Source organism: Carassius gibelio, chromosome A9 (assembly GCF_023724105.1).
Source record: "Carassius gibelio isolate Cgi1373 ecotype wild population from Czech Republic chromosome A9, carGib1.2-hapl.c, whole genome shotgun sequence".
In the NCBI taxonomy this organism is placed as follows: domain Eukaryota; kingdom Metazoa; phylum Chordata; class Actinopteri; order Cypriniformes; family Cyprinidae; genus Carassius; species Carassius gibelio.
The window spans coordinates 5284949-5429127 of NC_068379.1; the positions used below are offsets into that span (position 1 = coordinate 5284949).

Consider the following 144179-nt stretch of genomic DNA (forward strand, 5'->3'; position numbering starts at 1 on the left):
TGTCAAAGAATTACTCAACATCGAGCCGATAGCCTTCGAGTATGAGATGTGACAGAGTATGTGATTTGTTGAATGTAGTAACGCATACGCCCTTCAATGAACAAGTTTCATATGAGTCTGAACTAGATCTAGAGATCTTATCGTTCGTGAGCGAAATGACCGAACTGGCACACTTGCCATTCGTGAACGAACTGAATGAACGGATACATGTCGTTCGTGAATTAAATGAACTGGCACATAGCTTATCTTGTTCGCGAACAAAATTAATTAGAGTAAACTGGGTTAATCTGCTATTTTAGCATGTCAATCTCGAAAATGCAAAGCGCAGTTATAGGTACAGTACTGTGCACATACGGTCGTTTTGATATTTAGCAACTCCACGTTTAATCCATAGACCGTAAAAGAAAGGTTTATCCCCGATTTATGGATGTGAATATATAATATAGAAACTGTCTGACCAAACAATTAAAATGCTAATTAGGCAAGAAACCCTGTGCTTTGTTCATCTGAACAACTCAATTAGACTTCATATATTGAACGCGATTATACACACATTTTAATAAAGCCAGATCAGTTTTTGTAACAAGTGAATGCGTTCGCTGACGTAAGACATAACACATAATACACTCTTTTGCCACCTGCTGGCATATTCTGTGTAAAACGAAGAAATTATCTCTGAACTAATCATTTTGTTGAATGAACCGAAAATGAACGAATCTCTAGAAAGAATCATAATTTCCACAACTAATTAGTGCTGCAACGACGCGTCGACATCATCGCTTACGTCGACTAAAAAAAAAAAAAAAAAAAAGTCGACGCGCGTGCAATGCGTGGACGCGTCACACTGTTTACATCTTGCATAATGGCATACAGTGAATGAAGAAGTTGCATTCTATCACAAACCGAGACCACTGTTATTAAAAATATGAGAATACTTTAAACAGAGGACAAATAAAACGTCTCTTTGTTCCCTTTGCAAAACCGATATGGTGTACCACGGCAGCACAACTGCAATGAGCGAGCACCTCAGAGGAACATCTAGGCGCTCTCCGGTGTCTCCATGCAATTTAACTGGTTACCCTGTGATCTGGTGACCAACTTCCTGGTTCAGGTCTGATATTCTTGCGCTGCGGCATCCTGAAAAGTTGAGATGTTTTCAACTCGATGCGGTGCGGACGCGCCTGAGAGAGAAAAAAAAAAAAAAAAAAAAAGACGTGATAGGTGAACGGCCCCTTAAAAGACAGCGCGCCACGAGACAACAGTCACAAACCACAGAGCTACCCAGAATCAGCTCCAGATCTCTGGAAACCATGCTAAACCTTGCAGAACCATAACTACATTCTATGGTCATGATGCTAAAGAACATTTCACGACGTCTCAGACAACGGTAAATTTATGGCTACCGTGGTTTAATTGTAAATGCTGTCATAAACTCATATTTACAATAGTAAAATAATTTTTGCCTCTTATTTTATACTGTAAAAAACTTCCTCCACATTGGTTGAAAATGAACAAAGGTTGAAAATGTTACTAACCTGTCTACTCTTCCCACAGTCAAGGAGGGGGAACTCAGGGCCCAGTGGTTAGAGAGTGGACTCCTAACCCTAGGGTTGTGGGTTCGAGTCACGGCCCGGCCATGCCATGACTGAGGTTAAATGCAGAGCTGCTTCCACAGGAGCCTTTTCCATATCTCCCCATTGTCGCAGCAGTGCCTGCTCCCGCAGGAGCCTTTTCCGTATCTCCTCACTGCCGCAGCAGTGTCTGCTCCCGCAGGAGCCCCTTTCGTATCTCCTCACTGCCGCAGCAGTGTCTGCTCCCGCAGGAGCCCCTTTCGTATCTCCTCACTGCCGCAGCAGTGTCTGCTCCCGCAGGAGCCCCTTTCGTATCTCCTCACTGCCGCAGCAGTGTCTGCTTCCGCAGGAGCCCCTTTTGTATCTCCTCACTGCCGCAGTAGTGTCTGCTCCCGCAGGAGCCCCTTTCGTATCTCCTCACTGCCGCAGTAGTGTCTGCTCCCGCAGGAGCCCCTTTCGTATCTCCTCACTGCCGCAGTAGTGTCTGCTCCCGCAGGAGCCCCTTTCGTATCTCCTCACTGCCGCAGCAGTGTCTGCTCCCGCAGGAGCCTTTTCTGTACCTCCCCCAGATATATAAAAAAAAAAAAAAAGGTCATGTTAAGCCATTTCACTGAAATAAGCTGTTCAGTTTTCACAATAACCGACGTGAATTTCAACAAGGGTTTATGATCAGCTTTGATGCCCCACATTCCCTGTCGCATTAGCCTCTGCACAATACGCCGTTTTCAAACATAATAAAACATTTTAATTTAAAAGTCTCTCAGCGGACGCAGTAAATATTTATCCGTTTCCACTGCCCGTCCAGCGAGCACCAGTCTCTCAGCGGACGCAGTAAATATTTATTTGTTTCCACTGCCCGTCCAGCAAGCACCAGTCTCTCAGCGGACGCAGTAAATATTTATTTGTTTCCACTGCCCGTCCAGCGAGCACCAGTCTCTCAGCGGACGCAGTAAATATTTATTTGTTTCCACTGCCCGTCCAGCGAGCACCAGTCTCTCAGCGGACGCAGTAAATATTTATTTGTTTCCACTGCCCGTCCAGCGAGCACCAGTCTCTCAGCGGACGCAGTAAATATTTATCCGTTTCCACTGCCCGTCCAGCGAGCACCAGTCTCTCAGCGGACGCAGTAAATATTTATTTGTTTCCACTGCCCGTCCAGCGAGCACCAGTCTCTCAGCGGACGCAGTAAATATTTATTTGTTTCCACTGCCCGTCCAGCGAGCACCAGTCTCTCAGCGGACGCAGTAAATATTTATCCGTTTCCACTGCCCGTCCAGCGAGAACGAGTCTCTCAGCGGACGCAGTAAATATTTATCCGTTTCCACTGCCCGTCCAGCGAGCACCAGTCTCTCAGCGGACGCAGTAAATATTTATCCGTTTCCACTGCCCGTCCAGCGAGAACGAGTCTCTCAGCGGACGCAGTAAATATTTATCCGTTTCCACTGCCCGTCCAGCGAGCACCAGTCTCTCAGCGGACGCAGTAAATATTTATTCGTTTCCACTGCCCGTCCAGCGAGCACGAGTCTCTCAGCGGACGCAGTAAATATTTATCCGTTTCCACTGTCCGTCCAGCGAGCACCAGTTTCTCAGCGGACGCAGTAAACATTTATTCGTTTCCACTGCCCGTCCAGCGAGCACCAGTCTCTCAGCGGACGCAGTAAATATTTATTCGTTTCCACTGTCCGTCCAGCGAGCACCAGTCTCTCAGCGGACGCAGTAAATATTTATCCGTTTCCACTGCCCGTCCAGCGAGCACCAGTCTCTCAGCGGACGCAGTAAATATTTATCCGTTTCCACTGCCCGTCCAGCGAGCACCAGTCTCTCAGCGGACGCAGTAAATATTTATCCGTTTCCACTGTCCGTCCAGCGAGAACGAGTCTCTCAGCGGACGCAGTAAATATTTATCCGTTTCCACTGCCCGTCCAGCGAGCACCAGTCTCTCAGCGGACGCAGTAAATATTTATCCGTTTCCACTGCCCGTCCAGCGAGCACCAGTCTCTCAGCGGACGCAGTAAATATTTATCCGTTTCCACTGCCCGTCCAGCTAGCACCAGTCTCTCAGCGGACGCAGTAAATATTTATCCGTTTCCACTGCCCGTCCAGCGAGCACCAGTCTCTCAGCGGACGCAGTAAGTCCATCCAGCGAGCACTAGTCTCTCAGCGGACGCAGTAAATATTTATCCGTTTCCACTGCCCATCCAGCGAGCACCAGTCTCTCAGAGGACGCAGTAAATATTTATCCGTTTCCACTTTCCGTCCAGCGAGCACTAGTATATTTATCCGTTTCCACTGTCCGTCCAGCGAGCACTAGTCTCTCAGCGGACGCAGTAAATATTTATTCGTTTCCACTGTCCCTCCAGCGAGCATGAGTCTCTCAGCGGACGCAGTAAATATTTATTCATTCCACTGTTTCGTCCAGCGAGCCTCAGTCTCCCAGCGGACCCAGTAAATATCTATTTTTCATTATTATTTTTCTTTCCTCTGTCTGTCCAGCGAGCCTCAGCCTCCCAGCGGACACAGAAAATACCTATTTGTCTCCTCTATCAGTCCGTGAGCACTGCAGTAATTATCTAATTCCTTCTACCTGTCCATTGGGCCTCAGTCTCCAAGGGGACACCGTAAATACATATTTTTCCTCTGCCTGTCCAGCGAGCACTAGTCTCTCAGCGGACGCAGTATGCATCCATCTCTTCCTGTTCTTCGTCCAGCAAGCCCAGTCTTCCAGCGGACGCAGGGACATAATTCGTCTCCCATATCTGTCCAACGAGCCTCAGTCTTCCAGCGGTGCAGTAATATCTATTGGTTTCCTCTGTCTGTCCAACGAGCACTAGTGTCCCAGCGGACGCAGTAAATACCTATTCATTCCTCTACCCGTCCAGCGAGCCTCAGTCTCCCAGTGGACGCAGTATGCATCCATCTCTTTCTGTTCTTCATCCAGCGAGCCAGTCTTCCAGCGGATGCAGGAATATAATTTGTTTCCTCTATCTTTCCAGCGAGCCTCAGCCTCCCAGCAGACACAGTACGCATCTAGTCAATATATCATTACACCTCGCAGGCAGACGGTGGAGCCCGTCTTCCCGACATCGTAACCGCTTCTTCCTCAACTATTAACCAACAGGACCTGCCTGCTCCTCTACTTCTGCCAGAGGCAATGCAAGATCTCCTGGTCAAACGACCATACTTCTAAAAACGTCAGCCCGCCAAATCTCTGCGTTTTGGGGGGTTCGTAGTCTGGCGGCTGTCCTTTTGCTCTCTTGTTTTTGGGGGGAGTACTCTGGGTTCGGGCCACATCCCGAGCTCGGAGCCCTGCACCCGGACAGCACGCCAAATACGCATAAACTTACGGTATTAATATACGTAGATGTGAACTCGTGAAATGCTGTTTTATAACAAAGTTCGGGAGGAACAGTCGCAGTTCATTAATCTGATTAACACAAGTGGAGACCAATCTGTAATCAACTCATGACAAGGTATAAATAACAGCAGAACCTATCTCTGTTCATTGACAGTTTTCAGCATCCCTCCTCCACCCCATTTCTCCTCACTTATAGATCCATCTACTCTTACCACAACCGGGGGGAGTACTCTGGGTTCGGGCCACATCCTGAGCTCGGAGCCCTCCACCCGGACAGCACGCCAAATACGCATAAACTTACGGTATTAATATACGTAGATGTGAACTCGTGAAGTGCCTCAGGACCCATATAAGGAAATTCCGCTCCATCTAACGTCACACAGAGCCATACTCGAAAAAAAACTTTCCGAAACAAACCGGAAGGAGTATTTTGGGAACAAAAATACTCCTTCAAACATACAACTTAATTTTTGAAACTTTGTCCATGTTTAGCATGGGAATCCAACTCTTTAACAGTGTAAAAAACTCAGTATGCATGAAATAGCATTTCACCCCCCCTTTAAGATGCATATGATGCAGACTACTTGAATGAAGTCTTTCTATTGCTAGGATATGAGCACTGGAAAGGGCAAGTGCTTACTGCAGATGAATTGCATGTCCTGTACGAGGGGATCAAGCTGAACAACCTGAACCAATATGACTATGTGCTCACAGGTACTCTTACGTCAGATGTTATTTAATTAATCATGTACATTATTCAATTACTGTCGGACTTTTTTGCCCAGATTGTTTTAAATAGAATAATGTATATCCAAAAATGACATGACTGTTTATAACTATGATTGCATTAGGTATGATTATTAATAAAAAACCATTGTTCTCTTAAACCCTGCCCTTTCAAAGCTTTGTCCACCAGCACTGCTAAGAATTATGGTCAGTTGATATGGTCCAGATATTTTCCATCATTATTTATTTCAGGGTACTCTAGGGATGATTCCTTTTTGGATATGATGGTGGACATTGTACAGGAGCTGAAGAGGGCAAACCCGAACCTGGTGTATGGTATGCATATTTTAAAGCATTATCACTTTTCAAGGTCTCATGTGTTACCATTAGTTAACATGAAAAACAGAACAACTGTATTTTTTTTATTAACAAACAAAACAAAGATTAATAAAAATTTCCCAGATATAATTTTATGTTAGATAATGCATTGAGTTTGTAGCTCATTTATGAAACTCTAGATGGGACAGATCATTTTTATTGCATTCTGATAGCTATCACATCATTCAACACATGGCACAACTTGATTGGTTGTCTCTACAGCCAATGGAATGGTTTGTTCATCATTTAAATATTCTAGTTCAGTGTGTGCTGTCAGCTGGTTACTCTGAAACCCTCCACATCCCCCAGCTCCACCTGTCTAGATCTATCTTATGTATGCCTATTCACACAGTAGCACCAGCATGTCTCAGATGCTCACAGTGGTGTATATGGACCATTCTACAGAATTCTAAAGAAAGTCAGAGTTAAAAACATCTTGAAAAGAAAAAATGATCTATTCAAATTGAATAATATCCAAGGTACATATTTCTAGTAATTGCGCAGTTAATTCTTATATTGTATTTTAAGAATGTTTTGGAATATTTCAGAGGTAAATCAATGACAATTACATTGTAAACTAGTTCTAGTGTAATTTATTAGATTTGTTGTATTTTTACAATGTTTCTTTGTTAAAGATAAGGATTCGTTAGTTTGAATATACATTGAACCAAAACTATCATAACATCTTAGGTGACAATTCAGTATACTTTTTGACAAAACATCTCATGTTTAGGTTGTGACTACACATTTTCGGTAATGACAGTAATGCTATGTTATTGACCAATTTTTTTACTTGCATACTAGAACACTACTTAAACATTCTAAAATACAAAAAATCTGAAGTAATTTTTTCCCAAGAATGAGGATTGTGCGTTCCCTTTTGTCACTACCAAAATGCTAACATGTTTCGGTTTTGACTGTTTCGCTAATGACAATGTTAGGGGATGTCACCAAAAAAACAAAAAAAAAACAAAGATGTCTCTACCGAAATTCCACCAAATGTTTTGGTAGTGACAATTTGTGATACTTTTGAACCTATCTCAAAGATGCACATGTCAGCACATGGTTAGCTAGCACAGTTCTGAAAAGTTGTACACACATAAAAATAAAATGGAATTTCTGCCAAAAAAGTGTGCTTAGTAGCAGAAAAATTGTTGAGTTCTTTGGCAGTGACGTTTCTTAGTTACACAAAGATTCTTCAGACTTTTGAACACATTTACCTCATCTACTTAACCTGTAGCTATGAGAGAGAGTGACATAAATATTTCCTGATCATAAATGTAGAGGTGTAGTTAATTTCAGTCTCCGCCAATGAACTAAAACATACACCGTTTCGATAGTGACATGAAAATGCTGGACAATTTTTTTTCTTACATAAAGTGTAATAATTTACAAAGAAAATATAAAATAAATATTTTTTTGAACTTCACTTTCTAAAAGAATCTAAATTATATTTTTAAGAGCAACAATGAAAAAAATCAATAATAATTTCACAATATTAGTTTTATAAGTTGAAACTTAGGGGTTAGGGTTCGGGACAGCCACCTCCCAACTGAAAATACCCAATATATGATGATTTTACATATATTAAGTTTACAAATATTTTAAATATTATTGTAGGTTTCAATAAAGAATAGAAGGATTTGAATTCTTAATTGCTATTTCAAATGTGATTTTTGGTTGTGAGACAGCAGTTTGGATTCTGTAGAATGACCCATAAACTGACAGTAGCGCATCCACGCAGCAGGAGCAGCAGCAGAGCAGATCTAGTCTACCAAGACCAAATACATTAATATTGTCAAATCCTTTAACATGCTGAAACTCTTCTGAGAGTTTGTAATGTCAAGTTACTTAATTTACTTACAAGTTACTAAAGTTGCATTACTTAATGATTATTATTTTATAACGTTCTCTGAGGTGCAGTTATAATGTTATTGTGATTTTTACATTTAAAAAAAGCATCATTATTTTGAAGTAATACGCTATTTTCTATCCTGTTTTTGAGCTTCTCTTAAAAATGGTCTGTTTTATAGGTGGGGTACATTCAAGACTTGCAAGTAAACGGCCACTGCTAGGATTGGCTAACAGTTTTGCTTTTAAAATAACAGATAGACGCTGCCTGTCCTTAGTTTTACCATCAGTTCAAACCAAAAAAGGGGAACAGAGTCGCATGACAGACACCTTAATGATGCTTATTTGTATGTGTTTGCAGTACACAAGCTGCAAAAGCTGACTCCGATGTGATGAGACCCAGTTTCTCTCTCTCACACACACACAAAGTGATACTCTACACAGCACAAAACTCCACATTTAAACAGTCAATAGCAAATACTTAAACTATTAAAAAACATACTTATAGAAGCTGATTCAAAATAAGCAAAGTCACAAATTCGAACATCTGGGTTGTGCTGTTCTGTTGTAAAAAAAAAAAATATATTAACCAATGATTCCTCTTTGCATCTACTTGAAGAAGGCCAAATAAAGTGCTTTTGCTTTTGCACAGAAACACACAGCATCTCCCTGACATGACTGCATCTATGAATATCTGAAGATACAAAACATCCAAAGAAAGAACAAGGTATCTGCTTGTAAACAAAAACATTTTGTTCTAGCTTCATGCATTCTTTTTTAAACACTTTAGTGTGGGTAAATTTCATTAAAAAAATAAAGAAATAACATTTTGAACAAAAAGTTGAAAAACGGAATTGGATTCAGAATGATATTCAAAACGTAGATAGAGTTGATCAACGCAACCAAAGCTTGACTGTAATTATTACCTCTTCATCGGTCAACATTTTATTCCACAACATTACAGTTTTGATGCTGTTTCATGTCAGATGACCGTGTTTACATGTGTTTCTTTTTTCTTCTTCACTTGTTTTTTTGGAAATTCTGTACAGAAGATGTGTACTAGCGCCCTCTACCTTGTAATAATGAATACACAGATTCTAGGAGTATAGCTCAAATATATTTAGACTTTTTGTAAGTGTAAGTCAAGTTTACTTAAATGTTATTTTAAGTATATTTCTGAGGAGTAAATAAAGCCCATTTCCGAGAAGTACATAAAAATTAAACCAAAGGAAAGCGAAATCTTTTCCTCTATCATCTATTGAGCTGGAATTCCAAAGTAACCTAGTGTCAATAAGTATGAACCACACAAATGTCCAGCAGCCCATCAAGATGCACACATAACCACTTTCAGGTATAACAGTCTCCTCATTATTTACAGTGTTTGCAAGGCAGCAATATTCTGAAAAAATGTCCTGAACTCAGCTGATAGAAGTATAAAGCACAGCCCACACAGAATTCACATTCAAACAAAGCAGCTTTCTGTTCTTCATCAACACACCGTAAACTAACTATGGTCATAGGTTCCATTGAACTCTATTAGAAACAACATAACTTGTTATCATAGTTGCTATTTAGGAAATGCATGCCCTGCAATCTTATAATAGCCGAAAGAGATTACATTTTAAATGTAACTGACAGCATTGACATCAAACTGACTTGTAATCAGTCAATTTAATAATTCTAGCCGCTCTTTAACTATTTCAGTTGATTTTTATAGGTTGACTGAAAGCAAGATGTGTGATGAGTCTTGTGACAGCTAAAGCAGCTCTGATCTGATTTAATTTACACAGAACTAAAACCTCTTCATTCACGTGTGCCTCACCCTCAGGAATGAATACATTTCAATGTATCTGTAATCTGCTTAGAATTGTAGACACTGTTGTAAATATGACATTGAGTTTGGTATGTTGTTTACAAGCCATTCAGGGTATTTTTGTACACATAGTACAGCTTCTTTCCTTTTTTGGCCCCTGTGGTTTGTGTAAGCCTGCTATTTTAGGCCTGGAGTCTCTGCTCACAGCAGTTTCCCAGAACACTTGTGCATATTTGCATTTAAGAATGTATCTCTTTTACAGCTGATTTGCTTTTCATTTTCATTCTCCAGCATAGTAGATTAATATCTTAAAGTCAAATGTTATTAATATTTTGTAGATTTTCTCAGCATGCATGAAGAGTTCAATTTCTGTCATCATTTTCTTACCTCAAGTAAAACAAACCCTTTTGATTTTCATTTTTCCATGGGACATATTAGGAGCTCATATTACTCATATGATATTTCCTTACGTCATAGTCATGCCCTGCACTGCTGATTTTTATTCAAAACAGGCCTTTCTTTTTTCTCAAGGCAAATATGGTTTTGGATGAATTAACCCGTATCATTGACATACAATTTCTTAACCATTTGAATGGGTTTGTTTTCTTCTCTCTCCCTACTAGTAAAACCCAATGCATTCTGGGAATTATAACAACACTTAAGTGCAGGAAGCACCGCCCACACAAAGTCAATCAGATTTTTCTTCTTCTCAAAACTGCTGTTGTGGAGTTTTCTGAAAAGTTTTGTATTCGCTTAAAAATGTATCTTTATAACTATAAATTGCAAATTTAATAATACTGCTCACATCATAGTTTACCAAATAATCTATTTCTGCATAGCTTGTGGTTCCAGACCTAAGTTTAATGCTTATACAGCAGGCCGTAACCGTTGAGGGTCAGTTCCCCGGGACTTTCTGAACGAGCACCTGTGTGTGTGGAGGCTCCATCATATCATCTCGCTGGATAGTGACTGCTGCACATTGTGTATACGGGGTTCATGGAACAATATTCAGACACCCACATGGATATAAACTGTGGACATGTTGGTTTGATTGAACAGCCAGTTAATGCAATGCAATCTCTCGCAGTGGAGAAGATCATTTATTAAAATCGCTACAGACCTAAGGGCTTGGACCATGATATGGCTCTGATGAAACTGGTGCAGCCCCTCAGCTTCAGTGGTGCCTTCTGCAATATGTGTTTGTTTAAAATAGTTATTCTGAAGAACCACTGCTATTGTAATGACTGACAGTGAGGTTTCACTAAAGTCATCCATACACTACACAATTTTCAAAGTTGTTTACTGTGTCTCATTTAAAAAAAACAATAGTGAAAGAAGTAGTACAGGAAATAATGTGGTTTCAGATATGCAGAAGTCACACTTTGTGATCATCACTCACATGAACAAGAACCAATTTGCCTTTTGTCTAAAATCACAAGAAAGGTGGAGTGAAAATTGTATACCCAACATAAGCTGAACCTGGGGTTTACACCTGGATGGAGCCAGGATTGTGATCATGTCACATTCGTCTGTGAACGAAGAAGTTTGTGGTTTGTCAAAAGGTACACCTCCTTTTTATGAACTTTGTACACTCCTTCAAATTAAAGTTTGCACTGTTGTGATTCATTTCTTATAAATCGAATGGAAAAATACCAGAACCAAGGCAGTTGTAAAAAGGGAGTGGTTACACTCTGAAATCATCTCATCAGTTATTCTGATGAAACAGCGCCCTCTTGTGGTTTAAGAATTACAAGAAGAAGAAAAAACTACAATAATCGTCTCTGCTACTTTTCATACAGAGAGAATAAAAGCTGCATTCCTCTACTCCCAGCTCTACAGTTTACTTACAGGAAAGACAACATCAAGGAACTGAATCCAGGTAAAAACAAACCTTGCACTGGTCACTATGTCAAATACAGGCACGGCTTAAGATACCATTATAGTACGTGCACTCAAATCTGAAAAGGTTTTATTTGTAAGTAGTCTTAGACAGTACTTGCTTTAAGTTTTAAGAAACAGCTGCCAAACAATCCTCTGACGTGTCCTGAAGTATTAAATACACAAATATTCCAATGTGCTTGTCTAATAATTTTTCAATGATTATGGTGAAAAAAAGGACGAAGTCCAACCATCAATGCAAAAAGTATTTTCACTGTTGCAAAACTTTTTAAAGGCTTTAATATGTTATACTACTGTAGTGTTTACAGTCCTTAAATAAGCAAAAAAAAAAAAAAAAAACATCACAATTTATAACATTTAACATAAAATGGTGTGGCAAAATACTAAAAACTTGACCTTTATTTGACTTTTATATGGACATTTTATGCCATAATTCCCCAAAGCATCTATAACTCTGATTAAGGGAAGCTTTGCACGTTAACCTACATAGTAAAAACAAAGATGTTCCTCTGAAACTAAGGAACATCTTCAGCATAAGCAACACTACTGGAAGAGACTTTTATGTAACTCATATTACTAAATTTAATCAACGTATCAGGCTTTCTGTGCTTATCAGCAGTATAGTTTTACAAAAGAATATGTAAGGCATTTTGTATGTGAGTTTTAAAGGAAAACGCCACTGTTTTTCCATATTCCGATATGTTCTTCCCTCAACTTAGAAGAGTTGATATGTACCTCTCCCATCTCAGTCCGAGCACTCAATTGCTGTAGCGCGGTGCCAACGCTTGCGTTTAACTTAGGATCATTCATTCCTTAGGATCCAAACAGGGACGAATTTAGGAGCACACACTTAATGTGTTAATGAGTGACTGAAGAGCACTTCGCAGCACACATTAGTCATCATTTTTATCTGCTTAAAAAAAAATCGCCACATTTTATATCAACTCGTCTAAGTTGAGGGAAAAACAGTGGAATATGAAAAAACTGTGGCATTTTCCTTTAAAACCAATTAACATATTTAAAAATGTTTATAATCCAACATCTTTTTAGCTTTTTCTAAAAAACTTTGTCAACCCCCGAAAACAGGGCAGATAGTACCATTTCTGTACATAAATATTCCCTATAAAACATAAACAATCAAACAAACAAAAGAAGAAAAGAAAAAAACAACACTTTTTTACAACATTCATATATAAAAATAATCATCTCTTCTCTCGAACTCCGTCTTGGAGCCTCTCTACAAGCGTGGCATACTGAAGAAATCATGAACATGCATTGTGAATAAAACCAGCACGACAACACTCTTAAAATCTTGGCATTCAAACGAGTTAATATAGGAAAAAGTCCATTACAAACATTCACTACAGAAGCTCAAAAACTTTCCTCTGCGTTCTACGGTTGCAATCTTCATGAAGGGTCTGTATATAAAAGTGCACGCACCTGCATGTCTATGCAATAAAACCAGGTGCAGAACTGCAACTCCTCGCTCTGCATGATTCAGTAACGTTGTGCTCTCTGTTAAATGTTTGTGTGAGTAACATACCGTACTCTTAATTATTTGTTTTTGTAGTGCACAAGTATCAGCTTTGCTGAAAGTCTACGAGGGGACTGGATCTCTTGTCACCAGTGTCATGTAAACGCAAGCATGCAGTGTGTGACCTGAGTTCCATGTGTCTTATTCACTAACATCTAAACCCAGCCCAGTCATGTCAGCAGATGACAAATCTGCCTCATCTTCATTGCTGCTTTCCTCTGATTCATCCTCGCTGTGATCTCCCATCATGACTTGCTGCATGGCAAGAGCTGCCCCATCTGATGAAAGCGTCTGGAAGCCATCGACGTTCATCCCCACTGTAACCATACTACCTGCACACAATCAGCACATTCACTGTCAAAACTCAGTAAAACTCAGGAAAATCTGTTATATCAAACCAAGAAAACAGACTTGTTTTAATATTGGAGCATGAGTGCTGTGAGAACACATTATTTTGAGGCGGTACCGTCTGGCATTGTGAGCTGCTGCTGGGTTTCAGATGAGGCGATAGAGTCAGACCAGAAGCGGTGAAGCGGGCGGCTCGGAGCGCTCTTCTTCTTGGCTTTAGACATCTCTGTGGAGTTGGCATCTAGCATTGGCTGCAAGATCCGTCTTCGAGCATTAATAAACCTGCAGGACAGACCCAAAAGACAATATTTTGCATCCCTCGTTATGCATGGAAGAATAAAAAACATTGTTCTATAAATAATTATATAATCTATATATAGATCAGTGTGTGGTGAATTATAATGAATGGCTTTGCGAGTTATTTTAATTTTGCATGCTGTATTTCAATGATTTTAAATGTGTGATGCACACAACAGCGGATAAACTCAACTTGACTTTCATGGTCTGTTTTATTTAACAAACAGTTTTTATATGTATAACTACATAATAGAAATGAATATTCTATACATTCTAAATTCAGATGTAGTTACTTGGGTTTATTGTTCACACTATAATTATTTGGCTTTGTTAGTTACTATTGTGTTTAGAACTTAAATGACTGACGTCAGAAGTTTCCCAGGTACACTATCAATAAAATACATAAGTGCACCGCATTTGAGAACTGAATTTAAATATTTTATTTATAAAGGAGATAAAACAAGATTAGGAACATAAAGTAGGGCTGTCAAAATGGGCTGCTATTTTGGTAATTAAGTACAAATGAAAGACAGATGTGTTTATACAAATAAAATATGTGGGAATAATGAAAGGATTAAGTATGAAAAAAAAAGCTTATGATTTTATGATATTACTAAACAGTTCTATTACAGTATACAGCATATTTTACTGATTATGTGGTTAATTTCACAATCAGTTAACTTCAGAATAATTCCGGAGAAGCTGCAACAGAGTCTCTGTTCTTGCTGGACTGACTTACCAATTGTTGACCTGGAGTAAAGTCAGGTTTGTTTGAATTGCAAGTTGCTTTTTCTCTTCCTCAGTGGGATAGGGGTGCTACATAAAGTCGGTGAACATTTAAGTGTTAATTCATTTATATCAGGTAAAACAATACTGCAAAGACTTTCTTTTTTAACATTTTTTGCCAACTAACCGCAATGTGCTGGAAGAGCCAGGAGCGCATGACATTGGTAGCCTGTTTGGGGAGAACCCCACGCTTGTTTTTAGGTGAGCTGTCATCTCCCCCAAAGAAACTCAGGTCCTGATTGAGCTGAAGCTGGAGCTGCAGGAAGTAGAAGGCGACACTGATCAGAGAGTCTGCTCGTGATCTGTGAGTAAACGTGTGTGTGTGCTCTGCTGGAGTGTCATCCAAACCTGTGAGTTCTGGATGTGTATGGTTCCAGGTGAGATGGCTTGTGTCACCACTTGCCCCTGTGGTGTGACTACAGTCACTGGCTGATATACTGTATTACCTGCACAAAACACGATTTTATATTTTCTTTTCCCCCAGAGAAGCCATCATTTCAACCACATAGCCAATGTTGCCAATTAGATTCACAATTTTCACATATAATAAAGCAATGCATGATTAATGCCATTAGAAGAAAAAGAGTTTTACAGGAAAATAGTGTCTACAGAATAACATTGAAATATTGTTTATTTTCATCTCGTGCTCATGGTTTCTATTAGACTACATCCAGTCAGGTGGTTGCATACAAACTATCTGCAAAATTTCACGTATGCCATATGATTATATCTCTTTGCAGCTTCCAATGTAACTAATGATAGATGAACATGTACCTGTGACCACATGAGACGGGTTGACCGTGGTCATTGTAACACTGCCTTGTTGAAGACCTTGTGAGGGCACCACAATGCCCTGGGGATTGAGGACACCTGAGAAGGCATTGGACAACTGCAAAAGAATAAATAAATGAACACTACACCAGTGTACTCGCTGTGAGTGTTAGTGTCTAAAATCCAAGGAAAACAGCCTTTACTTGGTCATGGCCTGGAGAGTACGGGCTGCCTGGCTCTCCACTCAGAAGTGTCTCACTGTTCATCTTGGTCTTGAGGCAGGTAATGTAACGGCTGCAGAAGTCCTTGCACAGATCACTAACTTTCTCAAGCTCTAATAGATGAATCCTTAGCACCTGGATGGCCTTGACCATCTAAAAGAGCGGAAACAGTTGTGACACTCGTCAGTGTTTGAAGTTAAGATCAAAGCTATGAGGTATATACAATAATATTTGCTATTTCAACACCATCTGTCACATATCTTACCAAGCTATCAAGGTCTGGGTCTTCACTAAAGAAGGCTTTGCCATCTTTCTCCTGAACGCGTACAAAGTTTTCAATGTCAACATCAAAACTGGCAGAGGTTACGCAGTCAGAGCCCTGAGTGGACTGCTCACACTTCTCAAACAGCAGGGCCAAGAGAGGGAAGAGGGGATGTCTGTGGAGGAGAAGAACCATGTGTAAGAGAAGACACTGTTCAAGTCACTCCTTCAGCTAATATGATGATTTGATCCTCAAGAAATAATTCTTATCAATGTTGAATATAGTTGTTGTACTGCCACATGAATATAAAATTCAAAAGACCAGCATTTATTTGAAACAGAAATCTTCTGTAACATTACAAATGTCTTCACTGGCACTTTTGATGCATTGAATGCATCCTTGCTGAATTTGTAATAAATATATTTTTAAGTGTAATGTCTACTTATAAAATGTAAAGTGTAAATACAGACACTCATGTCACCTATATATGCAGGCTTTGTAGACATCCATTTGTGTTTGTGGTTCAGTGGATGCAGGGCTGCTGGAGCTTCCCCTGTTTTCACTGGCAAAGCCCTTCTCAAGATCACTCTCTGACTGCTCCATGATCTGCATCTGATCCAAGAGAAAACAGCAACGAGGGATTACATCTCATATGCTACTTCTAACGATATCTTTGACAGTGGTATTTAAGCATATGTAGCTCAATTAGTTTATATCACTTCCAGTTGTACACTTCAACAGTTAAACTTGTACTCACAAAGTCTCATTAACAGCAATTAAATATATAACAAAAAAGTATCTGTTTAGTTTAAGTGTTGATCATCAATGTCAGGACCTCAAACAAATGTATTAATAGTTCTTTAAATTTCTATTCATTTTATGACATCTGTGCAACTTTTGTAGCTTAAACCCCTGATTTTACGGATTTGTTTTCTAGCGAAAAAAATATTATATATATATATATATAGTGGGGAAAATAAGTATTTAGTCAGCCACCAATTGTGCAAGTTATCCCGTTTAAAATGATGAGAGAGGCCTGTAATTTTTATCATAGATACACTTCACAAAATGTAAAAAAAAAAAAAAAAATCTGAAAATCACATTGTAGGATTTTTAATGGATTTATTTGCAAATTAAAGTGGAAAATAAGTATTTGGTCAATAACGAGAGTTATTGCATAATTGTTGGCTGACTAAATACTTATTTTCCCCAATGTATGTGTGTGTGTATATTATATATATAAGTGAAAAAAGTGAAAGTGACGTGACATTCAGCCAAGTATGGTGACCCATACTCCGAATTCGTGCTCTGCATTTAACCCATCCAAAGTGCACACACACAGAGCAGTGAACACACACACACACACACACACACACAGTGAACACACACCCGGAGCAGTGGGCTGCCATTTATGCTGCAGCACCCAGGGAGCAGTTGGGGGTTCGATGCTTTGCTCAAGGACACCCAAGTCGTGGTATTGCCGGCCCGGGATTTTTAGAGATGGGAAAATGTGATGCATTTAAAACTAGTTCTGTTTCAAGCCAAGTTAATTGTGATAGTTAGGCGTTTCAAACTTTCTTGGGGTAAAAACGTAAGGGGACACCAAAGTCGGCAGTTCTCATTGAAAGTGGCAAAAATATTTATTTATTTTTATTTTTTAATATATCCCTCCTACCTGCTGATCTCCCTCTTGATATTTGTCTACAGACACAGAATGGGCAGACATCATAAAGTGACTGCTGCCAACACTGGGTCACCATAAGGGCAGGCAGCTGGGAACGAACTAAAAGTAAAGATGCATTAAAAAAAAAAAGGTTTTTGACAGAAACAGCTATATAGTTAGTGTAAACTCCTATGTAAACCACTTTTGATCTTAACCAACATGATTATACGGGCTTATAGCTTTCTTTCGTATTTAGCACATGCACCTAATCAAAGGGGGAATGCATGGTGTAAACTAGCAAAGGGAGGTCTGGATGTATTGATATGTAAACCCAGCGTGATTTACTACAGATCGACATCTGATTCTGCATGTTTGCTTCAGCACACACCCACTATATCACCATCACAGCTGTTGTGTGGAGTGCGCTTCTGTTTCTCTCATGTCTTCAACATTGGTGTTGAGCAATTTACATAAATTATACTTATTATCCAACAAAACTACGCTAACTTCACATAATGGCAAGTCCGTTTAAGCCAATCTCAACCAGAAGCCATTTGACAATTTGGTTTATTAACAAAAAATAAGTCTAGCTAAAGCGTTGCTGGTGTAAATAACGACTAGACTGCGACGCGTTAGTTAGTTGGCGTGTTTTTATCAGATCGTTTAAGTCATTGACTCCGATTAAACATGAAAACCAAGGAAACACTTGTCGGTCCAGTCTAAATGTTCACGTTATGTGGACTGAGAAATAATGTAGCAGCGGGTGTTGAGTAGCAAACGCCATGTTCCCGGAGCCGTTAGCTGGAGAATTAGCCCGCTAGCACACAGGAGCGAGTCGCCATAGCAGCGAGCGCCAAACAAATACTAACGTTACACACATGAGCGCGGTCCTCGACGTAAATGTCATTTAAAGGACGGTAACGTGCACTTTTAATTACTGTTAGTTTAAAAGCCGATTCTAAAGCTGTTAATTTAGGCCTGAGCCTGTCATCTAGCGCTCCTCTGGGCTGACTGAACCTGGCCTTCACTCAGCGCTCGGCCCTCGCTAGTATCAAACCTCCTGTCCTTCAAAAACCCGACACATTTCCCCTCCTCCTAGATGTTTTTAGGAGAAGATTGGCTCGACTGTCCCACGCAAGTCCTGTGAGCCCCTAACAGAGTACTATCTCTTTCCCTCAGCCCCGGGCATTTTTTGTGCGTCGCTCGGATAGTTTGATTGATAGGCAGCGAAAAAAGACGAGTTTGAGTGACAGCTTACCTGGGTGCCAATCTTCGTCACACTGACAAGCGGCTGCAGCAATCGGGATCCGCATTTGTCGCGCAACGTCACCACGCAAGGGGACGCACGGCCTTCAGCTCATGAATAACTAAGCAGGGGGAGGAGAAGTGACTCGCCTCTCAGCGAATATTTTAAACAGCGTTTCAACCATTTGCCAATTTAATGTTAGAAACATTATTATTAACCCTCCTTTATTAAGTCAAGGAAAGCATAGACTCATTACAATAAAGTTTAAATTGAGATTAACACCATTCAAATAATGTAAAAGACAACAGCAACAAATAACTCTAGATGCACTCTGTTGAAGTTAAATCATTTTAATTCCATAATTAGAGAATTCTAGCATAAAGCTTGTGATTTGCCAGTATATCATCTGAAGAACAGAGAACATTGGGAAGAAACAGAGTTGTGCACCAATGCAGCAGCAGCACAGACTCAGTGTCTGCCTGAGGAAGGCTGGGGCAGACGGTATTTACACAGCTCTACATCCACATCAGCGAAGGTGTACATGTTGTACTGGTGGTGCTGCAGGTTCTTGTACGTGCTGTTGTCAAAGGGCTCGGGCTCCGGCTCCGGGGCTTGTTCTGAAGAAATCAATAATATACGAGATTAAGACATGAGGAACTGGGGGGAAATACCAATCAAAAAATGCATCTGACAGCAACAGAAAGACAAGAAGTTGTTTCAGGAATAAAGCCCAAACAATGAGTACAATGCCCAAGGAACAAGTAAATGAAATTTTTTTTAGATTGGAAGGTAATCTTGAATGAAAAGTAAAAAATAAACCAAAATGCTGAATAAGTTTCTTTATAAAGAATCAACTCTTTGAAGGACAACTCTTCAAAAGGATTTCTGTTCTGAATCTTCACACTTTCATGGTGTTAAAGTAATCACTTTCAATCCGCAGGTGTTCCTTTACACAAAAAGGTGTGAGGTGCCTCTAGTAGCTTTGAACCTAGACTACAGACGTCTGACTAATTACTCTGTTATTTTGCATTTAACCCACTACAGCTCGAGTGAATCAAACTTTAAAGTAAACCAGATGCTTCTAAAGACCGGATCTTTCCACATTACGCTATTCTTTTGCTCAGTTCTTACCAACAACATTATATTACCGAATAGTTGTAATAAAACACAAAAGAGCTAGAGAGTATAACAACACAAACTGATAAATCAAACATCACACATTCACAAATCACCACAACACACTTTAGACTTCGCATGGGAAAAATATCATCAATATTACCTTTAGTGTAACATGATCACACAAACCATATTTCACAAATGAAGAAAGTGGGTACATCAAGCACAAAATATAAATCAGCACCGAGAGTGCAGATGCTCTTAAGGGGCAGAAAGAGGGAAAGGAATGTGAAAAGAAAAAAAAAAACAGCAAAAGCTAGTACTGTATGTTTAAAAAATGTTACGAGCCACAACTATTCTACATCCAGCAATTGTATCACTGGAATGGGAATATTTCTTATATATAAGTAGGCATACATACTTCATTCTAGATCTACAAAACTATTTTGAAAGGAGTTATACAACAAAGCAGACAAAGGAGAAGTAATGAATTATTCATAGAAGTCATTTTAAACCTCAACCCAAGGACGCATCAGCCCAGGTAGAATTAATGAAGTCATGCAAATTTAATGAAAATACAATAGGCAATAAAATAACGAAATAAGAAAAGCAAATTTTATGTAAAAGCATAATGAAGATTAAAAGTTGCAAAGACTTGAAAAGCAATCCCACTGCTGCCATGAAAAGGTATTAGCTTTAAATAAATGCTAAGAGAAATGTGTTTCTGAGACGGATCCAGAGAAAGAAACGGAGTAAGGATGTGTGGTGTACCCTCAGGTGTCTCCACACCGTTGCTCTCAGCCCGAGCCTCCACAGCATCAGCGGCCACAGGTGCAGGGTCGACCAGCTCTTCTGAAGGGGCTGCTGGTGTTCCTGCCTCAGTTTGGGATGATGCATCCTCAGGCGAAGCTGCTACATCTCCAGGCGCCTCAGGAGCTTCTCCATGAGAAGCAGTTTTGGTTACTTCTTCAGGGCTAGGTTCTGTAGGGACGTCTGGGACAACTTCTGCAGCAACTTTGACAGCAGCTTCAGCGTTGATTTCTGGTTCCTTTTCAACAACAATCTCTTCCTTTGGAGCTATTTTAACTTCTGTTGCAGTGTGGATGGTGTTGTCAGGAGTGTCAGCTGGAATTGATTCACTGGACACTTCTGAAATTGCTTCAGTTGTGGAGGAAGATAATATAGGGGCAGGATCAACAAGGGTCTCATCTGATCCTTCTGGTTTAGCACTTGGTGTGGGAGCCTCTTTTAGTTTTGCTTTAGTTACATTTCCAGGATTTTCTTGAGCTTCACCAGGTGAAGCATATTCAGGCTTTGCTTCCTTATCTGCAACATCTACTTCCATCGTCAGACCAGGAGATTTCTTCTGTGCTGCTTTCTCTCCAGACTTTACTGGTGTTTCAGACTCTGGCTTCTCATCATCAGAATCAGAGTCTGAATCAGAATCACTGGAGGATGAGGATGAAGAAGAGCTATCGTCTTCATCTTTCTGTCCTTCTGCCTCAACATCTGAGGCCTTCCTTGCTTGACTTCCTGTAGGGACTTCATTAGTAGCTGGGACTTCAGTGATCTCTTCAGCTGCTGCTGCGTCAGCGTCTAGACACCCAGCTGTCGTCTCATTAGCAGCGGCTGTGGACACAGCCTCAGTGGTTTCAGACTCAGCTAAAGCTGTGTCTGTGGGAAGAAATCCTGTGGCAGACAGCTTAGAAGGGAAGGCAACTGTGGGCTTGTAGGCTAGAAGAGAAGCCCTCTCATCGGCCTCTATGGCTGAGGAAACGGCAAATGGGATAAATTACATGAGAATGATTTTAGTTTATTTCATTTGATAAACCCTCCTATTCACTGTAACCATAAGAAACCCTTGCAACACCTTGTCAAAGTCCCTTTTAAGGCTTGCCTGAATGTGGAAAGACCAAAATCTGTTTGCTATGCTTCAGTAAATAAGTTCATATCACCAATAAAGTCTTGCAAAAACATAGACTGTAGAAATAATGTAGAAAACAAAAACTTTTTTTCAGGCTAGTCCAGGTAACGAACAAACACATTGTCGAGCAATTGTTCAATTTAAAGACCTTGTGACAACAAAATTGTTGATTTGTTCCTTTAAATCCTTGTCTGAAATTCTAGAGGCCACCTACACAACCGTGAAAACTTTTTGTGGTATGTTTTTTTTTCCTATAAATATTTTATAATATAAATACTTTTATTCTGCAAGAATCATCAAAAGTGATGATAAAGACTTGTACTTTTACAACATTTATTTTTGTCTTTTTTCATCATTCCACTTATCAAAGAATCCTGAAAATATAAAGCAAAATAACAATAGACTGAAGTAATGGCTGCTGAGAAATCAACTTTACCAGCACAGAAAAAAAAAAAAAAAAAGATTTCAAAATATATATAATAAAGAAAATGTTCTTAAATTGGTCATAATATTTCACAACATTACCTTTTACTGTATGTTGATCTTTTTAATGAGCTTAAAAAGAGTGAGAATAAGAAACTTCATTCAAAAATCTTTAAAAAAAACATCTTACTAGACCCACATTACATTTGTAGTAGTGCATATTCTAGTGTGCCATTTAAAGATATTTTTTTTTTTTTTACCAAATATACAAATAATTCCATGAAACATACCAATATCATCTTGCATTCATGGGAGTATACATTTTGAACAACCAATACAATGCTCTCTTAAATGACAATGTGTCCTTTTGCCTAAATGATAAATACCTGCCATCAATTATAAAAAAAAAAAGACATGCCCTTCAATAAAAAAAAAAAAAATCATTAAAACCATTACTTTACACACTAAAAGTACTACAAATTTGTCTGTAAAAATGTCACATTCAATAGTAAAAGCATTGATGAATCCAAAGGAAATTTGTGTACTTTTGAAAGCAATTAATAAAACTGCATGGGCTCACACTGTATGTCCTCAAGTTCAGCCAAGAGTAAATGATGCTTTTGAAAGCACATGTCTTTGGAAATCATGAGGGTGAAAGGACGGGATCTAGTGATCTAATTAATCAAGAGGCTAAAGGCCTGTCCAAATACCCACACTAATGATCCTGGCCACCTGAGAGCATGTGACAGGAAGTAAGACTGTCCCAAGTCTGAAAAATGCCAAAAGCTCAGTATCTTTAATGCACACCAAACCCACACAATCCTTAATACCAGTTCAGAGCAGTATTTGAAGCTAAGTCTATCCCATAATTCGTCATGGTCAGGAACTCAAATGGCCAAAAATGGAAGCAAAAAATAAAGTGTTACACATTGTATTGGTACCTGTTTTGGTATTTTCTGTCCATACAACAGAAGTGAATGGGAATCAAAAGTGCTTGGTTAGCATTATATTTTCCTTTGGGTGAAATGACATGAGGGTGAGTAAATGATGACATAAGTTTCATTTTTGGGTGACCTATCCCTTTAATTAGAGGAGCATCACACTCAAAAATGGTCATCTGTTACATATGAGGATATAAAAGGTTACTCATTAGTTTGTTTTGCAAAATAAAGATCAAAATATGCAAATGTTGTAAGTCTGTCTCATCAGCTAATCACATGTTTGACACACCCTTGCAGTCGTCACGCCCACTTCAACATTTATACAGACTAAATACAGGAAATACATAATGTGTACTTATATAAGTACATAGACAACAAGAGTGGGTATTGAGATAGGCCCTAAGAATGGAAGCTAAAATCACATACAGCACCTCAAAGCACAAATATTATTTATACTCATAATCAAGCTGTATACAGTAATTGTGCTATAGCATAACATATGAACATCACACAAACAGGACATTAAGGATGTATGGGAAGAAAAAGCATGCATTTACACTTACTTGAAGCCTTTGACTTTGCTGTTTTGGGTGGGACGTCCCCTTTAGTACAGAGAGCTGCAACAAATGGGGTCCGAGGTGTGCTCCAGCCCTCACGCAGGAGACACTGTGTGAACACAGAAAATATATTTTTAATCCTGAAACATAATAATTTACTGACATGAAGCTTATCACTGCACTACTTATAACGAACAGAGAATCAAGTCCTGATTTAACGCGTCTACACCAAAATCTTACGCAAAAGGCACTTCATGTACATTTACAAAGCATCTCTAGACCATCTTCGTAGAAATACAGCCAAATCAGTTTATTGTTACCTTGACAGATCCAAGTCGTCCTAACCATAGACAGTAAAAGAAATGGACACAGCGACCCCATTGGAACTCAATTGAGACAAATGAAGCCCAGTTTTAGCGTTTTTCAGCACTTCCGTTTCTGACGCGCAGACTCAAACGAAGCTTGACGACGTCAGCAACCTGTCTGACAGATGTAAATCTTCTAAATGGCTGTGCGTGCAAACTGCCATCGTTAATCTTGCAGAGACGGCGAGCTTGAGCGGGGAGTTCTTTGTCGTGAGTGAGCAGGAGTAAGTATTCTGATTAATTATTTTGTATAGTATTTTAAAATGTAACGCCAGTACGCCATATTAAGTTAATTGCCTGCGAGCTTCTCCTCCTGTCTGTACGGTAATGCGACAGAGAGCCCAGTGGTTATGACGCAATCGTTAGCCTATTTTTTACAAAAACTGTTTCTACAGGGCCATAATGTAACATAGAAGGTAATGGAGCCCTTTATACATTTTCGTGTATCTTTAGAAATAAATAATGGACAAACAGAGTCTTTAAACGCCTCAGATGTAAAGTTATTCGCTGTCAAAGTGACGCCAAAATGAATGGGAGTCAATGGGAATGCTAACGCAAGTGAAGTTCTGCTAAAAGATGGCAGCCCCCACCCGACTTCAACTTCCGGTCGAGTTCCTTGCCCCTTGGTCCTAACCGGAGCAGGGACGTCGCCATCTTTGTTCTCCTCTTATTATTGTCCGTGTGGAAAATGAACTTCACAAACTGGTTGTCTTTAATAGTTCCCTCAAACGAAGCGTTCACAATCATAATGAAAAGCAGCAAGCATTTATTTCACAGCTAAGCTATGATGCCTTTCCCATGTGTGTTATACGAGAAACAGGAAGTTTGTTCCATCGGATTTTTTTTTTTTAAATACTCATTTATTATTTAGAAGCTCATAGAATTAAAAAATCTCACAAAATGTTCACTTTTACAGATTAAAGACAAGTCATTAAGTAGACGTCTTTCACAAAATTGTACACGAGGGGACAACAATAATGTACTTAGAGGACACTTCATCAAATTTAGGCTCTGTAAAAAAAGGGATAATCTTAGTCAAAACATTAAAACATTAAAGTTCAAATCATTAGCTTAATTAAATCGCTGGCTTAATTAAAACATAAGATCAATCACAAAGAAGAGTAAAACTCAAACGAGAGTTTGACAATAAACTCGACTCGCTTTTTGTGGAGTATACACGAATTGAATCTAGGAAAAGTTTCTGAATGGGATCCAGTCCAGCTGACAATCACAGGAAACACAACAATTAATAAGTGCATATAATATCTCTAAATAACAGACATGCATATTTACGACAGAATCCACAAATATGTTTCAGAAAATTGACATCAAATTGAATGTTACTTGCCACAAATAATTACAAACTAAACCTACACTAAGTTATTTTTCAGAGTGCTATATTTTTGTTGTTGTTGTTGTTGTTAAATTGATAGCCCTATACAGAAATTATTGAAAAGTTGCAATAACAATAAATACACCTGAAAGGTAGCAGTCATGGAAATTATTTCGTGAAGAACATGTACTGCATAACATGAAGAGTAAAAAATAATAATAATACAAACATGCACATAAATAATGCAGACATGCGCAAAAGATGGATGACGGATAGGGAGACAAGGCTGTGTTCATGGATTGAAGACCAGGGCACAGACCTAAAATACTCCATCTAAAAAGAAAAATGTTGTGCTATCTCTGCCACAGCTTAGAAAATGAATCTAGTCTTGGAAGAGTAACTTGAGCCTACTTTTCTCCTGTGAGGCTGTGGAGAAGCAATTAGGGGTGTCACAGTTTCTAAAGATAGAGTTCTATTGTCACAGTTTTGGCACAGTTTAGTGAAAAAGAATTTCCAACACCATGAAGGTTTATTTATCCAATATCAGCTCTTATTCATCATATCAATGCTTATAGGATTTTAAGTAACGTAAATCACACAAAAAAATTAATGATCTAAAAGAAGATGCCTTATTGCGGCAGGATAAACTAGTAATACAGAGAATTAAAGTTTAATACACATTATATTTCAAGGGCTTTGTTAGGTAAAACTAATGTATACAACATTATGCAAAATACTAAACTGTTGTTGTTTTTATGAACCGTTTCACCCCTAAATTAGTGTATGCTATGAACTAACACATATGCAATGAGGAAAGCTATGGCACATTGTAATATAACTATAACTGTTTAAATAAAAGGGTAATGCATTGTAATAATATATTTACCATTAGCATTACAAATGTGTATATAAACCTGTAAACGCTTTATCCCAGTATATGAAAGCGGGCTTTCGTTTTTATTGAAGAACAGTGCTCTTTATCTAAAATGGAAATACTCAAGTCCATGTGTGTAGATTCCCCTCAGTTCAGCTCTTCGTGGTGGATTCTGGGACAGAGGGGCGTCTGAGCCCTGCTGAGACTCCTGCTGTTCCTCATTCACCCTGGGACATCACATTTGATTCAAAGAGCCAGTTGTGGGTCTAACTGAAGACTGAAGACGTGAATGTGCTCTCGGAGCAGCACTGGAAGGTACGTACATGCTGATGTGGCTTTATTTCCACGTTTTGAAGTCAACTCTGCTCCTATAACTCATCTTGCTTGTTTATAGCTGTGTGACTCAGAGACTCCTGAACTAAAGAGGGTCACTGAAGCATTTCAAGCTCAGTGGAATGTCTTTAAAGGTACAAAATCAAACAGATACTATAATGAAACCAACAAATCAAATACACCAATTAATGGAGTCCTATCATGACGAAGCAAATTTACCCTTGATGGTTTGAGATCTTGAAAGCTGCAAAAAACACAATTTTCTCATAGACAACAATTCAGTTTTTATAAACACTTCAAACTGTCCTGTCAAAGTAATATAAAGGAAGTTTAGAAAGAAAGAGAGAGAAAACACCAGAAGTTGTTAGGCCTGAAATATTAAATAAAATTCAATTAATGTATCAAATATGATAATGTAGGCTTTATAGGGTTAATGTATCACTATAACCTGGTTTAATTTTTTTTCTCCCTTTATTCCGAACACTTTATGCTTCATGCTTTCCTCTTGTCCTCTGTTCACAGCTTCTGTGGGACTGGAGTCAGTTCAAGCACCTGTATGAGGTGAACTTCGACAACATGGCATTATATTTGCAGAAGAAACAGGAAAGACTAGAAAAGGAGAGTAAGAAAAGAGCAGCAGCAAACGGCTGTAAACCAAAGAGGGAGAGCAGCACTGTGCTTCACAGCACCAGCCGAGAGATCGTTCTTGTTTTAATTTCTGCTTTTTTTGTCATATTTGTATAATTATACAATTCTTCTTGTTAATTGTCGATGATTATACGACTTTTTATTCAGCCAGTAAAGCCTTTCAGTTTAAACTTGGTCTCTATTTTCTGAACGGCAAGGTCTGCTTTGGCCACTAGAGGCCGCTATACTGTCAAGGCCATAACTTACTATTGCATTAATAAGAGTGCTTTAAAAATGAGACAAGTGGCTTCAGTTGTTCTTAAAGTTAGACTTTTATTTTTCTGAGTAAATGTGAATAAAAATCTGTACATAGTTTATACTGTTTATATGTTACAAAACCAAATGAAAACAACACAAATGGTTCATGGCTGAGCTGTACATGGTTCAATTCCCTGAAAGATGCTTTGGATTTTCTGAGCAGATGGCCGAGATTTCACTCATTTACTGCCTCTGGTGGGATTCCAGCTGAAACAAATAAGCAGAAACTAGGTTTCACTGTACATCTAACACAAATAATAACTAAAATGCTTGCAGTACAATTGCAGTACAATGTTTTGCCATTGACCTTCTTCATTTCCTTTTTCCTCCCACTGTTAAATTTTCACTCTTCTTTTTCTGCACCTATGAAATGAAACTGGGATAATAAGATAAAATAGGTAATGCCAGTTAAAAAAAAAAAAAAAAAAACAAAGCTTGCAGATCACCTCATTCATGGCGTCATCTCTCTGTTTAAGCGCCTCGTATCTGTCCCGGGACTCTCGTAAGGGCTGTACCATTACCTCCTCAATCTGAGGAAACAACTGCAACACAGAGAACAAGAAATAACACAACTCTGTATCCACAGCAGGTTTCAGATTGTACTTTCATCTCCAAGCCTAACCCATTTACCTTCATCAGGGTCTCAAACATGGGGATCAGGACAAACTTGATGAAGCCGATCTGAGCAGTGGGCTTGGTCACTTTCTCTCTGTCCATGAAAGGGGCGACAGGTAAACCTTCTGCTTTCTCTCGATCGCTCTTTTGAGAGAGAACACAATTCTGATGAAGAAGGAAGCGTACTATGAAGATGCAAAATGTTGGGATTGGTGTAAAACATTCTTAATAACTTTTAAATTAACTTTTCTATGTTAATATATTTTAAAATGTAATTTATTGCTGTAATAAATTTAGGGACAGGTTTCACCTGGTTTGGTCAGATTTAAGGGTTAATAAGTTGGTATATATTTCAACCCAAAAATGCTGTCCTCAGGCTGTCCAAGATTTACTTGAGTTTCTTCATCTGGGCAGATTTGGAGAAATGTAGCATCACATCTTTCGCTCACGAGTGGATCCTCTGCAGTGAATGGGTGCCGTCAGAATGAGAGTCCAAACAGCTAATTAAAACATCACAATAATCCACAAGTAATCCGCACCACTCCAGTCCATCAGTTGATGTCTTGTGAAGTGAAAAGCTGTGAGTTTGTAACAAACAAATCCATCATTAAGGCGTTACAATGATAAACTGTTGCTTTGGAACCAAAATATGGATCCATAGTCGCTTCCTCCAGTGAAAAAGTCTGTTGTCGTCTCACATCAAAATCCACAGACTTATTTATTTAGAGAGGTTTTGAACTGTTCTCACTTGTAAACTGTGTTTGATCTGTGCATATTTCTGATTCAGACAAGATTACTTTTTTTTTTATTGGAGAAAGCAATATTATGAATCGATAACTTGTATTTTAGCCCAAAACAGTTAAAAAAGTCTTGATGGATTTGCTTCTTACAAACACACAGTTTTCAGTTCTCAAGACATTAACTGACGGACCGGAGTGGTGTGGATTATTATGATGTTTTGATCAGCTGTTTGGACTCTCGTTCTGACGGCACCCATTCACTTCAGAGGACACATTGGTGAGCAAATCTGTTCTGATGAAGAAACAAACTCATCTACATACTGGATGACCTGAGGATGTGTGAATTTGTGGATGAACTACTTCTTTCATTTCTTTTAATGCTATGTTATCTACCTGCATGAAGTACTCCTCCAGCAAACAGTCCACCCAGGGCTCAGCGACCTCCATCGGCCGAACCTCATTAGAGATGTCACAGCACTTGATCAGCACCATCTTTAGCTGTCACAGATACAAACATACACGTTTAATAAGCTCATCACAGCATTTTTTTTGTAGGTGAATACAACACTTACAGAAGTAACATGCTCTTCATTAGTGAAGTCAAAGCTATCTACTTTCTGTTTGAAGGAGTCCAGGATCTCTCCATGTCGGGCCATGTCTGTGGCCAGAATCAGGGTGATGGTTCCCTGTCAGAGACGAAATAACAGAGCAAACTATTATTGTTATGTGTCATGTGTGCACAAAGCTCGGTTTAAAGGCCTGAGGCACACCTGATGAATCTGTTTGAAGGCTTCGGGATCAACGTTGGCAAATATGTTGCAGTCAGGCTGAGAGAAGATCTGGAAGGCCACGGCGCAGTGATGGTTCTCCAGAGGAGAGATGTCATTATACCTCACCGCCAGCTCTGTGCGTGCGTTAATCTGATATCTGCAAAACAGAGAGGAGGCTGTGTGTACAAGTCCATGACACTCCACAGGTGCCACATGCAAATACTAGTATAACTTGCATCTGCTGTCCACGAGGCAGCACATATGCAGAATATGTCGAACACAATGACTTGTGTAAGGATAAATCACACAAAAAACCTTCAATGTTCAAAACACAGAGGCAGTGTGATTTTTTTAAAATGTTTTTATAAAATACAGTAAAAAATAATGTGAAATATTATAACAATTCAAAATAACACTTCATAAAAAAAAAAATATATATATATATTATATATATAATATAATTCCCGTGGGTTTGAATGACTTTTTTTTAATGTTTTTCAAAGTCGCTTATGTTCAAAAAATACGGATTAAAATATGGAAAAATTAACAATATTGTTAAATATTATTACAATTAGATTAAAAAATGTTTCTGTTAGAATGTATTTTCAAATGTTATTTATTCCTGTGATGTAAACTGAATTTTCATGAGTCTTCAGTGTCACATGATCATTCAGAAATCATTTTAATGTGCTGATATGCTGCTCTAAAACAACATTTACTATTATAAGAAATAAAATGTTAAACACAGTTGCGATGTGTGGAAACAACATTTTATTGTGGAATATTTTTATGGAAACTATTTTTTCAGAGTTCTACCATGAATAGACAGCTAAAAAGAACAGCATTTATATGAAACAGAAATCTTTTGTATTGCATTCTTTTGCAATTTAATGCATCCTTCCTGTATTAAAGTCTAAATTCCTTTAAGTGTTTATGAAATAGAAACAATGCAAAATAAATATTTATGGCTAATATAAAGAAATATACATGGCTGGTAAGAACTATTTATGAGTGGTAATTTAAATGTCAGTTTATATAAGCACTTCTGAATGATGGCTCTTACGTGTTGTTGTACCCAGGATGATCCAGGTCATGACACACAGCTGCTGTCATCAAAATAAGAATATCTAGTTGTGTGAACTTCTCCTGAAAAACACAGAAGCACAGCAGAGTAAGACTCTTTGTGTTTTGTGTCGTATCCCAGCTACACTGCTCAATTAGAGTAAATCATTTGCCCTCTAATAGCTCGGCCTGTAACAGCTCAGATAATTAATCCAGTGACCTCTTAATACACGTCCACAGAAACAGCAGCACAGAGCGGCTCAAAGCATCTTCACAGACGCAGAGCTGCGTTTACACCCCACACATCACATCTCTGTCTCTTTCATTCACCTCCCACTTCTCTTAAATCTACCTCTGATGCTCCAGATGTCCTGAGCGAAAGAAACAGGTGGCTGTAGAGCAAGAAAAAAGGTGTGTTTCAAACAGGAAGAAACAGAAAGTGTCTATACCTGCAGTTTGCAGAGGTAGATCATACTGTACATCATCTGAGTGACGCAGAAGCAGTGACGGAAATTATGAAAAGGATTGCTCCGGTAATTGTCATGGATGCAAAGCTGAAAGTGAAGAGAGAGGCATTTTCATGGCATTTTATTTTAGACTATAATATATTGCATGGAGGCTGATGAAATCACAAAAAAGAAACAGAAACTTATATTGAGAAGGGATCCTGAGATATATATTCTTCAGGTAATATTGTAATGTATTAGTATAGTCTTACCAGCCATCTTTTCAGCGTGATGGGGTTAATATTAAAGTCCTTTACCAGTCCGAGGTCATGGTACATATACTCCAAACAGCTCAGCATCTTAAAGCACAAAACACTGATGATACCAAAAATGTGGTTTTGCCTTTCAGTCATTTTCACCAAGTGTCTCACATCACACATCTTGTGCATTGGTACATCAACTCTGCGTCTTTGATTAGGTTCCCACTGCCACACATCAAACATCGGCTGACTCAAAGCTTCCACTGTGTGCTGTGAGAGGTGGTACTACACAAGTCCCACAAGCACAGGCCTCAGACGCAGAAGAGACAGAACAGAGGCGAGTTAAGACTCTTACCTCGTTGGACTCCCACAGCCAGACGTCGAAGGTGGGTTTTCTGAGGGCATCTATGGTTTGCTGGGAGAGCATGTACTGCAGGTGACAGAGCTCTCAGTTAACCCCCGATGGCCAACATTACATTCACATCTAGGTTCAACATCCCAGTTAACCCCAAAGAAGAACGCTTTCTTTAAATGTAAATTCATCATTATTTACACTCATGTCATTACTAATCTGAATGCTGTGTTCTGTGAAATCTACACACAGCTTTTCCAGCTCACAGTGAACACAACAATAAAGCTTCAGAAATAATACCATGTAGTCCATAATCTACTATATTCCAAGTCACACACTGAGAGGTCAATAATCACAATAATAATCTCAGTGACATAAAATGTTTATTTTTCAATTAATGTAAATGCAGATTTGTTGAGATTTCAGTGGACTACTTTTACATTTCTTTTATAGACTTTTGATGCTGTTGTTGTTGTAGTCCTTTTTCAAGCCTGACAGACAGAAAAGACCTATGTGAAGATTTGAATACCAAAAAAAAAAAAATTAACTGAAATCATTATATATTTTTTATTATTCTAAAAAAAAAAGTTTTTTAAACAAGTACACAATAAATGTATCAAAATTACATTAATATATACTTTTAAAGATGGCTAAATTATATATACTGTTAAAGATTGCTATTTGAAATAAATGCTGTTCTATAGCAATTTTCTTTTCATCAAAAAATCCAGAAAAAAAATGTTCAGACCAAAAATATAAAGCAGCACAACTTTTCATAATATTGATAATGATAATATAAAATGTTTCTTGAGCACCAAATCAGCGTATTAGAATGATTTCTGAATGTTCATGTGACATTGAAGACTGGAGTCAAGTTTTTTTATCTGTTTTTATCTTAAAACCTTCCTTAATGTATCCTTAAACATAAACCATCTGTCTCTCTAAAGGACATACCTTGAACTCTGATTACAAACCTTGCTGTAATTTAATGGTACTGTACTGTATATGCTGTCCTATATCATATTATTAAAGCAGTATAAGTACACAAAATAATAAAGAAGCCCATTACAAACACATCTGCCATTTTACCTTTGGATATGAGGACACATCTCTGTGAGGAGTTAACTTCTTGTTGTCTTCAAGGAAACTACTGCAAAGGTAAAAAGCATTGAGAGCTCAGTTTAGTACAGAACATGCTGTGCATTTCATTTTTTAAGTGTCATGTCATCATCTCTCAAAAAGAGTTATCTTTGATTCATCTAGAGTTTGATCATTCGCTAATAAGAGAGTATGTGAGAGCCATGTCAGCTCATTAAGCCTCAAAAAGGAATAGATTCGACCTCATCTGTTAGTATTTTAACAAGATCTGACAGACAACACCTGGGCTGCTTTTTAATTCTCCTCTCATTTAAGCTAGCAGTGAAAACAATAAGCTGCCATAGATACTCCTTTGTGTACATGAAGTACACTTCAGCATGCTTTTAAAATGAGATTCTTAATTGTATTTTGACACTTTCCCGCCATTGATGGGTTTTCCGTCATTTATGATAAAATGCTTCCCTGCTACTTCACTGTTATATGGTAGGGGGCAGTGTTACGCATCTTCTGAAATAGTACAGAATCTAGTGAGGAAGAAGCAGAAACAAGCGAACTGAAGAAGCAGTGTTTTTGTACATAAAAGCATTGCTTACGCTCATATCAAATTTTCAACACCTATAAATCAAAACTTATACTGCTGAATGAAATGTGGTTTAGGACTGTGCAAGCTTTGGGGGGGTGTTGATGGACTTGATTTACTCCATCTATATTTTGATCAGCATTCTGAATCTGATCCAGTCATACTGTAGTTACTTATTAATTATATAGTAATGGAATTTAATATGATTTATGTTTCTTTATCCAGAATTAATATTAAATGCAATAAGCTGTACTAGAGTGTTTCTTACCCACTTAAGTAGGACTAAAGTACGTCTTGTACTGTATGTAATTTCATAATTACTTCTATTGTATTTTTTTATATTGTTAAATGTAGCCAACTGTCACATGTACTACCGAGCATTTATCATAAACTAAAATATACTTTACTGCCATTTCTATGGAAATGTGCATTTCATGTATTTACAAATATTTGTAATTACACAATTGATCGATAAGACACTACAGTTCAAATCTGTATGTGAAAGTACTTTACATGTGCTGTAGTATGTTAGTCAACACATCGAAATGTATTTCTTCACATTTTTGTAATAAATTGACATTATCATAAAGTGCACCATTTACAAGTTAAAGTCATGAAGTTGTACTTTTTTAAGTACACTGAAGTGGACTTTTTTCATTTTAATTAATTATATTATATTATTATCAAATGCAAGTATATTTATGTTAAACGTCACCTAGAAACTTTCATTTCATTTTCATTTTCACCCCATCCTTCCAACCGTCTGACTTCATGCAACATTTCACAATAAGATCATTTCCTAAAGGATAAAATCCAGTCTTCACCTCTTTTCTAATTTAATATCGTTTTGCTTTGAAACATATCAGATCACAGATGTAAAATCAGTCGCAAGGCACTACTGATATTTCCTGATATTTTAACTGAGCATTTATTCAGTTCAATAATACCGTTCCAACATCTCCAATAAATAAATAAAGAAGCAGTGAGGTCACTGACCTGTTCCTGGAGGCCATCTCCTCCCGCAGCTTCTTGATGTCACTGCGACATTTCTCAATCTCCACCACCTTCATCCCCTCCACTGAAACACAGAGAGGAAAATGCCGGAAACACACATCATGCATGCAAGAATGACACATAAAAGATGGTTTACATATCTCAAATAAGCAAAACACAGAGAAAATATGGAAATGAGCTGGTGAACATGGGTTGCAGACGCAAGTTTTTTTTTTTTTTCCTATACAGACTGCTGATCCATAAAAAGGCATTGTCTAAAATCATCCTTCTGGTCTGAAATGCAACAGTGAACAGCTTTGTCATCTATTTGAAAGCTGTTTTTATTTACATCTCGAACCTTGGTTGTGAGGATGAAGATATGTCACACCTGTCCATTTTTGTCTAATTTAGCTGCTTCGACCAAATAATATTACATTTGACATATTACATTTATCTGACGCTTTTATCCAAAGCGACTTACGATTGCTATATATGTCAGAGGTCACACGCCTCTGGAGAAACTAGGGTTAAGTGTCTTGCTCAGGGACACATTGGCGTCTCACAGTGGATTCAAACCCAGGTCTCTCACATCAAAGGCATGTGTCTTATCCACTGCGCCAACACCACCCAACACGAATTTATCTCGAAATTCAAATAATAGATGAATTTCGAGCCAAAGTACTGTCCAGTTTGATTAGACACACGGCCTCTGGACTCACATTGTATTATTTAATTAGTGTAATCATATACATCATTGAATCTCTGGACTTCCTGCTACTATTCTGTTTATAAGCCATGCACAGTAATAAATCACCACAAATTGCATGAGGCCAATGAACGGTTCACACTGATGAAGGGGTCAGGGTCCAGTGCCATGGTGACTGATTACATCATGGCTGTTTTTAGACTTCTGTGGACACAAAGACGTGCTGCAATGGAATGAATCCTGGTCTCTGGTGATGTTACATGGAGCATCATTACCGAAATAAAGAAGCGCAAAGATGATGCACTGAGAGGCTACTAAACTGAACCTTATTTAATCTGTCTACACACACAGTCACTTACTCAAAAAAAAAAAAAACACTCAAACAGTACATTGAATGCAATATAAGCAGCTTTTGACAAAAGCATCTGCCAGATGCACAAAGCATAAAAAAATAAATTAATTAAACCTATTCAGGGAACCAATTTCAAAAGGAGCAATGTAAACTGTTGCATTAACTTTCTTTATTAATTGTTTTTTAGGGTGCTACAGTCATATCCAGCACAGTCCAATTTAATCTGATAACAGGAAAAGGAATTAAGGGAAAAATAGCTCCACCTGCTTTACACAAATAAGCAAGATATATTCAAATGTTTAAACAAATGAACTCACGACAGTCATGCTTATAAGAGCAAAAACAATGAATATGAAACTGTGACCTAATACTGTATTTTACATGTTCTGTCTGATCTCTGATGGGACACAGCACCATGCACACGACACTTCAGCGGGGTACAGAGCCTTCTAAAATATACAGTGTCAAAAACTAAAGAATAACTTTCCTTTCTAAATACAGCTGAAAAGATCAGAAGTGCCTTTAATGTCAATGACACGCAAGTGATCTAAATCTATACCAAATAATGTAAATAATACCTTGCACTGTCCTCATAGAATTTTATCAAAGTGACGTAATATATTTAAGATAGTGAATCAGTGAACAGGGAAGTTAAATAATAAGTAACATATGAACTGGAGAGATCCCATAATATCCATAAAGTGGCGCTAATATGATTATTAGCCTTCATCAAAACACTTAACCCCAGATCAATCGCTCAGGAGAAAGAGAGTTTGCCAAATGATGAAACAAAGGAAGTGTAGAGTAATAACAATTTTCAGATGATAGAGGTACAAAACACACCAGCAGGATGCCAAATAAGTGGATCTCAAGAAACCCTGTAAAGAACAGGCCCAGGTCACATTTCAAAGAAATGAATGGGAATGAATACATTAAAAATACATACAAAAATATAATAATGCAATTAATAACTAAATAAATACTATTGTGCATAAAGATCTGAGGCCTATATTTATATTACTTAGTGATTTTTTCCTTTGATTTTGAAAGTGAAAATAGACCTGGACATGTTTTGTGTGATGCACTAAAGATCCTATGCATGCTATTGTGTTCTTCAAAATTTCAAAAGCCATGTCTCTAAAAAAACACTGTGCACAACATGCTCATCTGTTAATGACACGTGCATGTGACCTGTGTCAGCTACAGGCATCATCTGCTGTAGCGCTAAATCTTATAGGATATATTGCACACTAAATAGCCGTCATTATCAGCTGTGGTATGGAAGGCTTCTTACATGAGCCTCTTATATAAATCAAACAAAAAACATATCTACTTCCTCATATCATGATCCCTAATGCAAAAGATTCAACATGCTGCACTGGGTTCACCATGATGTCCCCTATAATGCACTGCTGATGCTGAAAGTGCTACAGAATAAATGATCAGTAATTCACAGAGAGCGGCATCCAGAATGTCTTGTTTGTGAAGATTTGAAATGAAGTGAAATTCGAACATGAGCTCTGTCCATTAGCAAAACAAAACCAAAACAGTTTAAAACTCACACTCCACTCTCTTCTCCAGCATGGCTAGGCGATTTGTCACTTCACTCTTCAGTTCGTTGATTTTAAATGCCCTTGGAGAGCAGATGGAGAGAAATATACGAAGATCATTCATCCTTGAAATACCAGAAGGATTCAGAATTCAATCAAAAGAAGGTCATTATGAATTAGCTGAGAGATTGAACATGCGTCACAGAAGCAGAGACGGTGATAATACCTGGAGAACTGCTCGGCCACCTGGGTCAAAACATTCTGGAAAACCTCCTCTTTATCTGAGAGATGACAAAACAAGCCACATCTACATAATCATGTCCAAACACAGACGTGTTAAGTATTTCACAGTATTTCACATATCTGTGTTCTCTCCTGTCAGCCTAAATAACATAAGCAATTAATACAGATGTACAATGAATAAAGTGCTCTACAATAAACAGTGTAAACAGATAAATGGAGGGCGGAACAGACTGAATATGAAGATGAAGAAACAAACAAACAAAAAACAAATCAGTTTTCTTGACAATCTTGACAGTCACGTTTATATAGAGTGAGACCTGTTAAACATTCACACTTTCAAATGTAGCTGGAATCACTGTCTTGGCCAGAGTTCAGCCTAACAGAAGAACCTGAGACACAATGAACATCATGTCCTGTTGGTGGATTAGTGTAGCACTGATGGTAAACTGACATTAATAATGTTAAAAAATGAAGGATCATGAGACGCTCAACATTGGATTAATGATGCTGAAATTCAGCTTTGTGGCACAAGAATACATTACATTTTAAAATATATTTAAATAGAAAACATTTATTTTAAATTCTAATAAAATTACAGTTTTTACTATATTTTTGATTAAATAAACACAGCCTCTGTGAGCAAAAGAGACTTCTTTCAAAACCATTTTTAAAAAAGCAGACTGACCCTAAACGTTTGGACGGTAGTGTTCATATTGGTGAGATTTCACTACATTATAGAAGCTCTGCCAGTGTTTTCACATGTCTGCTGTCTTTCACAACTCAGCTCAGGATAGTAACCAGTAATCTCTCATCAAGTGACTTCACAGAGGTCAGAGGTCACGTCGACATAACCTGGCTTTAGCTGCCTTCATGCCATCCAGTGGACTTCCTACTTACACATTTTATGTGCTTGTGTGTGATTTTAGTTGGAAATAAATGGGCACATTGTGCAATTTCACTTTTTTTACTTATTGACAAAGGAAGATTTTTTGTGTACTTCTTTCTTTTCTTTTTTTTTCTTTTACAAACTACAACAATGAATTAATGAAGGCATTTTTTCTTCACCAACAGCTAAATTTGCAATTAAAGTCTCTGATACAGCACATTTTCCTAAATGTAGTCAATGCATACAGAAAATGTGCATACTATGCATAGTATGCAGAAACAGTATCATGGTAGTATGTTGATCCAAAAACACCCACAGTATTTGTGCGTAATTGATAGGATATTGAAAAGCAAAGCAAAAAAATATATTATGTTAACAATAGATCTACTAAGAAACAGTCTTGTAATGCAGATGAATCAAAAAATCTGTTTAAGAAGAGTGCAGTCCACCCCACTGCAAGAGTGTTCGCACAATGAGAAATGGAGCTGCTCTTGTGAACACACAAAGCTTTCCGCACACTCCATTTATAGAGATTTGAGAACATATGAGTGATCACCTCAGAGCTGTTTCAGTCTTCATAATAAAACAAACCCCATTTCCCATTTCAACCGGAATGTAAACACTATCAGTAAAGTAAATGACATCCCATACACAACATCTGACACTTACCTGCAAGTTGTCCACCAGTTATTGGCACCACTTTATACGGTGAGCTTCAAAAACACCAGAACAGACAAAAGAAGTTACAAGCAGTCTAAAACACGTGCCCTCTCCCTACAGGACAGGACAGTAACTCCTCATGAGAGCTGCAGCTTTCTGTAGTATTACTATTCAAGATGTCTGCTCCTCTGGCAGTCGACTGTGATTGAGACAGTGAACAGGGACATGGTTCTCAAGGAGTAACTTCCCCTTTATCTATATCTGGCTCCCATCATTGTTTGTATAAAATGAAGGGCCAATCTCCATATAACCAACAGATAAGGCTCAGAAAGTAGGCTTGTTTACTGGGCTTTTGTTTAAACAACGTCTCTATGCTTCACTTAGTGTGGCTCTAATTGGTGTTAAATTGGACCATTGGTTTTTTTATTCTTATAAACTCTCCAACATTTAGTATTTAACAAAAAAGTTACTACTAAGGGAGATTCAATACTCTAAAGAGTTTATAAAAGACCATTTATAAAAAGTAGTGACATTTTGTTACCTATAGAAACACCATATGGTGGACCATTAGGTTTTAAGAGATTCTGACATAATTAAATGTTTTGACATTAGTTTGTCAAAGATATGCATGTGTATAAGGCACTTTTCCAGCTAGAGAGCAATGGTTTCATGTTTATAAATGGTACGGATGGCTAAGTTACCTCTCGGAGTTGTTTGGCATTGTGGGGTCGATGGAGACCATTGCTCCTGTTGAGTCCAGAAGGGAGATGGTTGTGTTCCTGTCAGCAGCAGATACATTCTCTAAATATGGGAGCACTTCAGAAGTGGACATACTTCCACTACACACACAAACACACACACACATATATCTTACGGTACCTGGAGAGCCCTGTGGCAGTGCAGAATAACTCTTTTATATCACATGGGCTGCAGAAACGGCTGAAAACCACCTACAAAAGAATTGGAAAGATTTATTCAGTTTGGCCAACTTTTGACTTAATATCCTGAAAAATAAATCTTCTTTATGGTATGTTAAAGAAAGAACGATCTAATCATGATTGATCAGCCTGTGGTGTGGATTTTTAATATTGTGTGCACTGGTAATGGCGTGTGATGGTAATGTCATTTTGGGGTCTTGGACTTGCCAATAAAACAAGCTGCATCTCAGTTTGTGTTGCTTCACATGGAGCTTAAAATAAATGTTTTAATGACTAAAAATGATCGAATACTGAACAGGTTGACAACTAATAAAGCTTCATTGAGATCATGATGATGTTTCTGATTTTCAGATGGTTTCTATGATGTCTTTGTCAGAAAAAGGCTCCCTTTTCCTTTTCATTCCAACAAAACCAAGAATAAAGAATTTTGCAAAACCACAATGTTTTTCTAAAATGTGTGGCATGATGGTTATAACACCATTATTAGGGACAGCAGTTGGTTGTTATTCATTTTTTTTTTATATTGTAAGCATTAATGCATACATTATATTAAATAAATTATATAATTTTTACAGATTTTAACACTTTTTAAAGGGGAAGTTTAAAATTCTGAGTGGGTGACAAGATCAAAATTACAGAAATATGTCAAAATTAGTAAAAGGTCATTAGTGATAATAATAATAATGCATTTTGATGATTTTTAATCCATTTTTTAAATACTATATATATATACACTTTTGTCTTCACCTTGAGCAGAATCAATGACCATGTGAAATCATTCTGAAGAATTTCATTTGAAAAGGTGAGTTTTAAAGTAAATTTCTTTCTTTTATGAGATAAATAATATATTTAAGCATTAATAAATTGCACTGTGCAATCTCAAATTGTAATCGTAAATGATCAATGCTTAATCAAATATGTAGATTAGATAGAAGTATAGATAGAAGTTCAAAATGCTGGGTAGGTCGCAAGCTCAAAAAAGGGGAAAAAATAATTGAAGACATAAAAAAATAAAAAATAAATAATCCCTCCTTTAAAACTATAATGATTGCTTTAAAACTTGTTATAAATCATCCTACAGTGCAGAATCAATGCAAGTATGATTATCTTCCTAATTTCTATGTAGGATGCTGAGCATCACAGTTAATAGTTTATTGATTATTTGAGACTCTGCACACAGCCGAGGTCAAGTGCTGTCGTCCGTCATTTGTATGTAATGCCAGTCCTGACCCTGAGCACTCTGACCCACTTACAACACATGAATATCTATCATCAGCAGGCACAAAAACAGGTGACAACACAAAACAACTATGAGGAGGGTGCAGACAGACCGAGCGAAGGAAGAGGAAAAGAGAGAGAAGGATAATCAGACTTAGAGCAGCAAAGACAGATGAGAGTGAGCAAAAGGGTGAGAGAAAGAGAGAGAGAACAGGGGAACTGCTCCATAATACAATCACAGGTTCTGAGCTCAAAGTTATAAGAAATATTTATTAGTGTCCAAAAGAGGCATTTCTAATTGAGCAATTTGTCAAAGATGAAACATAAAACCCACAAAAAACAGCCATAGAGAATAGAGATGATAAAATTATATACCACCAACCAACAACGGAGCGAAAATCTGTTATAATAGTTTAATTTTAGCAGTGCAGCATCTAAGTAGAGATCTCTGAGAAGTTTCTAGTATTTTCTGGACTGTAGAGCTGTAATTGAATACACACTAGAAAGCCTGAAGACATGCAGTTGCATTAGAACAAAAATGTTCCTGTCTGTGTGTGTGCAGAAAGTGTGGGTGTACGTATACACACAGATGTGCTCATTAAAATGTCCATTTGTTTTTCATTGTGTTCTAAGCTTTTATATGCTGATTAGTTTGTTATTGTCTCATTTCCTACACAGTAAAATCAGCAGTGTTAATCGAGCAGTGTTATTCTATCTTTACTCTTAAAGAGTAAACTCAACAACAATTGGTGAAAGATACCCCCTAGTGTTGGTGAAAATGATCAGAGTTAAATTCTGCGTCGTTAACTTTACTCTGTTAAGCTCCGCCCCTCAATCTACCCCCTGCGAAGATCTGAACAGGACTGGAGTAGTTTTCTAATCGCCATTTTCTTTTTGCTCCAACAGACAGGTAAGCTCTTTTAAGTAACATACTAAAACGCAGTTTTGATGTTTTATGTGAATAAATATGCTTACATTACTGCATAGGATATATTTTGATGCAATTTGTGTAGTTTTGTTATTTTGATTTCGGGAATACCGATTAGGTACCTTTGTGGCAAGTTGATACGTTGGAGAGTTGTTTTCGTCACACTGTAGCGCTAATGGAAAAGCTTAAATTATGCCAATAATCTAACTTAATTTTTTTCTTCCTGTCAGTTGCATTTGGCACTGTTATATGCCATTAATATGTTTTAGTTATTTTAACGTTGAATTATCCAACAGTCACAACGAGGCATCAACATTTTTATGTGTTGGATGGTTGAAATTGAGATGTTCCAGCTTAGGTTGTGGATGTTTGTATCATATGTGACAATTTTTAACGTGTAATTCATGTAAAATTGTTGATGATGTGACGTAGGTCATTTTTGAACATATATTATGACGTTTGATAAAGTCAATAAATATGATAACATAATATATAAACTGTTTTAATTTTATATAAACTATTTTTGCAAAAGTTCAGTTCGCAAATTAAATGTGTCCAACGAAATTTTAAACTTTTTGTGAGGACATTTATTTGATCACCACCATCGCATTTTTAAGTCACGTTAGATGGCGCTATGGGCGTAGAGATGGTGCTGATGCAACGCTGTTCAACGAAGGAAAAAAACACCCGCTAAATTGTTTCTGGAACCTTCCTTAATTTTTTCGGTATTAAAGTTTGTTATTGCTGTTAGACACAATTAGCTGACCTGAGCGGTAACATGTTAGGTGTTTAAAGTGATCCTCAACCTATTTTAAGGATTGACGGTGTTCAAACGCTGTATGTTTCATTAGAAAATAATGAAAATGCGCTTTAATTTTTAAACTGCGTGTAAGTTAGTTGGTATAGTTGGCGTGTCATTGATGTATTGTCGATGTTTTAATTCTCTATTTTAGGCAACTTGGATCAGTAAATGTATGCCAATACTTAGTGAAAACTAAAACACTAACCAATGTAAGTATTTACTAAAGTATTTGTGAAATATTTTTGCTACCTTGTATGACTTATTCTAAATCTAATCATATAAACTGATACTGAGGTATCCATTTTACACCGTAATCTTTACAGTACTCTCACTTCTTACAGATCATGCTGGTTAAGGTGAAACTTGGGGATGCCCAAAAATTTGTCAAGATAACAGAGCTGAGCCTGGAGGAATTTCTATCTGCTGGTAAATAAATATATACTTTCATTGTATTATTTTATGATTTTTTTTTTTTTTTGTATAATTTAAATGTTACTTGATGGATGGCTATAATTTTATATAAGAATAGTCAAATGTTGCATGTGCCCTGATGTTCAAAGTTCATCTTCGCTATGTAAAACCTTTTAAGTCATATATCCTTTCTCATAAAATTGCATATATATATTTTTTTCTTTTTTCTTTTAACAGCATTTTTAAAGTTTGGTGTCCCAGCTGTACCAGAGAATGTGAAGGTTTTTGATGAGTCAGGGACTGAGGTGGATAGTGATGTTTTTGAGGAAATAGTCAGAGATCCCTCAGTTGGAGTTCTTACCATAAAACATGGTGCAGGTTTGTATTTATTTCATTACATGTTTGGAATGTATTTAATACTTCTAATTTACAATAATTCCCAATAAAAATGTATCTGCAACCAGACTTGGATTCTGCTTCTCCACAAGCCTCTCATGAGCAGTCAAATCGGTCCCGCACTCCATCCGTGGACTCCAGTGACTCACAGGACACAGTCATTATTGAAGAAACTTCCTCAAGTAAACGAATGAGGCTAGACGAAGAAGCTAAAAAGGTGGGTATCAAATTTTTTTTTTACTTTTATATTTTTGGGGATATTTATTATTGATTTAAGTTGATCAATGAGACTTACAATTTTGAAAACTAATTTATATATATGTTTTTATTATAATCTTTAAGTTGGTGGAAACCATTCTTGTCCAGAAATCTGGTGGGGAGTGTATAATAACGGAGTACAACCGAACTAAGTCTTTGGGGGATGAAACAAGGAGGAAAATGGTTAATATCTTGGCAGCTCACATGACAGAAAAGAATGGGTAATGTTCATAATCATCACCTGGTGTATTAATGGTCTCTAGTTTTAAAATGTCTTGATGTTGTTTAAAGTCAGGCAAAGGACACAAATTTTATTTATTTTATTTTTTACTGCAGTACGTCACCAACAAGGCAGGTGAAAGAAAAATATGCCAGAGGAATTGTGGCTTTGTTCCCGTACCTCAGTGACCCCTTTTCCAAAAATGGCTACGTTAGTGTCCGCTTTGAATTCTAATTCTGTATTGAAATTTTTTCATACTTCGGGACAGGTGGTGTATTTTGCTGTTGAATTTATATACTTTTTATCTTGATTTTTCTCTTTCTAAGGAACATTACTATGATGGCGAAAGCGGTACTGGGTACTTGGCATGGAGAATCAAAACTATACAGAGAGGCTTAGCTAAAGAACGACGTGCATCATTTGAAGGTACAGGTTGAAATTTTTTTTTTTTTTTATAAATATATTTTTTTGTCATCTTTCATGGGAGTTCTGTTGCTACGAAGTTTCCTTTGTAAGATTAAACTTTGTTTATCATTCTTTAAGCAGTGTTGAAGCTTTTAAAATGTTTTGTTGTTCATCAAAAGGAACGTCTACTGAAGGGGGGTCTGGTGGACCAACTGTAAGACGGCAGTCAGAGTTTAATTCAGAGACCATCTTGAGTGAGGATGAATGCAAGAAAGCAATTGCATTCATGAGCCATTCTTCTGATGAGGACGCCATCAAGAAGAAAATGAAATTGACATTCGACTATCGCCGCAACATGGTTCTTGACCCCATGCAGTCAAGTGATATATTGACGGTCTTTCCACGATTCAAAGACATTAAAGGCTTGGTAAAGTGTTTATAATCATACGTTTTTATCAATTTAACATTACAACAAAATTTACTAATGTCTAAATATGTTTATTCAATGCATACGTGGGTTTATATAATTATTTGTCTATTACTTAGAACAAAATATTTTGGGTCATCCTTTTCTGCCTCTTCTTAGATTGAGCAAGACTTTGTTCTGATGTTTGGAGAAGGAGTGTCAGGAAAGCTACTGGAGAACTGGACCACTGCATTCAAGAAAAAAGTGATTCAGCAGTGCAAAAAGCTTCCCAGCACCAGTGATTTGGAAGAACTTCTACTAGCAGCTGAATCTCCTACTGGTGACTCAGAAGGGGGTGCTAATTTTGGTAAGATGTTTAAGATACATTTTTCACTTGAAATATTAATTTGAAATAGTATTGAACAAATTTTCCAAGGAACTTGAAAGTGAACGATTTAGTCCCCATACTTTTTTTTTTTATGTTCTCAAACTTCCAGTTTGTATTAGTGGTCAAATTTTTCTTACATAATGTGTGTTTAAACAGTTTGGGACAGTGAACTCGCTTCAATTATACTTCTGTTGCATTTGATCCCACCTTCTGCCCAAGGCCGGAAAAGACCAGGAAAGGTATCTGCCTCTCAAGCAGAGAAACACCTTGTTGTCTTTAAGAAGGTTTGTTTTTGTTTTCTTCTTTACTTTGTTCTTCTGTTTAATTTTTAACACATTGGTGATAGTTCTCTTGGTTTTCTCAGAGTGGAACAAACATTGAGGAGCATCTTCGAGAAATTGCAGCTATTGCTCAGCCCTACCTCCTGGCCGTGGGACCTCAGAAGAGTTCAATTCACCAGTACTTCATCGTTCTTGATCAGCATGCCATTCCATGCAAGTCAGCCTCTTCTCTTGGTGCTTTTGACGAGCTGTTTAAGGCACATTTTGTTTTTGGCACCTCTTACAACAGTATGCTACACAACATGTACACTTTCATTCAGACCACTGTGTACAACATAGATGTTGGCAAAGTGAAAGAGAGTCCTCGTGTTGCTGAGGTTAGAGCAAGGTTGCTTAGTTAGGCCTAAAGTTTTTCTGCCCTCATGAAGTGTTTTGTTTGTCAGGCTGAGTTATCTGGTTCAAAAATACTTCTCAGGCATCTAAGATTAGTTCACGGTTTTGTTCCTGGAAAGAATCTTCGCCTTAAATGTGTAGAGACAGGATGTAGTTCTGTGTTTGGTACTTTTTCAGGTTTTAGGAAACATTTGCATTTAAAACATACTGAGCAAAGTGACCAGAATTCTGATACCATTGACAACAGTGAGACTGCTGAGGCAGAAGGACAAATTAGTTCTCAAACATTTGATCAGATTGGCAGTGTTGGAGAGGTAGCCACAACATCTGTATTGTTAATGTCAAATAAGAGCACTTTGGATATGTGTGCTTCGGCTGTTGCGCAACTAAAAGTTGCTGGGTTAAGTCAGTCTGCTGTAAGTGGTTTTGTTACATCTATGGAGGAAATTGTTTTTGAGATTCACAGTCAGGCCAAGGATGCAGCTTTGCTCTGTCTGCCTCCACATGACATTGCTACTAAAAGGAAAATAGAAAATTCAATTGAACATTTGGAAAATCCATTCACTTTCTTGAATTCGGAAGCCAAACGAAAGAGACTCTTTACAGAGAAATGGGGAACTGTTGAACCAACTGAAATAGTGCTTGGCACAAGATTTGACAGCAGAAGAAACAAAACCACAGGAACATTTGATCAAGTTGTTGTAACAGATAAATATGCTTATATTCCCATTTTAGAAACCCTAAAGGCCATTTTACAAAATCGGCATCTTACTGATTTGTTTAAACCCAGGCATGTTCCTAAGGAAGGCGTTTATTTTGACTTGAGTGATGCAGCACATTTCAAAAGTAATCCTTTATTTTACACGGACAAAGATGCCTTACAAATTCAGTTATTTTATGATGATTTTGAGACCGCTAACCCTTTGGGTTCCAAAAAAGGTATACACAAATTGGGTGCTATCTATTTTACATTAAGGAATTTCCCCCCCATTTTTAACTCATCATTAGATAATATTCATTTATGTGTCCTCTTTCATGCACAGGATATAAGACGGTATGGTTTTAATTCTATAATCGAGCCTTTAGTAAATGATCTAAAAGTGCTTGAGATTGAGGGAGTTAAGAATCCAGTATGTGGAAGTTGTATTAGGGGTACAATTGTTCAAGTCACAGGGGATAACCTTGGTTTACACAGCTTATTAGGGTTTCTGGAGTCATTTGGGGCTCAATATTGCTGTCGTTTCTGTGTTCTTGAAAAAGATCGCTTTCAGTTTGTGTTTTCCGAAGATAACCCTGAGGTTGTACTAAGAACAACTGAGATGCATGCTCTGCACTGTAAAAGATTACAGGACGACTCAACACTCCCTCATGTTTATGGCGTCAAACGGGTCTGTTTGTTAAATTCACTGAAGTATTTCAACACAGCCAACAATTTTGCTGTGGATATAATGCACGACATTCTCGAAGGTGTCGCTCAGCTAGAGGTAAAACTTGTTTTGCAGTACATTCAGCATAATTTTCTGAGTGCTGATGATCTTGCTGGTAGAATACATGCTTTTGATTATGGTTACAATCAGCAGAAGAACCGTCCTCCGTCAGTCAAATTGTTTGGTGGAAGCAATGATTTGGGTTTAAATGCCATACAATCTTGGTGCTTGTTGCGCAACATGCCACTGTTATTTGGTGATTTAGTGCAGAGAGATGATTGCTTTTACTTCTGCAGATTGTTAACATTGTATTCTCACCAGTCCTAACAGAAGGCATGACCATTTATCTTAAACATTTAATAATTGAACATCACCAGTTATTCAAAAAATTATTTCCCGAAAAAAATCTTTTACCAAAGCATCACATAATGATACATTACCCACAGTGTATAAGAAAAATTGGACCAATTCTGCACATGTGGTGCATGCGTTATGAAGCTAAACACAAATTTTTTAAAACTCAATTAAAAAGCTTCAAAAACATCACCAAAACATTGGCCAACAAGCACCAGAGTTGTATGGCAATGCACTGGGAGTCTTTTAGCCAGTACAGATTGACTCTTGGTCCAGGGAAGATGGTGGAACTCGATGAACTTAAAGGTGGCATGGAGATGGCTTCCAAGCTAGGAGTGGATATATCAGAACGTGTCTATTCTGTAAAATGGATCAAACATCATGGCACAGAGTATCGCCCTGATTTTATTATCTGTACTGAAGTAGCATGTGAGATTCCAGTGTTTTATAAGATCAAGACTATTGCTGTGAAAGATGAAAATGTACTTTTATGTGGAACATTGATGGAAACACTCTGTTTTGATGACCATTACCATGCATTTACAGTCAGAATGCATCCAGACAGAATTCTAAAGTCAGTGAATGTTAACGAGCTGTGTTATTTCAAACCATTTGATCTCCAAATGAAGTATGGTACAACAGATTCTGTGCTGCATATAGTGCCCTATTGCCATTTTATGCAGATGTGATGTTTTTTTGTGAATGTATTTTAAACCTGACCATGTTTTAATAAATGTTTTAAATGGTACGTTGAAGTTGTTTTCTGTTCTGTTCTCTGGAGTTATTTGATCAGCATTTTAACCTATAGTGACACCAAATGGGTTTTAAAAGTGTACTCACTGAGTGGGATTAGTTTTTCACTAAGAAAATTTAAATAAACTCTACAAAAGTGAAATAATAACACTAATTGGTGTTAATTTCCCCTAAGTGTTAAATTGTGGTAACACTATTCAGAGTTAAATTAGTTTAGTGTTAAATTGTGGAGACACTATTCAGAGTTAATTTACTTCAGTGTTAAATTGTAACAACACTATTCAGAGTTAAATTACTTCAGTGTTAAATTGTAACAACACTATTCAGTGTTGAGCAGTGTTAATTTTTAACTCCAAAAAGAGTTAATTTTACTCTGAAAATTGAACACTGTGACGAGAGTCATTTTATCACTAATTCTGAGTGGGACCAAATACACTCGGGTCCAGTGTTAAATTTAACTCTTAAAGAGTTAATTTAACACTGCAAAATTTACTGTGTAGGCTGAACAACGGCAGGCAGATGGACGTTTGCAACAAACTGAATAAAACCATAATCATTGTTTGACTCTAAAAATGTATGCAAACACTAATTTGGTGCAAATCATTATTTAGTCTCAATTTATATTACTTTATGCATGTATTGTTAGACTGCATGTAATCACACATGTACAGAAATAACATGTATCATCATTTGCACCACATTGTAAAAGTGCTATTATAATAGTACACTATAGTATTTAAGCGTACTTTTATTTTCTTGTAGAAGCAGAACTGAATCTCTTTATAATAAACATCATGCATTTTAATGCACACTGTAAAAAAAGGTTTTACATTTTCTCAGAAAAAAGCATAAAATGCTAAAAAGCTGCTACTATATATGGAGAAAGACTCCTTTTATATGTTTAAAAAAAATCAGTCAAATGTATAGCTTTTACAAGTAAACGCAATGGATTACTGTATAATTTACAATGCAAAACTGTAAAAAGAAATTTCCAGAATTTTAATTAATGTTTGTTGGACTGCGTCTTGTGTTTATGACACTGTGCACTAGTGTCTGTATTAGCCATGTTTTATGAACAGGTCACTTTCGATTAACTATTATCAGTTATCAGAACATTCTGAGACAAAAAGCCAATTTAGGTAGTTCAAGTAGACCGGTTCTTCATGACAGAGTTGAGATTTTCCTGAAAACATGACCCAGCGTGAGTTTATAATGTGGTGGAGCATCACATACAGGCTACTCTGTGTGTAAAAAACTAATAAAATGTTTTATGAAAGCAACCTGGAGTCATTAAAACAGAGGGTGTGAGTGACAGTACAAGTGAAAATATACAGTTAACACATGCAGATCAGTCAAAATGAGTGAAAAAAAACCATATATATATATAAATTATAAATTATGTCATAGTTAAAGTGTAAAAGCAAAAATAGAAAACCTACAATAACATTAATAATCTCCAAATTAGTCATATAGTCAAATCAACCAGTCATTTCTATTTAAAATTATTTCATTTCTATTTTCCATTTACAAATACTTTTTTAAGAGTTTTTAAATCTATTTCTCTGAATATTTTAGATAAAGCTTAATCTACATGTCAATTGAGACATTCTAAATTCGAATGTGATTTTCTGTAGTTCTCAAATATCCATTTCTAAATAATCAGACAGTTGTTTGTTTACGGTATAAAATGGCAACATGGTTCAATATTCAACTCATATTCAATTCATATTCAATATATATATATATATATACTGATTACAAAGAGACTTACTTCAATATTTAAATGTTATTTTTATTTATTTGCACATAATTTTAATAGGATGGAGTATATTATATATTTATACATTCGTAATATTATTATATAACCGCTTTTAAAGCAATGCTACCAAAAGAGTCATATAATAAACATGATCCTATACAGATACTAAAGCAGCTGCAACTTTCTGAGCAGTTTGTTATTCGTTAATGTGTTTTCTTTCCGTCATGCATGTGAGTTAAGGTTAGAGAGAGAGAGAGTTTACCTTCTGAGTTCGTCCATCCACGTCCAGGAATATCACCCGAGACGCCGAAGACGCGCTGCCCATCTCTCTCCGTCCGCCGTGACAGCCCTGATGTACAGTAAACCTCTGATCTGATAACAGAGACCGTGTCGCTCATCGCCACTGATCTCCCAACTCGACTCCCACGAGTGCGCGCTCTCCTCGTGATCTCCATAGTAACCGAGCCCCACGAGGACGCGCGAGGATGCGGTGTGTGAAACCCTGGAGGGTCAAGCAGCAGCAGACAGCTCATATTATTTTTTTTTTATTCCACACATGGAAATAAAATTACTTCGTTTTAACATTAAGTGAACATAAATGTGAATTTTAAATAATTCCACTATTTTTGCTTTGGCAGATTTTTCTACAAAATATAGACCCAACATTACCAGGTTATTTTTAAGCTGCAGCACTATTTTTTTTTCACTAATGAGATTTATTAATGAAAGAGTGCAAAACTCCATCTTATAAACCACCTATTTACCCACATACACTCTATAAATAAACATATATATATATATATATATATATATATATATATATATATATATATATATATATATATATATATATATATATATATATATATATATATAAATAATAATAATAATAATAACAATCAAAAAAACATCTATAAAAACAATGGCTTATATTTTGCTGTCGGGAAGGATTTCGCGGGAAATTGCATGCTTATCCTCGGCTTGTTGTTGTTTTTTTAAATCATAATTAGCGAAAGCCAAAACTTTACCATATATTATTCAAATCGGCGGACCTCCGGCGAAACACCACAGTAAAACGAAATAAATGATTGAGCCGAAGCACAACCCGAACTATGTTCTTTCATCCTGTCTGTTGCTTTCGTCGAAATGTTTCAATCAAAAATGTTTTCTAATATTTATAAACTGTATATATATATATTCCTTTTTAATTAAAATGTTTAATGTTTGTGCTCAGTATCACTTTCCCCACAATTAATCCTTCCCTTTAATCTACAAAAGCCAGTTCCAGTTGTTTCACTGAAGAAATTCATTTTTAAACGAACTACTTTCAAAGACATCATCCTCCAGGAAGTGACGTCACTTTTGGAGGGAAAACAACAGCACAAAGATGATTATTAATTGGTTTGATAAATCCTTTAAATCCTATTTCTTAAGTTTCCAAAGTAATTCAGCATTACTTACAAGACCATCTCTAACTCGTGTGGCTTCAAAACTGTTGAAACTTGTATGCAATGCAATGTGTTTTGTTTAATTTTATACCCCTGTAATTTGTTTGTTTAATTATATATATTATATATATATATATTATTAGATTTTATTATTATTATTATTATTTTATATTGTAAATGTTTTTTATAATTATATTCATAATAATAAATTCATAATAACAATAAAAACAAATCATTGCAGGGACTATTGGTAAAGGTCCTATCGTAACATGAGAGCAGCAGATGCACGTGACAGTTCATGAAGGTGAGTCTGGGTTGTGGGCGGTGTTGTGTCAGAATGAACAGACGGGGTTCAGCACAGAGTCATTCAGGGGAAGCGTGTGATTCCCTCTGGCAAGTCAAATGAATCATCTGTTATACTGTAATAATCCAAGAGCTGAAACATGCTCATTAAACTCAATTATATGCATGTATGAATTCACACACCGTGGAACACTTACCCTTTCAACAGAGAAAGTGTATCTGTTTTGTTCTCACAGACTGCCACCTGTGTGTGTGTGTGTGTGTGTGTGCACTGATGAATGTGTCACTGCACATGGACACTCGAAGCACTCGATGACTCACTGTGACCTCTTAAAATGAGACCGGGGGCAATTATAACACACTCAATTCCTCCCTTCAGAAATGTGATGAAACATGCTCAGTAGGATTCTCTCTAATCATTTCACCTCAGCAGAAGTATTTTTCAACAATACTGATTTTGAGGTATAAAAGTTCTTTTTGTACATACAGTATTTTTCTTCTGCTGTTTGATGAATGTGAATGTGAATTTGAACTTAGATACGTTTTATCTCTATGTTATTGATTAAAAAATAATAACATGAACAATCTATGCTAATAAAGGTGTGTCTAACATACTGTAACATACCAGACTGTATCATAGCAGCAACATCGGGGGCATGCGTCCCAGACCTTCTGAAGTTAAAGAGATCGGATTTAAATCCATCTTGAAAGCATTTTGGAGGGCATTTACACCTTGTCTTTTCACAATAGGATAGCTATTTGATAAGAGAAAAAGCAATAAGTGACAAGGTGAAAGCAAACAGGCCCTTTAAGACCAGGTTACAGCAAATCGCTACTCAAAACAAGCCCACAGGCTTTTCGGGACCATCCTCCGGTAAAAGTCACCTTCCAAGGGCTAAATGTGACCCTGAACCACAAAATCATTCTTAAAAGTAAAGTTTTCAAAATTGAGAATTATAAATCATCTGAACGCTGAATAAATAATCTTTCCATTATGGTTTATTGGGAACTGGCAATATTTTAAAATCTGTAATCTGAAGGTGCAAAAAAAAAAAAAAAAACATCTTTAGATTTGTTCTAATGAAGTTCTTATCAATGCATATTACTAATCAAAAATTAAGTTTTGATACATTTTCAGTAGGAAATGTACAAAATATCTTTATGGAACATGAGCTTTATTCAATATCCTAATGATTTTTGACATAAAAGAAAAATGTATAATTTTGAGCCATACATGGCTTTTTTGCTAAAAATATACCCCAGCAACTTAAGACTGCGGTCCAAGGTCACAAATATCATGTTATATGAGTCACTTTAACCCACAGACATGAGAAACATTCTGCGCCAACAGTGTAAAACTGGCCCAGTTCTGCGGGAAAACAGTGGACCTGGCAACACACTGTTTAAGACCTGAACTGAGTCAGAAAAGCTGTGAGAAAATACAGACAATACGATTAATCAATATTTAATTTAATAATTAATTTACTTTATTCAATTTCTGTAAATTTCCTACTTGCTGAAGGGCACAGGTAGCTAAATGACATTTATGTTAAGTTATTATTATTATTTTTTTATTGATGGCTCTCAGTTACTGTAAATGCTATTTTTTAAATCTATTGACATCACTAATAAATTCATACATTTTTATATTATATATGGATACATTATATTATTATTCTTCATTGTATTTAATTTTGCATTCATGAATCTGTTTGTATACAATTATCATAATGTATATATTTTAAACACTTTTTTTTAAACAAAATAGTTAAAAAAGGAGGAAGATGTATTTCCGTTCGTGTCTGCTTTATTCAAAGTCCTCTTTGTACACGCAGCAACACAGTACAGCTAATTTATAAAACTTTATTTGTTCCCAGATTCTGTAAAGGTGCTGATAATAACTTCAAAATGAACACTCCAGAGACATCCCTATACAAAATCACAAACAGAAAGAAGGCACAATGTATTTTCTCTCATTACACCAGGGATCTATCCAGAAATGATACAGAAACATTCATTTACCAAGAGTATGTCGTCTTGTAAGGGCAAATGCTCACGTGCTGCACACATGATTACATAAGAGGTCCTCCAGCTCTGCAGAACGACACAATCCCACAGAAACCTGAACATTCAAACAGACACTATAAATATTTATTAGCTGCCGAGGCAGGTGTGGGTCCTGAATGTGCACACACAATTACAATCAAGGAGACGCTTTGGGTTCGCTCACACATCGTACAAACTGAGCTGGATGGGAACATTTTAAACCTGCAAACATTTCATACTGCATCCTACAGAGAAAACAAATTATAATGTCGATACATCTTCTATTATTAATTAGAACAGCTTGAATACGAGTGAATAGTGGTCTGATAAACATTATTATTAACCTTCCGTCATACCGACTCAAAACACAGCGTTTATTTATTAAATCACAGGCCAGCGGTGAAAAAATAAATAAAGATACAATTCAATAAAAGAAAATAATTTGTCATAATCAGCTAGTAGATCCCCTATTCATATATAAACACAGGATGAGAACCATTAACGTCACCACAGTAAGACACAGAAAACCCAGATATAACACATTTACTCAACATCTAACATGATTGGCTTTGGTTTATAGAAAGGCAGATGAGATTTATAATATATTATAGATTTAGCATATAATATATATACACACACAAACATACATAAATAAATAAACAGACAATCGGTTGTGCTCTCTATGAGCCTCGTTTATGAAACACGAGCAGAACAAAATTAGGTGTAAATCATTCTTAAACCATTCTTACATAAACGGTCATGTTCAATTCGATGTGACAATTCATGCAAGAAAGGATTTATGAACTATCTACGGGACATTTGTTCTGCGTGTTTAATGAAGGCGCTGTGTGCCCGGCGGGGATCTAGAAGCAGAAATTATACTGCTATTCTTTTAAATTCCCCTTGTTAGCAGCAAAGGGAGGCTACTTTTGGTTGTGCAATTGTGCATTATTTAACTGGAGGGATATTTAGGCTGGATCTCATATTGAGTCATGTTCATTTGTTTGGGTGCAACCAAAGGACAAATGCAAGCAGAGCTGCAGGTCCAGACTAAATCTTCATGATGAACTAGAGAGAAAAATATTCTGTAAGAAAATATAAAGTTGCTTCACCCTTCCCCATCTGAGAAAGGAAATAAAATGTCTCTTTTCTAAAACCGAGGACTAAGCACAGGTTTCAGTCAAGTTTTGGTCCAGGGTAGGAAGCTGTCAGATATGAACATGTATATCCAGTGCAAAGTGCTCAATGTTCCTTCAGTCTAGAAAGAAACAGAAAAAAGATGTATCATCAAAACCGTATTTAAAAAAGATAGGACGTCCCCTGTGTGTTCTGGCCATTGAATTGTAAGTGTAACTATGTAAAGAACAAGAACAAAACAACACTCACTCGACGGTGACTCCTGGACGCTTCCTATGAGAGCAAAGCTCCTTCATCACAAGTCTCAGCAAAAGCTGAAGAGCACACAAACAAGTTTTGGTTAATTCTTTTTGGAAGCCATAACCATGTTAGTAAAGAAGTATGTTCCCATTCAACAATTAATAGGGACCACTTGTGTCCAGCTTCAAAAAGGCCCCCAAAAAATGGTAAAATAAGCATAAGGTACTTCTGTTGTATTGACAAAGTAATTGAAAAAATAATTGAAATCAAAATTATTAAATTCCATAATGCAACCATTAAAACACTGGTTCTTAAAATAATAACAGCAGCTGACAAATGTCTGAAGAAATGTCTGCTTAAATCAACATTTTTAGCTAATTTAGTTTATTTAAAAGCTTGTTTCTTTGTTAAACCAATTTATTTAGGACTTGTCTGGAAGTCTTCTGAAACTATATACTAACTATGTGTGAGAAACAGACTTTTGAAATGTAGAATTGAGAAAACCTTTCTTTGCAAAACAACTCAAATTTCAGCCTGTTTCTCAGACTGCATGGCTTCAGATGACTTGAACTGTGCATGGCGTGTATGGACTACTTTTATTGTGTTTTTCAATTCTTTTAGGAGCTTGGTAGTCTCTTAAAACTAAATTGAAAAAGCAGCATATAGGGTTTCCAAAAAAAATAAAAATACATATAAACATTATTTAAGGTTTTTATGTGAACTATGCATTCAAACCTCTGAAATCGGCAGTCGGCATCTATTTTCAACTCACCAGCAGTGCTAAAAAGTCTGCGGTCATGAGCATGTAGAAGACCTGATCCCAGCCTTGTCCTGACAGCAATCCTGCCAACAAAGGTCCCACAGCAGCACCTGCAGAAGACGAAAGGTGTAAGAGTGACCCCTCTCAGCTCTACAGCATCACCAATCAATGAATGGCAGTTATAACACTCTTACCAACAGATCCAGTGCCATCTATAATAGCTGTGACTGTAGACAGAGCCCTGGCATTGCCCTTCAGACTCTTGTGTGTGCCCTAGAGATTAAAACAGCATGCAACACACGTATAAGCATAAAATTACACAAACACATATTAGACCTGATACAAAGCAGACAGACACTCACCAAGTCAGCAGAGACAGCCGTTGTGATGAGAGCATACGGTCCATTGACTAAACCACCACACACCAGCAGCATGCCTTTATAGCAAATAACATACAAACATCAGACCGCATTATTACCAAGCATTTTTTCATTAAATATAATAACACATTGAAGTTGGCATCAGCTATCCAATGTTAATCTTATTCATTCTCTCATCTGAATCGATTAAAGCAACGGTGGTCAAAAGCGCTTATGTAACACTGAAAGGCAACATTAGGATTGGATGTCTTACCGATAGTGGGACCCAGACCAAACTGACTCATCATAGAGAAGCCGTAGAGCTATTAAAACACACACACAAACCACTGTGAGTAGTGAGATAAAAGTGACACAGCAAAGAGCCTTTAAATGCACAAGCTCCGCTGTATTTGCTCAGAAGAATGACATACTGTGGGCGCAGCCAGCAGAAGCATCACAGCACAAGTGGTGGCCCTCTTTTCCATCTTATCAGAGATCACTCCAGCCAGGATCCCTCCTACACACACACACACACATCACACATCACATGCACAGAGTTGCATCACTCTACACTGTTTGCATCACTCACATCTTTCGCTTTTCTATGTAAACATGAGATAGACAAACATGGTTGATTGTTGCAGTTTTCTCATCTTTTGTAACATCTTAAATGTCTTTACAGTCACTTTTGATCAATTTAATGCATCCTTACTGAATAAAAAAATAAATAAAATCTCTTACTGACCCTAAACTTCTGAATAGTCGTTTTGATAACATTAGATATATTTGCACGGTTAGCAGTGGACAGAACATTTCCACGTATTTAAATATTTGAGTGATGTAGAAACGTGGATTTATATGAAAATACAAGGTTGGACGTGTCCTAAACAAGGCAAGGTGAGGATGAACTTGTTAGTATGTGGTGTTATGAGACACATCACAATTTGTGTCATTATAAAGAAAGCCACCTATTAGTGTCCACATGTGTATATTCAAAACATACAAAAACAAAACAAAAAAAACACTGATATCTCTACACACCAACAATGCCTCCCACATCAAACAGAGTTGAAAGGTCTCCAGCTTTCTTGGCATCAAGGTGAACTGAGAAACAGAAAATACGTCTTAGTCATTGTGATGTATTAATTAAAGGTACAGTTCACTCAAAAATACAAATCTGCTGAAAAACGGATCTTCTGCAGTCAATGGGTGCCGTCAGAATGAAAGTACAAACGGCTGATAAAACCTCACAATAGTCCACAAGCAATCCTCATGACCACAGTCTATTAATTCACTTTATTGAAGTGAAAAGCTTTGTTTGTAAGAAACAAATCCATCATTAATGCATTGTAACTATAAACCACTGCTTCTGGGCAACATGTGAGTCCGAAAAAGTCCATCCCCTGTTGTCCTCTTACATCAATGTTTAAATCTGTTCAGGACTGTGTTTCGCTGGTAAACGGTGCTTGAACTGTGCATATTTTTCTCCTGGTTCAGACAAGATGACTTTTCACGCGGGAAAGCAATGTTATGAATAGAGGAGTCATCTTTTAGCAGGAAACAGTGGTTTAAAATGTGTGGATTATTTGTGAATTATTTTGAAGTTGTCTGGACTCTGAAGGCACCCATTCACTTCAGAGGATCCACTGGTGAGCAAGTGCTCTAATTCTCCAAATCTGTTCTGCTTGAAAAAAACTCATCTACATTTTGGACAGCCTGAGTTAGAGTAAATCTCAAATAAATTTTCATAAAAAAAAAAAAAAAGGTGCAAATAGATACACGATACATGACACACTTTTTTTTTAAAATGCCTGCTTGCTTGCTTGTTGTCAGAAATGATGTAAGAGCTCTCATATGAAATGGTGTGAGTTACCTGCTTTAGTGATGTAGAGGGGCAGCCAGAAGAGGAAGGTATAACTGACCAACTTGGCGAACAGCAGACAGAGAGAGAACTCCACCACTCCCTGAAAACACACAGCAGGAGGAAGATGAGTGAAGCTGTAACACACACTGACTGACGGACAGACGGATGCGCAGCACTCACAGGAATGCGTAAAGCTCCCATGAAGCTGATGGGCGACGGTTCAGCCTCGCTCTTCACCACCACCACCTGCTGCTGCTGCACAGGAACACACACTCCAACGCTCTCCTGTCCCAGCAGAAGCTCTGTGTCCCAGCTCTAACAAACACAGCACACATGATATCTCAGGTAAAACTTCTAGAGAGTGACGGAGAGACCGCATGACAGACAGTGTGCTGGACTGACCTGGGCTTTAGCTCCTGGCTTGTACTGCAAGTAAAGGTCTTTATGTCCATTCACACCATTCCAGTTTTTATGAACCTTCTGAGAAAAAACATACAATAATAATATGATATAAAATAGTGTCACACTGACAAAGAGAAATATCCATAGACTAGGTATACTATATATATGATAATAATATAACACAGGACACATGGGTAGTTGAGATGACATGCAATTTTTAACATGTAACTTTCTTTATTTATTAATTATCTAATTAGATATAATAAAGGGCCATACAGGAAATAGCTGTAAGTAATCTGAATATGTATTTATACTAAAATATTGAATATAACTTTTAAACTTTTAAATATTTATTTGTCATTCTCTGAAAAACATTGCGATTTCAAAAAGTTGAGTAAAAGTGGTGAAGAAATGGTGACAAGTAACAGAAAAAAAATAAAAATAAAATAATATTAATATTATATTTTTTTATATATTTAGAATATTAAGAATATTTTTACCTAAAACCTGTTAGGAATTTTTTTGTTCCATTTCTATGCGAACTACCAATATATTACACATCAAAATGCTAAATATTTGAATATATTTTCAAAAAGTGCATCTAATTATCATGTAGTATTATTGACCCAATTCCCTCTCGCAGTGTGTTTCTAAAAACACTCCGAAACTGCACTTAATTAATCACTATTATTTAAGCATCCCATAGAAACAAATCAAAAAGTATTGGCGTGAACAACGACAGAGAACTAAGAATTATGCAGCAGCAAGCTGAAAAGTGTTTGAAAATTGGTCTTCAATTTGTTTAATTCCTCCTCCACAGTCAAAATGAGGAAAAGAGAGGTGTCAATCTCCATTTCCTCCTGCTATCGCCCCTCTTCTCCATCCCTAACTCTGCCTCTGTTACTCCTGATCAGCCACTCCTCCTGAATCAAATCAATCTGATGAAGCGTTTGAGGACTGTGAAGTCTCCTTGTGTTAGAAGAGCACCTCACGCTCGACTGAGACTCGCATCATGATTTCTAACCAACCTTTCCTCAGATCGCTGGGAAAAGACATTAACTCATGTGAGGATCACACCTTTGTTCAGATATACAGCAAAAATATATTTTTATTCTGCATATCTGACCTGAACAGCAAAAACCACATGAAAAGATATGTACATGCCCAAAACAAACCATACTCAGTAATTGTTTTTGGAATAAGTATTGACGGACCTGTCAAAAAAATTAATTATTGTGATTTGTGCACAGTATGAACAAAGGTACAGTATACACTGCTGTTCAAAAGTTTGAGGAAATATCTTATGCTCACTAAAGCTGCATTTATTTGATCAAAAATGTAGAATTTTTTTTAACAGAGAAATGTTTTTATAATTCAAAATAACCGTTGTCTATTTGAATATATTCTAAAATGTAATTTATTCCTGTGATGTCAAGCTGAATTTTCTGCATCAATGCTCCAGTCTTCAGTGTCACATGATCCTTCAGAAATCCTTCTGATATGCTGATTTGCCATTAATTATCATTATTAATTTTACAAAACAAACCTTCACAATAGTGTATACTTACATTATATTCTTGAAGACTAACCTGACTGCTTGGAGCTGAGCTCTGTGCAATGGCGATCTTCAGATCATTCGGATCTGGAAATAAAGAAGAATTCGCATTAAAACCCATCAACTAATGACTAGTGCTTTGTGACAATTTTGCACCCGGACACACTTGCACAAATCAGTAAGGCAGAGGACATATTCACGTACGCTCTATAAGAAAGAGGAAGCAGATGACTCCCATAGCAGCGATGATAACTCCAGGGACGATGAAGGACAGACCCCAGTTAGAGGAGACGTAATATCCAGCGATCAAAGATCCCAGGATGTTGCCCACTGATGTGTGAGAGTTCCACAGACCCATGATGAGGCCTCTCCTGACACCACAACACATCACGTAACATTTATCTGGCAGGTAATAACAGATCTTTTACAATTTAGAGTGTGTAAAAAACAACCCAGCAACTAAGAGGATAAGCACTCCTTCATATTGAGTGTCTGAGCAAAGGAAAAAAACTGGATGCTCATGTTTACAGTTTTTATTGACTTTATGATGTTAGTGGAAAGTGTAATGCTTCTCACCTGCCCTTGCCAAACCAGTTACCAATGCAAGTCACAACACTAGGCCAACCAGTGGTCTGAACCAAACCATTGGCCACCTACACAAAGAAAAACAGGATTTCTAAAGGATCATTTGCATCACAGGAATAAAATAAAATAAAATAAAATAAAAATAAAATAAAAATAAAAATAAAAATAAAAATAAAAATAAAAATAAAAAATTAAATTAAATTAAATTAAATTAAATTAAATTAAATTAAATTAAATTAAATTAAATTAAATTAAATTAAATTAAATTAAATTAAATTAAATTAAATTAAATTAAATTAAATTAAATGCAGCCTTGGTGAACGTATCAGGCTTATTTTGTCCAGGTATGACACCCACCTGAACAAATACATAGAAGCCCAGGCTATGGATGTCATAGACGTATCCCAGTCCAAAGAGACAGGTGAAAAGACCACTGGTCAGCATGCCCACAGTCAGGTACAGGCGAATGGGCAAACGCTCTCCAATTATTCCACTGAAAGGAGTGGATTAGGAATGAGTCAGTATCTAACAAACAAATTCAATTTTGCTGTGTTGGTTCAAATGGTTTCAGTATTTCTCATGTATTAAAATATATAAGTATAAATGTACATCAAACATCACTCTCTCTCAAATGTATTTAATGAAAAACTAAGTAGAAAACATCTCTTGTTTAAAGCAAAGGGTTCGTTCACCCGCAAATGAAAATTCTGTCAACATTTACTTTCTCTCAAGTCATTCTCAATCCACATCATTTTGGTTCATCTTTGAAACACAATTGAATTTTTAATGAAACTTGAGATTTCTGATGCTCCACTCAATGTCCATTACACTAAAACTTTAAAACGTTCATTAAGACACGACCGAGCATCGGTTTACCGTATTTGATGTGCTCTATGTATGTGCGCTGATCGATATTTATGAGAATAAAAGCTTAAATTAAATCACTATTTTTACTTTGTTATATTACACCACTGTATATTTGGATTGACATTAATGCGTGAGGAAATGATCATCTTCTAGATTTCTGAAAAACACTTTTTAAGCCACTTTAGTGCAAATGCATAAATATTTGAGTGTTTTGTATCTGTTCTTACCTGAGATACATGCCTATTGCATAAGCACACAGGAAAGAGTAATCCATTGCTCCGAGCAACTGCTTATAGTTATTTCTGTCTATAGAGACAGAAGAACAGAGATGCCAAATATTTAATGCACTGGCTGAAAATGACAGAAACACATATTTGCTCTGAATATGATATAGTATAGTATCTGAATCTTACCGAATGGTTTCCAGCTGCAGTCTAGTTCAGGGTGAAGTACAGTCTGCTGACTGCTGCTGCTCTCTGTAGGCGCTCGCATGACATGAGAGCAGTTCTTATGCAGCTCACTCTGAATCAACACACACGACACAACACAGCATGAGCGCACATCTGACATTCAGCCTGAAATGCGCACAACGATGGGCACAGTTTTTGTTTTATTCAGCTGTATTTACTCAGTGCAACTTATAACATCTAAGTGAAAGTTAATATGTGACCGGAAATGTTCTAGTAAGCACAAGCACTTGCTGGTAATAGATAACTAGGTGGCGCTTTGGCACAATTGCCTACATTCTCCAAAAGCTAATTCTAAACTTGAAAAAACATCTATTTCCAGTTATTTTAACTACATATTTAAATAATGACCAGGAAATGTATACATGTAAACTCGTAAGGAGTACATAAACCAAAAAAGATGAATATATGTGCAGTGCATATACTATACTATAGATATAGTTGGACACATTTATAGATTCAACTTTATAATAAAGCAGTAATATAGATAGAGGGCTCGTGTTTGGTGGCTTCAAGTGATGCAATGCTACATTTCGTCAAATATGCTCCCATGAAAAAACTAACTCATCTACATCTTGGATGACCTGAGTGTGAGCACATTTGTATTTTTTGGTGAATTTCAGGGTTGTTGAGTCTTACCTTGACGATGCTGATGGGCTTCCTGGACAGATGGAAGCTTGTGTAGAGCAGGAACGTGAGCGCAAACGTGAAGGCCCTGTACCTGCGTGAACCAAACACAGCAAAGTTTAACCAAGACAGGGAAATAGGGACATTTTTCAGTGAAATGTCCTCCATTTCCTCCTAAAACATGATAAATCATCACAAATTTACTGGAAGTGGCCTGTTTAGAAAACATCACCTGTACGAGTGTATAAACGGAGCGCAAGTCATACACACACAAAACATCATGAGGCTAACACAAAACACAAAAATAATTCAACAAAAATAAGAAACAAAGCTACAGGCAATGTTCCCTCTAATTTCTTTTCTCTATTGTCTAATTATATGTATATATAATTTATTTGTTTATATTTCTTATTTTCAGTGCACTGCATATCTGGTCTGTCTGGATCTAAAAGGATTTCCTGTAATTCTACAGGGCAGAAGTTGTTATCTCGATCTTATTTCAGAAGTTTAATTAAAGCACATAGGAATTTAAACACACCTTGTCTAGCTTGTGTGTTCTTTGAGGAACTCACTAAACCAGATTTTTCACAATCTATATTGTAAAAGTGTTGATGACGCAGGAATTTAATCTCTGATTAAACACAGACAGGTGTTTATGAACTCACATACATGTACAGAGGGTATAGAAAAGAATCACCCACTTTAAAATATATTTGTATATTTGATATATTTGAAATAAAGAAAAAACCTTTTAGTTTTATCCAGCTGTACGCATGTATTCAGTACAACATATAACATGCAAGTGAACAGTGTAATGCCAACATGTCAGAAAAAAATTAAAAACAGATTCACTGAGTTTGAAAAAGGATCAACTTCTTGTGTCAGTTTTAGTTTTAATTGCAGCCTTTAGTCTGCTGGGATTTGTCTCCATCTCTGCTAACTTTACACATCTAGACTTTGCAATTTTTGACCACTGTACTGTATTTTACCCCATCCATTCTTCTTTCTATCCTGACCAGTGCTCCAGTCTCTGCTGCAGAGAAACACCCCAATAACAGGACATTAACACCTCTATGCTTTACTGGAGAAATGCTGTTATATGGTTGGTGAGCTTTAGTGGATTCCCCCAGACATAATGATTGTTGTTGAGGCCAAATAATACATTTTAGTCTCATCTACCTCCGAATCTTCAAGGTGTGTTTTGGTAAAGCCCAGTCTGAGTGCATTTGTCCTTTCTTAATAAGCGGCTTTTTTTCATGCAACCCTCCCATACAAGCCATACAAGTGATTCTGTTTTTTTTTTGTGTTTTTTTTTTTATTGTTATTCTTTTCTATACGTACTGTAATCCAGCTTCCATGGTCAATAGAGAATGACTTCTTGGTTTGGTACAGAAAGCAATATCAATGATTATATTAAAATTAAATAGAGGATACATCATTAAAGTACTAATCTATTCTATATTATTCTTCAGCACAGAGCAGCTATATTAACGCTTAACACATCCAAACACAGTCTGAAGTTTCTTCTCATTCTGGGGGAAAAACTGATGAATTCTATATGGATGCTAAATCTGTTAAACATATACTCTCATTGATAACTGAAACCACATGTATATATTAGTAAAAAGCTCATTAAATTAATAACTGTGATCCCACCATTGCCCATAGTAATGGTGGTTATGGTTTAGTCCCATAACCAAGCAGCACTGAGGATCTGTACAAAGTTTTTCATGTGCAGATCTGGCCCTGCTGATCATTAATCATGAATATACAGCCAAAGAAGAGTTATAAAAGACACAAACTCACCACTGGACCCTGTTGAAGGACGCTAGGAAGCGGATGCCAGGTGGGACTGGTGCCATGCTTGCTTGTGTGTGTGTGTGTGTGTGTGTGTGTGTGTGTGAATACTAGTGTATTACAGCTGCTTAGTAAATCTCATAACGATGTTAGGCAGAATGCCTGTAGATAGATGTTCACAAGACCAACAGGAGCTTGTGATTTCGTCAGGAAGATACAAGATGTCATTATGAAGAGTCCCAGTGGCTTTATATCCTGAAGAAACATGAAGAAAGAATGAGCGACTGAAAGGGATGTGAACAAACCATCGCTTATTTAAACAGTATCGTGTTCATCATTTAATCTTTTAGTTATGATCGTGTCTGACCTGTCAAAGCTAATAAATGTCTCGACTTACAACGAGGCTGTTTAAGCAGATCAAGTGTCTATGAGAGACTGTGCTTAACTATAACAATAATAAGCATTCATTTCCATTCAAATAATACTCGTACTAAGACTAGTAAGTTACATTGATTAAATGTGCTACATCATTATAATTGTGTGATCTCTCGTTTGTATGAAGGTCGTAAGAATTCGTGTTTAATCAAAAGTGATCGACAACACGCCGAGAGAGCATCTGTCAAAGATATAAGCGCATATTTAAGAGACTTCAGTGAAACAGCCCTGTGGTCTTACCGCATCAGCCGTCTCTCTCTATCTCGGTTCCTACCACATCAGCCGTTTCTATCTCTCTCTCTCTCTCTCTCTCTCTCTCTTGTCTCTCTCTCTCTCGGTTCAGCAACACCGTCTCTAGCGACCGACCGGCGCGTGCACGAATGGAGTGAGGAGCGAAGCAACGGGAGCGCGTCTTCAGCGCTGCGGTGTCAGGAAGAAATATATTTCAAAATAAAAGACCCCATTTCGGCGTAAAAAGTGTCTTACAAATTAAATTTGTTTATTTTAAAAATAAGCAAATTGGGGGAAAAAACATTAATGACCAATGAGACAAGACAAACGTATAATGAGCCAATGTTACTGAATATGCATACAAATGAAAATATGTATACATTTTTTTACAGAATGCAACACAATAAATTACTGTATACATAAATTATTAATATTATCATTATTAAATTATAGACTCGTTCAGTAGAGCCTTGTGGCTTGACCTCCAACAATAAACGCTACAAGAAGAAAAAGAAGAATAAGTAACGTTAGAGTCTTGTGTTTTCTGACTTCACATTGCTGTAAGGATCACGCTCCCTTCGTTGTCCGGGTTGTTTTCTTCTCTACTCAGTCGTTTGAGAATCATGCAGCTGCAGATGAAAATCATTTTGGGTCATTATGAATAGCATTATAGGGCGCAGTTACTTTGCACAACAATGTTTAATTGTTTGCATACAGCTCGTCAGGATTAAAGTCTATGCGGCGCATTGATAGAGACACGAGCCAAAGCAGCTGGCAGGAAAAGATCAGAGAAGATAAGAGAAGATAAGATCAGGTACGTGAAGAAAACACACTTAATGCTTAAGGAGGTTTATGTTTTGTTTTTTAGCTTCAGCAGTCTTGTAGTTCAGGGAGAGAGCCGGATTCTCTTCCTGTATTAAACTGTTGGCTCTTATTACAAGTGCTGCTTGGATATTTCAAGTCTTTAGATTCCTGTACTAACGTTAACTTTAGTAACCAGAGATGAAATGCACAGCCATTGGTATGTTGTGTTGTTATCATAGACTGTATAAAAACAGGTTGTCATACATTCCTTGGAATTAAGTTAAAATGGAAGTACGTTAAATTAAATTAAGATTATAATGTGTTGTTCATTATGATTTTACTGGAGGAACCATAACTGTGTTTTAGCTTTGTGTGGTCCATTTTTGTAAAGAAAGAACTTTCTATAAAAAGTATATAAAACCTCTATGTAAAACCTCTTTTATAAAGCATAAATGGAGGTGCTTGGCCTTTTTCAATCTGAAGGGTCTAAATATGAGCTATTTTACCTTTTAAATGATTTGTAATTTTTGCTTAATAAAAATTAACTACATTTAAAACTATGTAACATTATTTTTGTTCATTACACTAAAGAAGATAAAAACTGAAGATTGAAAAAGTGTAAAAGTGAAAGGAATGGAAACATGAAAGAAATGTCAAAACGTTAAAGTCGAAGTAAAAAAAATGACTAAAACTAAATTTATAAGACTGAAATACAAATAAAGTTTAATAGAAATGTAAACAAACAAAAAAAAAGACCAAAGCAAAATGGCTAAGCCTAAAACGGAAAATATATACAAATAAAAGATTATTTAAAATAATAATAAATATAGGCTACTGTGATTTAGCAGATTCTCGCAAAAAAATAAATAAATATGCACACACAAAATATGGGACAGCCATTATATATATTTCTTTTTACCATAATTACAATTGATTGGAGCTTCAAGCTCATTTCAAGATTCTGGATCGACATCAAGAATGAAATTAGCACCATTCTTAAAATAAAGTACTGGGGCTCTCGTCTTTAAGACAGACAATGCCACTGACACTGGACGTTAAAGGTTATAATTTGTAAGATAAATTGCTACTCGTGGCAAGGAAATGCATCCTTATTAGATGGATAAAAACACTCCCCCTTTGTGACACATTGGTGTAGAGAGAGTTTTGGGTTAGTTTATGCTTAATGCATGTGTATTTATCATCTTTGGAGTTGTTTCTGTAGTTTATTTGAAGCTAAATATGTCTATTTTGCTGTGAAATGATTGTATTTCTGGAAATCACATGTACATTGACCTTGTAGATATTGAATACAGATAATGGTACAAAAAAAAATACAATTGAATATCAGTTCAATATATTAATCCAAATTTATGGCATAAGTTAGCTAAGTTTTATGGTTTAAGTGTTACACAAAATAAAGAACGTTAAGACATCCAGACCATTTTATATCTTAAACGCAGGATTTTGGCCTGTAATGGTTTAAACAATTCATGGGACTGATGTATTTGTGGAATGTGCCTTTTATTTATTAACTGATTCATTAGTTTTACGTCTGTTCAGGGTATTGATCGATGTGTTTCCTCTGATCTTCCAGGTGCAGTGATGGTGGAGGACGGGACCGTCATGAGGGGACGGGTCACAGTGTACTCCGTGCCAGGCTGTGCACACTGCACACAGGCCAAAGCCACTCTGAGTGCGCTCGGTGTGCCTGTGTGTGACGTGGATGTGAACAAACACAGAGAGTTAAGAGCACGACTGAAAGAGCTCACGGGTCTCAGTGCCGTGCCACAGATATTCTTCAATAACCTGTTTGTGGGAAACAACGAGGACCTCCAGAACCTGGTGAGACCAGAAACGGTAACCGCTGCAGGATCTCACTATTGACTGACAGCTGGCTTGAGATTTACTTCAACTGAGCAAATAGAGTTTGTTTTGTTGTCCTTAGGATCCTGAGCGTCTGGAGCGTCTCGTTCTGTCAGTACGAGAGGACCCGGTGCCTCTGGACGCTCCTCCTGTTCCTGAGGACCACGGCTTACACTCTGATGCTGAGGTGGATGGAGGTCAGTATCTCATGAACTGTCTGCTTGTTGTTGTGTTCAGAAAAACACACTCAGATGTTTTTTCTAAAGTACTTCCTTATACTCGTTGCTGGCTTAGAGTGCTGAAGTAATGACTGCTATTTGTGACCTTTTTCTAACTAAGGAACTTGGCAAGGTTATTTTTGTTTGTGCCTGCATGAGCCAACCTTACCATATCACCAGTTGTTTCTCCACTCATGTCTGCTGTCGTCAGTTTATACTGATAAAAGATACCTGAATCAGTCCATCCTCTAAAGGTCTCTCCCTTGCTTTTATACAACTAGAAATTCTTTCAGTTCAGAGAAGGTGACAAACTCTTTTTATCGGTTTGCTTTGATTACTAAAAAAAGAGTTGTCTTTCAATTGAATGCATCCTTTCTCAGTTATGCATTTTTTTAATTAGCTTAACAAGATGAGAAACAATTATGCAAAAGCTTTGGTATTGTATTTTGCATGTGTAGTGTAATGCAGGTGAGTTTCAGTAGTCAGGCTGTAGCTCTTTAAGAGAGTTCAAGTTTGGGAGGGTTGTGGATGCGAGGAGGGAGGTGATTGTCAGGATGTACAGAAGGGTGTGGGCAGCTTCCTTTCAGCAAGCCAACTGAACCTGAAGGAATTTATTTGGGTGTAACATTAATTAACTCCATTCTTATCAAGCCACAAACTGGTTAGTTATGGTTAGGACAGCAATTAAAATCTGTGTGGGACTAGTCATGATTTACTGCAGAACCTGTAGAGCTCCCTCACTGCCGTGTCTGTCAGTGACTCAACAGACAGCATCGTATGAATGAAGCTCAGGACGGCTTCCAGGGTACAGCAATGGCCTCTCTAAAAGGATTTTAAGTGAGCTTTGCTATAACCAAACTGTTATCTCTCATTGTTGTTACTGTTAACTAAAACTGACACTGTTAAAAAAAATTCTTTGTAATTAAAATAAAGCTGAAATAAAATAAAATATAAATGACTGAATTAAATAAAAACAAATTAAAAATATGAAAAAAAAATTATATATATATATATATATATATATATATATATATATATATATATATATATATATATATATATATATATATAAAACAGTCATATAACAAAAATGGAAATACTTAAACTGCAATAACTTGAAAACTGCAAATAAATAAAAGTGAATTAAAAACTTTAATAAATAAATAGTATTTAAATTATACTAAAATGTAGCATGTGTCTTAGAATAAAGGACAATTAATAAAATAGGAAAATAAATGGATATTTTTAAAATATAAACCTCTGATTCGGACGTCTTTCTTACCTTCATGTAGCATTTTTCAACTTACAAAAAGAAATAAAAATCAATTAAAACTATATTAAAATAAAACCAATACTAATAAAATATCAAAAGCACATAAAGAGAAAATCTAACTATAAAACCTAATTATTTTTTTTTAAATCCTCTAATAGTGTGTATATATATATATATATATATATATATATATATATATATATATAATACTAAATAACACTTATCTTACACATACATATAAAACACATACCATGCTTATCTTCATATAGCATTTCAGCTTTTAGACACATCCCTAGTCTATTGTATAATAGTAATTATGTGTTCTTGGCTGTCATAAAGACATTTTGTATTTACTTCCTGTGAAAAGCAGTGAAAGCATGGCGTAGTGAACAGTGTTTGTCATTGGTGTGTTGGCTCTCGTTGCTTGTTCTGGCTCCACTTATACTTGCTCATTGTAGATAGGAAAGAAGCAGGTGAAATTAGCTAGAGTTTAATGGTGAGGATGCATTTGAACTGTGTGTGTTTTGCATGCGTCTCTAAAGCATGAAGCATGGGGTTACTTACACTCAATGATTATTTAATCGCTGATGAGTTTGGTTCATTGTTAAATGTTAGTTACATGCTTGCTATTGCAGTGTCTGTATTGAGTATAAAACTGCAGTCAGTTAAGTCTTTAACATCTATACATTTTTATAATATTATTTATAAAGTATAATGAATATTATTTATCCAGTATTACTTCATACTTTCAGGCTTAAGGTGTCCTGTCTAATTTTAGATATTGTAATTAGCGCGTCACAGTTAGTTAAATTGATGATCAAGATCATGGTTACAGGTGGGGAATGAATTAATCATGACAAGTGTCAAGTGCAGCATCACATTTAAGTCTACACACGTTACATCAAAATGTGATTCCTAATGTGGTGTAATTTTTGCAGATGCTTAATATTTTTTAACACGACCGTTGCACAAATGCAAGGGGGAATCAGATTTAATGTTCAAAACATTGTTTAAAAAACTGTAATATATCATAAAATATTCTGATATATTATTACAATTTAAAACAACGAATCGCTATTTGAACATATTTTAAAATATAATTTATTCCTGTGGTACAAAGCTTAATTTTCAGCATCATTACTCCACTCTTCAGTGTCACATCAGTCTAATATGATGATTTGCTGCTCAAGAAACATTTGTCATGATCCAAGAGTAAAATTATATGTATTTTTTATATTTTATATCATTATAAATGCCTTTACTTTTGTATTATTTTATAATTAAGCATCAAAAAAGTTTACATTTCTTTAACATAATGTGCCTAAATGTTTTGAACAATCATTATTGTGTATTTAAAAAAATGTTTTAAGATTGCAATGATAGAATTGAAAAAATATGACATCTTCATGATATTTGCTTACTGGATTTCAATGAATCTCCTCTTTTAAATCTATTTGCATACTTTTATTGATTGGTCTCGTCTTCCTTGTCCATATGTGATCATTTCATCACATGCTGACCAGTGTGACGACAGCGAAATGACATAAACCTACACTAAAACAGTTTCCGTTTGGCTGTTTCAGTCGTTCTGATTCTCATGTTTGTGTAACTTTGCCCAAAGCAGCCTGTGCGCTCTCGGAGGCTCTGAGGAATCTGATCCTGAAACTCTACTCTGATCATCTCTCTGAAGATGGCAAGGTATTGCACTGTTTCACCACTCATCTCATCGCACGCTGCATATCAAACAGAGTCAAGACCAATGGATTCGACACAGACACAAACACAAACACTGCATGCTCAGACATTTGATGTTAGTGGTGGGTGAATGAACCTAAGGAGCATGACGCCACATTATTAAATAAGAAAGGTTGTATGTGTCTCCACTCGACCAGAGAGTTGATTACAAGGCCATGTCCCGAAGCCCGTTCTTCGAGCGGTACTGTGATCTAGCTGTCCACCTCCAGCGCGTGGATCTGCTGTCTCTGAGTCGTGAAGAGAAACTGGCTTTCTTTATCAACATCTACAACGCCCTCGTCATCCACGGGAACCTGCGTCTGGGCTTTCCCAAAAACATATGGCAAAGGTATCGGGTAAGAGACTTGATTTTGCTGTTTTGATCAACAATAGAAAGAGGAAATGTGAAATGCTTTCAGTGCTTGTACGTTTGGGCTCCTGTTTTCCAGTTCTTCAACTATGTGAGCTACTTCATTGGCGGTGAGGTGTACACACTGCAGGATATTGAGAACGGGGTGCTCCGAGGAAATCGCAAAGGTGTGGCACAGCTCCTGAAGCCCTTCTCCAGGAACGACCCTCGACTGCAGGTATTCCAGGAACAGGATGTGAACTCTGTTCTCTCTCCGGGTATATATTATATAAAAAGTTTTTTAATGGGTATCTATGGTTCAATGAAGAATCTTTAAAGGGTTAGTTCACCCAAAAATGAAACTTAAACCATAAATTACCAAAAGTCATCCTAGGTGTATAGGTGTATCTACTTAATATGCTAACTTTATATAAAGTCATACACCTAGGATGCCTTCAAGTTAGTAATCTATGGCCTAATTTTCCTAATTTTTGGGTGAACTAACTCTTTTGAAAATTCAATTTTTTTGTACTAAGACAAATGGTTCTTTTAAGAAGTGAAAGGTTCTTAAGGGAACCACAAATGTTTTTTTCTTTCGAATCATGGTGAACACCTTGTTCAAAGTGTTTAAACTTTTATATCAACAGCAACATTTTCAGTAGTTTAAGCAGTTTCCAGGTGAAATTTGGAAATATTTCAAGTTTATTTTAATAAGCCTATAAATCAGAAAATACAACTTTAAAATAAAATATATTAATGCTGTCAAAAGACTGAAAATAGATTAAAATAATGATTAAAAAACTATTTATTTTATATACTCATATACATATATAACTTATATATTTTTTTATTTAATGGCTTAACCCATTTAGTGAAAAAAAAAAAAAAAATGTGTCTGTGTACGTCTAAACCTGTCAATTTATGTTTTGAGTCAGTAAGATTATTTATTTCTCTTTTTTTGTAAGAAAGTAATGTTTTAAATCAGCAAGGAAACATTAAATGGATCAAAAGTCACAGTAAAAATGTAAAATGTTAAAAAATAATTCTATTTCAAATAAATGCTGTTCTTTTGAATAATAAAGTAATAAACATTCCTTGTGCAGTGAATCAGTGTATTATACTGATTTCTGAAGGATCATGTGTCTCTGAAGAAGTATTTCACAATATTACTTTTTATTGTATTTTTGATCAACTAAATGCAATACTTGGTGAGCATAAGAGACTTAATTAAATCTCACCAACCCCAAAGTTTTGATAGTGTACTAAAACTGTTATGACAAAGACTGAGAAACATAAAGCTGTCAGTGAATGCTAGTATCATTAGTAATGCGTGTCTTCCTCCATTAGGTGGCACTTCCTGATGTTGAGCCTCTCATTCATTTTGCACTGAACTGTGGTGCAAAGGGCTGCCCTCCAATCAAGACATACACACCACAGGTTAACATCCAGAATACTCTCAATTACAGTACAGTCTATAAGTGTCAATACATTCTTTCTGGCAGAGTACAGCATATAGTGTTTAACGGTCAGATCTCCCTGCGTGTGTCACATCAGGACATTGACAGTCAGTTGCGAGCCGCTGCAGAAGCGTTCCTGGAGAATGACGACAGCTGCGTGATCGACAGCGCGAGACGAGAAGTGAAACTCAGCCAGATCTTCAAGTGGTACAAAGCAGATTTTGGAGGCACCGATGAGAAGGTATTAATAAAAATATATGGTCACTCTCGATTCGTGCACATTTGGTTTCATTTAAAGCAATAGCAGTAAAGCTGAATTTCCAAGCTGCTCTTTTCAATTCAGTGCAAGTGGTTGGTTCTTAATGTTTTCTTTGTCAGCTGCTGAACTGGGTGTTTGACCATATGGGAGCGTCACAGAAGAAGAGGTCTCTACAGGCTCTGCTGTCAGAAGGAAAGGTCAAAGTGAGCTATCTGCCCTATGACTGGTCTATAAACAGCACAGACTGAACTGAACCACATTCTCACACACTTGGTGTCGCTCACGTATTGTGTGTTTCTGGACGAGCGATTCAGAACAAAACTGTACCCTGAAACTATGCATTTCGATCCCTTTACCTTGATCTTCCACCTCCCAAAGGGCAATGTGATACTGTAGCCTAATATTTCTAATGAAATTTTATACCTATAATTTTCCAAATTGTATTGCAGTGTTTTGCACTGATTATTATGCAGTTACATGTTTGAAATATTCTCATGCAAGGATATCTTTAATTTATCTACATTATTATATGTATTGTACTGTATATATGTGGACGTTGTTATTTGTTTCAATTATTTAATGTTTCAGAAACACTATGATAAGTGAAAAAAGTACTATTGAACGTAACAAAACAAAAATTGCTTGTAATTTACACTTTTTCAAAAGACCTCAAGGAAAAATTATATTTAATTTACACACACACACACACACACACACAATATATTTCAGAAATGTGTGTGTGCACCAATTTAACAATACACAATAATAAACCGTAATATTTACCTATGTATATTTTTTACAAAAACATTTAAATATATGACTTATTTGCACGGATACTTTTATTATGTAATTTTAATTGATGGCACAATATCTAAATTCACAGAAATATATATATATATATATATATATATGTATATATATACATTTGAAAAATACATTTATTCACAATGTTGTTTTAGAGAATACTTCACCAAGAAATAAAAAGGTTCTATTAACTCATAATATAACTTAATATTATTTTCTTTTCTTCTATTAAATAAAAAAGTGAATGGCAATTTAATTTGTATTCCCCCACAAAGGAAAAAAAGGAATAATAATAATATACAGTATGACTTTTAAGTCATATTCCAAGTTTTAAAAGAGATATATGATAGCTTTTTATGAAGATCAGATTCAATATATTCACTGATATTTTTAATTTGCTGTACATTGAGTGTTGTCCACTGTTTCACTGTTTTATATCCAGACGTGCTTCTGTTAAAAAGATCTGTAGGGAAATGCGTAGGACATGGAACATTTTGAGACTTGGTTTGTGCATCTTTCCTGCTGTCTGTTGTCTGTTGTCTCTCACTCTGTCTGGATGATGGATGTCTTCAGCAGAGAAGCGAGCAGAGCACATATCAGTTCATCAGAATGACACCAGCCAGTAGCATCCAGTAATTTTTGTAATACATGATGTTATTCGATCAATTATTGAAAAGGCGTCAGGGCTGAAAGAATCTCATAACTGGTTTCTCATAAACACAGCCTGTTTTGTAAGATGCAGCTCAGTGCCTGATTTGATCAAGGGTTAAAAAGTATTCCCATAATATTTTTTATAGAAAATGAGATCCAGACTGAAACTTTCTGAAAAGTGATTCCTCATCTTGCTTCAGGCAGAGAAAATCCTCCAGAACTCAGAAGCCTTTTTTCTTTCTTTCTTTTCTTTTTTGTTTTCTGTGTGCAAGATGGATCTGAAAGATGCTGTTTTAATAGATGTTGATTTTCCTCCAGGCATGCAATTGAGTAGTAATGCATGTGATACTATAGAATAGTATTGCAAGGGCTGATGCTGTGGGATCAGATGCATGAGTAAAATGAGGTTCAGTGCCTCCTGTTTCAGACAGTGCCTTTTCAGCTCTGCATGAGACTCTTAGAGTCATATTCCTCCACTCGAGCACACATCCCATTACTTCAGGAAATCAGTTCATTTGAAACTTTCATCTGCAAGCGGATAGATTTCTGAATCATAGAGTACCCATGAGAAGGTCCCAGAGTTACCTCAGTCTTTTCTCTTTCACTGTAAGGAAGGACATCAATGCAATGCAATCCCCTTCAACTAAATGTGAAGACTGGACTGATTCTGATGCATGGAGATTAATTATATGATCTAGAGCAATACTGTACTGTCTTTTATAAATAAAACAACAATGATAAAATATATGCAGTGGGCTTTTCATGTGCACTTATTTTTGTTGAAATGAAAAGCAGGTGCCATATTTGTTCTATGTGAATAATGTAAATAATAATATGCAGCTTGGCATAATGCATGGTTACAGCAGAAAATAAGTGAATCACGTTTAAAGGAAAGAGGAAATGCTTTGCACATCTTTTGTTTAAGTCAAATGCTGTAGGCACAAGTGGGAAAAGCAACCAAATTAGACAGATATAACATGGACAGGTCGTGTGACATGAAGTGTGCCAGATATTATGCATTATCGACTGCTGAAAGCTGAAAAAAACTATGAAATTTAAGAATCTAGAAACGAAATAACATGCAAAGCAATTTTTTTTGCATATTGTTTTGCCTATATGCAGTTCGTGGTAATATTAATACATTTAGTTTGGTTTCTTTTTACAGTGACTAATTCTGGGTGGCCACTTGATGTCCAATATATAGTCAAGAAGAGCTGAAAATCACTGACCTGTTGCAGTGTGTGTTATATTCAGGGGGAGGCACTGTTGCTTTATGTTCAATTTCACTAAAACAATGCATTTTTATATACGTTTATATACAGATCTAATAACGATCAATGAAAACGAGAACTGTTTTTTAATGTATATAGTATGCAACCTTTTTTAAGCTTTTGTATTTGCATTCATGATAACAGTCTGAATCAACAGTTAAACTCAAAAGTAAGCATGAGCTTTAGTTTGTGGTTAGTCTCTTTTTTGCTGTCATGTACAACTCCACAAGTTTGTTGAAATCTTTTATCATGTTCTCTGGTATGCTTTGATATGATCTTATGAAGATGAGATAAGGCAAAAACATCTGTCTGTGTACAAATGAGTCACATGCAGTGTCATTTCAGTGTTTTTGAGTTAATATTATAGTTTTTATTAGTATTTTGAATCGTTTTTTATTTTAATATTTATTTTACCCTGTTCACATTTGATTAGTGAATTAGAAATGTTTCTTTATTTTATTTTTCTTAGTTTTAAGTAAAAAAAACAAAAAACAAAAAAAACAAAAACGAATTAAGTTTCATTATTATGTTTAATTGAGTTAATCCCATGAGATAAATGTGTAATGCCATGTTTAAATTCTCAGATACTCCATGTGGTCTCAAACTTTTGAACACCACTATGCATGAATTTCTGGTTAGTCATCACTGTCATGCAAACTCAATAGCTTAATCAGTACATCTAAAATGAAAATGGCAGTGTTACGCCATCTAACAGTCTTAGGTTTGAACATTATAAGACTTTTGCATGCTGTTGAGAAGCTTTTTGCAACCCTGGTGCCTTAATCATCATTTGAGCCCATGATTGTGAGATTAGCCAACCACAGCACTGTTGTTTCGCACGATACATGTCTAATGGCACAACATATTAACCACAGACGATGAGCTCGCCTTGCAACATCGCATGCAGACATGATGAATAAATCTAGAAAATGTAAATGCCTGTTGTCTAATAGGCATAAGTCTCAGCAACAATAAACAAATACATTGTAGATAAATTAAGCCTCTGTAGAACTGCACAGGATGCAGATGTTATGTGTAATGTGTGAGGAACCATACATCAACGGAAAAATTATTTATCAGCTTTCAGATGATGTATAAATCTCCATTTGGAAAAATTAACCCTTGTGGTCACATATTTGGGTTTAGAAATGCATTTTTGTGTTATAAAAAGAGAGAGGAGGGTAGAAGCACTGGTTAGATAAAAGGTTTTGCAAAGTACTGTAAGTCCATTTTGACTGGGCGGTTATTGTTTAGGTCGCTAATGTCAGCTGATTTTTAACAGTTTGAACAAAATTTCAAAAATATAAAGGTTTTAAATGACTGCTGAGGCGAGACAGAGAATCAGCAGCTTGTTGTTTTATGTCTTTTGTTCACAAACCAACAATGTCTCCACCAAGGTTTCCCATGAACTACTGAAGGAATTCCCAGTAACGCATGTTGAAAGTGTGCTGTGTCCACACAATTTCATGGCGATTCAGAACTATGTAATGTCTTGGCAAATTGGTGGCTAATTTGTTTGAACTGGTAGAAAGTCAATTGTATATTTTTGTACAACATAAAGGATTAGTTCAACAAAAAAATGAAAAATTGTTGAAAATGTTCTTGTCCTCAGGCCACATAAGATGTAAATGAGTTTGTTTGTTCACCAGAACATATTTTGAGAAATGAAGCACAACATCACTTGCTCACCAATGGATCCTCTGCAGTGAATGGGTGCCGTCAGATTGAGAGTCTAAACAGCTGATAAAAACATCACAATAATCCACAACCCTCCAGTCCATCAGTTAATGTCTTGTGAAGTGAAAACATTTTCAGACTTCATGAACGAAGAGAGACCATTTTCATTTTGATGGATTAAGGACTTTTTTAAGGACTTGTATTTTAACTAGTGTTTTTATCAGCTGTTTGGACTCTCAATCTGACGGCACCCATTCACTGCAGAGGATCCATTGGCGAGCAGGCTATGTGGTGATAAATTTCTGATGAAGAAACAAACTATTCTACAGATGACCTGAGGGTGAGTACATTTCCAGCAAATTATTCCTTTAAGCCTCAGTGATGTTTATGTTATGGGGTGGACCTTCAAGTTCAGTTTAAAGTGCCCCAATATGGATTTTAAAAATGACCTTTCTTGCAATGTGTAAGCATCCTGCAAAGTTTTAAATCTGAGAGTACACCACGTATAAAAGAAAGAGTCGACTCTGAATCATTGAGAGTTGTTTTAAAAGGAATCCCAAGCCGTTTATGTCATCATGAAATATTAGCATAATGCACGCCCACTTCTTGATCTTTTCGCGTTGGTCTGAATGAAAATGCAAATTTCTTTCCTATTTTTTGCCACTAAATGCAGCTTTTGGAGCAGTAAAAATAGCTGTTTCCCGGTAACAAAGGAGAGACTTTGTTTGTGTAAGATTAGTATCATACAAATTCATATGAAATCTCCACCCCATAAAGTAGCAATATTTTCCTATGATATCAGGTTGATTGTGCACAGTAAGATATTCATTCTCCAGTCCTCTCGAGGCACACAATTACAAAACCTGAAGCTCTCTGTAATGTTATTTCTAATCCCTGAAACCCAAATTATTGTAATGTGTTGTTTTTCTTTAAAAAAAGGAAAGAAAAATACCTTGAAGTGCTGAAATATTGAACCCCAGTGTTACAGCAGCTCCACACACTCACATATAAAAAATAAATGGGCCTAATGAGAACACAGCCACCTTACACTTGCATCTCCTGTGAATAATTAAAATAACTACCTGTTCCTGTGTAAAAACCACACAGATAAGAGCTCATTATTCAGGTAGGAAAATGTGCAGCTGAAGAGCATTCCTAATAAAATGTTCAATACAATAGTTTTTTTAGGACAAAATAGCCTACAATATCCTAATGTCTGCAGTGGGCAGTATTAATATGAGGAGTTATCAGGAAGTGAACATGACATCAAAACAGCCTGACCACATTAAAAGCTTTGAATAACACTGGCCAGTGATTCAGGACAGCCGAAAAAACCATTACTTCGACAGAACCGTGCAGAACAAACATTAATAGTGACCTAGCCGCAGTGTGGGAAAAGATAGTACGGTCTGATGTGACGGAGATAGAGCTCGTTAATCCCGAATTCAAAGTCGTATGTGCAAATCTGACACTTCCTACACCTCAGAAAGCACATACAGTTGTTCATTGTGAAGTACGGTGGTGGCAGCCTCTTGCTGAGGGGCTGCTTTTCATCTGCAGGAACCGGACATCTTGTTAAAACACGAGGGAAATGGATGGTGCAAAATACGGAGACAGGCAGCAAGAGTCACACATGAGCAAATCAACCCTGGAGTAGCTTGAGATAAACTGAGTTTGTCGCACAAAGGCCATGGCAATTCTAATGATGAACCGGAGCACTATTTGAAAGTGATGGTGCTCGGTGCTACTCCATATTTCATGTAGTCAGTACCGTTTTGAAGAAGCATTTAGATTTTTTTGAATACAAAAATCAAAAATCAGCTGGTGTTTAACAAGCACAAACACAATTAGGATGTAATTAAGGGTGTCAAATGTGATGTGGAGACTTCTGGGAATACTTTTGAGTGATGATGACTCAAACAAAACACTGAATCAGTTTAATGAAGCAAATGAACTATCAAAACAAAACTCTCTAAAATGACTGTGACTTGTAGCTCTACGCTGGAGTCATTTAGTGTGACGTATCAACAGCGATGATAGTCTGAATATGTCTATTTCTGAATATGAACTGTATGAGAGTAACTGTGTTATGTTTAATGGAATTACTACAGTGTGAGATGGTAAAGGGGACGACAGGATCTTATGCACCAGTTTTAATTGAATGCAAGAAAACATGAGCATAACATTTTTATAAAATCATTTAATGCTACAACATTTGCTGAACATTTTGTACAACTTGCTTACCTTTGTTTAAAGTTTAGAAATATGTGGTCATACTTCACTTTATATAATATTATCAGTATAATCAACATATTGTACATTATGCAAAACATTTATTAACATGAACAACAGAAAGCTACATTATGAGATCAAATGTTTTGTACATCACATGCCCTTCTCCAATCATCAGTTTCTAAAAGATTATATGTTTATATTATCTTTGGTCTCAATATAATTTGGAGAAACACACATGAGTCTTATCAGAGAAAACATCAGAGTAACATTCTTACGAAAGAAATAGACAAATGCACAACAGATTTGCCTAACAAATTTACAGCAGAAGCCCAAATGAAAGAAGTGTCTAATAATAAACCTTTCCATTGTTTGTGTAATGCACCAGTGAAACATCTGGACACTCCCTCACATGTATAGCCTTTAAAACAATAACATTATGGGAAGTTTTCTTCTGATGAAGACCATCAGAAACATGAGATCAGTCAAGTGTGTCCAAGCATTTAACTGCTAGTGCAATTTTAATTAAATGCAAGTGCAATGTTCCAATCTACATACAGTATATTTTTGCCCTTAATATGGCTAAATATTTATGTAATGGGCTGTACACTGAATTTAGTAACACTTTACAATATTTTGTAAACAGTGGGTACATTAGTTATCTCTATTTTTTAAACTAACAGCAATCAATGTTATTTTCAGCATTGACTAATAAATTAAAAACTAAAGTCGTATCTGTTAATATTATTTCATGAACTTGAGCTTAAGTGAAGCAACAATGAACAGCTGTATTTTAATTAAATAATGTTAACCAAGATTAATAAATACTTTTCCAAATGTCTTGCTCATTGTTAGCTATTGTTGATACATTAACTAATATCAACTAAATGGGACATTTTTGTAAAGTGTTACACTGAATTTCTTCCTCTTAGGAAAAATAGTATGTTTTTCACATACAAAAGGTCTGTTTGAAATCTATGATATTAAAACCCACTAAAATATTGTTCAGCTCTAAGTAATCTAGTTGCATATATGGATTTCACTCTAAATATAAGACATTTGTGAAAATGTATAAAAGTGGCAGTTATTTTCCTTCCTCACAGATCTACTGAAATGTTGCAGTTTGTTGCAGGTATTTCATATTACTCTTGAAAAATGCTTTGGTTTTACATTGTTCGGTTTTAGTTACATTTAATTGTTGCATGGAATCAATTTAAACAAAACATTTAATTTAAAAGACCAATATTTAACTGTGCAGAATAATGGCTTGATTTAATTAAAGGAGTGATAGGATGCCCACAAAACAGCTCTTTTCAGAGCACGCCGTTTTGTAGCATTTTCCTTTAAATGTTAATGAGCTCTGCTGACCACGCCCCTCTCTTCCAGCTGCTCTCTGAGGGACTGTTTACTTTAGCCACATTCATCATGAAACTTGCTAATTAGTACAGTATTAAGGAAAGACGATTTGCAAAGATTCATTAAAAGACCTTACACTCACTTCTTCTGTTGGTAAAGCTAGATCACGAATGATTTGTGCAAACATAGATGCATTTATGTAGATTGGGGATGCAGTCCCTTCACAAACAAATGTAACATGAATCCACTGCGTCTTCAAGGTGTCGGGAGTAAATGACGACTGCTGGGTTCATTATTACATTCAACAACAGAACACTTAGGAGGTATTCTTGTCTACATCTGCTCCGGCGGTGAAATAATGGTGGACTGATGACAGGTAAAACACCAGTCCAGTCGGTGCTGACACACTTCTGTCAATCAAACTATTGAGGGAGGGGCCTGGGTCTGTGTGATGTCACAAAGACAGGCATTTGAGATAGGCTCGATTTGATAAAGGGGTAAAGATTTAAGCAGAAAAAGGAAAAAAAACCCTGCCTGTGTCTTTATCATTATAGGGTGGTTATGTACACACACTGCAAACACACATTTCAATTCAAACAACTTGTAAAAGTGCATCATATGTCCCCTTTAAGTTCTTTGAAGGTTTTCTTTCTTTATTTTTATTTATTCATTGGTGTTAGAGATAATTCTTGCACTTGATTAACTTCTGGAAAGCCCTTTTGAAATCCTCGTTAAAGATGGTGTAAATCAGCGGGTTGATGAGAGAGTTCAGATATCCCAGCCAAGTCAGAAAGTTGGTCATCTGAGGAGATGGAGTGCAGGACGTACACATGTTAACAATCACCTCATGGATGAAGAACGGCAGCCAGCAGATGACAAAAGCCCCAATAATGAGTCCCAGAGTGGTGGCGGCCTTCCTTTCATGCGTGCTGGAGATGCGGTTTTTCCTGATGGACCGTTCTCTGAAAGACGAAGTCTTTAGGCTTTTCCCAGCGATGCACACTCTGTCGCCTTCGGTGGAGGGTTCAGACACTGATTTCTCCGGGGGGCTTAGGGTGTCCGGTGATGTGGGCTCCTGGTCGCTGCACTTGGGAAGCATGTGTCCATTTATCTCTGGCTTGTTGAAGCAGCTGGCTCTCCTTTTGTAAAGAGTCTTTGCTGCTTGGTAGATCTTGTAGTAAAGAATGATAATGAGTATTAGCGGGATGTAAAAAGCTCCGAACGTGGAGTAAAGCAAAGAGCCAATGTTGTCATGTTTAATGATGCACTCATTTTCTTGGTGGCCTCTCAATAGCATTGGCGGCAGAGAGACTATTATCGAGAGGAGCCACACCACAATGATCGTTATGGCGGCTCGTAGAGAAGTCCTCTTTCTCAAATACTCCACTGCGTCTGTAATGGCACGGTATCGGTCCACAGCGATGGCCGCGAGGTGCAGGATGGAGCACGTGCAGCAGGTTATGTCCACGATTAACCAGATGTTGCACATTACTTCACCCATGACCCATGTCTCCATCACAATGTAGGCAATGCTGAAGGGCATGACTAATATGGCCACCAAAAGGTCAGTCACGGCCAGTGAGCAAATGAGATAGTTTGCAGGATGGTGCAGCTTGGGTGTGACGATGATGGCTGTAATGACCAAGCAGTTCATGGCCATCGTCAGTATAGCAAGAAACGAAAGCGTGAGGGAGAGGACAATCACGCCCCATGTGTCTGTATGTGTTTCATTTGAATTCATGCCTAGGACAGAACAGGACAAACAGAATCACCAAGACAGGACAAAAAAAAATCTGCTGGTGAGTTCTGTATAGAGTATATGATACATAAATGAGCATTAAACTGAAAATTAAACTAAGCTGATTAGTTATTCAATGTAAACGAAATATTTACAGAATATTTACTCCAAGTTTCCAACTTGGAGTCGATTGGTTTATTTCAGTGTGTTTATGTATTACATGATCAGGAAGAACTCTTTTCTATTTGAATATATTTTTCTAAGTTGAATTTTCAGCATCATTTCTCCAGTGTAATGGACTGGAGTGGTGTGGATTACTTGTGGATTATTGTGATGTTTTCATCAGCTTCATTCACTGCAGAGGATCCACTGGGGAGTAAAGTTCCTCGCACACTGAGTCAGAAATTTTCATATGCTTTTTTCGTATTCGTCATCCTAAAAATGTGTCGCGCACACAAACCTTGCACACTGATGCGTGTTAATTAATCTGCTGCGAAAGAATCCGCAAAACAATACAAAATGCAGTCTTCGAGCAGTGAGGATGAATGTGTTGGCCACTCTTTTCTTAAAAAGAGAAAAAGAAAGAGGAAATGTTGGATCCATCATCCAATCCAAGGAGAGGTCCACGTGCTTATCAAGGAGCTTTGGGATTATCCAATGTTTACTTAGGATGTCAATGGCACAGCTTGATGATTCGCTAGTGAAACTGGGGCCACATATTAAAAAGAACACCACCCAATTCTTCTTTTCCAACTCAGTGTGAAAGGACCAATACAGGGCTTTGTGCAGCGAGAAGATCAACTAGCTAGACGCCTTGTTTGTACGGAGGCTCTGAATTGTCAAAACACCTCTCAGAATTGAATTGAATTGAAAATGCTTGCTACGGATGTCAAAAATGCTGAAAATCGTGTAGGCAGTGTGTAAACGTGACTGACAGAATGTGCGATTGTATTTCTTTTTTAACGTGCGAAAATTTCTGACAAAAAGTTCTGACTCAGTGTGCCTTAAGTGATGAAATGCTACATTTCTCTAAATCTGTTCAGATGCACAATCAAACTCATCTTCATCTTTGATGGCCTTTTCAGCAAACTTTCATTTAGATTTGCTGTAAGATTTACAAGTAGAGTAAATATGACCGATAAAAGACACGTAACATACTGAAATAAATGTGAAGACTGAAACAACATTTCTTATAAAACATACTCTAATAATACTTGTTTTACTTTTTCTTTGAAAAACTTTTTCTTTGAACTGAAATGTAGCAACTACTGATGTAGCAGGAATGAAATCGGCTTCACATACACACCTTATTTTACAATAAATGTAAGGTTTTGAGCTTGCTATCAAATGTTATGATGCGCAGAAAGCTTGAAATAAAACAGAAACTTTAGTGAGTCATTAAAAATCACACTTTTAATGACTCACCAATTATCAGTTTTGTTCATTCTAAGAAGCATTCTCACTAATTCTCCCCAAGTCATCAAACATTTAATTTTTGTCTAAATAGAAATCAACGGATAACTATTACAGTGTGAGTTATATAACAAGAAAGCATAAACCTAATGGCCTTCATGGGCATTAAATAATGTGGATATTTCTTGTGTGGCCTCTTTTATTCACTGGGGAACACTTCCGAGTTCACCTGGTTTACTCTATTGAAATATCATGAAGGGCTTTTCACTATTCATACCTGTAGAAGTGCTGCTTATTCATCTGACAGCTTCTGTCTGTGTGTGTTCACCGAGCTGCACGTCATCCCTGCATTGTGTTCAGAGATCTTGACCATGGTGGTCTATTCCATCATTCGCCACAAATCATCTGAAAGATCAAAAGGAGTGTTAATGTCAAAGGAGAGTTTGTCAGATTGTCCTTGCAGAACACGGGAGGGAATAGATGTTATGACTGCTGCTGAAATCATTGATGAAAGAGGAATATGATTTTCTCTGAAGAGCATCTGAATCGCTGTCTTTTAAAAGGAAAACGGGCCGGAGAAAGCCACATGAGAGCTCGCAGGATGTTTTCTATTCAGTACAGCGAGGAATTTGACTGAACGTGCTGATTTTCATTACATCAAGTATCAGCTGTTTATGACTGTCCCTTGAACTTGTGCATTTGATGTCTTTTTCACAATCTGCAATTTTTTAAAGATTATTTGATGAATAGAATATACAATATGTTATAATATTCACACATGCACACATACATTGTATACCTATGCGATGAGCTTAAAAGTGTGAGAGTGAGTAACACAAATGGTTATACGGATGCACTCTTCATCACATGCTGGCAGTGTGTCTGTATTAGTGCTGGCTTTGAGAATATGGTTGTCATAGAGACTCATGGGGATGGACTTTCTGACCAAAAGGCCAGAGCTATTCAACAACAATTGATTTCAAACACTCTAGAAGCTCTTTCTCTGCCAACATGATGATGTTAGTCTATTAGTCAGATTGTTTTAGATGTAAGGTCAGTTTATCTGAAGAACTGGTAGATTTAAGCTGATTGTTGTGGAATCTCTCTTTACATGGGAATATTTATTGGGATTTTCACGCACAACCATCTCAAGGGTTTACAGAGAATGGTAAAAAAGAGAAAATGTCCAGTGAGCGGCAGTTGTTGGGAGGAAAATGTCTGGTTGATGTCAGAGGTCAGAGGAGAATGGGCAGACTGATTAGAAATGATAGAAAGGCAACAGTAACTCAAGTAACCTCTTGTTACGACCAAGGTATGCAGAATAGCATCTCTGAACACACAACATGTCAAAGCCTGAAGCAGATGAGCTACAGCTGCAGAAGACCACACCGGGTGCCGCTCCTGTCAGATAAGAACAGGAAACAGAGGCTCACCAAAACTGGACATTAGAAGATTGGGAAAACGTTGTCTGGTCTGATGATTTCTGCTCCGACATTCAGATGGTGTGGTCATAAAATGAAAGCATGGATCCATCCTGCCTTGTCTTAACGGGTCAGGCTGCTGCTGGTGGTGTAATGGTGTGGGGGATGTTTTCTTGGCACACTTTGGGCCCCTTAGTACCAATTGAAATTCGTTTAAACACCACAGCCTACCTGAGCATTGTTGCTAACCATGTCCATGCCTTTATGACTAGTATACCCATCTTCTGATGGCTACTTCCAGCAGGATAATGCACCATGTCACAAAGCTCAAATCATCTCAGACTGGTGTCTTTAACGTGACAATAAGTTCACTTTACTCAAATAGCCTCCACACTCACCAGATCTCAATCTAATGGAGCAACTTTGGGATGTGATGGAACGGGAAATTCAGGATGTGCAGCCGACAAATCTGCAGCAACTGCGAGATGCTATTATGCCAATCTGAAACCAAAATCTCTGAGGAATGTTTCCAACACCTTGTTGAATCTATGCCACAAAGAATTAAGGCAGTTCTGAAGGCGAAAGGGGGTCCAACACGGTACTAGCAAGGTGTACCTAATAAAGTGGCCAGTGTGTGTGTGTGTGTGTATATATATATATTGATTGATTCAAAATTTTTATTATTAACAAATTATTCCTTTCCAACGTATAGCCTGAAACAGTCAGAAATAGAACAGAACAAATGATTATGTTGATTCTTCCAATTTGTCTATTAAAGCACCAGACATTAGGACAGGCTCTCAACAAAAGGATTTAGTTGTTCCTGCAGCTAGTGGAGTTATTTAGCTCAGTGACACTCGGCCACATTGCTAAATTGCTTATATTGATCAGACGACACTCTTCACTGATCTCATGTAATCATCAGGCGATCACAGTTTTCTGGTTCACTCCTCATTGTTCATGAATGGTGTTTCCTAACGAAACATTTGGGCATGTCATGGGTCTCATCCAATCAGTTTCTTGATATCATTTTCCTGAATCTCCAAAGTAACTGTTTCCATGATAGTAGATGTAGATTATTTCAATTCACATACTCCTGGGTGATGCATGTGCCAACTGAGCAACTGCCTTTCAGATGAATGGGAACGTTAATGGATCGCTCTCTCTAGATATTCTAGTTGCAGGTGCTATTAGAGGGAGAAACATGCTCATACTAAACAGCATTTTAGTCCACAAAATGCCTCTACATGCAAAATGAGTCATTATTTTTTTTTTACTTCCTCAAAATTGAAACGTGCATATGAATATTATCATCTTTACTATACATTAGCACAAGACAGACAGACTAAAAGCTGCAAAACATCATTGTTGATAGTTACAAAACCTAAAAGGTATGTCTGAGGACTACCAAAATAAAAATTTGGTTACGCTATAAGAATATAATTCATTTCTCATGAGTCTCCTTGCATTTTACTGTTTTTGTGCTTCCTAACTTAAGCAGTTCTGTCCTACAGAACAAACTTCTTTTTACTTTGTTATCACTGTCTCCCCCCACATGCTCTCTGTTCGCTCTTGTGTGGAGATTCTCTAGGGTACACTGACACTGCCAGAAATAATACAAAAAGACATAAGAACATCACTGAAGAATGTTGCAATATTTACAATATTTTTGCAGAGTAACTTCCTGAAACTAAATGTTACATTTTGACTTTTATTCCTGAATTTGACAATGTAAAAACTACTTTAAAATATAAAGTGAAAAAAGAAGGTGACTGTGGTTGCCAGATCCTCACTTTAAAAAAAATGTCAAGTCAAGTCACCTTTATTTATAAAGTGCTTTTGACAATCCAGATTGTCAAAGTATTGACACAATGCACTGACAATGTTTCATGTATGCCAATGTTTGTATATTTTGCATGTCTTTATGTAATGTTAACACAAACTACAATCTGTTTTGAACCTTAAAATACTGTACACTGATTACCAGCATAATAGTATTAAAATAAAAGGCCAAAGGCCACATTATGTTCTTCACAATATGTTTTTCCAAGATCCATGACTAATAAACATGCATAAACAGCAACAGATTCACCCACACAAAAACAAAACTCTATCAGTTATAATAAGAGTCTTTTATGGGGTGCCAAGTGTAACCTGACTATGCAATTTCATGGACTAAATGAACTGTGTGACCCAAAGTGCAAACACATTTCATACGCAAAATGACAGATGCCAGTTGCTTTTTCTATTTGTTGGATGAAATGCATATCTAATTTGCGGAATGCTGGAATCATTTGTTTTCGGTTAAATCAAATACATTTTTACTGCAACAGTTTCTACAGCATGGATTTCTAATTCAATTATCAGACTTTACACACCAAAGATTAGTTAGTTAGAATCATAAACACGTATGAATATTTAAAGCAAACATCTGGCACACAAAATGATTGACAAAAAATGTAATAACATGTAAACAAGGATCAAGTAATGAATAAAAACTGGAACATTTGACATGAAACCTTCTGCACTTTGAAGATAAGTTGCTCTCAATACACATTTAGCCTAATATTTATTGCACTATTTGCAGTCTGTGATTCTATGTCTTTATCTTGTTTTTTCATAAATATTACGATGTAAGTTTTTCTTTTATATTTATGAGCTCAAAAAAGTGATTTCTTAGAGTATTTGCAAATTAAAACCATATATAATTCATGTATGTTTTGTTATTGTTAACAAGAACTATTAAAATCAGTATTTAAAAAAAAAAGTTTTAAATAAACCAGAAAAATATATATTTTTAAATAAATACAAAAAATAAAAGGTATTTCAAAATTTGTATAAATACTATAACAGTATATAAAATAATACTAAAACAACACTAATGTCATTACATTAGAATACAGCATATTAAGCTTATTGCTATTTATTTAGATAAATACAGCTTAAGAGAAACATTTCACAAAAGGTTTTAAATTGTACAATACTGTAATGTTCAAAAAATAACGAAATACTGTGACAACTTCAGATTATGTCCATATTTAATGAGCCACACCTGTGTGAACGTAAGAAAAGTGACTTCATACATCTTTTTAAAATCAGTTGCTGTTGAGTTAATGCAAAACTGCTGAATATTTTTCCCCACTGATAATACTCCACTAAAAAAGCAGAAAAATATCCCCATATCTTGCTAATAATATAAAACAACACCATTTTTTAGCTGCGTTTGTAGCAAACATTCATATTGTCACAGATGTAAAAAAAAGGCTTAAGACCAACCCCCTGCCTCCCAAAAAAAAAACATGATTATCATATCTGTATATTAAAATAGGGATGATATTATTTAATTTACATGATCAGTGATGCTTTTATGTCAAAGAAAGACCTTCGCTAACAGCTGGAAATTCCCAAAGGCAAATCAGTCGAGTATTATTCTGAGCGATTCAGCAAAAAGGTGCCTTTATGCAGCATACATCAATATTTGATATCAACTGTATAAACTTTAACATTTCTAAGATGGTAAGCTATGAATGAAGTTTGAGATGACAAGATGCACCACCTCTTGATGTCTAAGCAATCGAGAAAGAGCTCTAATTGCATTTCGAGCGAGCTGCCTCTCAACACTGGGTCTGAAAATGGCATGCTTGATGAGAACGCTTAATACATACTTCCTCTTCACAGCAGGTACTAATGGAAAAAGATAACAGTGCCACTTGGTGTAATATAACGAGTGATGTCGTCAGAGCCAGGGCAGCACCAAATATGACAGAACTGAGAATGACTGTACTTACACAAAGCGTGATATAGTTGAGAAAATGGGTGTACGAGAAAATGAAGAACTAAGAAACTGACTTGAAAGCAGGGATGCCATCAAATGCATGCTTCATTACTGCTTTCATTTAAAAGCCACATTTTGCATATCTTGCCATGATAAGAGAATGGCAAAAATCAGCAGTCCTGATGATAACTGAATGAGTAATCTGCTTGAATGAAACAGGAACTGTGTTCTACTAGCACAAAGATCCAGGCATTTCAAGGACAAATACTGTGGCAGCACAAATATGAAGTATCCTGAGCATTGTACTGTTGCTTTATCATTTCCTTCACCACTTGAGGGGAACGACGTGCTCCTTCGCAACGTGTTTTCTTTGTTGAATAATTTTGGGGTTTGGGGAGATACAGTACCATGACCTTCATTAAAATGATAATTCTGTCATCATTTACCCACCCTCGTGTCATTTCAAAGATCAAAAGATGCATGGCTTTTTTTCTTCTGTGGAACATAAAAGGAGGAATCTTGAATAATGTACTCACCGGTCTTTGCCATTTAAATAAAAGTGAGTGAGAATCCAGTCACAGAACACAGTCAAAGTATAATAAAGCAATCTGATAGCATATGATAGATATGATATGAATAACAGACCAAAATGTAGCACTGATTTGCACATTTGCTCGTTCAAACTTGCTGCATTTCGACAATGCATTCGTCAATGATGATCGGTCATAACACTGCTGATGTCAAACCTCATTTGTTGTTTGCCATGGAACAAGGTAGTTTTGATTACAAAATGCACAAAAAGCAAACCATAAAATGTCTATTCAAGTCCTTGTTCAACATTTTAATTTTAGTCGTTTCCATATATCAAATTATTGTATGGTTTGGAACCATTTGCACTTCTTCAGCTGTGTTTTGATGAAAGTGATTGCAATACACTCGTATGCACCGTCTGAGATGGGAGAAAAATAGCTGACCTGACATTCTTTGTGTCAAAGGAATAACCATTAAAGGGTCTCCTGTTGAAAGAAGTCCCTTTTTCTTTGTTAGTACGATGTCAAAACTTGAGCTGAAGCACTTAAAAATACAATTAACGTTACTCAAAGAGATGCCTGGAGATTGTATGCTATTTCTGTTACATTCTCAGACAGCTCTTCATGGGAAAATATGCTTCCTATGATGCCAGCCATGGAGGGACAAAATGATATTAAACAGGTCCATATGGATCAAAGGGATGCAAAGCAGACGTCTTGCAACTTCTGTCTCAAATGCAAACATGTTTTGAACTGAGACAATAGACATGGCTATACTGTATTACCCTGTCTCATCACATCAGCCATTTTTCTAAAATATCTTTGTTATTCTATCTGAGGACACAGTCTATTTGTCCTGTTGCTCACATAAAAGCAGTTTCCAAGATGTCTCAGGGGAGGCACTTTATAGATTTTGTCCTCACTAATTCCTACATCTTCAGATCTGAAACCACATAACCCGGATACATCTGAGCTGTGTGACAAAAACCCCATTAATCCCTGCTGGTATTTAAACTTTAGCTTTGCAAAGATCAGATAACATTAGATAAGATTTTGCATGAGATCAGATAACAGCCTAACATTAGAAGTATTTGGTGAGATGAAGGCCTTAGGAAATGTAAACATTTATAAGATACATGATTTCTTATTTGAGCACAACAGTGGCTGTTCACCTTTTCACTGGCCTTGGAAGTGTTTTTCCCATTCAATATTATTTATTGGCATTTAAAAAAGAATTTTTGAACAAGAACATTATAAACTTTAAGAATGTCAAATATTTATGTCTTTACAGATATTCAACTTAAAAATTGTGGCTACAAAAACAAACAAACCAAAAAAAAGTTTTAGAATATTCCATCCATCATTACTGCCCAAGAAAAACAATACAGTTCACTGAACACATTTAGATGTCACATTTTATGACAACACGTCCTACTATATGTGGTAAGGTGTCACGTAGGAACCTGACTCTTACCTCTTTTTTTAACCAATATTTAAACAGCAAAAAAGAATAAAAAAGACAATGCAAAAATATATGGAATATATGGTTCCAAGATTCCATGGAATCTTTCTTTTGCACAAATTGTTCCTTTGTTCTTCACACTTAGAATGAAGAATATATATATATATATATATATATATATATATATATATATATATATATATATATATATATATATATATATATATATATATATGTATATAAATATATATATATATATATATATATATATATATATATATATATATATATATATATATATATATATATATAGCCTATATATAAATATATACTATGAAGCCCCTTTACTTTTCCCTTTACCCAATTTTCAAGAACTGCAATATTCATATGGATAATTTCTAAATTGTTCACTGTGAGAAGACAAAACAAACAAACAAACAAACAAAAACACACATCAAGACGGTTCTTCCACACACTTCTCTAGACTAAACACATTACTGCATCCAAGTCTTCTCAAAACAGGGACTCAGACTGGTGTGAAATCACAAGACCAAGTCCATAAACTCCTCTCACTCTAAACCTATGCTGAAAAATGCTCCCAAGCAAAAATCTGTTATTGCTGACAAATGACTCTTGCACAAGATATGTTACTGTGCCTCACTGTCACTGGATGAAGCCCAGAATTGTCCAGAATTGTTTCTTTTCTCTAAAACAACGGTGAGATACAGAGGATTCTGAGGTAGCCTTTCATCCATCATTTGCATGTCAGGGAAGGGAGAAAAATGCAAAGAACTAATGGTAAAGTATCAGGTGAGCAGCCAATATGCTAATGACAGAAAACTGTATTTGCCAATAAACAGCACCTAGCAAAAACTAGGATGAACCAGAAACCTCCAATAATGGTAAAGAAAATGAAATAATGACTCACACAGTATTCTCATATGTTGAGATAGAGGCTTTCCTTTAGATACTGATGATGAAGCCCTTCATCAATCACTTGCATGTCATGGATGGGGAAAAAATGAAGACCAACTTATCAAGTCCTCAGCCAATATGCTAATGAACAAAAACAACATTTGCCCATATCAGGCCAGTATGGTAATGAGACATGGTGTGGAATTTAGACATCGTTATAAATAGAAAAGGTTATGGAAAAACACCAAATTAGTGTTTATTACTCACTGCAGTCTATTGTTATTGTTATACATGCAGCAGAGGTAAAACACACATTCTCCTCATATAGCTATCTGACAAAATTCATAATCACTATCAAACTGTTCATAAAAGACGCATCTTGAGCAGTGCTATAAATCATAAAACCCCCGATGATTCAGATCAAGAATTTGATAATGATAGATTTGATCTGATAAAATAATGTGTCTAGTAAAACTCTTTAGTTTACACGAGACAAGGGAAGGGGCCAGAAACAGAAAATAACATAATACCGCAAGATACTAAATGATTCGCACTGTTAACCACATCGTTTTTAATTGAAAAGCGTATTTATCCATTTGAGTTTGAAAACTACCTGTATCTTAATAAGCTTGTTTATTTTTGCAATATTGCAACAAGCCATTACCATGCAACGAACTTGATACAACTTTAAATTGGTCAATAAACAGTCGTTAATATCGCAGGAATTTCAAGAAACCTCTTATTTAAACACCAAAATAGCATAAATAATGAAATAATGACTTACATTGAGATGCAATTTGTTGAGGTGATGGCATTCCTCTAGAAGCGCACGCCGGAATTTGATGTTTCTCCTCACGAGACAGATGAATGTCTATCACAGGCGCACAGAGCGCTCGCGCTCATACTGACATTCAACTGGGATCGACCAGGCGCCGAGAGCGCGCAATTTAATACTCACGTGCACACTCAGTTGTGTAAATGAGCTACTACACGGAGTGCATTGCTTGATACAGGTAGTTTTAGTTTGAGTAAACGGTATCTATAATGCTCTCTCTCTCTCTCTCTCTCTCTCTCTCTCTCTCAAACAACAAAAGAATAGAAACTAGATCTTTTCCGTTGACATCACTCAGAGAATCATCAAAGGCGCAACCGATGACTTTTACTGTAGCTGAGGTCGGTTTTGCGCTTTTAACTGAGTGCAAATGAGCTTTAGCAGTTACCCTTTCAATGGCTTTTTACACCGTAGTTTAGATAAATATATGACTCAATAATGTCTTACTTATGAGACATTTTTTATTTTGTAATGAAACAGCAGAACTCTTAAGTGTTTGAAAGGCTCGGATACAGAATAACGCACCTTGAGGATGCAGTATCCGAAAATATAGCTATTTTACTATAAACTCACTGACAGTCTACAGCAGTCATATCATATGATTTTATTAATTATTTTTTCGAATGGGGTGCTTCGCGATGGGGTACATTTTCATTTTTAGGAAGCTTTTAGGAGCGAAAACAGTCATAATTTAGTGAACACGAACATCACTTTTGCAGATTACTGTTTAAAAAAAATATACTATAGCGAAGTTTCTTGATTTTAGAGTTTTGAAAGTTTCCAAAGTACAGTTTAAGTCTTTTATCTCAAAAGATTTAGGAAAATTAATTCCTCATGATATCTTTTTTCCTCATGATATCATGTTATTCTTTTTTTTTTTATTTTTTTTTTTTTACTTCAGTTAAGATATGTTGTTTCTATTTAAGGTAGGCTACATTAGTTTTTCCATAGCTAGGTGACCTATTTTTAACCCAACAGTTACAATGAGAAGCTAAATATAGTATAGTAATACATTTCCTTTTCAGATATGTTCATATTTTGCATATGTTTCCATTCACCCGGATTATATAATATGTGAGTAAACTGTAAGCTGCCTTTCAGACAATGAAGAAAAAGCGAAAAATTAAGGTTTAGGAATTTAATTAGCGGAGCTGTGGATGCTGAAAAGGTCAGGCTGTCACTGTCAGTGACCTTTGACTTTTTTTGTGCATGCAACAGTAAGGCCTTTTTCATGAGTAAATTGGTCTCGTCCTCCCTCTTTAGCTGGTTAACTGTAAAATGTCTCCAATTAAATAGGCAGTATCCAAAAACATCCAGAGGAGTTAGCATTCCCAGCTGTGTCCATGAGCACTTGGCCTTTGCCTAGTTCTAATCAGCTCTAATTCGAGCTCGGTAGGGCAATATTTTCATTTTACAGAGAAAGTAATGCATGCTGTAACCACCAGACATTGAGGTGATCTAGTCCCCAATGATTAAGAAATGGCTTGATTGTGCTGGTCTGCCTCAGTGGTCTCAGAGAACTCACAATGTCAAAATGATTGAGATCAATCAAAACAAAGATACCAGACTTTACCTCATCCTTGCACCACCAAAACATCACATACTGGACACACAGGAAAAAAAAAGAGAGAAAAAAAAGATTTTGTCTTCCAGAAGAAAATCATGCAGGTTTTAAAGGACACAAGGGTGAAATGGTTCTAATTTTAACCCAGTAGTTTTAGCCTGGAGCAAAGAAATGGATGGCACTAGACTGACATTTTGATAGTGTAGGATAAAAGTTGCTAGAATGATGTTTCTTTATAAAACTGAAGGCTTTTAACACAAATAGAAAATTGCCACATCATTTTAAAGGGATAGTTCACCTTCAGTTGTTTGCCCCCATTGACTTCCATAGTATGCAAAAAAAAATACTATGCAAGTCAATGTGGACCAGCAACTGAAGGCAAACTATCCCTTTAATAACAAAAGAGCAGCAACAGTAACAAAACAGGCTATTCTGGATCAAGGAGGTTTGTTCTCTGTTTCAGCCACCTGCTGGGTGCTCTGTCTCAATGAAGTCAATTGCTAATACAGAAGCACGCATTATGCAGCCAGCCACAGATGCGTTTTGATCATTTCTCTTTCCCTTACTGTTTTTGTCATGTATTGAGGCATTTTCAGACCCAGAGTTTGGGGAATACTGTCTCTCTCTGAAGTCAGTCCTTTCATCTTTGCTAAGCCCTTAGGTTTGTGACAAGTATCTGGGAACTGTTGCATAAAGAGCGGTAGGCACATGCAAATAATGCTAACTCTGAACAATGGACACATTTTCTCTGTTGGTATATATGCTGAGAAACCATTTCCCTGACCGTACACTGTCTCTGCAGTATGGTTTAAATGGTTTGAGCGAGGGGCAAAACGTACGGTTTTTGATATATGGGTTTATTGAGGAATTTTTTGGACAGAGGAAAATCAATTGTTTAGGCTGCTTGGAAAAAAGTAAAAGCCAACCTACTGAAAGTCAATTTTGGGCAATCAAAAAGACACATTGAAAATAGAGGTGAAGTGTGCTCTTGATGTGAAGATGCTTTCTCCAATCTCCGCTTAATATTCAAGGATGAGATTCATACTGATTTTCCTTTAAAACGTGAAACACTGTGTCTCTGGGGATGCTATTAAAATATTGCTCTTTCCGTTCTCTTTGTTTTGTCCTGACCAGCAGACCGCAGCAAGGATGGGTGCTTCTCAAACCAAAGACTGTGTCCTCACTAGTCCTAGGGTCTCAGAAAAAATAGTGCAAAGCTTTCACTGAGACGGTACACTAAAAGGTACATCTTTGTACCTTATTTACCCTAAAATTAACATATTAGTATCTTAAAGGTACAAATTAGTGCTTTAAAATTATATTAGCACTTTAAAAGCACACATACCTCCTCAGCATTAATTCCTATGAGACTGTCTAGTATATTTGTGATACAGAGTTACACAATTTTTGTCATGGCACAAAAATGCTATTTAAAAATTAATTTAGAAAATATACTTTTTAAAAACCTTTATTAAACCTGACTTGTTTATCAAACCTGAAATAAAGGAGAATTGTTTGTCACAGACAGTTCAGAGTAATGTGATTAACCTTACAACGACAACAACAAAATAAATTCTTGCCTTGCATTTTATAAAATATTTGGCTTAGTTCAGTGCCACTCATTTTCTTTCTTTTTTTTCAGAAATCAGATTGTGTGTGAAGTATTGTGAGTGATCGGAGGAATGCAAAGGATACACTTGATTCAAAAGAAATGAAGGTGGCCTTCCAAGGATCCTCTAAATTGAGAAAACCTTCGATAATGAGATATTTAGTTTTACTAAGATGCAGCCTTGCATTTGAGAGGCACCCTTTGACTCCACCTATGGTGTGAGTTTGGGGTGGGAGTATTTGTCTGACCAAAACCTGTTTGAGAACAGTGTGTGATCGACTGTGCAGACCGATCACTGCCTGACTTCAAGCAGTGCATGCTGGTTAGAAATCTGGTCATGCTTTAGTTTGGGGTCCAATTCTCACTATTAACTAACTATTAACTACAACTTTTGCCTCAATAAACTTCTAATTTGCTGCTTATTAATAGTAATAATAAGTTAGTTGCTAAGTTTAGGTATGGGGTGGATTAAAGGATCTAGAATATGGTTATATAGAATAAAGCATGTGTTTTATAAACAGACAACATGCTATTAATATGAATGGTAATAAGCAGCTAGTTAATAATGAGAAAAGTATTAAAAAATATTGCTGTTACTGAAATATTATTAAGTGTCAACACCATTAAAGTACCAGAAGGCCGATTCAAGAACCGCTGGCTGGCCCATTCTGTGCAGCAATATTTGCAGACTGTCACGTTTATCAAAATAAGACTGGTAAAAATATAGCTAAATCCTGTGTACAATTATGTTGACCTTTATTCTTTTACATAAATGCTGTATTAAGCAGTAAATAAAGTATTGAATTAAAAGTTTTTCCGTTGCTTCATGAAAATGTCTGAAACATTGGTGTATTTGCCAAATATTGCATCTAATCCAATTTATCTGTGATGAAGAATGCAAACCATGTGCAAATGTCACTATACGGCAAGCAGAAAGTGTCGAAATACCTCTCTTACTATTGCTGCAGACTGCAGTTAAATGCATACTGTTTCTTTATGCATTGCTTGGATGGTCTCACATTTACAAAAGCTGTAACAGAGCACACTGCATGAATTAAAACTATATCCCACAATGAAATGCACATGACTTGGCTTTCCATTTCATGTGTACATGAGCTATAAGTAAAATAAGCTACACTTACATAGTTCAGCTCCTATTTTCCTACAAAACTGGAATGCAAAATACAAATAAACACGTGATGTGATGAGATCATAAAAACATGTTGATTGCACATTAATGGTAAATTATGCATATTAACAATTGTTTCCTATTTCCTTTTGATGATGCCAGTGCCACAGAAATTACAGCTAAGAGTGTGGCAAATATTTTCAGAAAATATCACTTTAGTTCATTGAAAACTCAATGACACCTTTTTTATTTATAAAACAATATTTTAATGAAATCTCACTGAATTTACTTAAAATATTTTAATTGGTGGTATTTAATTATATTAATTAACAATCAGAACAAACTCAGATTTTACAGTAGCTCAACATCTTTTTCACTCTTTGCAGTTCCTTCCCATACAGTATCCCTTGAACTGATGTGCTGATGTATTAACAGCTAATGTACTCTATGTACTCACATACCACCACTTCATATACTGTAATCATAATCTCTCAGATATGTTTGTCAAACAGTGTAAGTTTTATTTGATGAAAATAGCACAAGGTTGTAGTGTGACGCAGTGGCTACTGCAGTCCTGCTTTAAGACAATATGGAAATAAGCACACTGATAAGCCCAGGAGAATTACACTCAAGATGAAGTAAAATGTCAAAGAATTCAATTCCAACAAGCAAGGGAATGAGGAGGCTGATTATCTGAGCCACCAGGTGTGTTTTCACAAGTAATGTCAAAGCAGTGCCTCCTGTTTACTAATGAGAGTTTATTTTAGCATTTTAATTAGATATGCACAACCTACCGTGACACTGACAGGCATTGATTAATGTGGACTGGCCTATTCAAGAAGAGCATATTGTGTGGCACTCTCCTAATTCATTCAGTTTCCAAATCATAATTAAAATGACCCTGGGATTATATATGACTAACATGCATCCATCTAATTCAACTTAAATTTAAAGAGATAGCTCTAGAAAATGATTGATTTAATTTCCTTCGTGTCTTTCTAAATCCATATGAATTTCGCTCCCCCAGAGAACACAAAAGATAATGTTTGTCTGAATGTTTAAGATGCTCTTTTCAGAAATTAATGGTGGTTAATATGTCAAAAACAATATTAAAGGCAAGATAATTGGTTAATAATAGCATAAATTAGCTATAATATGGCTTCAAAAGACTTGAACTGTTTTTTTTTAAGATCATTATTTTGTGTATTTGGTGTAACAGAATATGTTGACATGCTTTAATGTTCAAAAACACATTATTTTTCCAAAAACTGTACATTATTGAAGGTCCTCTATGCCCCTCCTCTCTCAAACGTTTCATTTTCTACAAAGTCCCTCCTTCTGACATGCACAGTCTCCTCTGATTGGCCAACTGACCCAGTGCATTGTGATTGGCCGAACACCGCAAGCACTCGTCGGAAATGTAACGCCCCCTTTCTGTAATCGCGAGCTTCATCTTTTAAAATAAATGTAAAGACAGTTAATAATGTCCTTGGTTTTACCATCAGTTCTAGCCCTGAAAGGGGAACAGAGTCGTGAGACAGACACAGTGATGAAGCTTGTATGTGTTTGCAGTACACAAGCCATATACGGTTAAGACAGCTGACTACACTGTGTGACCATCTCTCTCTCTCTCTCTCACACACACACACACAGACACACACACATGCGACGCGCAAAACTCCGCATTGGAACAGTCAATAGCAAATACGTAAACTAATAACAAAACATACTTACAGTAGCTGATTCAGAAGTGCCAGACTGTTGTAGCAAAGTCAGAAAGACCTCCTCTCCAAGGTTCATGTAACAGTCATCCATAAAATGTGTTGCTGTTCTGTTGTAAGTAATCTTAAAGATTCCTAAATGCTTCTACTTCGGGAAGACCACATGAAGTGCTTTTGCACACAGCATCTCCCTGACATGGCTGCTTCAACACTAACTGTAGTTACTGAAACCACACCTTCTTTTGTTGCGTGAACATTTGGGCGGTATTATGCAAATATTTCCATATACAGGTGCATCTAAAAAAATGGTCTTTTTTTTTGTAATTTAATTAAAAAAAGCAAACTTTCTTATATTCTTAATTCATTGAAAACAAACTGAAATATTTCAAGAGTTTTATTATTATTATTATTATTCTGTTGGTTATGAGTTACAGCTTAGGCAAATTAAAAATTCAATATCTCAAAAAATAACATATTCCATATTGCACAAGCAACAGGGAGGACCACAGCCTTGGGAAGATTGTCAGGAAAAGCTGATTCAAGAACTTGGGAGAGCTTCACAAGGAGTGGACTGAAGTCAGTTCATCAAGAGACACCACGCTCCGATGTCTTCAGGAAAAGAGCTAGCTGTCACAATACTAGAACCAAGACACTCCTGAACCAGAGAAAAACATCTGAAGCATTTCTCCTGGGGTAAGGAGAAAAGAACTGGACTGTTGCTCAGTGGTCCACAGTCCTCTTTTCAAATGACAGTAAATTTAGCATTTCATTTGCAAATCAATGTCTGGAATCTGGAGGAAGACTGGAGAAGCACAGAATCCAAAGCCCAATGTGAAGTTTCTGAATATGATTTGGGGTGCCGTGATGTCTGCTGGTGATGCTCCATTGTGTTTTATCAAGTCCGAAGTCAATGCAGCCATCTACCAGGAGATTTTGGAGCACTTTATGCTTCCAGCTGCTGACAAGCTTTATGGAGATGCTGATTTCTTTTTTCAGAAGGATTTAGCACCTTCCCACAGTGACAGAACCACTTCCAAGTGGTTTGCTGACCATGATATTACTGTGCTTGATTGGCCAGCCAGCACACCTGATCTGAACCTCACAGATAATCTATGGGGTATTGTGAAGAGGAAGATAAGTAATATCTGACAAACAATACAGAGGAGCTGAACGCCGCTATCAAAGCAACCTGGGCTTCAGTAATGAAAAACAACCAATAAAAAAATATATATAAATATATATATATATTGGTTTGTGTGCAATGAATCTAAAATATAAGAAAGTTTGCTTTTTGAATTAAATTACAAAAAAATAAAGACATTTTCCATGATATTCTAATTTTTTTGAGATGCACCTGTAGTGACGTAGAGATGTGTTTGAACGAGCCGTTTTAGGGGGTGTAGCAAAGTCTTAACTATTATAAAGAATATCTATTTGGATTTGAGACTTTACAGATCTTCTTTATGCACCAAGAGCTTGTAACACTCCGAAGAGAGAGGAAATTTTTAAATAATATATAGGAATGAAGTCATATGCTCAGTCACAATAAAAACATGTGGTACAGTTCTGTACATCCAGTGACATAATTATAATAATGAATAATTTATTTCAGTGGACTGAAATGACTTGCATTTGAATGGTTATTTTATCATAATACAGACTGACACCACACACGCAGTTCAGACGTAATTCACAGAGTTCATAAGTGCATTTTTTCATTTTATATATATATATATATATATATATATATATATATAGACATATAAATGTATATAAATGTATATGTCATATGTCAGACATATAATGTATGTCATATGTCAGACATATGGATAAATGTATGGACTCAAATGGTCACCACTGTTATATTAAAAGTGAAAGCAGGCAGAGAAAAAAAAATGAGCAGGACATAATCACTTGGCACAATGGCATTGTATCACATCATGTGTGATTTCCACTTTCACAATTCCTGACCATTCTGGCTCTCCCTGGACAATAATACAATAAAAATCCCAGTTGGTCATTTGCATTTTGAATGGTCTTCATGTTCTGCTTCAGTGGGAAATTAAAAGAGCTTGCATAGGAACCTCATGCTGTATAATTCGCAATTAAAGCTTTAACCTTTGTAGGAATTAAAATGATTACTTACTAATGATTATGCCAGTTTGTTATCTTAAGCATTGCAGATTCTTTCAAACATTTGGCTTTAAAACTGCGCCTGAAACACATGCCTGAACACTTTTTTGGGGAGGTCTTTGGGAGGAAACTGTCAGATTTAAAAAAGAGAGAAATATTAAAATCATAAATCATTCAGCTCAGTGAATCAAAGACATGGCACTCTTTGAGACACTGCTCTATTTCACAGTTCCTTTGAGGACGGACTGACAGCAGCTGGAGGGCTTGTTGAGACTAGAATTCAAAATTTCATTTTAGGTTTGGTTTAATACACAGAAATGAGAAAATAATATTAATGGGGAGACTATGGTTTTAACCAATTAGAAATAAGCTGTAAAGTAAAGTTGATTTAAAAATGTTTTAAACTGATCTCTGTTTTTTTTATATATATATATATATATATATATATATATATATATATATATATATATATATATATATATATATATATATATATATAGTTTTACATCACCACAACATATCATTCTGAATAAATTCTAACAACTAACAGCTTAAGAAATGTTGAAAAAATCTGATTTAATAAAAAAATTGTTTATTAAGAATGAATTATGAAAAATGGTGTTAAACGTTTTTATTGAAAACATTCTTATAAAAAATATGCAACTAATTGTAAATTATGAAAAACATGAGAATGTGGCATTTCATAAAATGTATTTTATTAAAGAACCATTATTAAAAATGTAGAAAAATGGAAATTATGAAAAAACTTGAGAATTTGTTATTTGGAAGTTTTCATTAAAAAAGCATTGCTATTAAAATATATTAATGAAAAACAGGAAATGCATCATTCATAAAAAGTCATGAAAATTACTTTTCACTGACTGCAAAAGCTAGCAGTTCAGAATGAAATCGGTATCTTAGAAATGTGACCCTGGACCACAAAAGCAGTCATATTCAAATTCATAGTCAAATTTAGATCTGAAAGCTGAATAAATAAGCTTTCCATTGATGTATGGTTTTATTAGAATTGGACAATATTTGGCCGAGATACAACTATTTGAAAATCTGGAATCTGAATATCTAAATATTCTCAGCAATATCTAATAAAGTTCTCAGCAATGCATTTTACTAATCAAAAATTTAGTTTTGATATATATTTACAGTAGGAAATGTACAAAATATCTTCATAGAACATGATCTTTACTTAATATCCTTTTTTGGCGTAAAATTTTTGGCATAAAAGAAAAATAGATAATTGTGACCCATACAATGTATTGTTGGCTATTGCTACAAATAAACCCCAGAGACTTAAGACTGGTTTTGTGCTCCAGAGTCACGAATAAATGAGGCATATGCAGCATTTTAATGGTGATGCATAATGAATTCAACATAACGTAATGTAATCATAAATAATGGTTAGATAAACAACCATTAAGTACTTCAGAATTGACCTGCCTCTTAGCTGCAATCAGAGTTATGATTATTTATTTATTTTAATGAGTGCTCCTGCTTCAGGTCCCACAGCATCTTTATGAAACCCGCCAGAAGATTCATCGGCCTTTGTTTGTCTCCCAAAAGAAAAGTGACAGCAAAGCTTAATGAGACTCAAAACACACTGCGGCGCAACCATACGGCAATTCATTCCTCCGAGGTTTTCTTTGCAAAGTGTGATTAGAACAGAATTCCGCAGAGCTTTGCTAATGAGGATGTTCTACATGCATTACACAGCACTGCAATTTCATGCTTTCAGGAATTCCCAGCCATACCAGACGTGTAATAATGTTCGTCTTTAGCCACTCACATTATTTTCCCTGTGCAACCATTCCCAAGCCTCAAATAGTTCGGAATTCCCATGTTTCAGCGTAATTAATGATAGAGAATATTGCAGTTTTACTCAATTGATTTTTTTTGTTTCCATCTCTCCAAACTATGGTCAGTCCTCTTCAAAAAATCAACAAGACCATTGAACCAGACTCTTAATTTAGAAAAGTTCAATTCCACTGAATAATTAAGTACCTCTGACTTATTAAAAGCAAATACTGACATGAAAGTTTTCTCTATTGATTACATAACACATTCAGCTACAGAGAGACAAATAGTCTGCTGAAAAAGCTTGTTCATATTTTAAAGGTCAACAAAGTACTGTTCAAAATTTTAAGTGATGGATGGATGTAGACAGACAGATTTGAACAAGTGATATTCAGTTAGTTTATGATAAATAAACGTATGATAAATATATAAAAACCTATGTATTCTGTATTTCATTCGTTTATTGTTTAGAGAGCACTGACCCATAGTTTAAAGGCAATATGTAAAATCTTTAGAGGAAAAACATTGGATAATTTGTAGACGAGTAGCACTGTGAATACGGTGTGTGGGCTCCGTGAGACAACATTATGCACAAGTTTCAAACAGCGATGAGCAGATGAGAAACAGATGGACTGAAAAGATATATGACCACGGCTTTCCAGGCAGATGTTGATTTTTGTTAATTACAGCCATGAAAACTCTCCTCATCTCTGTGTTCGCCAGTTAGTCTGTTCCTGGTACCGTCTCTGTCCCACATCTTTTGCCTCTTTTACAATCTGTCCTTCATTTCACAGAGCCTTATACTGTATATAGTCGTCTGCTTTTTGTCCAGGTGGTTAAAGAGCCATGAAATGATCTACGTAGCTGCCTGAGTGTCTGAATCAGTCTTTTATCTCCCACTAACAGCCTGTCACCAAAGACTTTCTTCTTTAGCCTCTGCTATTACAGTTTGAGCCATCACAGAGGTTAAAGTCATATGAATACTGAGAGACTGACATTAGTTTTGACTGCATTGCTGAATTCAAAGAGAACATAGTGACCATCTTTTATTCTCAAACATCTACTTTAGACACAGACCCAGTGCAGATGAGACAATATAAAGTTGTCAGAAGGTCATCGCATACAGTTAATTTGCAGTGAAAAAAAATACAAAAGTTCCTTGAGGCAGAGGGAAAGTCATCTGGATATTTTTCCTTTTATTTGTTCCATTTACATCAAGTTTTGTTCTTAAACTAACTATTCATCAAAAGGGGCATTTGCTAAAGATTTACTCACCCTCAAGTATAGAGGAGTTTGTTTCTTCATCAGAGCAGATTTGGAGAAATGTATTATTAGAAACACTTGATCCTCTGCAGTGAATGGGAGTCCAAACAGCTGATTAAAACATCACAAAAATCCACAAGTTATTCACATGACTCCAGTAAGTATGACCCCAAACATTTATTACAGTAAATGACTGTAAAAAAAAAAAAAAGAAACCTCCATCTGTTGTGTAGAGAAAAACTTAGGAATTACAGTTTTAGAAAGAAAGTGTTTGACCATATATCCCGCAGAGGGCAATAGAGATCATACCTTAATCCCTTAAAAACAATGCCACAGAAATGTACAGAAAAATGTCACAAGACAAGACTTAGAGTGATTTTAGTTGCATATTATATATTTCAATGAACTAAATGTTAAAAAATGGTAAAAAAAAATCATTAAGCAACACACAGGAATGAACAGATGTGAAGAGTGAACACTAGAAAACAATAACACACTGTATGCTTGTGTGAGTGCATTTGTGTATATCTCACCCCATCATATTTGTATTCTCAATTTGTGACTGATTTTATTTGGCAGATTCTAATCTATACAAATGTCCTGTGTGGCAGTCACACTTGTGTGTGTGTGTGTGTGTGTGTGTGTGTGTGTGCGTGTGTTTGTGTGCGCATGTGTGTGTGCAAAAAAAAAAAAAGAAATCGCACTGGATTAATACATTTAATGTAAAAAAATAATATTTGAAAATGTAAACTGATATTTTCTATCGACACACTACAGCAACACATAGAAATAACTTTAAAAAATGTGTGGTGAAGATAATAGTGTCTTAAGACTTTTGCACAGTATCTTATTTTGAAAATAGCAGATGACCTAAGACACATCCTTGTGGCACTCCATATTTTACTGGTGATAACTGAGATGACTCCTCATTTATAAGTGAAAGGAAAAAAAAGTGACATGACATACAGCCAAGTATGGTGACCCATTCATGCTCTGCATTTAACCCATCCAAAGTGCACACACACACACAGCAGTGAACACACACACCGTGAACACACACCCGGAGAAGTGGGCAGCCATTTATGCTGCGGCACCCAGGGAGCAGTTGGGGGTTCAGTGCCTTGCTCAAGGGCACCTCATTCATTGTATTGAGGGTGGAGAGAGCACTGTACATTCATTCCCCCACCTACATTTCCTGCCAGCCCAAGTCTCAAACTCACAACCTTTGGATTGCAAATCTGAATCTCCAACCATTAGCCCATGACTTTCCCTAGTCTTAATTTAAATAAATAAAGTGGTAGCGATTGGACAGGTAGAATCTAAACCATCTTACAGCCTGCCCATGAATACCTATATAGTTTTGTAATTGATCAGTATGTCATAAAATAGTGTCAAAAGCAGCAGTAAGATCAAGTAAAACTAGCAATGAGATGCAGCCTTGATCTGAAGGAAGAAGCAATCATTTGCAACAAGTGCAGTTGCTGTGCTATGGTGGGGCCTGAAAACTGACTGGAATTATTAATAGGGATATTTTTTCAGGAAGGAGAACAATTGAGCAGACACAACTTTTTTTTTTTAAGACATAAACAAGATTTGAAATCGGTCGGTAATTTGCCAATTTACTAGGATCTAGCTGTGGTTCCTTAATAAGAGATCTAAAAACCACCAGTCTGAATGGTTTTGGGATGTGACGTAAAGATAACGACGAGTTATTAATATTGTTCAGACACAGCACATATCACTTTGAACAAACACTCTATTAAAGTTTCTGGAAGAATGCTTTAAAGCAACTTTAGGAGAACCATGCCAAAAGAACCCACCAAAGTTCTGAGAACATTCCCTGTCAGCAGTGTTGCACTTGTTGCACGAGCTTATTTAGAGGTCTTTTAAAACCACACTAAGGAAACTGACGTCAACCCACGCCTCGCATATGTTGAATTTCAAATGGAGCTGCCACTTGGGCTCTTGTGAATGTATTATCATAATGTGTCTGCCATACCCCTTTGGTCACACCCTACAATGAAACTTTTAACTTAAATTGAATTCCTAGGCACTCATATTAAATAAAGCCTAGTCTGTCTGCTTTGAGCGAGAAAGTTGTGTCAGTTCCAACAAAGTTTAACCTGTCAAAATGATGTTGGATCTTAAGTGGACAGTTACAGCCATTTTACAAGGACACTTGACATTATCTTTTGATTACACTCTGTATGGCATCATATCAATGAAGCTCCCAGAATCCAAAAGAATAAGTTGAACTGCCATGGGCCTGCTATGGTTAATCTTGAATATCTGTCCAACAAGACAGCAGCAAGCCACTTTCATCATAGTCTATTTGATCTCAATCTCCAGGCTCATATTAAAGGACCAGCAGTAGCCTATCATTAGCTGTGACACTTTTATCTGCAAAGGTTGCATCCAAACCACCGATCAGACAATACTACCCATACATGGTGATGGAAATGCCATCTAGAAACCATTTTAACTGTGCAAGAACATTGAAAGTCTTGCTTTCTAATCTCTAACCTCTTGCCTTGGCTGATTAGTGTTTGTCAACTAAAACAAAAGTGAAGCTAATTATTATCTGGGCTGGAAACACAGATGCTAGGTAAATGAGAGTGCTGCACGGGGAATAGGAGATTAGAATGTGTCAGACACACAACATTATGACAGCCCTCTAACTGAGCCCTGAGGGGAAAGCGTCAATATTTACCAAGAGTGTCAGACCCATTCAAATGGCTCCATCATGACTCATGGCCACAAAAAAAAAAAAAAGAAAGAAAAAGAAAACAAAAAGAAAAAAGAAAAAGAAAAAAGTTGCATGGTTGTTGTGGGCAAAAAGCATTTGTCTAAAGTGCTTTACACAAAAAAGATGAAAAAAAGAAAAGATAGATATATTTTACAACTTATAAATTCTCTGTATATACCTTGCTCCTTGCTCAACTGCAGGTTCAAGTGATCATGGACTGCCGTGGTGACCCTTAAAAAATAATGGATGATGCCCCTGATATTTACAACTCTTGAAATAAATGTAGACGTTTAGGTAAACCACACACAGAATACTTACAGTTTATGAGTAAAATGTTTAATAACATAAAACATTGTGGTCTTATACGTACATGAAGATACACAATATTGATTCTCAATTTGTGAGTCTTCCTTCAGGAAGAAATAAGGGCATCTATCAACACCAGAAGCATGTGTCAGTGAATTGAGGTCATGCATTGGGCCTTTCTGTGGCTGTTGTTGAGTGCTCTGAATCTTCTGGTGGACATGAAAGGCCATTGTTCTGTGCCGAAGTATCCTTTTGAGGTTAGTAGACGTTGTCTGGAAAAGCCTTTATTACTATGACTGAACCACTTTTACCTGCTGTCTGTTCTTGAAAGTCATCTACCCTAACTGGGTAGATGACTGGCTTTTCAAATTTTACATTTGGTAAAACCTTGTACATTTTGAAATAAATGTCCTAAATTGTACAGATGCTATTTTCCACTACATAAAGAGAAACAAAGGAAATCCTAAGAATTATAAACTGTAGGTTACTATCTAGTGTGCTTTGGTAGACAGCAGCATGATCTGCAGAGCGTGTGTCTTCTGTCCACAGCAGCAAGCATTCCTCTCTCAGCCTGTTGCTTAGTTACCTGCAGTCTCTAAATGTTTCCATCTTACGTCGGTGGATGATGTGGATGTAATCGATTTTGCTGTGAATTTCATCCTTGTCACCATTCATCTACTGATTTTGCTCATTATCATAAAAATACAAAATGTTCCCCACACATTATGAAAATGCAATAGCAAGTGAAATATTTACAGGAAGTTGTCAAGAAAAGCTGAGTAAAATTAATAAATATATCAAGATTGACTTGCTGTTGACTCACAAATGTTAACATTTAGTGCCGAACACTGTAAACTGCACAGACTGGACACATGATGAAAATGGAGAAGGTATGAATGAAGCATTTGGAAGCTGCATAAGTAAACATTTAAAACTTCCCAACCTGATGTTCACGGGTGAAAGATGTGAGGCTGAGAGAGAAGATTCAAACAGGTGGAGCTGCGCTAAAACTCTTTAAACAGCACATTTATTTCAATGATTGGTATTTTTTTTTGTTTTTTTTTTGAGAAATGTTAAACGCAATGCCTGTGGCGAGTTTAGCACAGTTCAGTTTGTTGAGAAGAGGACACTGTCGCACTGATGGATGCATTTAGATGCTTTTTAGTCCACGGGAAAAATACAGGGAGCAAAACATCTGTTTCTGCTTGAAAGGTAGGTACTTTTTTCCATTTTGTATAAAATAATAATAATAATAATAATAATAAAAAGAGTCACTCAAGTCAGTGAGTCAGTATGTTTATCTTCTGTGCAATTTGATTTATTCTTGAGCGTTTGCTCGATTTACTAAAAAGCCCTACAAGTCAAAACAAAGGTACTTTTTTATTTGATATTATACCGAACCATGCAAAACACATAGCTGTAAAGTGCTGCAAAAATAGGAGATAATTTATAAAAACATAAAACTAAATAAAAACATTTTCACTAAACCTGCCCATGTTGTACAGTGTCTTAAAGGCTAATGATTTCTACACAAATGGTACAAAAGTGTCACTGGGGCAGTACCTTTTGGAAAAGTACAAATACCATTATGCACCCTTTAGGGGAAAATATAAGGTACAGATGTGCACCTTTTGAAAAGGTACTGTCCCAGTGACAGCTTTTGTACCTTTACTGTAGAGCTATACAGTACATCAAATGAAAATGCTTTTATATAATCCATACACTATCTTTAAATATGCAATTCATGAATTATAATAGAGCAAACAAGTGGAAATCAGATTTGCTAAATAACTGATAAAATCATGTGTACCGAGCTGGATTTCTGCTTTAACCTTTCAGAATAAGGGCTGATGTTGAATATACTGATGAAATTACCTTTATTGCCTCGGTTTTGCATGTTTATGTATTGAAGTCTGAATGACTGATCCCTCTCGGCAGATGTTACAGGACTTAAACATAAGGTTCTCATGATATTAATCAGGACACTGGGTTTGGCAATAGATTATGTTTGCATAATGAATGAAGGAATTGAGGCTGCTCAACACACTTTGCTCCTGAGCTCTGGCCTGTTTACTTACAGATGACATTCATCACAGCCAAAGTCACATGCTTAATGTGCATGAAACAAGCACAAGTTGCAAGCTCCTTTCTAAAGAGGGTAAGAGAAACTTAGTAAGCAACGCTCTTCCAGCACTTCTGAATTATAAATTCTGATTTCTCATCACACACTCTGAGAGTGAAAACCAGGGGTAATGACTGTTCAGCAATGTAATTAATAACGGCCCATCTCTTCCCTTAATTTCCTATTAACCGTGAGTTCTGTGCTGGCTGATCTGAATTTATAATTGTTTCCCAATGCATAGAAAATGTTTCAAGCAGGAATGGTCTGCATTTGAACATTTGACATTTGCTCTTTTGATAATGCTTATTTATTTATGCTCATTTGAAATGGAAAATACAGTACAGGCATTTAGATTAGTCGTTTGATTTGTGAACCAGATTTGAGCAAATTGTTAATTCAACGAAAACCCTATGTGCGTAGGGATTTATTTGTTGATGTCATTAGTGCAGAAAATAGGTCTTCACTGTCTAATGTATTTATCTGCTGCATTTAAATGAATGCCTGACCATAAGACAACAAACTCCCATGCATCGAGCATTATTTTTCCTGCTGTCTATGGCTTTATCACAACAAACCTGTGACCCATTTTGGGGTCATGACCAACCAATCATGAAGCAGTGAGTCTAATGAATAAGGATGTTTCTCCACACACAGAATTAAGAAGCTGTACGGTACGAGTGTGTCTTGTGCTAGACAGATGTGATACCTGTGAGAAGGTGTGAGATGCTCATGTTCCCACTGCAGGGCTGGATCATTGGCTGAGGTGTGTGTATGTCAGGCTGGGGTGAGGACCCGGTCAGGACAGGTGCAGGCGCTGAACACTGGTCCTCAGCTCATGCTCCCTCCACTAATGAAGTTTAGGGGCTTTGTGAAGTTGTGCTTGGTTAGTCTGGCAGGCTACGAGGACTCAGTGTGCAGGGATTTACCTTTGAGACATAATGAACATGGTCTTACTTCTTCAAATCACATGTCCTTTGTTCATTCTGATGGGAAAGGGTCTTCTTCACGGTCTCCCTAATCCTGTGCTTGAAGCCTGCTTTTACTGGTCTTGCCTCATTCTCTCTCTCTCTCTCTCTCTCTCTTTCTCTTCGTCTATCTCTCTGCTACACCCTCCATCACAACAGAAGCTCGTAGCTACAAAAGGGGTTATTTTAAGAGCAGACACCAACTCACTTGGGACATGTGTTGCATTCACCTCCATTGATCTCTTGGCTTGAGGATTTGAAAGTGCTGTCGCATTACTGCAGGACTTACCAGACTGTTTAACTGTTAATAATAATACTTTTTTAAATCTCATTTCTTAGTAATGCAATTATTTAATACTTCCATTTATAATTTCAGCCATTAATTATTTCATCAAATAGTGAACAGTTAAATATGTCATTCATTCATTGTTAAAACATTTTTTTTTTCTGCATAAGTGCAGAGTTTAAGCTATTCATAGGTTGATCTCTACAAAAAAAGTGAAATTTGTGGCACTTAGAAAAATACTGTGCTTGTTTTCAGTAAGCAGGCTTTCTACAATATCTAGAGAAAGCATGTGTTAGTGTTCCTCTCAAAGACTCGGCTGGCACAGAACATGATATTATAAACTTGTAATTTTACTCAAGGGGCAACAGCTGTATTTCAGCCAGTCATGTGAGTTTTAAACAACAAATGACATGTAATTAGAGCATTTAAAATGCAGATTTAATCATAAGTAACTAAATATAAAATGAATATAATGAAAAACATTTCGAGTTGCAAAGGCAACATTTATCATTGTCCTTTAGTTAAATTTGATGTACTAAAACTACTCAACTAAACTTAATAGGGTATTGAAATAAAAGTAAAAAAAACAAAACAAAAAAAACATAAACTATATAAGTATATAAGCATATTTAAAAAAATCTAAACTAATAAAAATGATAAACCACATAACAAAATGACTAAAACTTTAGATTTAAAATGGGAAAAATAATTCCAAATTTAAATAAAAAAAAATGCTTTGAACTTTAGCAAAGTTTATTATTTAATTGGATAAAAAGTATAGTTTTGACTGGGTTGGAACTGGTTGCAATTGCAAGTTACATAGACATGAAAATAAAATTCAGAAACCCTTGTTTTTAGCGGCACCGGTTGCTATTAAGTGAACTGCATCCTTCAACGTATTTGCTCGTGCTTGCACTCATGCACACTTGATGGGAAGTTTGGATGGATTTACTGACTCGGATCTCTGAATCGCATTCATCAAAATGAACAAATATTTTTTCAAGTCATTTCATTGATTTCAGCAGTATATAGTTAAAATGTTACACGTTAATAGCCAAATTCCCCAACACATCTATTTAAGCAACTTTGATCACATTTAGAATAAGAAAAATATACTTTAATGCTATCTTTCGATTCTTCCGCTTTAAATCATTCATTCTTTTGCATGTGCCTGCTTCCCGACTTGAAGAGATAGTGAAAAAAAAAAGAAAATGTTATGTTTATCTGCTTACCCTCAGGGCATCCAAGATGTAGGTGACTTTGTTTCTTCAGTAGAACACAAACTGAGATTTTTAGCTCAAACCATTGCAGTCTATCAGTCTTATAATGTAAGTTGATGGGAATCACAGTTTTGAGAGTCAAAGAACATACACAAACAAAACATATGGGGCTGTCACGTGATTAAGGAACGACTCGACCCGAAAGACTCATGAGATGAACTAGTTTAAAGTTTAAACACGCAAATGATTACATTATGTAAATCTTGACATGGGTATATAATGATGCATTTTCATTGCTCCATGATTAAGACCTTAAAGGTCCCATTTTACGTGCTTTTTCGAAGCTTTGATTGTGTTTACAGTGTGCAATATAACATGTGTTCATGTTTCGCGTGTAAAAACACAATATTTTTCACACAATTCACCTATCTGTATACCTCTGTTTTCACTGTCATAAAAACAGGCTGATGTCTTCCTTGTTCTATGAAGCCTCTCCTTCAGAAATACGTAACGAGTTATGATTGTGCCAGCGGTTCCTGTGTTGTGATTCGACAGCAGCTGAGCGCACACGGCCCTCCTGGAAACGTGATTGGGCTAGAACGCACGTGCTGGAGATGTATTTATAGTCACAGGAGCGTTTTTACTGACGAGATGCGCATGAAAATCGCATTCGTTTTTTTGCACTGCGCAACAAGGCCACCCCCCCTTTTTGTGACTAACTAAAGTTTAAAACATGGGATCACGAAGAACGGGAACATTAATTTACAATTCTGCAGTATTTAATAATCAGCCATTGTGTGTTAGATGCCTGAAGTCACAAGCTGCAGTACAACAGTTAACAACTCTAATGAGAAATATTCTCCACATCCTCCTCAGTATGCAAAAGGAAGATAGTCTTCAGGAAATTAATTAGTCATTCAGCACCAGGAAGCCTCAGGATGTTGTGCTGAAGTGAACTATTGTGCTGTACCTGAGCCTGCAGATGGGCACCTGCTCAGCTAAGCAGAGTGATTTAGATGATCACAAATAAGTCACAAAATCTCTGTCTCAAGACTGGGGCTTTTGGAGATTATTTTAACAAACAAGTGCATGTGCCAGAACACACAAAACACAAACTAATTATCCAGTGACCAGATGGCCAGCAACACACCAGTCATGTAAACATTCACACTCGTGTGGGATCAAGCCAAAGCATGTTTCTCCAAACGAAATGAAACATTGTTTGAATGCCTGTGACATTCTGCAATTCATCAGCAGTTTGACATTCTGCAATTCATCTAAAATTTAAAAGGTTTCAGCTCCTCTGTAATTATTCTTGATATACTTTTTATGACCTCGTGTTAATTGAGAAACTGCATGGAGTATTTGTGCTTTTAAAAACATTTGTCATAATTCTTCTTTCTTTTAAAATAATTAGTGGAGGCTTTTTAGTTATTATAATGGTGAGAAATAGTATGTTGAAGTCGTAACAAAAATTATTATTATTATTATTATTATTATTATTACACCCTTGCTCCCTAGAAAATAAATGAGTTAAAATATTAATTGATTATGCATTGATCTTTTGGGACAACATAACCCATAAATAGCTCACTCATGTTTATCATAGTAAAACAAATAAAAAGTGAATAGTTAATAGCAGTTTGATCTTCTGTAATTCATCAGCATTAAAACATGCTTTTATTTAAATTTAATTTAATTAAAAAATGCTTCAGCTCTATTTTATTCTGTATACACTTTTTATGGCATTAACTGAGAAAATACATTAAATATTTGTTCTGTTAAAAATGTATTTGTAGTTTCGTATTTGAACAAGAACAAATGGAGGCTTAACAAAAAAGCACAATAACAACAACAATAATAATAATAATAATAATAATAATAATAATAATAATAATGCAATTCCACCAATGGCGGCTAGAAAATAAGATTAAAATATTAATTCATCATACACTGACCTTTTTTAACAACATGCCCCATTAGCACATTATAGGCCTTCAGTAAAATCTAAACTTTTAAACAATTTTGAAACACAAGAAAATTCTAAAGTGTATAAAAAAATATTTTAAAGAAATACCAAACCAATGTTTTAGCTATAACATACAGTATATATGTGTGGTTTTAATTTAAAACCTTGATGTTGAATAACAAACATGGACATGGTAGAAATGTATAAATATAATACAATTCATAAATATTAATGTGCTTCTCAGAATTCCTTATTACTGTACTATGGTTTAATACTTGTGTGATTTTGTTGTGTCACACATTCAGTGATAACTCCATACTTATGCAGTTGAACTCAATCCCTCTATGCATCTCTAATGTAGATGTAAACACATTCTTAAACAGCTAATTAATCTTAAATCAGATAAGCCGTGGTTTGTCAGCGCTGTCGCTGGTGTTTGTTGGAAGCCACACACAGTGGAAATGGACTGTATCAGATTGCACCTCTTTGCCCTAGTTACCAGAGCTTTGCCTCAGCGAGAGCTCATTATCATGGATGAAGGGGGTCTGAGGGGGCTCAGTATAAATACCTGCACACGCCCTGCTGGTGTCACACAGGTGTGCTGAGTAGTGAACATCTAGAGTCATGACCTGCCAGGCCTTCAGCACCACGGACTGCTTCACTACTCTGAGCGGAGACTCGGCCGCTCTGCCGCTGCTCATGCATCACAGCGGAGCCGCAGACTGTCTGCCCATCACCACCCACACGGCCAACATGATGCCTTCAGGTACATCTGATGATCACACAGTCATTCACAACTGAGAGCAGGGAAAACATCATGCTGAATGATAACAATATAATGCAACTAACTAATTGTGTAGGGTTAGGGTATCTAAATAAATCATCTTAATAACTGTTTAAAACGACAAGGAAATGTGTCCCTTATCTTTTATTGTTGGTGTCAAAACTGTGCAGTATTTTGGTGCAAATCCATCTGGCATTTAGCGATGATGCTAATGCAGTATTTGATCCATGTGTTTGGCTGGTACAGTTCTGCTGGTATTTATTTACACAATTGTCAGTTTTCCCATTAGACTCTGTCACATTTCAATGTTAGATTTTTTTTTTTTACTTTTATATTTAATTAATTTGAAACAAAACCAGCTTAGTACAACCGATCAAATGCTATAATTAAGGATTTAAAAATGGTTTATTTAAACATTTTATTAAATGCACACAAACTACAGTTCAAAAGTTTGGGGTCTGTAAAATGTTTATACTCACCACCGCAATTTATTTCACCCAAAATACTGTAAAACCAGTTACATTTTATTACAATTAAAAAAACATATATTTTTTATATTGTAATATATTTGAAAAAAAGTAATTTATTTCTTTGATACCAAGCTGGATTTTCAGCATTATTACTCCAGTCTTTAGTTTCACATGATTTCTTAAGTTCAAAAAAAGTAAAAATTGCTTAATATTTTTGTGGAAACTATTTTATTTTTTTATTTTTTATGAATAGAATGTTGACATCATTAATTCATAAATAGAAAGCTGACATCATTTTGATCAATCTAATGCATCCTTGCTGATCAGATGTGTTCATTTAAAATGTCTGTGGAAGCTGTAAAAGATTTATTTAATCTTTGATCTATTGAAAGTTACAGTATTTTGTAATGAAAACGTATTTGTTTGAAGTTTTTATATATATATATATATATATATATATATATATATATATATATATATATATATACATATAAATATATATATATATATATATATATATATATACATATAAATATATATATATATTATAAATGACTTTTGAACATTTTAATTAATCCTTGCTGAATAAAATCATTTGTTTATTTAAAACAAATTTTATATCACTAAATACATTACTATTGTATGAAACATTTCCAAAAAAACTAAACAAAAAAAAAAACCTCATAGATATGAAAGAAGTTGCATCCGAAATAAGCTGTCTATAGTCTTAGTCTATATAAGTCTATAATTGTACTTTTATAGATCATTTTCAACACTGCAAATGATAGCATTTGTCCATTGGGCATACTTTCCTTCAGGTTTTTATGAAACACACAGAACAAGCTCAAGGTGATGAAAGAGACAGACACTGGACTACGAGCGGATGTTCTTTAGACCTAGTCTATATGACCCTAGAGTTCACATATTATTTGATATTATCTCCAGTCCTCACTGCTGTCACCACTCACAATCTGTCTGCCTCTCACTCTGAGCAAGTGACCTTTCCAAAGATCACATCTCTTTATCCCAGGGGAAATGTTTTTGGAGAGATATCACCAAATCAAAAGTTTAATGCAATGAACGATGTCTTTTCATATCAGAAAAACATATTTTACTGCGATTCAAATTAGAGGAGCAGGCAAGATTGTGTAATGTTTTTTTTTAAAAGTAGCTTTTGTTCACAGAGGCTGCCTTTATTTTAAAAAAAATGAATGAATAATAATAATATTGGGAAATACTAAATTTAAAATAACTGTTTTCTGAATTTTCAGCATCATTACTCCAGTCTTCAGTGTCACATGATCCTTCAGAAATCATTCAGATATGATGATTTGATGCTCAAGAAACATTAATTATCATCAGTGTTGAAAACTGATTAATACTTTCTGAAAACTGGTAGATTTCAGGATTCTTTAAAGAACAGAATGTTCCAAAGAACAGCATTTGTTTGAAATAGAAATCTTATTTAGAAACATTATAAATGTCTTTTCCTGACATTTCAGTTTAATGCGTCTTTGCTGAGTGAAACTATTAATTTCTTTCAAACTCTAAAAAAAGAATAACTCTGACTGACCCTAAACTTTTAAAAGGTAGGGTATAATTTATCAGATGGTTTTTAGTGACACCTCTCACTATCAGGAGCAAGACAAACATTAATTTATTGAAATAAATGGAAATTATGTAGACGTGGCTAATCAGCTCAATTTGCACAGCTGTTACTTCTTCAAAGATAATTATCAAAGCAGACATATTATTACGTTGACAAGTTGATGGATAAATTATCATGTACGTATTTTGTCCCGGTTTTGTCTCACACGCGAGAGAACATAAGTGAAAGTCTTGTCAGAAACTCAGTGAATTGAGTAAATCTCCGCTCATTGTTTGCCATAGTAAATCATAGTTCTTATGCATAATTATTGAACTGTGCAATTCAGCCCGGGCTCTGAGCCAGAAGATGCAAAACTCTCAAATGAAATGTTTTGGCATTTTTATTCATGCACATATGCCCTCCGTTAACTCAGTCCTGCTTACACCTGCGGAAAGTGGCTGGGAATGTCAGAGTGTACAGCTTTCTGAAGTTTGAAGAGTTATTCATCATAATGTGGTTGTTAGTGTATCTGAGGATTTAACTGCTGGCACTCTGGATAAAACAAAGGTTGATCGCATTATTTCTGCATGCATTGCTGTCTGACTCTCTGTCTAGGATATATCACACATATTAGTGTCTGGTTTATTCCCCATAGGTCTCCCTCTGGTCCAGTCATCCAAATGCTCTCATATGCACCTGTCCGCTTCTGCTTTGGGCAATGCATCAGCCAGCCTGTACTACTCAATGCCCCCATGTCATTATAGTAACCAGCAGACCATCTACGGCATGATGGCAGGTACGCCAAGTTATGCACAAGTTATGCAAGTTACACTCTTCTGTGCATATGTACTGTACATCATAAACACACACATAAATACAGGATTTAGTTTGTGTGTGTGTGTGATGTATGATCTCTGTCTCCAGCACAGGAAATGCACTCTGCCAGCATCTCTCAGACCCGCATCCTGCAGACCTGCAGCATGCCTCGTGCCAGCATGGTCAACAGTGCCAACTCACTGCAAGGTACAACCTGTGCTTAAATCCAAACCTTCAGCCCCATCACATGCACGTGTGTGCAGTGCACTCCTGTTGAGATCTGGCAAACAGAACAGCCAAGTGTACATATTGTACAAGTTCAAAGTCAGCCAGAATAAATAATGTATAATCCGAGAAAAATGATGATCCACTACAATGACAGCAGCGCGTGCGTGTTTGTGCCACACTTGACTTGCACTACTAGAAATGTGAGCGTTTACTTGGTGGTTTCAATATGTTTGTGCTTCCATCTAGTGTCTGTGGCAGGAAATAACAAGCGTGTCTAGCGTTAGGTTTAGTGATGCATACAGAATAAAATAATAATTATAATAAAAAAACAATACAAATAATTAACCCTTGCATTAAAGGTGCTGTAGGGAACTTTTGTAAAAATATATTTTTTACATATTTGTTAAACATGTCATTATGTCCTGACAGTAGAATATGAGACAGATAATCTGTGAAAAAAATCAAGCTCCTCTGGCTCCTCCCAGTGTCCTATTGCCATTTGCAGAAACTCCGTCGCTCCCGGTAAAAAATAACCAATCAGAGCTGCGGTCCGTAACTTTGTTTGTGTTCAAAATGTAGAAAAAAAATGTATATAATAAGCGAGTACACCATGAATCCATTTTCCAAACCGTGTTTTTAGCTTGTCCTGAATCACTAGGGTGCACCTATAATAAGTGTTTATATTCGGACTATTTTAGATTGCTTCGGGGATACCGCGGCGGAGTAACCCAGTACCTTTGTGATTCTTCATAGACATAAACAGAGAGAAGTAGTTCCGGCTACGATGTTCTTCCGCAAGACGCAAGCAGTTCTGTTTATTAACCGCTAGAGCATCAAAAGTTCCCTACTGCAGCTTTAACCTTTGATTTCACATTTGCCTGTATTGGATTATAACTTTATAATAGAATCATATTAATGTTTATGCATTATGAATATTCTACATGTAAAAGAAATAGGCTACATTGATTTGCCTTTTGGATCATATAATTCTCGCCACTGAATTCAACTTCCATTTTAAACATAAATACAGTGTGTGTGAGGAAGAGGTGATATTGCTCTGAATATATCCAGCCACTAGAGGGAGATGCAGATCAATTTATTCTTAAAACAGTAAAGACTATATTGCAAAATTGCATTTTGAATAAGCTATTTCACATAACAGTTATATATATATATATATATATATATATATATATATATATATATATATATATATATATATATATATATATATATATATATATATATATAACTTTTGAACACAATGAAGATGGCCAAATTTGTCTTATATTATTGAAATATATTTTTTTTCCATTTAGTTCTGCCCTTCGTAAGCAACAGAAGATACTTGGATGTTTCCCGGTACACAAATTAAGTACAATTTACCTTGATCTTCAAATTCCAAAAGTTTTCACCCCCCAGCTCTTAATGCATCTTGTTTCCTTCTGGAGCATCAGTGAATGTTTGAATCTTTTTAAATAGTTGTGTTTGAGTCCCTCAGTTGTCCTCAGTCTGAAAAGATGCTTCTCAAAATCATAAAGTCACTGCTGGAAAGGGTTCAAATATGCAAAGATGCTGGAAAACTGAAGAATCTGCAGGACCTTAAAGATTTTTCTGAAGAACGCTGCTCAGTTTAACTGTTCAGAACAAACAAGGGACTCATGCACAACCATCACAAAACAGAAAGACAGTCGAGGATCATCAGGTAACAGAACACAGTATTAAGAACCAAGGGTTCCCAAACTTTTGAGTGGGTTATTTTAATAATTTCAGCAATTTTTTTGTCTTGTGCCCTAAATGTTAATATCTTTTATGCACAATATCTTACTCAGGACAGTACTAAATAAAATATAACATGCATTTAGTATGATCTCTCTTATTTTTTGAAAATTACTCATATTTTTACAGATTCTGCAAGGGGTGCCCAAACTTTCGATCCCCACTGTATATATATATATATATGGAAGCTTTAGCCTAAGTTCTGCCAGGAAGACTCAATCACTTCGTCACTAATTACCTTCATCATTATCCAATCACGTCTTTATACTCCTGTATAAAACATCGTACTTACACATGTTTGAGTTCGCAGATGCCGAAGCGACAACAACCTCCACCCTCCCCACCACCACCAGGATGGTCCTGTCCTTACCTTCCAGGGGGGTCGGCTGCGCCCCTGCCTTCGTCTTCAGGCAGGAAATGCAGATTCGCTACCCTCGGATTACGAACCATGGACGGGGCCTTCCACCAAAGAAATTTATAATTGCGCTTGCTGAGCTGTCAATAAATGTATGCTTCGTACATTTTATCTCCCGAGTCTTTCTGGTAGAAATACACACACACACACACACACACATGCATACATACACATGGAAAAAAGTGCAGTTTATTTGGGAGTATTATAGGTGTTTTTTTTATTTAATTATTATTTGGAATATGTGGAAATGGTAATTGAGTAATTGGTAATCCTTTTATAGTTTTGTTCAACCTTCAGTTATTCGTCCCACAGGAGCTCTGGCTCCACGCCTCTATAAGTTCCCAGAGCACGGTTTGGGCGGGGGCTTACAGCCGCTGCCCCAGGCCCTGCTCACAGACGGACCCACTCTAGGAGACATCCAGCAGGAGCTGCGCAGGAAAAGCCGGCACCTGGAAGAGCCGCCCGACATGGACTCACCTCAGATCCATGAACTGGAGAAGTTTGCGAACGACTTCAAACTGAGGAGGATCAAATTAGGTTAGACCATGTTTTAGCCTATATACCTAAGTAAAACATTGCTGCACCATAAGTTTATTTAGCTTAGCTGATTAGTTCATATTAGTTATTTCCTTGACGGTTTACTGTTGAGCTATTATCTACATTCAGCTGCACAGATTGTTTGTTTGGTCATTTCTCTGCCTAAATTGGCAACTCTAGACCAGAATAATCAGCACATGTAAATGAGACTTCATGCAGTACATCAACATTTTTTTAAGTAAAACTTTTAATTTAATGTTATTACAAAGTGCACTTTTTTGAATCGTTACTTATGTGTGTTACGAAACATAAACATTTTATTTAATTAATATCCCAGCTAACAAAATATGTTCTAAGATGTTTTAGGTACATCAAAAGTGCACATTCAATACAATTCAGAACACTGCTTTTTCACAAGGGTTAAAGCTTCTCCTTACTTTAGCTTTGATTGACAGGTTACACACAGACCAATGTTGGTGAAGCGCTGGCGGCTGTGCACGGCTCTGAATTCAGCCAAACCACCATCTGCCGCTTCGAGAACTTGCAGCTCAGCTTCAAAAACGCCTGCAAGCTCAGATCCATCCTGGCAAAGTGGCTGGAGGAGGCCGAGCAAGTCGGTGGTGAGTCAGTCCACACACTCCTGAGTCAGATTGCTCTTTATTTATTTACCTACCACTATCATACCTGAGTTTCTAATGAAAACACAAGATGGTAGAATTACCTAACTCTAATTTGTGATTCCCATCAGCTCTTTTAAATGAGAAGATGGGCATGCAAGAGCGTAAACGCAAACGGAGAACAACCATCAGGTAGATTAGGATCTGAACTAAAAAACATAAGCCACTATATCAGCATCTCCATCTAATTAATACCTAATTAGTTCTTAATTCCCTCCCTCAGTCTTGGGGCTAAGGAAGCCTTAGAAAGGAATTTTGTGGAGAAGAGTAAGCCATCATCTCAGGAGATGGTGCGGATGGCGGAGGGTCTCCTTCTGGAGAAGGAGGTGGTGCGCGTTTGGTTCTGTAACCGCAGGCAGAGGGAGAAGAGGGTCAAAACCAGCCTACATCACAGCTCCTTCATGGCCAAAGAGATCACGGCCGGTAGATCTTGAGGATCCGGGGTCTCAGCGATGCTGATGTGTGACTATCTACAGGCAAAACATCACCACCAACCTTTGGCAGGGAGTGGGTTTATTGTGAGAGTGAGGACATGGAGTGACCAAAAAAAAAACACATGTCTGAATGTTATATCAAGGAAATACAATTTTAAACCAAGTGACATATGCAAACAAACTGTGACATTATGAAACATGTTTGCATTTGGAAAAGGTCTCTAGGTGTTTTTAGTAGATGTCTGAATTCAGTTTTCCTCAAGTTCACACAAGTGTCATATCAGAGTATTCACAGTTGTGGACTAATTTATTAATATATGATACATTAACATTTTATAAATAATAGTCTCTCAGTATTTCTCTTAATAATGTACACCCACTCTTTTGTCATATGAAACCCAACAAATTTCTGATCTCTTTCTTTTCTTTTCTTTTCTTTTTTGTTTTGTTTAAATACAGTTTTATAATGCAATGACATTCATAGATTATTAGGTGTGCCTATAGTGTCCACATTATTTTATTCTATTGTCCTTGCTTTAATAAGTCAGATGATTTACACAACCCTTTTACTGGAATTTAAACTTGAGCTATAAAAAGACATATTTTATATAAATATGTTTTTACATTTTTATAAATGATTTGCTCTCAAATGAAATGTTTGTGATTCTAAAACCCAAAGAGAACATGTGTAGAATAGAATATTGATACTTTTTAAAAAAAGTATTTAATGTATTTATCATTAATATATTTAAATTAATTCCAATCAAAGTTTAATATATTAGCAAAAAAAAAAAAAAGTTTTGTATGAAGCAACCAATTGTCATTTGTACAGAAAGTACAGAATTGTAGCCATGCTTGATTTGTCATATTATCATAAGATCCTGCATGTCATTAGCGGCTCTGCTGCAATCTGTTTATTATAATGTGAATTACATGCGTCACATGAATTGTAACATGGTAAGTGTGTTGTGATTCAGATTATTAAATATAATCAAACATCGTTGTATAGAGAGAATGAAGCATCATGTGTGTATGTGGCATGCGTTCATTTAATGTGTGGTTTACTGCAGACGGTGTAATCATCAGACTCTGCTGGGTTTTCTTTACAGTATTACATTGTTCCTCACCGTGTTATAACGAGGCAGCTCGGCCTCTCACCTGCACACAAGTGCTCTCAGCAGAGAGACATGGCTGATGATCTACTGTATATGATGATCATCCTCTCCTGCTGTTGACTGTCACCCCATCTGATCTAATAATAAAACAAATACAGTATACTCTGGGATGATGTTGGCAGGATTTCATTCTTTAAAAAAAACATACAATAATACATAAAAACAATAAAATTATGTATTTGTCCTTATGTATTTCAGCAGACTCTGCCGTTGAACGGTTTTACAGTCCTACAGAAATGCTTGCAGCAGTCACACATCCGAACCTCATTAAACTACTTTAAAATGAATCACTACATGAATCACTACATCACTGAAGAAAGGTCACTCTACAAACTCATTAAGACCTTGTTTAAAAATCACGTTTCGGTATGATTATGAATAACAATGTCTAATTTAATGAAATATGAGATGCTTTGAAAGGCCATTAGAACAATTGTAGAGGCTCGTAACATTTTGACTACAGCTTAAATGTTTAACAGACCAGTACAAGCCCTCTTCATTTTCAGTTGGCCTCTTAATGGTCATAGCTAACCGTACGGTTAAATGCTGAAACAGGTTGAAACACCAATTTATTAATTAGAAAATCAAATCAAACCATAAACTGTTCACACACACACACACACACACACACACACACATATATATATATATATTTTTTTTTTTTCATTCACCGTTAATCACTAAAATCACCTCTAGTCCTCACGCTGTTCATTCTCTCCAGATGGCAGACCTGCATGTGTAAATCTGTGTAAATGTGTAAATAATGTAAACCGATGAGGGAAGCTCACAGGACTGATTATTTCTGTTAAACCTGAGAAATTACTATTATTATATTTATTTTCACGGCATCGTCGTGATATGATGGTACTGTATGTTGCACATTATTCAAGTTGTACCATTGTGAAACTACAGTTTGTTTAGTTTAGTTTTATCTACCAAGATCACCAAGCAGTTAAAGCGTTTCAATGGTTGTACTGTTTCAAGGTTGACAAGACTTCATCACATTATCATATCAACAAAGATTCTCATTCAAGATCATTTTTTGTACTGTATGTATGCAAGAGTTTTTACCAAATTTCACTGCAAAGGAAAACTGTTTTCTGTAACATACTTCCTTAAGTAATACATAACCTAAAAAGACATTCAAAATACACATAATTAGCATCCTTCGACTAACATGACATGTTTCAGACGACTAGCCTTAAAATACATGGGCATCCCATGAATCTCCCAGTGTTTCTGTAGATGTTAAGGATTTAAAGGAAAATTCATTGTCACAGTAATAGCACCCTTTAAAGTTAAAAGTAAAGGGTGTAATTTCTGCACACTAGCAGAATTAAACAGATCTGCAAAAATAATGGCTGCATCCAAAACCACATACTCAGGTACATGCAGTGCTTCTTCTTAAATAAGTAATCACTTTGCGAAAAGCATGTGCTAAATAGTATGAATGTAATCCAGATGTACTACATTCACCATTTGCCCTACCAGAGTCAGTTGTGTCTCTTCCCTACTATTCACAAACCCTGTCCTGTGTCCTCACGGGACAGTTAAGTGTTCATCAGATGTGCACTTCACAATCTCGCCCGAATGTCGCAGGTCCCCCGGTGACTTTTCACCTGCTGTTTTATGAACGCTGTTAATTCAGACATACTACTCTTTACACATACTATATAATAGGGAAGTATGTGATTTTGGATGCAGCCTTAGACTTTTCAATCCCCTGCCACCCTCACATTTTGCGATCAGTCGCCCAAACAGATAGCCCCGCCCCAAGCTCACACTATTGGTTGAGTTGATGTTATATACAACCCAATCATGCCGCTCAAACAAACAGATTGCAATTCCATTAATGACATTCTTCCCCCTTATACCCTAAAATACGTGCAGCATATTTAGAGAACATTTTATCTGACCACCGACTCTCCTCCAGCAACTCCCTGCGATACTCCAATAAGAGTATGTTTAATGACATCATTTCCTTCATTTATTTATTTCTTGGACACTCCCTATTCCCACTAGTCCTTTGGTGGTGGCACATGTGTATAGAGTGAAGAGATTTAGTCCATTCCCAGAGCCTTCAGCTGTCTCTCGATCTCGGCGTCTGAGATGGTGGCCGCGTTGGACTTCGCTGGTGGGGCGCCAGGGAGGATCTTTACTGATGAGGGGGCTCTTACCATCTGCGGAAACAATAATAATCGAAGCCCTTCATTAGAGTTGTAAAACTTCAGATTCCAGATCACCTGGTGCTGCAACTCTACCAGCATAAGCCTGTTTAATACAGTAATATGAGTATTACATTTTGGCCCAAAGGAATACAACATGAGCTGTAATCAGATGCGATGATTCTGCATCTCCTACAGTAATCACAGACACAGCCAGAGTCCAGCTATCTGCTGAGAGCCACCGCCGGGCCGTCGCTAGAACAGCGCAGCCGCAGACAGAAAGAAAGAGTCTTACCTTTCCTGAGATCTCTATGCTGATCTCATCCAGCACCTGGTTCATGATGTCCTGGCATTCTTCCTCATCGCCCGACTCATCAAAAATCTCATCCAGCGTATCGTTGACTGAGGACGGAAAGTTGTCGAAGATGGTGAAATCTGAGAGAATAACCTCCATAAGTTGATATCTAATATAACCTTATAAGTTGAACGAGTGCTCCTAAGGATGAAAAGCTGGCTTCAAATTGTCAAAAGATATTAGATATAACTAATAATTTGATTTTAAATTAATTCATTCATTAAATCTCCTAATTCAGCATTGTTATGCAGAACAGTATATTTCGCCATTATTACGAATTATTTGATCTAGCCTACTACAGTTTTTTTTTTCTTTGTACAATCTACCTTTAAACTGCACATTAAATATGAAACTGTTTTAACTACGGTCAAACCATCTCGTCCTGTCTAGAAGCGCTGACAAAAATCCACCACGGACGAATACAAATTTAATGCAGCTCAACATAAATTTCAAATTCACACCATTTGGTGCAAAGGGGGAGTACAGTATGTAGATGACACAGAACATAAAAATAGGTTGCATGGAGAGAAGTGTGTTTTACTGGCCCTCTGGGTTTCTAGACAGACAGAAATAATTATTTACACACAGCCTCATTATCACCCATCTCAGATCTGTTACAACAGTTTCCTTCATCATGATTGACTACAAATCCCACGATGCATTAACAATCAGGTGAGGAAATATGAATAGCTTCCTTCCTCATACAATATGGATTGCATACAGACAAACTGAATCTTTTGTGGGAGTACAGGAACGATAAGAGAAGGAATTGGCTGAAATGGCATTTTATGTGATGCTTGTAGTAACTGGTTAAGATAAGACGTGCTTTATGAAGTGTGTGCATTTGAAGTGCATGCTGAGTATTTGCATGTCTTCTTATTCAATAAAATTTGAAGTGTAACAATTAGGCTTAAGAACAAAGCTGGAAGTTGAGATTGTAATCCCATAGCTGAGGCTATTCTAAGGGCAAAAGCAGTGTTGTACAGACTTAATTTCATGCCAGTTAAATTAAATCAATAAAATTGTTTGGAACATATTTCAATATTTTAATGATCAATAATTTATCTCAACTAGATTTTTATAGAAGGGTTATTAACTAAAACTAAAACCATAAAAGTTTTTTTTTTAATAAAATAAATTTTAATTTTTCAGCTTAAAATAATAATAATTATAGTTTATTGTACTGAAATAATCAAAACTGAAATTAAAATCGATACATCAATATATATATATTCACAAAAACACTACCAAAATCTAACTAACACATAAAATAAATTTCAAAACCAGTTGAGACAAAAACTTAAAAAAAAAAATAATTAAAAAATAAATAACTCAGGCTTAAATTCTCTTATTTTTCCTAAACTAAACTAAACTTCATATTATATACATTTAAAAAATTCCCCAACATTTTCTGGTAAGATCTCCTTAAGTCCTTAAGAAAGCTTGCTTAAAAAACACCATAAACAATACATTAATAATTCACATTTATTGAAAAAAAAAAACTAATAAAGAAAGAAACCAATTTACTCAGCTGCTCTAAGTGCCATAAAGGAACAATATGTCTCCTATTTAAAATGATGTTCAAGCGTCATATAAAAAATGAACAGTAATGAGGAAATTGTGAATCAGCACATAAAGAATGCAAATATATCTGAGATCTTTCTAAACGTGGAGAGAAAATTATATAAACTGGGTCACAATAATAGCAGTAAAGTAAAGAGCCGCTAAACGACGATAATTAAACCCTGTTTAAGGATTCTTTTGAAGTCTCTTTGCTACATGAGGGATTCTGTTTTTCCAGCACTTCCCTTAACACATCAGGATACATGTGAATAACACAGAGCCGTCATCGGGGGGCAGGGGAAGCACTGGGACTGTTGCAGAGACCCGAGATGAGGGTGGACAGCAAAGGAATAAATAACTTGGTTGTTGTCCACATGCATTCAGAGGTTTGAGCATCTTACCTTCGCTGTGGTAGACATGGCTCCAGCCATCTTCATCTGAGAGTTCATGACCTTGGTCTGCGTGGACATGGATGTGACTTTAGAGCTCACGGCGTAGGTTCGGTTCTTCTGTTTTCTGTGCTGTACGAGCTGTTTGGCTAGTATCTTGCAGGCTTCTCGGTTTCCAGTCTTGGCCATTTTTTTAATTTCCATTTCCTGTAAAGTATACACACATCCAGTGAACAGTGGGTGTTACTACATGTGGCTGGAGTTTTGACTTCTGGGACAGACCAACAAGTCACCCAGACATATTCACTGAACTTGTGCCATGTTTACTTGTTTAGACCCAGAGGTCTGTGTTTCTTTACATTAGTAAACATCTGAAAACAGCTCTGTGCCCTGAGGAACTTCAAGGGTGTTTTTTCAGATGTAATGTGGGTCTGCAGAGATTTCCCATGAGACTGTGTGTTAGTGAGTGTGCCCCGTCAGGATTAAAGCTGAAACACGCTACACAATCAATCCCGGGACGTGTTTGCGTTCACACAGAAAACACTCTGGCAATTTTCCAGGACCAACGTGCAGTGTGTAAGGGCAATAGAAATATCTGGAAATACTAGTTTACTGGAAAGTCAGTCATTCCCAGAAATCAGCACATGACCACCTGATGGAGGTCATTAGCAAAATACATTGTTATTCTCCTGTCTCCTGTTCCAGTTAATAGGGATAGTTCACTCAAAGTACCTTTCATGCCGTGTGTAGCACAGCTCTAAGTGAATGAAAACACAGGCAAAGTTTTAAATCTGAAAGTGCACCGTGTATAAAGTTATTGTCTCTCAAAAGAAAGAGTGGACTCTAAATCATTGAAATGAGTCGTTTTAATCCCAAGCCGCTTCATGTTGACGTCAACATTAGCATATTGCCCACCCATGCTTTGGTCTTTTCGCACTGGTATGAGTGAAACATTTTGTAAATTGAACATTTATTCTTTGCCATTAGGTGTCGTTTTTGAAACCCCGGTACCACTGTACACAAAGCAGCACTGCGCTCACAAACACTGCTTTGTCAGGCATCACAGGCATGATGCAATGGAAATGAGCCCAATCTACCAATCACCACAGATTAGTGTGACCAAAGAAGGGGTTTGGAAAAATGAATCATTAAAAAAATAATTTGTAAGTCGTTGAGCAAGTAAGGAAATAATAAATCCATATTATAAGACAATGAAAGTGTTTTCAATGAAACAATGAAATACCCTTTCTTTACCCATAATAGGGGCACTTTAAATGATTTAATACTTATGCAGCCTCATGGCATCAATGAATAACATCTTATGCTTTTAAGCTGCTGTGTGGCTTCAGAATACTTGGAACAGTGCAGAAGTCATATGGTCTACTGTTATGATGTGTTTCATTCTTTTCGGAGGTTGACGTGGCCACTCATTGTTTTTGTATGGAACAGGGCAGCAATTCTTCAAAATGTCTCCTTTTGCATTTCATGTAAAAAAATAACAGCATTCAGGACTGGAATGACACAAGAAGAAATGTAATTTTCATTTTTGGGAGGACTATTTCTGTAATGTATAAAGAATATAACCAATATGGCCATTTCCACTCACTGGTGTCTCATAAAGTGATTAATAAAATGTGTATGAGGAATCATTTGGGCTTATTTTGTGTTGTTTTGTCAGACTCGGCTGCTGCATTTTCAAGCGAGATCTGGCTAAATTGACTATAATTACGCCATCAGTGGGTTGACACAGCAAAGAGAGTAGACACTTCCAAAACACTGCTCTTTTCAGAGGTCCAACGTGTATATTTCAGTTTCGACCGATGGCAGGTGATGTAGAAGAAGCGTTTTGGGAAGTGTAGACTACATTCATCAAGGATGCATTAAATTAATCAAGACATTTCCAATGTAACAAAAGATTTCTCTTTCAAATAAATGCTATTCATTTGAACCTCAAAAAGTTAGTTAATCAAAAAATTAATTACAGTGTCCACAAAAATATTAAGCACAAGTGTTTTCTGATAATGTTCTGCAACTGATAATGTTTCTTGAGCATCAAATCAGCATATTAGAATGCTTTCTGAAGGATCATGTGACGCAGGAATAAATTACATTTTAATATATAAAATATAAAAGAAAACAACATAATGTGTTTCTGCAGTTTGGTTTCACTAGTTGTGCAGAAAATTACACAATTCACCTTTAAGACAGTCATTATTATTATATCTAAGCATATTCTTTTAAACATTTAACGTTACCTCAGCAGATCCTGCTTTCTCTTGTGTGCTCTTAATGTTTGTCTCTCATCATAAAAACTTTCAAAATAAAATGGTAAAAGGGAGATATGCAAATAAGTAAAAAAATAGACATTTGAAAGTAAAATATAAAAGAAAAGTAAGAAAATAAGTAATATAAGAATATAGGTTGAAAGAAAAAAACATGTTAAGTTTAAATATTAATTTAAACTTCTGAAAAGAATGAAATATGGATTAAAGCTATGAAAATATCAAAATTTTCTTCATATGTTAATAATAATGTGAGGTGAAAACTACAAAAATAGGAAAAGTACAAAAAAGTCACAGAGTTTTTATTTTATTTTTAACATAATGATAATTATTTTGTTACTTGCCCATCCCTGAACCTTGATGAGAGAGTTTGTGTACAAGTACAAGTCTACGCAAAAGATGACGTATTGGAAACGTATTATTGAGGGAGGGTCAACGTCCACAAAACTCGCTGAGCTCAACCAACTCTGCCATCTGAGAGGATACTTTGGCACGATGACGCTCGGCTCACCTTGGCACCAAGGTCAAGAGGACAAAGACTCGGACATGATGGGAATTCAGCTTGACCATGACAACAGAACGTGAGTAAAGACCATGACTGATTCAGATGATTTAATATCAGCTTACCTCCAGCTCTTCTGCTTTACTGACACACACCACTCATTTATTATAGACTTTACCACGTGTACGAGTCTGTAAATGCAGGAGTTATCTTTATAGCTGATAAAAGCAAAAAATAAATAAATGAAATAGAATTTTTAAAATTCTCTCAAATTAGAAAAGTGACAATGTAACAAAAAAAAGCATTTAGCCTAAAACAAAGACGTGTGAACTGTACGAATAAGTTATGAGTGAATGTTTCTGTCTTGTTTGAGACAGGTTTAAAAGGAAGTGTTTGAAAGATAAAAAGCCAGTTAAGTCTTGAGGCAGATAACCTGTTAATCTAACCATCCAGCTATCCTAATTATGCAGATCTCAGTTTGATCTACACAGTGTTGTGCATTGAGGGAATGTTTTCTTTTTGCTCTCGTTATAATGTAAAAAAAAATAATAATAATAATAATAATTAAAAAAGGACATGTAAATGAGGAAACCAACATTATACTGAATAATCTTGATGGCTGGCTGTGTTACCTTTTGCAAAAAATAATGAAGTTTTCAGTTTTGTTACAGTGATCATTTATGTTAAAATAAATAAATAAATAAATGAAATGTAAACAATGACGACATAACGCATGGACAGACAACTGTCATAAATTTAGTCTATATGAAACACCTGTTATTATAATGAAAGTAGCCTTCAGTTTATTTACAGTCATTAATACCAAAAACATCTTATATAAACACATCTGTAGCAAATATTCCAACTTTATGACTGTGACTTCGTTACGTAAAAACAGTTAAACTGGTGAAACAAGCTGATAAAGTTTCAGAAGATGCAGCAGGCAGACAGGTGTACATTATAATCAGACTGGGATCTGACCAGTCTGAAAAACAATAGACAAAGTATCTTACCATCGACCGTCTTCTTTTTAAACAGAGATGCCATGATGCCTCAATAATAACAATGTATTCGTTTTTCTCTTTAATTCGATCCAAAACTAGTTCCCTAGCAGAACTGACTATCGATCCACCCGAAGGTCCCTGGCAGGGCCGTGCACAGACCTTTTGAGGGGCATGTGCTGAAACTGAAAAAGGGCACCCCCCCCCCTTTTATATCAAGATTATTTAGTAAGCCTGCATAAAAGGAAGAAATGGTCACATCTTCATGACAAATTCAATAACACAAAATAATAGTCTCAAAAGCTTTAGATTTGTTCACGATTAATAACAACCATAATAATAATATTAGATAATTAGATAATATAGATAAACAGGGTTTTAAGGGCTTCTTTAAACCTAATACAACAGCAACCTTCTGTGACCCATGTATCTGGCAAAAATCTTATACTGTGGTGGACCAGGGATGTTGGTCTCTTGAAGGTCTCTTATTCACTACACTTTCCCTAAAATAAGCCAGCAATGAAAAAATAAATAAAAATAGTGTGAAATGTACAGTTGCAGTGAAAAGCATTTCTGAAGGATCATGTGACACTGAAGAGTACTGAACTGGAGTAATGATGCTGAAAATTCAGCTTTGATCACAAAAATAAATTACATTTTAAAATATTCAAATAGAAAACAGTTATTTAAAATTGTAAAAATATTACACAATATTACTGATTTTGCTGTATTTTGGATCAAATAAATGAAGCCTTGGAATGAATCATGAATTACATTCTGCATGATAAAATATAAAGATTTAAGTGATCTTCTGAAATTTTTTTTTTAGTTACTACTACATTACTGTAGTAAAACCATGTTTTACAACATTTTATAAAGAGAGTATACAGAGAGTATACCATAACATGATTAGCCTAAATGTTAATAAATTAAGTGTATCAGCAATCATAAATCAAAGAAGAATTTCTTAGAAATATGTTATCTAGGTGACGAGGATCACTCGTCGCTGTGTAAGTTCCAGTACGAAACAGCGGGGGCGCACCTGTTATGATTTTCCGATGGTAAAAACAAATTATATGTTGTTGTATTACTTATTAATATATCGTTTTTGACCAGCGAATGTGTGCAAATGTGATTTTTTTTCTGTCCGTCATTAAAACGGCGACGGCGCCTGCCGCTGCCGGGATCACATTACATGTTCATCTAGTTTACAAACTAGTTTTTTTTTTTAGCTATATAGACGGAGCGCTCAGTTTTTCCTGTGGTAAAATGCATTTGGCCAAATTAGCATTTTATAAAAGATGAAATGCAACTGTATGCACAGGCTGTGTTGGCTATGTATTGGCTATGACTAGATGGCAAATGCTAGCCCTCTTTCTCAGGCGACGTCAGTCAGACATCAAATAAATAAAATATGAGCCTTTATAGATATAGTGTTTAGTAGTACTTATTCAAACAACAAGATATTTATTTACCCTTCGCAAAACTTTGTTCAGCTCAGGTGGTGTCTACTGTGCGGCTGCTGTGGAACTTCAGTTGATTCAATGAATATAGAGGGGGCGGAGTTATCAGCTTACTGACAGCTTGAGGATCCAATAAGACTTACACAAGCTCGTTTTAAGAACTTTAATTTGGTAAAACAGACAGACAGGCGTAAAGGGTGGCCAATAGCATTGATTAAAAAAAAAACACCACCAAAAAAAGGGCACTTCGGAGTGTAAGGGGGAAAAGGGCATGTGCTCTGCACAGGTTGAGCCCTACCTGTGCACGTGCCTGGTCCCTGGTTCCCAGTACACAGGAGTACTGACTTCACTCCAGCACGTGCGTGACGTAACGCGTCCTGTAGGGGGCGGTGTCTGACTCCACAAAAGGCTTTTGTATTTAGTCTTTTTTTTTTATTTTATTTTTTTATGTCATTATATTATATTATATATAAGGAGACTGTGCGACTGACAGGTGGATTCCAGACTCCACCACAAGGGGGATTTGACTAAATGTGTGCCACTGGAGTCATATGTGAGCAGTGAGGCTGAGAGAAAGAAAGAAAAAACATTCACTAATCACTACTATATATCTTCTGTGTTTCCTGCTCAAACGCTTATAAAAAAAATGATATGCATGTTAAATATTATCATAATAGTTTTATTAGAGGAAAGTGGAGCGCTGGTGAGATTCATTCAGTTCAATCATTCAGAAGACTTCACTGCACAGTACTGAAAGCATGTGTGTGTGTGTGTGTGTGTGTGTCACTGATATGACAATAAATTGTTGATGTAATGATCAAAATGTCAATCCATTGCTTTATAATAGACCATGAATATAATCAGTCTTGCCATGTTTGCAAATGGGTCATGTGCCACTTATTAAGATATGCATGAATTTAACAATGATTAACTGACACACATAATTGTTCTGTGCTATATTATAGTATGCTTTATTAGAGTTAATACGGTATAATACTGTACTACAGTGATTTTCCATTGAATAAGCACATTTTTCACACACACACACACACACACACACACACACACACACACACACACGCACACACACACACACACACACACATTTTATAGATGTAATAATGTTTCTTGTCACTCCTATCTGTTTACAAATTCTCTCGAGCAGTATTGGATTGAATATGGAGCAGTATTTTGTTTAATCTGGTTCCCAGATCTGTCTTATGGTGTTTCTGTCCTAAAAAAATAAAAAATAAAATAAAAATAAAAAACCCTGTCATAAAAGCATAATTCATCTAAGACGTCAACTCATGTAAGTCCTTTTCATAATTTGTTTAGTTAAACCCCGTTGCCATGATTCTGCACTGTATATAATTGATTATTGAAAAAATATATTTTTTAAAAATATAAAACTGTCAACCTCTTTTTTTTATCTAGCTATATGCCATAATTTAATAATGATTTATTATTATTATTATTATTAATTTTGAAATGACGTAGTTTATTAAGACAAAAAAAAAAATGTATTAAAGCTAAAAGATGCATTCTTTGCCCGATGTTTAAAATGTAAAATCTTATAGAAAAACATATTTTCTCACAAAAGCAACTGTCAGGCAGTGATTTCTGGTTTGGACACTCAGTTGGTCTACAGCAGGTGGCAGCACATGCCTGATGCAAACCTACCGAAAACATCGCTAATCACGAGGACATAAAAACAAAACCTCAGTTATTTACAGTTTGCCCTCAAGCGCTTTACATATTGCCAGCGTCAAATGTGTCATACGCCACAGAAACATAAACAAAAACTAGGAATGCAAAGCAAAAATGCAAATAAAGGCGTAATGCTCTTAATAACTTGTTAAGTATTGTTTAAATGTTAGCTTTGAGCGTTTACAAGTTAACTCATTACCAAACTCTTTGCCATTTTCTATACACTAACTAGTAATGAATAATTCATTTTATTCAGCGAAGCCCTGATTCCACCAATCAGATCATAGCGCTCTAAACTTCCCACCAATCAGAGCAGCCGCTGTAACTTCCACGCGCAGCTCGCGCCTGACGCTCTGTGTTGATGCGCCTTCTGTCTGTATTAAGTGCAGAAGCCTCGAAGGCGACGCTTTTGTTTTCATGCTAATATTTTCTTTCACAAACTGCGGCGCTTTTGTCAAAGCCCAGGTTTATATTGGGGGGAATCATGACTGCATGTATTTGTGGTTGAGGAAGCTGCCGTGTTCCTGAAGAGCCTCTTGAGATCGTCTAAGCCTCTGCCATGAGTTGTTTGGATGTTATGTATCACCAGAGTTATGGAGCTCATCATTACTTGCCCGCGACATCAGCAGCAGCAGCAGCGGCTTACAAAGCGGCTTATTACCAACATCATCACCAGCAGCAGGTACTCACACACACAACTGATGAAGAGCTAGACAAATACAGTTCTGCTTCAGATAGTTTTACTGAGATGGTTTAAAAATTGGGTCCCACTTTATATTAGGTGGCCTTAACTACTATGTACATAAAAAAATAAGTACAATGTACTTATTGTTTTCATATTGTATTGTAAAACACTTTTTGCTGCTATTGAGGTGGGATGGGGTAAGGTTAGGGAGAGGGTTGGAGGTATGGGTAAGTTTAAGGGTGGGTTAAGGTGTAAAGTATGGGTCAACAGTGTAATTAATTATAAATGTAATTACAGAAATTAAATACAGATGTAATTACATGTAGTTTTTTAAAAAATATAAGTACAATGTAAAAACATGTATGTACAGAATAAGTACATTGTACTAAATTATTAATTAAAATGTAAGTACATAGTAGTTAAGGCCACTCAATATAAAGTGGGTCCAAAAATTGTTCTTCAGAGCTGAGCATCAGCTGTAAAAATGTTACATGCGTGGTCATTTTAATTAAGTAGACATTAATTTGCAATATTCTAGTTCAATGTTTAAAATATCTACATGTTACAGAGCAAAACTACAAATAATAAGAAATAAAAATATGCTTTATTTAATGGAGTTAGAGCTAACAAGTTAACAAGTGTCTAAACCCATCTCACAGTCAGGATGCAGTTCATGGAGCATAATTTTCCTTTGACGTTTCAGTCATTCCTAAACTTTCATTTATAGATTTATATCTACTCTAAGAAGTGTAAAATAATAATACTGATACGAGAGGGTGTCTCCAGACTGATATATTCTACTGTTATCATCACATCCGATATAGAGTTCCTCAGATTCCAAGATGTGAATTACAGCTGAATGTGTTTATACAGTGTCTCATGCGGAAATCTTCTTGGGAGTAAATCGGCATACCACTAGTGTGCCAAGTGTGGGCACTGGGCCACCAGTTCAGAGACAATCCTCTATTTTAGTCCAGGACCAGGTGGTGAATGTGTGCTCCAGCTATTAACCCCTGATCAGTCACTCTTCACATTCTTTCTGTGTCTGTGTCGGCAGAAGAAGTTCAGCGTCTACAGCAGGATGCAGGATTCAGAGGAGTTTCCCTCGGACTGTGGCCAGAGTAAGCAGTCTGGAGCGCTGAAGCCCCGTCCTGAGCCTGAGCGTCCACGAGAGGAGGAGGAGCGCTGCAAGGAGACGCAGCCCGCCGAGGCCGAGTACTTGAGTGCCAGGTGTGTGGTCTTCACCTATTTCCGAGGAGACATCGGAGATGTGGTGGACGAGCATTTCTCACGTGCGCTGAGTCAGCCCAGCGCCTTCAGCAGTGACGCCGGCAGACTTCACTCTGGAGGATCATGGAAAGGTAGAAGACTGTGTTTTATGGCAATCTATAATATTTGTGATCCTAAAATACAGTAATAGTGCGAATAAATGTATATCGTTTATTTGCATTAAAAATGAATCATTTTGCATAAAAAATCTGTCAAATTGGCCCTAATTGAATTCAGTTTAATTCACCAAATAATCACTAACATTAATAGTTATCACACATTACAAATCACACACACATGAATTATTTACCCATTTTTTTCATGAATGGTACATTTTATAAACAGCATTGTTACTATTGTCTTTTTTTTTTACAAAAAGTGTAAAAAAAAAAAAAAAAAGCCCTTGTTCTGTGTGATTTCTGCAGCTCAAACCCTAAGATCATGACACTAGCAAAGCCAAGATTATGGATTAAATTCCTATCAATTTTTTTTTCAAGAATCAAAAACAGAAAAGTGACAAAATGTCAAGAGAAAATTGGTTAAACATTAGTATTAGACATGATAGTTCCAGTCCTGGCTTCTGATTGGTCAATTCAGCCTCACTGCTTAAACTAAACATATTCTGTGTTTGCAAGCTGTTTTTATCAACATCAAGCTTTTATGTTTCAGCTCATTAAATCCATACTGAAAAGTGTACATTTTTAAATTTTTAATCACTTTTTTGCATTCACCTTAATTTTAAGCACCGTGAAAGCCACTCTTGGGAACTTACAGTTTGTTGTGTTTCAGAAGGAAACTCCCACTCTGAGGGTCAACCTTTAGCGTCGTCCCTGTGGGGTAGCGGCTACCCTTCTCAGAGCTCGTCTCACCCAGACTTCCCCCACGCCGCTGCCTTCCACCCTGCAGACGCTGGCCTCTGGAGCAGTCACAGCCTGCCCCCTCCTTCTGCTCTCACTGACTCTTGGCACTACGGCCTGGGAGCCCAGGGTGCAGCGGGATACCCTTACGTTCACGAGATGTACCCTCACATGCACCCCCGCCACCCGCATGCACACTCCCACGCCCACCACGTGCTCCATCACGCTCACAGCCCCGCTCTGGACCCGCGCTTCAGCCCGCTTCTGCTGTCCGGAGCGAGAGCGTCTTGCAGCCCGACGTCCGGCACAGACGGAATCAAAACTGAGCTGGATCCAAGCAGCATCGCAAACTGGCCTGCTTCTTTCCATGGGTCAGTGGACATCTGTCATGAGACAGGTGAGACGAGATGAGAGGACACATCGTGAATAAGGACACTTCTGCAGCATGGGTGCATTTACTGTGTTAGAGTGTGTAAATTATCATGGTATAGTGAAATAATTCTTTACAGTCAAAAGCTACTGCATGCACATACATAAATACATACACTAGCTTTCAAAGTATTAGTATTATGCTCACTCAGCGAAGCTACATTAATTTTATCAGCATTATAAATATCCTTATTCATTACTGTCAGTTTTGACCAATTTAATGCAAAAGTAAAAGTATTAATTTGCGACTGATCCCCAAAATTTTTAACAGTAGAGTATATAACAAATAAATGACAAGTCTAGCATTAGTGCAAAAATAGCTTCACATTACGAGTTAAAAACTAAAACCAGTAAAAAAAAAATAATAATAATTAGTTGTGGCTCATAATAATAATAACCTTTAATAACGAATTTTTCATTGTCTTGAATAGTTTAAAACAAATCACTCTTATTTTCACATTATAATTTTTGTTGCTTTCACATATAAATAATATAAAGCAGCCCTGCCATTGATAGTCACACACACACACACACACACACACACACACACATACATTAATTTCTCTATATTTACATTTAGATGACTTTTGCCATCATCTTATGCTCATATATGGCAAAAGTCATCTAAATGAAAAAAAAATTGAGAAATTAATTATATACAATTAAACCTATATTTACATAGAATTTAATAACACTTTTAAATGTAATCTTCAGAATTTAATGAACATATTTTTTTTTAAATTCAGTAAATTTATAATGGTGTGATGCCTAATTTATGTGCTTTATTTATTTTCAGTTTTCAAGATTTTATTGGTTTATTTTTTAATTGAATCAAAATCCCATGCAAATAAATATCAACCAGAATTTGAATAGTGTTGCATTCCTTCTAGCACATCCTCTGCTATTATAAATGACACATTCTAATGTTCCATTGCTGAGTAAAGCAGACGTGTTTAATGATTTATCTGTTTACCCGCAGCGCTTGAGCAGGACAAAGTGAAGGCCAGTGTTTGGTTCTGAGACAGAGACCGGACCACTTCTGCAGCGCTGCGTGGGGATCCCTTCCTCACAGGACTTTCTTGGGAACTATTCAGGGGATCATCATCAGTCTCTATCAGAGAGACGAGCACAGAAACAGCTTTGGGACAAACTAGTGTTTTAGTAAAGCATACTATCCTGTCTTGAGTTTGTGCCCTTAATGTGCGCTCATGGACAGAGATCTAGTTCAGGACGCTTCTGTAAAGGATGCCACACAGCCTTAAATGAGGTTTAAGAGGTAGATGTCTCTCTTTTCTCTGTGCTGTGTTTATGTACTTACCACAGGTTCTGTTGAAAGAACTGATTCGTACAGCAGGCAGAAATGTGTGAGAAAATCTTGATTTATTTTAATATATTTGTCTTGTGACTTTACTGATTGGTGTTTTCTGTTCGTTATACATGTTAAAAGATTATTTTTGATGTCAAATCGCCTTAGGAATAAGTCATTTCTTTTTACTGCTATACATGAACTGCTAAGTTTTATTGGCAGACGATCATTTTTGTTTGGATGGATTATTAAATCATTGCAGTGATTACTGTCCCCTTAAATGTTGTCGGTGGAAGTGCTTCATAATTTCACATTTATTTTAAATGTTTACTTTTCCTCATCAATGGGATGTATGGCATTTGAGAGGTCAGTGGCATCGAAACACACCGCTTATGCTGCTCTTAACCAATTTTGGGAAGGAAATACGGAGAACGCGAAGTCCCAGAAGGGATAGTGTCATTCCATTCACATTCAACTTCATCTCTTAAATGTCAAAAGTCGGTATGCGCTTCCTGTCTGGCGATCCGAGACGACTTGAACAATTGCAGTTAAAACAGACTCCTCTCATCCACTGAAGATTCGTCCTAATAGAGATCCTGATAAAGCAGAAGAATGTGGCAATCGCCCTCTCCGTGCAACTTCGACCCAAATCCACAGAAAGAATGCAAAGAGCGTAGAGTATGCTGGTGTGAAATCAAGCATTATTTTGGAGGCCTGCAGCTTTAAATATTTTTATACCAGCTCAGTGCCAGATATTGCATTGTATTTGTGGTTAAAGACAGCTGTTGGGCTGGTTGTCCCGTGAATTCGAGAGCGAGATCTCTGACCAGGTGACCCTCACATTCCTGCATCAGCAGCTGCTTCATCCTGAGGCAGAACTAGACACTGGGACAGATTTCTCAAACTCTAGGCTAGAAAGACTATTTTGCATTAATGCACCTTTGTAAAAACAGAATTGTGCTTAATTGAAAGTACATTTGTTGTGTAATTCAAATCTATTTTTGCAGATAATAAATATGAATAAAATAAAAAGCCACTTATTGGCAATTCAAAAGGTTTATTTTAAATTACTCTTTAAATCATTGTTTTAAGATGTGTTTGTCTTGCTTTAAAGTACACTTATTTTAATGTGTGGACTAACATACTAAAGCACATGTGAAGTACTTGATTGCTTATTTAAAGTTAAGATATTTTAAAATGTACTAAACAGCAACAAATTAAAATGATGGGACTTGAATGATGGCTGTTATCTTGCTCTAGTGGATGAATAAGCCTGTTTGGTACACCATCCCTCTGCTTTGCTAATTGCTGTGCTTGATTATATAAGTTTTGTGATGGCCCTGTGATCACAGGCAGTAGGAGAGCTTCTCAAGTGGCCCTGACAGACCGCAAGCAGCAGATAAATGAGGGATAGAGAGACCTGCCAGCTACTTCCAGCCCCTCTCCACAAGAGTGAGTGACATAGACAGCAGAAAACACATGGCCAGTCTTCTGAACAGGAAGCTGGCAGAGACAGGTCAGTGTGTCACTGCATGATACTGGAGTGTTTACTGCAGAACTAAACCATCATGTGATTGATGGTCAAAATACGGAAAGACAACAGGGTCTGACACTGACTGCCAAGTGACTCTTATAATGAACCAGTAGAAGTCCATTTATCATCTTAATTTACAATTTTTACAATTATACCAGGACATTTTAAATGGCAGGATTCAACAAAACACATTTTTATTTTATTTTATTTTCTAGCTCACACTGATTTTTTATTTTTTATAATTTAAGTTTTTAGTTGAAATTGCTTGTAAATTGCAGAAATAATAAAAAAATGGCAATTAATGCACTTAATTAAATATAAACATTTTTAAGTAGAAATAGTGAAAAAAAATATTTTATTGTAAAACATAATGCAGTTATATTGGTTTTCTTTAAATCTTTTTTTTTTCTTCAGTGCAGACTTTTGCTAATCTGACAATCTTTTCACTGTCCCCGCCATTTAAAAAATAAATAAATAAAAACAAAATATGAATAAATAAAATACAAAAATAAAATATTATCAAAGCGTCATATGCAATGAATTTAATAATCAATTAATTATTTCATTCATTCAATGAATTCAGTTTTTGCAATTTCATTTGCAAGGCATAAAAACAGATACAACGAGCAAAGCCAAAATCTACAAATAAATAAAGGCAAAAAACTATTTCACAGTTCTCTTAATTTATCTGCTCATGTTATCCTCCATGTTTAGTTGGTTACTGTTTACTGTTCTAAAAACATCCAAGGCCGACGTGGTTAAAAAATACATATACACAAATAATTCACATGAAATAGGAAATTAAACACTGTTAAAAAGAGTATTCATTTATTTACATTTTTATCTGTTTGTCATTACTGACCAACAATAATCTATTTCAGCTAAAGCGTGGTAAGTCATCAGCACTTCTGTGCTGGGCTCCTGCTGTCTTTTGAGTTGAGTTTGTTGATGGGCTGCTCCACAGGCTCCGCCCCTCCTCCAGGAAACCACCGGGCCCTGCAGACTGCAGCCTTCACATTAGCATGGCATGCACTTCTGTGCTTATTCCTGTCAGCTCTCCACGGCTGTTGTCTAATGCATTATATGCATGTCAAGAGTCTGTGTGGGGACACTGTATGTGCAACGGACATTCATTACATCTGTAGCAATGAATACAGAATAATTGAATTAATTCAGTACTGTTAGTCTAAATAAATCTAATTATGAACCAAAGTAAGATATTTAAAAACAGTTTTTCATTCATTTTTGTATGTTGTACGTCCAACTGCTGGAGTAAGTCTATGGATAAATTCTTTCTATTACAGATCAGAATCCACAAATCAGCTCAAATACTTCCTTTAAAGTCAGTCAAATGAAATGAATGGCTCGACTGTGGGTCAAACAAAAGCCCGGTGCTTTAAGGTTCATGCCAATTCACCCCAGGAGTCTGAAAAAGCTCTCGAGTTTTTTTTGGAGCATTAATTGATCAAACTGTCACACAGCTATACTGTACTTTCCTAAAGGTACATTTTCAGTCGTGTTATTTATGATTCAGCCCATTTAAATCTGAGCGCAAATTCACTGAATGACTCAATAAAACTTCTAAGATTTATTTATAACATCACTGATTCTTCAGACCTTGGATAAAAAGATGCTACATGATTTCAAACAGTTTCATCATAAAAATCCATAAATTCTCAAATACGTTTAAGGAAGCAGATTAAATGGTAAAAGTGTCAAATCCGGAAAAACAAATATTTTTTTTTGCTTCAAAGCATGGTGTCCCAGTAAAAGAGGGTGAACCTGCAGAAGGGCTTGACATCTCGCCCTTGGAGTGCTGAGCTGTCAAAACAGAGCTTTTTTCCTCGTCTCTCTCAGGCACATTCCTGCGTAATTGAGCTGATGATTAGTTTAACAATCACCAACACAATGCCAGCTGCCAGGATGTGAAACGACCTAACTACAGGCATCCCTGTTTGACCGGGCTCAGTTGGCACCGCTCTGTTTGTTCACTGAGCTTGAGTAGCATATACCCATCATAAAGAGCGCTTTAACCAAATATGATCTGATCTGTCACATCCACACGCCAATAATTCTGCCAATTTGAGAGATGCATTTGGAATAATTTACTTTCTTCATGCAAGCATACTTCCCTCTGGCTCTGTTTGGATGTTAAGGGCAGGGTCCATTTCTGTCAACACCCTCCAAAGTCGAACTAAATGGAGCGTGGTGCTTGAATTAAACTGCTTATGTCCTCAGATTGGAGCTCTTGTTTTTAGTGCCACCTGACCATTGAGTAATTAAAAACAGCCTGCTCAGTGGCATTTGGAGAATCATGTTCATGATGTTCATGAAATTTCTAATTCTAAACTGATTTAAACACACATCTGACTGTATATCATAAGAAGGTTTCTGCTGCAATGCCATAGAGAACATGGGTCCTCCAAAGAATCTCTCAGTGAACAGTTTAATTCTTAGTGTGAAGAACAGTTAGAGCCTTTTTGACCAATGGAAAGTGCCCATAGATTTGAAAGTTTCTTTATGGAACCAATAATCGATGCCAATAAAGAACCTTTATTTTCAAGTAGGTCCAAAAGTCTCTCCAGGGTTAGGATCCACCTATTCAGAAGCATGAAGACTGTTTATATACACAGTATACATGTGGCATGCACTTGCAGAAAAAAAATGCATATTTGCACAGCACTGTTAAATTAGTTGTGTGAGCATGTGGTCTGTGGAAACGTTGGCAGCTGGCGTGGCAGTAAATCAAAGTGAAGCACAGAGCTAATACATGGGCTAAAGTCGACACTGATGAGAGTTTAAAATCGCAGAGCACCTGCAGAGCGCATGCCCACCCAGAGTGTAATGAGAGTGCATACCTCGCTCTTAATGACAGTTTAGTTTCCTCCCTATTTCACACAGTGCAATAAAACCTAATGATGCTATCAAATATTTAACACCTGATAGTGGCCGTGCTTTATTTAAAATGCAAAAACTATATGAAGATGGTTCATGCATACTGCATTTAAAATGTCAACAAAAGATTGTGGGTGGGAATGCATGGTTTATATATTATGTATTGGAGTTAAGGAGTCACATTCTCCACTCAAGGGTACAAGTGACCCCTTTTGGTCTTTGAACCTCCAATGTACCAGTTACCTGCACAGATCTCTAACCTTTATGGTACATTATGTGAACTGATTTCCATTGACGAATGAACATTATAAAAACATAAACAATCCAGTGACACTTTTTCTAAAGTCCATGTTAGACATTCTACTAACTGTAACTTTGCAACTTCATGTCAACTAGCATTGCATCTGATTCCCAACCAGGGGTGCGTTTCCCAAAACCATAGTTGCTAACCTGTTAACATCTTGGTTGGTTGGCAATGGGAAATTGCATTGCAACCAACAATGGTTTTGGGAAACGCACCCCCGGATGGTGCGCAGCCTGACTGCCTAGACTGCATTTAACCAAAGGACATAATAACGAAATAGTCCACATTGAGAGCAAACAGCCCCTTTGTAATTAATTTAAAGCTTAACAAACCCAAAGCAAGTGACCATGCTGACCCCAGTCTGAACAAGATCTCATTTAGGACGACAA

General features: G+C 36.4%; 8 protein-coding genes, 1 long non-coding RNA gene and 1 pseudogene across 15 annotated transcripts; 4 read left to right on the plus strand and 6 right to left on the minus strand.

The window, feature by feature from the left end:
* Positions 1–11824: 11824 nt before the first annotated feature.
* LOC128019492 (homeobox protein PKNOX1-like) lies at positions 11825–18902 on the minus strand. 3 transcript variants are annotated; one of them, XM_052605487.1, is made up of 10 exons: positions 18734–18902; positions 16294–16424; positions 15816–15987; positions 15533–15703; positions 15333–15447; positions 14907–15004; positions 14686–14814; positions 14512–14588; positions 13594–13757; positions 11825–13459 (listed from the first exon to the last, which is right to left on the minus strand). In XM_052605487.1, the coding sequence occupies exons 2-10, from the start codon at positions 16422–16424 to the stop codon at positions 13269–13271; spliced, it is 1248 nt and encodes a 415-aa protein (XP_052461447.1). In that variant the 5' UTR covers positions 18734–18902; the 3' UTR covers positions 11825–13268. The 3 variants fall into 3 exon arrangements, with proteins under 3 accessions (XP_052461447.1, XP_052461446.1, XP_052461448.1); XM_052605486.1 differs by lacking the exon at positions 18734–18902 and adding an exon at positions 17488–18707; XM_052605488.1 differs by lacking the exon at positions 18734–18902 and adding an exon at positions 17202–17452.
* A 153-nt stretch (positions 18903–19055) lies between these two features.
* LOC128020355 (histone-lysine N-methyltransferase SETD1B-like) lies at positions 19056–24701 on the minus strand. The gene is made up of 5 exons (XM_052607186.1): positions 24682–24701; positions 24003–24087; positions 23689–23791; positions 20609–21604; positions 19056–19338 (listed from the first exon to the last, which is right to left on the minus strand). The coding sequence occupies exons 1-5, from the start codon at positions 24699–24701 to the stop codon at positions 19190–19192; spliced, it is 1353 nt and encodes a 450-aa protein (XP_052463146.1). The 3' UTR covers positions 19056–19189.
* A 2833-nt stretch (positions 24702–27534) lies between these two features.
* LOC128019505 (high affinity cGMP-specific 3',5'-cyclic phosphodiesterase 9A-like) lies at positions 27535–50533 on the minus strand. The gene is made up of 19 exons (XM_052605501.1): positions 50445–50533; positions 39725–39795; positions 39547–39624; positions 38855–38898; positions 37283–37337; positions 37069–37181; positions 34452–34533; positions 32867–32927; positions 31781–31855; positions 31438–31524; positions 31169–31273; positions 30721–30803; positions 29658–29814; positions 29460–29573; positions 29281–29385; positions 28163–28291; positions 27979–28074; positions 27823–27895; positions 27535–27739 (listed from the first exon to the last, which is right to left on the minus strand). The coding sequence occupies exons 1-18, from the start codon at positions 50505–50507 to the stop codon at positions 27845–27847; spliced, it is 1569 nt and encodes a 522-aa protein (XP_052461461.1). The 5' UTR covers positions 50508–50533; the 3' UTR covers positions 27535–27739; positions 27823–27844.
* LOC128019506 (uncharacterized) lies at positions 42495–43496 on the plus strand. The gene is made up of 3 exons (XR_008185190.1): positions 42495–42940; positions 43073–43157; positions 43380–43496. It is a non-coding gene; the product is annotated as an uncharacterized LOC128019506 (long non-coding RNA).
* Positions 50534–53722: 3189 nt separating the features above from the next.
* Positions 53723–65464, minus strand: LOC128019507 (glucose-6-phosphate exchanger SLC37A1). The gene is made up of 20 exons (XM_052605502.1): positions 65315–65464; positions 64649–64894; positions 62855–62936; positions 62162–62270; positions 61976–62054; positions 61239–61374; positions 60873–60949; positions 60501–60667; positions 60331–60383; positions 58742–58819; positions 58520–58654; positions 58349–58439; positions 57517–57579; positions 56907–56992; positions 56750–56798; positions 56479–56552; positions 56311–56389; positions 56129–56226; positions 55366–55430; positions 53723–55237 (listed from the first exon to the last, which is right to left on the minus strand). The coding sequence occupies exons 2-20, from the start codon at positions 64702–64704 to the stop codon at positions 55222–55224; spliced, it is 1593 nt and encodes a 530-aa protein (XP_052461462.1). The 5' UTR covers positions 64705–64894; positions 65315–65464; the 3' UTR covers positions 53723–55221.
* Positions 65465–65834: 370 nt separating this feature from the next.
* Positions 65835–75464, plus strand: LOC128019508 (uncharacterized). Of its 4 annotated transcripts, none has more exons than XM_052605506.1 (9): positions 65835–66119; positions 67704–67951; positions 68055–68169; positions 71088–71161; positions 71356–71553; positions 71647–71784; positions 72894–72983; positions 73101–73244; positions 73382–75464. In XM_052605506.1, the coding sequence occupies exons 2-9, from the start codon at positions 67712–67714 to the stop codon at positions 73508–73510; spliced, it is 1128 nt and encodes a 375-aa protein (XP_052461466.1). In that variant the 5' UTR covers positions 65835–66119; positions 67704–67711; the 3' UTR covers positions 73511–75464. The 4 variants fall into 4 exon arrangements, with proteins under 4 accessions (XP_052461466.1, XP_052461463.1, XP_052461464.1 ...); XM_052605503.1 differs by having other exon boundaries at positions 65854–66119; positions 67704–67966; positions 71085–71161; XM_052605504.1 differs by having other exon boundaries at positions 65854–66119; positions 67704–67966.
* A 4416-nt stretch (positions 75465–79880) lies between these two features.
* On the minus strand, positions 79881–93409 carry LOC128019510 (5-hydroxytryptamine receptor 1F-like). Its single transcript, XM_052605507.1, has 3 exons — positions 93292–93409; positions 84682–84809; positions 79881–82996 (listed from the first exon to the last, which is right to left on the minus strand). Exon 3 carries the CDS (start codon positions 82992–82994, stop codon positions 81930–81932), a length of 1065 nt encoding a protein of 354 aa, XP_052461467.1. The 5' UTR covers positions 82995–82996; positions 84682–84809; positions 93292–93409; the 3' UTR covers positions 79881–81929.
* Positions 93410–114785: 21376 nt separating this feature from the next.
* LOC128020307 (pituitary-specific positive transcription factor 1-like) lies at positions 114786–121909 on the plus strand. Its single transcript, XM_052607143.1, has 7 exons — positions 114786–114947; positions 117658–117819; positions 117948–118046; positions 120574–120798; positions 121254–121418; positions 121547–121607; positions 121699–121909. The coding sequence occupies exons 1-7, from the start codon at positions 114806–114808 to the stop codon at positions 121907–121909; spliced, it is 1065 nt and encodes a 354-aa protein (XP_052463103.1). The 5' UTR covers positions 114786–114805.
* Positions 121910–125144: 3235 nt separating this feature from the next.
* LOC128019370 (charged multivesicular body protein 2b-like) lies at positions 125145–127760 on the minus strand (annotated as a pseudogene).
* A 6652-nt stretch (positions 127761–134412) lies between these two features.
* LOC128020308 (transcription cofactor vestigial-like protein 3) lies at positions 134413–139338 on the plus strand. Of its 2 annotated transcripts, none has more exons than XM_052607145.1 (4): positions 134413–135193; positions 136254–136557; positions 137258–137719; positions 138731–139338. In XM_052607145.1, exons 1-4 carry the CDS (start codon positions 135071–135073, stop codon positions 138769–138771), a joined length of 930 nt encoding a protein of 309 aa, XP_052463105.1. In that variant the 5' UTR covers positions 134413–135070; the 3' UTR covers positions 138772–139338. The 2 variants fall into 2 exon arrangements, with proteins under 2 accessions (XP_052463105.1, XP_052463104.1); XM_052607144.1 differs by having other exon boundaries at positions 134424–135193; positions 137255–137719.
* Positions 139339–144179: the final 4841 nt, after the last annotated feature.

Excerpts from the sequence above, each read along its gene's own strand:
- LOC128019510 (XM_052605507.1), bottom strand. The coding sequence starts at position 82,994 with ATGAATTCAAATGAAACACATACAGACACATGGGGCGTGATTGTCCTC.
- LOC128020308 (XM_052607144.1), top strand. The coding sequence starts at position 135,071 with ATGAGTTGTTTGGATGTTATGTATCACCAGAGTTATGGAGCTCATCAT. Across the intron at positions 135,194-136,253 it reads AACATCATCACCAGCAGCAG|AAGAAGTTCAGCGTCTACAG; the intron begins GTACTCACACAC and ends CTGTGTCGGCAG. Across the intron at positions 136,558-137,254 it reads CTCTGGAGGATCATGGAAAG|AAGGAAACTCCCACTCTGAG; the intron begins GTAGAAGACTGT and ends GTTGTGTTTCAG.
- LOC128019505 (XM_052605501.1), bottom strand. The coding sequence starts at position 50,507 with ATGGGCAGCGCGTCTTCGGCGTCTCGGGTGATATTCCTGGACGTGGAT. Across the intron at positions 32,928-34,451 it reads GAGATGGCCTCCAGGAACAG|TAGTTTCCTTGAAGACAACA; the intron begins GTCAGTGACCTC and ends TTACCTTTGCAG. Across the intron at positions 31,525-31,780 it reads GGCTGTGGGAGTCCAACGAG|ATGCTGAGCTGTTTGGAGTA; the intron begins GTAAGAGTCTTA and ends TTGTGCTTTAAG.
- LOC128020307 (XM_052607143.1), top strand. The coding sequence starts at position 114,806 with ATGACCTGCCAGGCCTTCAGCACCACGGACTGCTTCACTACTCTGAGC. Across the intron at positions 117,820-117,947 it reads CATCTACGGCATGATGGCAG|CACAGGAAATGCACTCTGCC; the intron begins GTACGCCAAGTT and ends CTCTGTCTCCAG. Across the intron at positions 121,608-121,698 it reads AAACGGAGAACAACCATCAG|TCTTGGGGCTAAGGAAGCCT; the intron begins GTAGATTAGGAT and ends TCCCTCCCTCAG.
- LOC128020355 (XM_052607186.1), bottom strand. The coding sequence starts at position 24,701 with ATGGCGACGTCCCTGCTCCG. Across the intron at positions 24,088-24,681 it reads ATGGCGACGTCCCTGCTCCG|TTCATTTGTCTCAATTGAGT; the intron begins GTTAGGACCAAG and ends CTAAAACTGGGC. Across the intron at positions 21,605-23,688 it reads AGCAAAGTCAAAGGCTTCAA|CCATAGAGGCCGATGAGAGG; the intron begins GTAAGTGTAAAT and ends CCGTTTCCTCAG.
- LOC128019492 (XM_052605486.1), bottom strand. The coding sequence starts at position 17,541 with ATGATGTCTGCCCATTCTGTGTCTGTAGACAAATATCAAGAGGGAGAT. Across the intron at positions 15,704-15,815 it reads ACCCAGACCTTGATAGCTTG|ATGGTCAAGGCCATCCAGGT; the intron begins GTAAGATATGTG and ends CCGCTCTTTTAG. Across the intron at positions 13,758-14,511 it reads TTACTCCAGGTCAACAATTG|GTTTATTAATGCTCGAAGAC; the intron begins GTAAGTCAGTCC and ends TCTGTCCTGCAG.
- LOC128019508 (XM_052605503.1), top strand. The coding sequence starts at position 67,712 with ATGGTGGAGGACGGGACCGTCATGAGGGGACGGGTCACAGTGTACTCC. Across the intron at positions 68,170-71,084 it reads TGATGCTGAGGTGGATGGAG|CAGCCTGTGCGCTCTCGGAG; the intron begins GTCAGTATCTCA and ends CTTTGCCCAAAG. Across the intron at positions 73,245-73,381 it reads TTGGAGGCACCGATGAGAAG|CTGCTGAACTGGGTGTTTGA; the intron begins GTATTAATAAAA and ends TTTCTTTGTCAG.
- LOC128019507 (XM_052605502.1), bottom strand. The coding sequence starts at position 64,704 with ATGGCACCAGTCCCACCTGGCATCCGCTTCCTAGCGTCCTTCAACAGG. Across the intron at positions 62,271-62,854 it reads AGCCCATCAGCATCGTCAAG|AGTGAGCTGCATAAGAACTG; the intron begins GTAAGACTCAAC and ends GTGTTGATTCAG. Across the intron at positions 56,799-56,906 it reads TTCTGCTGGCTGCGCCCACA|CTCTACGGCTTCTCTATGAT; the intron begins GTATGTCATTCT and ends GTGTTTTAATAG.